The sequence below is a fragment of the Parambassis ranga genome, chromosome 6, assembly GCF_900634625.1.
Source record: "Parambassis ranga chromosome 6, fParRan2.1, whole genome shotgun sequence".
Lineage (NCBI taxonomy): Eukaryota > Metazoa > Chordata > Actinopteri > Ambassidae > Parambassis > Parambassis ranga.
Window position 1 is genome coordinate 827,632 of NC_041027.1, and position 121,896 is coordinate 949,527.

The following is a 121,896-nucleotide window of genomic DNA, read 5'->3' on the forward strand; positions in this document are numbered from 1 at the left end:
CGTTCAGTCATCTCCCCTCATGCTCATTTTTGGCCTTTCCGGCCTAGCTCATTGGCTCATTAATCACTTCATCGTTATGATTCTGTTAGTTTTCATCATCTACTGGTGGTGGTGGTGTATTGCACTAATCATGTTATATTGTTCTCATGCCCTTCTTTCCTATCCTGCACGCTTTCTTTGTCTTTATAAGTTACGTACCGTCAGCCCGTGGGCTCTCTGATCAAGGCTTCATAATCAATCTATAATAAAGCAATCTCTGCCTGTGGGCTTCATTCCGATTAGGCCGCATCTGATACTACCTCAGCCAGCGGGCTTTGTTCAAATAAAATTCCTCCTTCCATGTTGCCCTATGCGTCTTTAGCTTGAGCACATGCTCGCTAAATTTTCATAGCTCGAGCTTACGCTCGCTGCAATCCTCCCTCGCTTTCCTTACTAATTCCTCCTTTCTGTGCTGTTTTCTAATTTTCCGTTCTCTTCCTCCTCTCAAGGCATCGAGTTGTTAGTTTGCTAGTAAATTTATTGCATTCTCTTTAACAAATATGTTTCTCTTTCATGATTTCCACCTAGAGCCCGGATTGTAAGTATCATCCTTATTTCTCATCTCTGTTCTGTTTTGGGGGGGGTTTTCTGATCAGCGGTCTCTCCTCCTGCGTTTTCTCCCTCCTTTCGGACGTGGTCTCCACGATGGGGTCTAGGACCCCAATGCACATTTATAAATTCATGCACAATAAATCTTTCTCATTCAGTTCGTGGAGTCTCTCATGATTTAAATGTAGCTCTCAGCATAAGTTCATTTAGGAAGACTCTGTTTCCCATCATTCACTTCATCCCTATCCGCTTCCTAATCTTTTCTCCTTCTATCCCTTACTCCTCTGCTCCCCCTCTCTTCCGCTCTCTTAGTCAGGTGCTTAATAGATAGCACCTCCCTCTCCAATCAGCCGTCACCTTCTGTCCCTCTCCCGACCAATCCCAGCTTAGCACGGAATTTAAATGTCTCCATTTCCTCTCTAGCCGTCTTCTGATCGAACCTGGCAACCCTCCTCCACCCCATGCACCACCAGGCCCACGCCAGTTCAGACCTCATATCTCCTGCCCTCCAGCTCTCCACCACCACCAGGTCTAGACCCTGGGGGGGTTTTCTGATCAGCGGTCTCTCCTCCTGCGTTTTCTCCCTCCTTTCGGACGTGGTCTCCACGACGGGGTCTAGGACACCAATGCACATTTATAAATTCATACACAATAAATGTTTGTGGAGTCTCTCATGATTGAAATAGTCATGCTGTAAATGTCTCTTTTGTCCCTGCAATATTTGTGTGGCAAAAGTTAAAAAATGAATCTGCGCTACATGAAAGAAGCGCTGTTTACTGTGAGCGTCTGAGAGCGAGCTCCCCTGTTCATCTGGAAAGTATTCGGCGTAACTTCCGGGTTAGCATAACAAAACATAGCACCGCTAATAAGTCAAATAAAAGTTCCAGTAAGAAATAACAGTGAATAACAGTATATAACAGGGGTTTGCAGAACAATGCACTTTCCGGCTGAGATAACAGTCCACTACGCGTCTATTATTGCGTTCAGAGCCACTTTTCAGACGTGTAGACGACTCAGCTAGTCAGGGGAAATACTTATCTTGTCTTCAGAAGACATCTTTGATATACCACGTCAGAGGCACAAGGCTCTACAATTGGATATTTGAGCCCCTTGTGATATCGCTCGATGGTCCGATTGGACACTGACTTGCTGTAGAATAATACAGCCAGTTTACATCACACAGACATGGCGGATAGCTCCGTGGAAAGCCTAAAGTGTCCTCTTTTCGAGGAAAAAAACAAAACGTCTCTAGCCATTACTTTCCTGATATATGAGCGACTTTGTAAGAAATATGCTCTCATGTCGTATACGACATGGTCAACTCCGAAATATCAAGATAATAATAATAAATAAAATATTGCCCCAAATTATAGGGGGGCTTTGGATTATTTTAGGGGGAAGCCCCCCTAAAATAGGGCTAGCGACGTCCACGTGCCCCATCATGTTTTATCTCACTGATGAATAGATTTAGACCCTTGAAAAGCCTCCATTGTCATCAACAATGCCTCTGCTGTTGTTGGTGGCAGCTCACCAGAAATGCTCATGTCCTGGATTTCCATGCCTCTCTCTTCAGTATTTTCCAGTTAATGTAACACGTAAAGAATAAGCTGCCGGCTCTGTTCCTCACGTTAGAAGCAGTGAGTTTCTTTTCTCTCCGTCCTGTACAGCAGCACAGACAGAAGGAGTTTTCCAGAGCTGCTGTCTGTCAAATGTTCATCTCATCTGTCTTTCAGAAACCTTCTCATCTCTTTGTCTTTTTTTTGTTTGTTTTTTTACCCTATCCACTCTCTCTGGAGCATGAAAGAGCACCCAAGGGAGAGAGTGAGCGAGAGCAAAGGAATCCCTCCTGCTCTATTTTCAAGAAATGTGTAGGTCTATGGCCTAGTTAATCAACTTACTCCTTAAAACCACAGAGACTGCTCACCCCAAACTGCCACCTGACTTGAATTCTATATGTATTCATTTTTTCACTTTGGATGAGTAAGCATGACTCTAGTGATTTCTATCATGTTATGGAAGTAGGTGAGACACCACCAGGTTCACTCTTAGAAGTCATTTTGTCGATTTGAGACAAAAGCGCTGACAGCTGCTTCAGATTACTGGTGTGAGGATGACATACTGTCTTGGCATCGCTGACAAATTCTGACAGGAACATTTAAATATATTTGAGTATAATGCAATCTGCAAAATTTGTCACTGCAAAAGCTTTAATGCAAATAAAGTCGGTTCATTTTCGTACACTAGCAAGCTATTATATGATGTATATTTTTCATATAAAAACCTCATTGTGGTTGCAATTTAAATCATATATTATAGTGTTTTGTATTTGATAATGCTTTATTAAAATGATGTCAGGCAATTCTCTGAAAATCCAAAGTGTCTGCACTTTGCCTTGAGTCAGGGCAAAAATTTCAATAAACTCCATAGAGAGGAGCCTTTAAAAAGCGTCCTATTGTTCCGACTGTGCATCCAGACCACAAATGATTGCCTTTGTTGAAATACGTCCTCTCTGTAGCTGACACTGCTCCTGGCTCGCAGATCTAATTCTTTTGTAATTAATGCTGTGAATATAAAACTTCTTTTATCTTCTTGTTTTTTTGCTTGAACTGATACAGCAGTTTTATTTTCAGCTTTTACTAAAACAGCTGATAACCAATCAAAATTATGCAAATATAAAGTCTGTATTGGTATTTTATCGCGTTTTCTACTACTTGTTCATGCATTTTTGTGTGTGATTGGCTAATGTGCTTGATGATTAAGAACAGATGTGGCACAGACTCAAGTTTATGTTGTTGTTGAAGTAGACTGACAAGACTTACTAAGGCCTCCCAGTCTAGTGCTACAACACTTTGCATAGAGATATGTGAACTGAGCAAAAACCATACACCTGGAGTAGATAGTTGTGATATCTCTGGCATGTTGCCCATGCTGGGTAGCTATAAAACATGAGCCCGAAGCTAGATTTGATGTGAAAAGCTTGTCCATGATTGTTGAGGATATTTGTTTGGTTTAAGTCAAGGATGCTAGAACATCTGTAGGGTTAATGTAAGTGCAAATTTAGACAGAAATACAGCATTAAATTGGCAGTTTCAATTTAATTGTATTAAGGTAATCGACACAGGCCACCAGATGATTAATATTAAGATTAAGATTAAGAAACCTTTATTAGTCCCACAATGGGGAAATTGCATTTTTGCAATGGCATACAGACAGCAAGGGATAAGTTAAGAAAAAGATATATACATTATAAAATAGACTACCAATAAAAGATATATTATAATAGATAGATATATTATAATATAGACTCAATCAAAAAAACAGTTTACATATTAACAGTTTTTGCACAGGTGAGTGGAGGTAGAAGTGGTTTATAAACTGTACATAGTGCATCAAAAAAGAAATAAATAATTTAATGTACACTGTGGTGTATGATATTATACAGTCTGACAGCATCTGCCACATTGTTATGTTACCATTGTTACGTTGTTCAGGCAGCTGTAAAACATTTGGTCTAAAGTTTAAGTCTCAATAATATAGTCTAAAGTCCATATAATTGGAGGAAAGATTGCCGTCTGTGTACATTGCAGATATGAGATGCGTGTAATGGTTAAAATCATTTATAGAGCATGGGTGACTTATGTTATTACTTGTAGGGCAGCGAATCATATAGCAACCAGACAATGTGGGATCTACTGATGCAGGCCTACCCACAGAGTTTGCATCAATGGCTGAATTCCAAAGCAGTGTCATCCGTGCCTGCCTGTGTTTGGATGGATCGTCTCTGCAGCAGTAGCAGCTGGCACTGGGCCTCAGGACGGAGGACTATTCTCCTCATCTTCCCTTTATTATTCCTCTCGCCTCTCGCAGGACTGAAGACTAATGGAAAGAAAAGGAAGGGAGGGAAAAGCCAAGAGACATTAGCAAGGAGGCAAGAGAAAAGTCATACATTCTGTTGAAATGTGTTTCTAATTTCAACCTATAAATCAGGTAGGAGAAAAAAGAAATACTAAATAGTATATTCGACTGACACATAAAAAATCTAAACATCATGACTCCAAGTCCACCTTACGGCTGGAATGCAGGGTTGGAATGCATTTGTTTGCATCTTTTTAACACTTTGTTAGTTAACAATGGCTACAGCTGAAGTATATAGTGCCGCGACATGCATTAGGTGTGAGGCGTGGAGCATTGGTTGTTGCCATAGTAACCGAATGTTTGCTCGTATTAAAGCAAACGATCTTTATTTACGGACTCCACAGCAAGATAGGAAAACATTACAACAGCGAAGTCTCCTCCAGCAGATGTTGGAAAGAATTCCACTTAGCTGAGAATCCGCGGTATGTTTAGTTATTGTGCTGCTTATGACCAAATTAAGCGCTGGAAGAACGTAACGTGCACAGACACACATTTAAATGTGTACCTGTTAGAATGAAGTACTTAACTTGAATGATGATTTGTCAGTATCATTTTAGAACAATGTGGCGATTTAGTCAAAAACATGGAAGTGAAACTGTCATCAATTAATCGTCAAATTAATCGTTATCGGCTAAATGCCACAATTAATCGTGAATAATTTTTTTGCCAATATTGCCCAACCCTACAAGTTAGTGCAATGCAAAGACTGACGGCTGATATACTGATATACTATACAACAGTGTAAATGTTGATCGTGCACTGATATCACACGCAGGTTTCTTTGCCATTTTTGTAGCTACAGGGGGTGAGTGTCTTTTATAAACACAACCACTGGAGTGTGTATGGTTACACTCCACCTCGGTTGTGATATTTCTGGCAAAGACTGCCTAAATTTCGAATTTTAACCTCTTTTTTTAATGCATCTTTTTTTTTTAAATATTCTCATAAGGTGATCTGAGAATGTAATTACCTGGGAGCATGCTCAGTAGTTTATATTATACTGGTCAATTAGACCAGTAGATGCATCGTAGCATTGTCACATCTGACAATAAAAAGGTGCGTTTGTCATTCGTACAACACTTCTGTTGGACATCAGGGATGTTAATGTCCCAAGTGCTTAACAGTCACATAACATCACCAAATGGGATTTCATACAGTGAATTACAGTTTCTGCCAATTAAGCAGAAGTAGGACCAAATCTGTGGGCTGGTCAGTTTAAAAACGCCACTCAGTAATGTTGCACAGTCCACACACTGCTCACCTAAATGCAGAATCACAGAGGGGGAATTCAGCATTGAGCAAAGATTAAAAAGTGAGCAGGGGGAGAGGGTGAGAGTATCTTTGTGTGTGGCAGCAGGCCCTTAAATGATGTAGAGAAGATTGAAGCAAGGCGTCTGGACTTGTAGAGTTTTCTAGAAGACGTTTCCCTGCTCATCCAAGCAGCTTCATCAGTTCTAACTGTTTGGTGGGGAAACATGGTTTATATGTGGTTACAGACCTATGTCGGTGGGTCTGGGTAAAACTTTAAAAAACTTACAAACAATAGCACTAAATGTTTCCATACTTACCTGTGATGTTCTGGCTGACTGGGCCAGGTGTGTCTAACGACTGGCTAACGACTATGAAACTGCCGGAGGGGGACTGATTGACAGCCCTTTGTTCTTACTGTGAGTATGTGCAAACTTCCTGGGAATGGATGGAATCACTGCATTGTATGTGGTAGAAAGATGATGTCTGAGGCCACCACCTCTGTTAAGGGAAGGTTTTTCCAGCTTAACATAGATGGCTTCCTTGACTCCTCTTTCATACCACCTTTCCTCCCTGTCTAAAATGTGAACGTTGTTGTCCTCAAAGGAGTGTCCTTTGTCTTTGAGGTGGAGGTGAACAGCTGAGTCTTGTCCTGAGGAGGTGGCTCTCCTGTGCTGAGCCATTCTTCTGTGGAGTGGTTGTTTAGTTTCTCCAATGTACAGATCAGAGCATTCCTCACTGCACTGGACTGCATATATCACATTGCTGTGTTTCTCCCTGGGAATCTTATCCTTCGGGTGAACCAGTCTCTGTCTCAGTGTTGTCATAGGTTTGAAATGGACCGGGATGTCATGGTTGTTGAAGATCCTGCGGAGTTTCTCTGATACTCCTGACACATATGGAATGGAGATGTTCTTTCTCCGCCTGGTGTTGTCCTTCTTCTTGTTGTTGGGGGGTCTTGTTTTTGTGGCTTTGATGAGTGCCCACTTCGGGTAGCCACATATTTGCAGGGCCTTCCTGATGTGGTGTTGCTCCTTCTTCTTCCCCTCTGAGCTGGTGGGTACAGTTTGTGCTCTGTGCTGCAGGGTCCTGATGACTCCCAGTTTGTGTTCCAGTGGGTGGTGTGAATCAAACAACAGGTACTGGTCCGTGTGTGTGGGTTTCCTGTACACTTCCACATTGAGGCTCCTGTCCTCCTCAATATGTACTGTGCAGTCCAAGAAGGCCAGATTGTTGTCCTTGGTGTCCTCGCGAGTGAACTTGATGTTGTTATCCACTGCGTTGATGTGTTCTGTGAACCGTTCCACTTCGCTGGTCTTGATTTTGACCCAGGTGTCATCCACATATCTAAACCAGTGGGTGGGGGTGGTTCCAGGATAGGAACTCAGGGCTCTTCTCTCCACTTCTTCCATGTAGAGGTTGGCCACAATAGGAGACACAGGTGATCCCATCGCACAGCCGTGCTTCTGTCTGTAAAAGTTCCCATTGTACTGGAAATAAGTGGTGGTCAGGCAGAGGTCCAGTAGGTCACAGATGTGGTCTGGCGTTAGGTTGGTTCTCTCCTTGAGTGTGCTGTCTTGTGTGAGGCAAGTCCTTACCATCTCTGTGGCTTCTGATGTAGGGATGCAGGTGAACAAGGAGGTGACATCAAATGAGACCATGGTGTCATCTGGGTCCATTTGGATCTTCTCCACCTTGTTCACAAAGTCCTGCGAGTTGTGAATGTGATGTGGTGTGTCACCTACCAGTGGTGTCAGGAGTTCAGCCAAGTGCTTAGCCACGTTGTATGTGACTGAGTTTGTGCTGCTGACGATGGGTCTGAGGGGGACTCCTTCCTTGTGTATCTTGGGGAGTCCATACAGGCGTGGAGTGGCTTCCCCAGGATACAGTCGAAAATAGAGCTTGCGGTTGATGATTTGGTCCTTCTCCAGTTTTTGTAGGTAGCTGACTAGTTTCTTCTTGTAGTTTCCGGTGGGGTCCCTCTTCAGTGTCTCATATGTGGCTGTGTCACTGAGGAGTTCTGTCACTTTGGCGTGGTAGTCCTGTGTGTTGAGCACCACTGTGCATCTTCCTTTGTCTGCTGATAAGATGGTGATGTCCCGGTCCTTTTGTAGTGCAATCAGGGCCTTCCTTTCATCACTGGAGAGGTAGGATGGCGGTGCTTTAGCAGTGGAGAGTGTGGCTGTGACCTTCAAGCGGAGTTGCTCAGCTTCTGTGTCTGTCAGGTTGTTGTTCTTGATGGCTGACTCTGTGGCTGTGATGAGGTCCACCACTGGAATCTGCTCTGGCAAGATGGCAAAGTTGAGTCCTTTGGCCAACACGTCTTTTTCCGGCTGGCTCAGTTGTCTGTCTGAAAGGTTCTTTACCCATTTGTCCTGGGTGTCCTGCTGTGGCAGTGAGTGGTCTTCCCTCCTCCATGTGTGAAGGTTAGCTGCATTTTTAACAGAGAAAACAGTTTTCAATTTATGGAATTTGCGTTTTTGTCGTTCCTTACCCCTGGTGTGCTGTGCCGTCTGGACTTTTTCAGTCAGTTTGATGACTTCATCCATGACTTCGCTGGGTAGGAGGGTGGCAAGCTGTGATCTTGTCTGCTCCGTGGTGACCATGAGAGTGTCTATGGTGAAGTTGATCTGTCTGATCCTTTCGTTGAGGAGTTGGTTCTGGGCTTTCTGCAGGATGGTGTCTGCTCTGTGGCCCTTGACAGTGGATCTGAGACGTAGGCTCTTCGGGGTTAACTTTTCCTGTCTGCATCTCAGGCTGAAGCGTAGGTGGTTCCTGTAGTCTGCCAGTTTCCTAGAGGTCTTTTCATGTTCCCTCACCAATCGTAGGGTGTCCTTCCCAAAGTGATTGGCAACATGTTGATGAAGATTCTCAGTCATCCAGGTCATCATACGTAGAGAAGATTGAAGCAAGGCGTCTGGACTTGTAGAGTTTTCTAGAAGACGTTTCGCTGCTCATCCAAGCAGCTTCATCAGTTCTAACTGTTTGGTGGGGAAACATGGTTTATATGTGGTTACAGACCTATGTGGGTGGGTCTGGGTAAAACTTTAAAAAACTTACAAACAATAGCACTAAATGTTTCCACATACTGTTTGCACATACTCACAGTAAGAACAAAGGGCTGTCAATCAGTCCCCCTCCGGCAGTTTCATAGTCGTTAGCCAGTCGTTAGACACACCTGGCCCAGTCAGCCAGAACATCACAGGTAAGTATGGAAACATTTAGTGCTATTGTTTGTAAGTTTTTTTAAGTTTTACCCAGACCCACCCAAATAGGTCTGTAACCACATATAAACCATGTTTCCCCACCAAACAGTTAGAACTGATGAAGCTGCTTGGATGAGCAGCGAAACGTCTTCTAGAAAACTCTACAAGTCCAGACGCCTTGCTTCAATCTTCTCTACGTATGATGACCTGGATGACTGAGAATCTTCATCAGCCCTTAAATGATAGGAGGCTCAAAGAAAAAGTGCGAGAAAAATGAGTGGCAAAAGAAGTGGAAATGTTCAGATGCACAGAGGAACTGAGACTTAAATATAAAACCGCATGACATACACTCAACAAAAATATAAACGCAACACTTTTGTTTTTGCTCCCATGTTTCATGAGATGGACTTGAAGATCTAAACTTCATTCCAGATACACAATATTACCATTCCTCTCAAACATTGTTCACAAATCTGTCTAAATGTGTGATAGTGAGCACTTCTGCTTTGCTGAGATAATCCATCCCACCTCACAGGTGTGCCACATCAAGATGCTGATCTGACATCATGATTAGTGCACAGGTGTACCTCAAACTGCCCACAATAAAAGGCCACCCTGAAATGTGCAGTTTTGTCTCACAGCAAAATGCCACAGATGCCACAAGCATTGAGGGAGCGTGCAATTGGCATGCTGACAGCAGGAATGTCAACCAGATCTGTTGCTCGTGCATTGAATGTTCATTTCTCCACCATAAGCCGTCTCCAAAGGCGTTTCAGAGAATATGGCAGTACATCCAACCGGCCTCACAACCGCAGACCACGAGTAACCACACCAGCCCAGGACCTCCACATCCAGCAGGTTCACCTCCGAGATCGTCTGAGACCAGCCACTCAGACAGCTGCTGAAACAATTGGTTTGCATAACCAAACAATTTCTGCACAAACTGTCAGAAACCGTCTCAGGGAAGCTCAACTGCATGCTCGTCGTCCTCATCGGGGTCTTAACCTGACTCCAGATCGTCGCCGTAACAGACTTGAGTGGGCAAATGCTCACATTCGATGGCGTCTAGCACGTTGGAGAGGTGTTCTCTTCACGGATGAATCTCGGTTTACATTGTTCAGGGCAGATGGCAGACAGCGTGTGTGGCGTCGTGTGGGTGAGCGCTTTGCTGATGTCAATGTTGTGGATCGAGTGGCCCATGGTGGTGGTGGGGTCATGGTATGGGCAGGCATCTGTTATGGATGAAGAACACAGGTGCATTTTATTGATGGCATTTTGAATGCACAGAGATACCGTGATGAGATCCTGAGGCCCATTGTTGTGCCATACATCCATGAACATCACCTCATGTTTCAGCAAGATAATGCACGGCCCCATGTTGCAAGGATCTGTACACAATTCTTGGAAGCTGAAAATGTCCCAGTTCTTGCATGGCCAGCATACTCACCGGACATGTCACCCATTGAACATGTTTGGGATGTGCTTGACCGGCGTATACGACAGCGTGCACCAGTTCCCACTAATATCCAGCAACTTCGCACAGCCATTGAAGAGGAGTGGACCAACATTCCACAGGCCACAATAGACAATCTGATAAACTCTATGCGAAGAAGATGTGTTGCACTGCATGAGGCAAATGGTGGTCACACCAGATACTGACTGGTTCTGAGTCCCCAGACCGCCAATAAAGCAGAAACAAAATGCACATTTCAGGGTGGCCTTTTATTGTGGGCAGTTTGAGGTACACCTGTGCACTAATCATGATGTCAGATCAGCATCTTGATGTGGCACACCTGTGAGGTGGGATGGATTATCTCAGCAAAGCAGAAGTGCTCACTATCACACATTTAGACAGATTTGTGAACAATGTTTGAGAGGAATGGTAATATTGTGTATCTGGAATGAAGTTTAGATCTTCAAGTCCATCTCATGAAACATGGGAGCAAAAACAAAAGTGTTGCGTTTATATTTTTGTTGAGTGTATGATGAGTGTCTGGCTGCGTGTGAGACAAAGTGTTGGCGTGAGGAGCATGTGTGACTCACTGATAGTGGAGTGTGAATGAGAATAGTGTAAGAAATAATTGAAAACCAACAGATAACTGGGAAGCTTGTGACAGAGTTACGGCAAAAAAGTTGAGGGAGATGTTTGTGTGATTCATACTGTTAAATTATCTTCACTACAGGAAAACACTTTACAAAAATAACCTACACTCCTCAAAAAAGGAACACTTAATCAACAACATGTAACAACAAGTCAGTCACACTTCTGTGAAATCAGCCTGTCCAGTTAGGAAGCAACACTGATTGTGAATCAACTTCAGCTGCTGTTGTACAAATGGAACAGACAACAGGTGGAAATGAGAGGCAATTATCAAGACAACCCCTATAAAGGAGAGGTCCTGCAGGTGCTGACCACGTACCCTTTCTCTGTTCTCATCCTTTCTGCCTGATGTTTGCTCACTTTTGCATTTTGTCAGTGATCCACCCCTAGAGGTTGCATGAGGCAGTGTCTACAACCCACAGAAGTTGCTCAGGTAGTGCAGCTCATCCAGGATGGCACATCAATGTGAGCTGTGGCAAGAAGGTTTTCTGTGTCTGTCAGCACAGTGTCCAGAGCATGGAGGAGATACTAGGAGACAGGCCAGTACACCAGGAGAAGTGGAGGGGGCCATAGGAGGGCAACAACCGCTACCTCCTCCTTTGTGCAAGGAGGAACAGGAAGAGCACTGCCAGAGCCCTGCAACATGACCTCCAGCAGGCCACTAATATACATGTTTCTGCTTAAACTGTCAGAAAGACTCCATAAGGGTGGTATAAGGGCCCGACGTCCACAAGTGGGGCTTATTCTTACAGCCTAACACCGTGCAGGACGATTGGCATATGCCAGAAAACACCAAGATTGGCAGATTCACCATTGGCGCCCTGTGCTCTTCACAGATGAGAGAAGGTTTACGCTGAGCACATGTGACAGACATCACAGAGTCTGGAGACGACGTGGAGAACCTTCTGCTGCCTGCAACATCCTCCAGCATGACCGGTTTGGTGGTGGGTCAGTGATAAGCGGCAACCTTCGGGGCTCAAAGTGGAAGCCCATGCGGAAGTGTCAAAACTTGTAATTCACGCTGCAACAGCTGGGGGTTGGCTCCAAAAGCGAGTAATTTCCCATAGACTCCCATGTTAAAATGGCCGATTTCACAGCAGAAAAGAACATGTTTACAGCCTGGTACAAAAAATTGCTGTGGTCTCAGATGATAGGTTCTCTTCTAGTGTCAATTGTACGGGGGGGGTGAATTTTTTTACAGCTCACTCGTTTCAATTGTATTCGGACTTAAAATTACGCCTAATTATGGGCGTTGCCGCTTGAGTGACAGACAGTTGACGTATCACAGCGTGAGTTTCCTGCTTCCACGATCGCCCGCCCCCTAAACCCCGCTCGTGCTCCCCCTCTTTGTCCATATTCGGAGTTTTAGTTGACGTGACGCTGCCAACATGGCGGCGGTCATCAACGTCCCGGAACCTCCCACTGAGACTCAAAACAGCTCTTCAGAAACAAACGGGTGACGTCACGGAAGCTCTGTCCATAGTTTTTACTGTCAATGGTCAGTGATGGTGTGGAAAGCATTGCTTTGGAGGCACAGCTCTCCATGTGCTAGCCAGAGGTACCCTGACTGCCCAGGATGAGATCCTCAGAGCCATTGTGACGTCAACATCAACATATTCAAGTAAAAATTAAAGATTATCAACTGGAATATTTCATTCATTGAGATCTGGGATGTGTTCCTTTTATTTTTTGAGCAGTGTATTTTGAACTGATGTCGTCACATGACTAAGTACAATTTCCATACAACAGGATTTATATAAAGCCCTTTGTCATGGGGCATCTAGAGAGAGAAAGAATAAAATGGAGAGACTATGGAGAGGCAGAAAGAAGTGAAAATAGGAAATTATAATGAACGAAGAATGAAAAAAATGAGCTGGAACATGAAAACAGGAGAAAAAAAAAGATGATTGTTTTTGGTGATACCGTACTTACCTTTATTCAGCTGTCAGAGAAAAATTATTGTAAGTGCTCTTTAAGTGCAGCCATTCTTTCCAGTGATTGGACAAATGCAATGCTATCCAATTCAGAAAGAGGGTGTAGCCATTCATAAATCCAAAAAAGAAGTCAAGCAAACAACTCGAAGAGAAAAAGCCATGTATGTAAGGCCATGTATATATCAGTGCTGTTAGACCTGAGAGAGTAAGGCCCTGCTGAGAGGAGGGAGGGAAGTGAGACCAGAGGGAGGAAGAGGAGAAGGACAGCTACCGGGAATCTTAAGGAGATAGTGAAGGATGATTATTGATTGATTTGGGTTACAAGAGAAGATAGATCAGGATAACATGGGAAGCCATGAGGAATGTGATGCATGGAGATTGCCGAGCAGAAAGCCGTTACTGTTCAAGAGATTTAAATGTTTCCATGTTCCCTGTGGCCTGCAGTGCCATTTATCCTTCCAGACTTTGTGTGGCATTTTAAACACAATGCTTCAGGATGCATTCATACCACATTAACACTTAATTTCACTTAATCGCCGGTATATAATTACTTATAATTAATGTCTGAGGTGTGTTGTTGCAGTGTGGAATAGTGTCAAAGAAAGCCTGAAGAAAATGCTTCCTTTTTTCCCAATTGTACATGTAAACAAAGTGTCTTGTCATGTGAAATGTCTAGTTAATTTCTTTTGTCATTTCTGTTTATGGATGTACATCAGTGTGGAAACATGACTGTGTGTATGCATTGGCTTTTCAGGCACTCAGCCACCACTAACTTTATGTCTGTCATAGATCCTGGCTGATAATGTTGGTGAAAAACACACTTTGTAGTTTAGGTTAGACATATAAACTGTCTAGTAATAACAGGTATTTTGCCTCTCTCGGGCACAGCACAAAAGCTGGATACTAACACAGGTAAAACAACAATCAGGGAGGGACAAGTCATCAACAAGGAGGCAAACACAAGAGGAAGTAAGACAGAAAAAGACATACAAAGAGATTTTCAAAATAAGACAGGAAGAGAGAGCTCAGTGGTATAGCAGGGTTGTCCAATAACCGGAAGGTTGGTGGTTCGATCCCAACTCCTCCCTAAGTCATTGTTGTGTGTTCTTGGGCAAGACACTTTACGTGCTCTGCCTCCAGTGTACTCACTGGTGTGGCGCGCCTTGCTAGTCATTGTATGACACTGCTTGGCAGCAGCCTTAAACAATTTCCCTCTGGGATTATTAAAGTATCCAAAATAAAAAAACAAAAAACAAAAAAAAACATTACCCCTCTCTCATACATGAGTCGATGGGTCTACAAAAATGTGAATTAGTGCAGCGTCAGTGGAAGGTGTAATTCTATCTTTCTAAAGATGCTTTCTCATCTTGACCCACACATCTGTCTATTGGTTAAGGGGGACAATTACAAAGTTCCAGCTGTGCACTGTTTAATGAAGGATAGCTAGAAGTTTTTCCCCAGTGATGCTACAAGGGGACTGCTGAGTTCAGTGCTCTGCTGGGTTGATTTATCAGTTTTAGTGCTGAGTCCATAATCCACCTTGTTCTCATTATTGCACTCCTCAGCACCACCTTTAGCAGTCAATTTACATTTTTGCTAAATTGTTAACGATTTATTTTATTATTTGGCTCAGGCCCTACGCTTAACATTACAGAGGCCTCCGTCTAATAACAGAGCAACAGAGGTAATTAAACCAGTTTTTTTTCTGCTGGGAAAGTCTTTTCACAGTAAAGATGCTGAGAACAGTTTGTGATTTGTCTCAGGTATTTGTTCTTAGAGGGAAGAAAACATTTGTGACCTTTTGTCTGTCAGCACAGCGGGGGAGTGCTAAATACTTAGATCACACGTTTATTCTTACCTGCTCTCCTTTTCCCTCACACAATGACACAATATAAATACACATAAACAGTAACGCATTACTGATTTAAATTCCTCCAGTGGAAGAGTATCTGATGTGTTTAATTGGCCACTGGGGATCTTTCTCTCCTTTTTGTCTATGTTTTTGTTTCATACTCTTCCTTGCTCTGCCTCTCAGATCCTCACACATCCAGCATTCCTTTGGCCCCCACTTTGCCTCTGCCTGACTGCTGATTAAAGCCTAAACAAAGATGGTTAATTCACTTTCACCGGTCCCACCTCTGCAGAATACAATACATTTTAATAATTTGATTGACAATAAGATGACATATTATTTCCTGGGAGATTTTCCTCTTTGACTTTCCTGTTTAAATGTCACTTGTCATATTATCAAAACTACTGGAAGACTTTTACTGCACAATGATTTTCTTTGAGTCCTAGTTGTGTAGCCCTGACATTCATTTACATAAACAGACACGGTGCTTTTGTTTTAATATTAGATGGTGAAAGTTTAATGTGGATTTTTATCACGACTTTCTAATTAACTTTTAAAGGGACAACTGCTGACTGGGCACTTTACATATGACCATTAGCCTGCCTGTAAGCAGATTTTTGTATTATTTTCTGCAGTTAATTAATGTCAACGGTTCAACAGGCTGCTCCGTTTCAGCCGTAACCTTGGAGTAGAAAATATATTTTAATGAACCACAGTAAATGTTCTCTTGACCCCTGTTATATATTGTCACTGATGTCATCCCCACCATCTATTAGTTGGCTGAGCGTCTGACACTGGCCACGTTTGTGTTGTTGTTCCTCGGGAGTTGCTAATCCCCATCTGGTCTGATTATCTCGGACTCTTTGTCACTGTCTTAGACCTCTGAAGAAACTTGTGCTTGTGCTTTCATCTCTAATGCAAAAACCTTCCTGCTTACCCTTTACATTATTACTAATGCATATTGTGTGACTTAACTGCATTATCTTGTGATCATAAAGGAGTGTGCATAAAATGATGCAGAGTATTAATCATAATGTAAAAAAGTCATACCTAAGTAATCATTTAAGCGTGTGGCTGCATATAACAAGGTATAGTCTAAGGTGTTTTACACATTACACACAGTTCAATTTAGCAAATGCTCCATCCATTCATTTATTAACCATATTATCTGTACAGGGTTGCAGTGCACAATGACCCAGCCATCTTTGTGTCTGGGCAGGGTACGACAGGTCACAAAGTCTGTCTGTGTGTTATAGGATCCTTTACCATCCTCCTGCTTCAGCCTGCTAGTTTACATGCCATTACACAGAAAAAGTAGGCATCCCACAATTTGGAGTTTTTATTTTAAAACAGTTTTGCACTACTCATATGCAGTATTTGCATTTATGTATTTGTTACATATATTGATGTGAGAATGGGCTTAACAGGACTGCATATGACATTGTTCTAACTTTTTGTCTACTTAAACAGTTATTAGAAACACACCTGCTACACACCAGACTATAGACTTTACAGGTGTTTGTAGAAACATTAAAGCCTTTTTATCCAAGCATTGGGAATCAGCTATGAAACTGACATTTATCCATACAACTTTTTGGGATAAAGAACACATTGAAGTTAACCTCAGTCTGACTGGAAGTAACTTCTCACACTGAGGAATATCACTTAATGATATATGGATAGACAGAATTTGTGAAATAATAATTCCAATTAAATGTATGTGCTATATTTTTGGACCAAATTACAGTAATCAGAGTAGCACAATTAACTGAAGGCACCAATGAAAAATAATCTCTTTCCAAAGGATATAAATAGTGGGTTTCCATGGCTACAGCCCAGTTGCAGAGCAAGGCTGTCTGCTCGCTGTATTAAAAGAATGAAGACAGTTGAATTTGGTGATAAATAACACATTATCCTCTTTTCAAAATAGCTGCTCTTTGACTGTGGCTGAGGCATATTTTCTCATCTTGCATTCTGGAACCTGAAATGTTGTGTGGTCAGGAGCAGTGGCAGGTAGGAAATGTTTGATAGGGTAGCCACCCTATCATGGCATGGTGGTATGACAGGGCAGTATGGGGTCACTATAAATATGCTGTTGTACAGTAAAATATTCACTATAATGTAAATTATATACTATACAATTTGTTCACTATTCCTCTCAATAGCATCACTGAGCAAAACTTCTTATTTGTTGCAGCGGTTTGAGCACCTTAGGCTTTTATTTGTTGTTACTATTATAGCTTTAAGGACATAACAATATTTGAGGGGGTAGCTGCCCACTTTTGGGCCTCTTCTGTAGATTCCCTCTTGTAGCATGTATAATGTGTGAAACCTGACCTATATGGACTGTACAACATTACTGACAGGCTATGAATAAAAGTAAAATGAAGTGGCAGCCTGCAATACTGCACAAGTATGCAATACAGGGCAGCAGTGGCTCAGTGGTAGAGCAGGGTTGTCCGATAACTGGAAGGTCGGCGGTTCGACCTCAGCTCCTCCCTAGTTGTTGTTGTTGTGTGTCCTTGGGCAAGGCACTTTACCCGCATTGCCTCCGGTGCACTCACTGGTGTATGAATGCGTATGAATGAATCGCCGGTGGTCGGAGAGGCCGTAGGCGCACCTTGGCAGCCACGTCTCCGTCAGTCTCCCCCTGGGGAGCTGTGGCTACCACTGGTAGCTTACCACTGCCACTGTGTGAATGTGGTGTGAAAGAATAATGCATCTCAATGTAAGCGCTTTGAGTGCCTGCCCAACAGAGCAGAAAAGTGCAATATAAGACCAATGCATTATTATTATTATTACAAGTGTAGATGTAGATGGTGAAAAGGACCTCATTTTCGGTGTGAACCTCAATAAGATTAGCCACTAATGACAGCTGCCTCTACTGTGAGGATCAGAGAAGGAGCACGATGGGAGAGATGATAATGACATAAAGGATGTGTCACATTGGGCGCTGTGGACCAATAAAGACAGCATCAATTTTTCATTGTTATAAACACTCTTGAATTACAATCAAAATTAGAGGAGATGGGGATAAATGAGGGGGCTGGGAAATAATATGAAACAAATGAGAAGAGAAGAGGAGAGTGGAAAAAAGTGGCTGTTTAGGGAGAAGATTATGAGGATATGATTGGGAAAAGTAATTGAAAATGGTCGACATCATGATAACAGCTGCTAATAACAGATGTTTCTGCTGCAGGATTTTGCTGATGCCTGATTTTAAACTGAAGCAAGGAGAGAGAGAGAGAGAGAGAGAGAGAGAGAGAGAGAGACAGGCAGTAGACAGGGGATGCAGAGATCGACTAAGAACAAGATTTTCAGACAGATTAATGGCAGGCTGGCAACAACGTGCTTAGTGACAGCAATAGTTAAGGCAAGTAATTAAAGATTGTAATTAAATTTAGCAGACACAGATGCAGTACAGTGTGCATGCAGCTACACAGGCTGGCTAAAGAAGCTAATTTGACCGAGCAGCATATACAAGATCCACATAGTGTATGAGTCAAGACTGGTCCTGTTTACATTTAGATTTCCCATGTGAATACAAAACCAACAATGTTACTGTACAGAACTTTCTAACAATCTCTACTGCATACTCCCATAGGAGACATAAAGCTATTAATATGTATATGTTTTTACATTTGGGATCAGACATTGAGACTGGGTTTTGCTTCTCTCTATTACTCTTAAACTTCAAAATTTGATTGACCAAATACCAGCAAAACTAATGAGCACAACAATGAAGAGCTATGGCACAGAAAAATAATCTATATAAAGCTTTAGTGACAAAGGGCGACTTTTTTTTCATAGGATTTGATGTCCTAAAGAAAAATGTAGAAACTTACCAGGCATAGCCTTTACACAGCACAGGACATCCATCCATCCATCCATCATCTGAAGCGGCTTTGTCCAGCAGTGCAGCATAGGACATGATCTGCATTAATATTTCACAATGTTTCGGATGTCAGCTATTAAAACAGCACAATCCTATTTGCATACATTTATTTATCATGTTTTTACAGACACTTTCTGAGGGCAGAAATTATATTCCACATACTGTGCATACACTGTGGCCCTGGGTAACATACTTACATCCGTTACCATGGGGATAGATTTTTTTCTCATGTTGCTTTTTTGTTCGTGTTTTTGTTCAGACATTAGATAGTCTTACCTATAGAATGAATGAGGTGAGATGTTGTTGACTAGAGCTCTAAACAGGAGGCTGAGTGAGAGAAGAGAAAAGATTGAAATTTTTGAACATTTGTTAGGAGCCATTGTTACAGAGAGGAGGCTGGAAGGAGGAATTGGTGATAATTACTAGCTGTAAAAATGAGATGCAGGATTTTACAGCATAATAAGCGTGGATGAGATAATAGGATAAGAGTGGCGGATGTGTATGTGGAAATGGTGAGTGACACTTTGCTCCTGGTAAAGCTGGACTGAAATGATTGCAATAGAGAATTAGAATTAGAATTTTCATTTTTAGAAGGAAGTTGTGTAAAAAAAAAAGGACAGAATACAAAACATCTGTGTTTTGTATTCTGTCCTTCACAGTCTGAAAACTGCTCCCAAGGTGTATAAATGCATTTAGAAAGGTGATGTGCTTTTGACTGATGAAAAATGTGTTACACTTCAGATGCAGTATATGCAGGCTGCTTCTGGCCTCGGTGCATTATAGATTAACTGTGTTGTCTTGCATGGCAATCTGCTTTAAAGACTGTTCAGTGCAAACTTGATGCAATGAATCATTTCGCAGACAATTTCATTGACAGCTGCGTGGTAACGTAATGGAAAACAGCGGCAAGTACACTGGAAAATACTGACATCTGCTTCACTATCAGCTGTCAAAGTTATCTGTATTTGTCCTTCCCATTCTCAGAGAGGAATAATGAATACAATAAAGAATGCTCTAAGTTCCATTGGGAACATTTCTTATTAAAGCCAAAGGGGCAGAGGCAAGCTTCATGCTCAAATTAATTGTGTCTCTGGGCATCAGTGATAAATGGATGGAATGCTAACCTACCATTTTAAGGAGTCTAACAGGTAGAAAAAAAACAACCACCATGTTCATAGTAGTGCAGATCTGCTGTTTGCTGGAAGAAACCAGCTAAGCCTGACCTAATTCTTATTTTATACAAAGAATCAGTCTGGTCAGTCTTTGTCAGAGAAACAAAGCATGTGACGTAGGCCAAGCAACAACTTGGCTAGTATCAACCAAAATAGTGGAGTGAAATAGGTACACACAGATTAATGATTTTTGGTGGCTTTGCTAAAAAAATTTAAAAAATGTTAAAACATGAATGAGGCAAGCAGAAAGTCAACACAGAAAGCCCTCCCTGTTTTAGATAAAAAGTTGGTGCACTGGCTGTGAATGGCAGAGTCCCAAAACCCACTTCACAAAGAGAAGTGAATGAGTAAAGCTGGCCTGGCTGTGCAATAATACAATATCCCACTAATGGTATGAATTATCATTTTATTATCCTAAAGTAGCTAACATTCTAAATGTTGTGTGTGGAACATCATGACAACAGAGGCAGCTGAAGATGATTAGTACAATTTGATCAGGTGCGATTTGTAAAAAAAAATCACCTGCTGTACAGTTGTCATATGGAGATTCCTGCTGTAACATATAGGTCTGAGGTGGTTGATCACTGATGGAGCCAACCTCAAGTGGTCGTTGTAGGAACTGCAGTTTCTGGCACAGAATGCGCTGCTTTACTAACTTTACTGAGCTGGAAAGCTGACACTGGAGAGAGGAATGCAGGAAGCATTATGATGGACAGAGGGGAACACAACATGCAGCAAACAGTATCTGAGCTGCAGTGGTTGAGGACTACAGTGTAATATTTAATATATGTTCTTTTAAACCATCAGAGGTTTTGGTGGAGAAACCAACACACACTTAGAAGCATGCACGAAGATATAATGTTTTTGATAACTGAGTTTGATTTGATTTGATTAAATAATATATACTCTGAGAAACAAAACAAATACAACACAGGACCTGACCCACTTACAAACATAAGTGTGCGGTCGAAAACTGTTGCTCCCTGCCTCTAACCTGACAGCTCACACACTGAAACCTTGCTCATAGGCACATAATTAGATTGAATGCAGGTAATCCTCTATTAACCATATGGTACTTGATTATATTTAAATTCTCCCTACTGCTTTACTAATTTCATTAATCAGATAAATATTAAATAAAAATGTAAAAAATAATATTAAACTTAAAATAGAGTCCCTTTAAGGCTCCTGCAGCATAATTTTATGGGGAACCAGGTGAGCTATCTGGGCTCCCTGTTAATGTATTTTTAGAGCAAGATCATTCAGTAACAATAAATAACTTATGACAAACTAGGATGTTTTGTCAGGGAAGGAATTAGACATACAAATAAGTAAATATATCGACTAGATGCCAGCAAAACCTGTCCTAATTCTCTGGCATCTATTAGATGGGTCAAGGTCGGGGACTGTGTGGTTTGTGTTGCTGTAACAACCCAGCATCAATTGCTGGCTGCCATGGCAATGCATCAGAAATAGAGTAGTGGAAAGTAAACATTCATAGCTGGGTGGGTGTGTTGGTAGGTTCATTGCAAGAAAAGACAGACTGTCCCTCAGTGTAATTAGTGATGAAGTGAAGTGGACAAAGATTAGGACATTCCAGTGCACCACAGCATAAAATGGTCCTTATTTACTAAAGGACCAATTTAATCAAAAGAAGAGCAAAGCAACAGGTGGTTTATTTTCTACATGGATTTTTTAGCTTTCTGTTTTAGATGATTAAATTAGATTACTTTCCTGGTTTTAGGTGGATCATTTAAGGGTCCAGTTCAGTGTCTTAATGTCTTATTACTGTTAGGCTTCACTGCAAATCCCCCTCAGTCATTAATCTTTCTGGTTGAGCTAATGGCATTAGGTTTAAATCATATTTCCTCATGCAGCCTTCTTACAGGATCAACAAACAATACAATTATGAAAACTTTATGAAAAATTTTCCTTCAACTACAAAGATCAGCAGCAGAAACACTTAATAATTTTCCCAGTATTTTTCTGACAAAATGTGTCAAAACACCCCACCTACATGACTTTAATTAGTATCTCTTTCACTGTTCTACACAGAAAAAAAATGCTGTGATGCAAATTGTTTTGGTTCCTGACAGCTTCACTATATACCCCCCACAGACGCATCCATCCAGCGCAGCAGCATTAAAACTAGCAGACAGATATGACAGGTGTTTGTATGGAAGGTCTGTTTCTCTGCTTGGTATGCAGTCCCGGTTGTTTCGATCTGCATGCCGTCAGTTTGCTTCAGCATTTCCTATTCAGCATAGTGACATTTTGAAATGTATTCAGAACCAATCAGCAGACACACACACACAAAAAAAAAGACTAGAACTCCCCTCTTGTCACTTGTGATGGACAGTCAGAGAGAAACTGACTTGGGAAGAATAAAATAAAAAACAGGAGAAATAAAAGAATAAATACAACTAAGAAGCAGCATGTGGTGGGTTAGTTTCTGGGAGAATAGAGGAGGAGACTTGAACAGGAGAGGGTCAATAAGGCTAATAAGATTAAGAAGATTAAGAAACCTTTATTAGTCCCACAATGGGGAAATTGCATTTTTGCAACGGCATACAGACAGCAAGGGATAAGTTAGGAAAAAGATATATACAATATAAAATAGGCTACCAATAAAAGATATATACATTATAAACAGTTTACATATTTAACAGTTATTGCACAGGTGAGGGGAGGTAGAAATGGTTTATAAACCATAATAATAATAATAGTACTAAATGCATTGCATTGCTTTTTGTCTCTGCAGGTTTTCCACACAACAGGATGCTAGACTTCATGTTGGGAACGACTATCACAAATCCCAGAATGCCTCACAAACACAGACACATGGAGGTGTGATTGTGAAATAATCCATTACAAATCCTTACTGGAAGCAATGGTTTGTGCCTTTAAAGACACACACACACATATCAAGACCTAGCTGTACAGTGTGTGTGTGTTCAGGTGAGTTGAGCAGATGTTTATAGAGCATCGGATAAACATGGGCCGAACAGACAGCTGGCATAAAGTGGGCACCACAGGAATCCTACCCCCGGATTACAGTTTAACAGACTAAAGCTAACAGTAGTCACCTTAAGCTCACCAGCCCCATGAAAGCTACAGTGCCAGCCAATAGGGCATGCACACACACACACAGGCACAGCTGTACAACACAATTAAATTAGTGCATCTGGCAGACGGTGTGGAAACGTAGCTTAACACCATACACGCATTAAATCACAGGCATAAAGTCTCTCACACACACACACTATGCTGCAGGACAGATGCTACCCCCACTTGTCCTCTTGTCCTCTTCTCAAAGCCAGCTGGAAAGAAGATGAGATTTGGGGCTGATTGGTTTTGTCTTTTTTTTTCATCTCACTCCCATGCGCCTCACCCCATCCGCCACTTTCACACTTCCTTAGCGTCAGCCTCTTCCTTGGATCCTCATAAAATCCTTCATCAGACAAAGGTCGACCAATCTGCTGGGAATGATTTAAATACTCCACCCAACATCATTATGTTGTTTTATCTTTGTGTTTTTTATTTTTTCCCCCTGCTCTGAGGACAGAGAGGAGCAATGAAAGGACTTCTTAATTCATGGACTTGAACTGTGAATCTTTGCTCTCATTTACAAGTCTTTTGCTGCTTAAGAAAGCTGTTAAGTATTTAATCATCATCATCTCCACAAAGAGTTTAAACTTTCTTTTGGAGCTTTTAAAACTTTGCATTTCAGCAAAGCATGAAGAGCGAGAGAAACAGAGAAGTGCTTTAAACTTGTCACAGACTGCTTTTGCTCCCAGTGAAATAGGCAGATGCAGACAATGGACTGAATAAGAAAGAAGAACAGAGACAGTGAAGTGAACCTTGGTGGAAAGAGGAGTAAAAGATTCAAACAACAATAGCAGAAAAGGGGATAAAAAAAGAGAAGGAAGAGTTTTTTTGTCAAGGATGGCTAGAGCCATGATGGAATACCCTTCAGGACAGACCTCCTCCCTTGTACTACTGCTCCTGCTCCTCCTCCCTTCCTCCCTCCCTCTCTCCGCCGCTCTCCACTAGTCTGCCAGCTTTCTTTGGCTACGTCGCTCTAGTGCAACAAGAGAGAGAGAGGGAAAAAGAGAGAGAGAGAGAGAGAGAGAGCGCTGGAGTCGAGCTCAGCATTCACACAGATGGCAGAGAGGAGAAAGACCTGCTGCATGCATTCACTGGATTGCACTGAAGATAGACGCTGCACTTAATCAAATAAAAAGAGGGAGGGGAAAGTGAGAGGTGGACATAAAGACAGGGGAGGGAAAGTTATAAAGTGAGAAGGGGTGGGAGGAGAGCAAAGGATAAAGGGTGGAAAGCTGAAGGAGAAATCCAATCAAAAGCACAAGACTTCGGGAGCAGTCAGACCACAGCTGTGTGTGATTCAACTGCAACATCTGCGTGTGTGTGTTAGTTGAGACGTTCTGAGTCTGTGTGTGAGACCAGAACAAAGCAGTGGCGTGGAGAGAGGCAAAGGATCCAGCAGGAGACAGAGAGAGCGTAGGAGCATCGCTGAGCGCACAGCTTGACTGTGAGACAAATTGACTCTGACACATTGTATCCATCAGTGTGTGTGTGTGTTTGTGAGTCTCATATAGAGGGTGATTGTGTGGTCTCGAGTGACAGTCAGAGGGTCTCCCAATCACGCTGACTGGGCTTCGGTGGTCATTGCCTGAAGACAGAGGAGAAGGAGGAGGTGGTGGGCTGGGGACAGTGGCAGGCCCAGGAGTGGGGGCATGGCCATGGGGGGGCCGCATCCCGTCCTCCACCCTGCACCAGGACAGGCGCTGGGGCTGGGGGTCCTGGAGCTGGGGTTCATCCAGGGGAGCTCCCAGACTCTTTGAATTCAGGCCCTGGATGAGCGGAGGGGTGGGAGCAGGTGGAGGTAACGCCGGGGGAGGGGGTGGAGCAGAGAAAAGTGGCAAGGTGAGGTGTTCGTGGAGAATCTGTGTTCTCCTTGCTTCGCTTGTCCTGGTGTTCCTCACTTCCCTCTTCTTGTCGGTCTCACTCCGCGGGGGAGTCGGCTTCAACTACCTGGAGCCACCTGGGTGGGAGGAGTCAAGACGGGTGAAGTTAGTTCCCAGCTATGTGGGGGCACACCGGCTGTCATTGCCTGACACCCAGCAGCAGAAGACATGTGCCTGTCCACGCTGTGTCGGAGACCCTGGCGTTTCTGATTGGTTTGATGAGAACTATGACCCTGACATCTCTCCTGTCTGGACCAGAGACAACATGGAGCTGCCCTCTGATGTCTACTACTGGTGGGTGGTAAGTATTTTATCTTTACTCATATTATTTCCAAGTTGAATTGAAAATGTCAGTTTGTTCTCTGTTTGTTTTTGCTGTTGGATTCTTGTGCATTCAGACAATCTTCCATCTTGCCTTTCTTCTTATTATAGCTACTGGACACAGTGGTTTGACTAATGTGTGACCTGCAAGGGACTGCCAGTGGTTATGGGCAGGTTTTAGTAGTAGTGAGGAGAGAAAGGAGGTTAAAATTCTAATAAATATTTATTGGAATGCACTTACTTCTAGATGATCCTGTCTAACAACCACCTAGCATACCTTTTTCCAGATGTTGTACATACATAGTAAATATATTGAGGATATAGTTTCTGAATTATTTACCCATACTTTGAAGTAAATAAAGCTGCAGATTTAGTTTTTTATCATCTTAATCAAAGGATCAACAACTATTTCCCATTCATGTGTATGGCACACACAGGGCTAGTTTGTTACATGGAAGTTTATTAGGAGACCAACATAGGGGTGGAGTCATGCCACCATAATCACATCCTTCCTCATCACTGAGCCAACCAATCCCTTCTTACAAGTACTACATGGTCCTCCTGAATCCCTGCCAGTCACATGTCATGGAGAAGAGTGACTGAAGAGTCACTGCTATAACGCAGTGATTCTTCAGTCACTGCGTTATAGCAGTGACTGAAGAATCACTGCTATAACGCAGTGACTCTTAAGCGAAGTGCTTCATTGTGGGTTTCTGTCTGTCAGAGTGTGTGTTCATTTTAAACTATAAATGTGTTTGTAAGTGTTTCCTGTAAGTGTTATATGGTGTCTGTTTTAGACTCCTATTTCAAAGCTGTATCCTCAGCTCAGGTTTGAAATGGCAGAAAACTGCAAACACAGACCAACAGCTGCCAAGTCATTAGGTCACACTGCAACAGGGAGGTGATGGTCTGGGAGAGAGGAGGAGGAGAAGGTATAAAAAGGAGGAGTGGATAGAAAAGGTCAAATATAGAATAAATCAGAGACAGAGGTAAGATAGTTTTTTAATTAAATTAAAAAGTAGATAAATGGAGAAATTGCAGTTACTCAAATGGCCTTTTGAGAGCGGATTCAAAAGAGAACCAATTGCCATGAACTTCCATAAACATCAGTCATCTTCACATTGACTCTTAATTAATCAGTCAACAGTGCTTGCATCAGAATGAAGCTCAGCTCTTGATATTAAAAGTCTGGTAACCCTCACTTTTATATGTAGGCTTTTAAGGGGGTGATTTTCCAGAGGATTGCAAAGAATTTATGTTTGGAAAGAGATTCTTAGTGCAGCTGTGCAATCTGTAAATGGATGTTGGTCTGCAACATAGTTTCTGGCCTTTTTATGGCCCTGCACCCACATGATGTGTGTACTACACGAGCATGCATGTATTAATAATTAATCGCCTTAATTATACAAATAAAAAGCTTCACTGCTGGAGAAGGTTTACAAGTAATTCACTGTCTTTGTTTGTGTGTTTATTAGCGCCTCTGCAGCTTTTAAGCAATTTATTGTATTAGGAGGAATTACCCCACTGAATATTGTTTGCTTTGATACTGCAAGACACCACTTTTTAAATAAATCTATTTTAACTTAACATGAGTTAATGGCCATTAGGCTGGGAAGAGAGAATGAACAGAGGGAAAGAATAATACAATGGCTGAATGTATAGATAAGAACTTCCAAGTACAGTAACAGTGCAGTATATAATAAAGTATTCTGTTACATAGATTAGAAAAATTATTCTGTCATGGATGTAACCAAACCACATGGTGAGTGCATCACATGACCTACACTTTCCCCCCAAATCCAGTGAAGCAGTAAAACAAATGATGATATTATATGCCCTTCAATCAAACCTAATGTGTTATGGTGCTGCAGGAAAGGAATCAAACATTCACTGAAAGACATTTTCTGAAGCATCACTTATTCTAGACTTAACTGGTGTTTTAGCTTTTATGACGCATTTTCATATTAAAGATTACAAATACTCACTTTAAAACACTATGGGTGATTTCTGAAAAAAATGATTCTCCCCTTTTTTGATAGTGACAGCCGAGACAGAAAAACTGCTGAACTCAAGCATTCATTTCCAATTACAGATAATGTTAAAGTGCACTTCAGTTGTAGACAAAAATGATTACCCCCCCCCCTTGAAAATAATATAATAAATAACGACAATTCTGAGCCCCTAGACACTCATTTTAAATTGGGTGTCTTCTCTGACTCTTCAGTTCCAGACTTAGTTAAATCCTTCACTGGTGTCTCTGCAGGTGTTCTCTGCTCTTTAGACACATCTTCTTTTCAGAATCTTCCACGTTTCTCTTCCTCCCTCTGCCAGTCTGGTTTGGTTTGACTCTCTTTAAACTTCTTGATAAAACCTCTCAGTTGTTGAAACTTGGAAGTGCTTTGATAAACGTGTACATCCTTCCTTACTATTATGGTGATTTGTACTATGACTAAACAAAGATGACAGGGCTTAGTAGACAGTTACTCTGTGCAAATTAAAGTATTTCTGGCTTTCTTAGGAGCAATACTATGGTTTAAAGATGTAGTGTTAAAATGTCTTTGCCCATAAAAAACAAAAAAACACTTGAACATAGCTGCCAGGAAGTTTTACTTCAGAGAAGACAAGACAGCATTTGGCATGACTGCCAGAAAACATCTGCCAGAAATTAGTAGCCCCTGAACAACAGCAGTGCAGAATGCCAAGCTGGCTCAGGCTTCAGGCACACAGAAGAAGGAGAACAATGGAGGGGTCAAGGTTGACTGACAGAACAGAAAGAATCCCTCAAATTCAGAGAGGTAACAGAATGAGAAGCAAAGTCAGAGGAACTGGAAGAAAGCTTAGTGGTCTCTGAGCAGCAGTGATAAGCTGCATGGTGCACAGGCATCCCAGAGAGATGAAGAAATGAAGTAAGACAGGAATAGGAGGAGGAAACAAAGAGGGCACAAGGGAGATTAAAGAACAGGAATTAGACATGAGGCAAAAGAGAAGATATATGACTGAGAATCTAAGCAAATGAGATCTGTGTTGAGAGAATTAAGGCCGATGGTGGGTGCAAAGGACTGTGAAAAAGAAGACACCAGTAGTTGTGTGGGAGACAGGGAGGAAGGAGAATGTGAACGCTGGCTTTAACTTTACACACATGGACACACATTTGCTTGTGTACTTTGGCACATGCTCAAGTAGGAACAAGATTTATTTATTTTTTCTTTTTAAATTAGAGAACTTCTCTTTGTCAGCTGCTGCTAGTGGGTATCATCATGCCACAATGAGACGGTTTAAAACAACAATCCAGAAATAAAAGACTTGTTAGTTAACTGCATAGTGTTTTACACCTCTAACAGAAGAAGCAGTGACTGGAGGCGTCCTTAGGCCTGATGTTAAAGGATAGGCTTGTTAAAAACCCTCCTCATGGTCAAACTAGCCATTAGACAGCTGAGTATCGCAGTAGGAGGATGAAGCTGGGGTTGGTGTGTTACTACAGCATCCACCTGTCACTCAAAACTTTTTTTTTTAGACTTTAAAACTTGCTCACACCCAGAGGGTCGCTGGTAACCACCAACTTTTTAAGCAGCTTAGCTGTGTGAATAACAACCAATAACTTTTGTCAATATGAACATGCTGCACTAACAGTTCAAGCACTCAGTTCAGTTTACAGATACAGTGAGCAAGAAAGCATAAATAATTAATTATTCAATCATTTATCAGACTTGAAGTCTGGATGCAAATTCCTGGATTATTTATATCCATTTATTCCGTAAGTGTCAGCTGATAAAAATAACTTGCAACCAGGTAGTCCTGCTGCTGACAAAATGGCAGATCCCTCACCATTTTCTCTTTACTTTTCATGTCTTTTGACAGTGTAGTGCTTCCAGGTGGAAGGTCAGTAGGCTCCTTCCACTGCTGAGTCCCAGAGCTGTTATTGGCTACTGCAACTGTCAATCATTCATGACTATAGCCACTCACTTTCCCTTTCATTGGAACTCAGTTGTGTTGATAGTTTCTTTGAGTTGTTGTCAAAATGTAGAATGCACATGTAGTGACAGTGGTGTAGTGTATATGATTGTTAGGAAAAGTTTTACCCCTGTTTGATATGACTTATTATCGTCAGGATCAGGAATAACATGTTTGAGCCATGTTATTCCTGATCCTGACCAGCCAAACTGTGTATGACTATGAATGGGGTGTCCCTGACATCGCCCGTGGGCTACTGAAGAGCCATTCTTAGTCCCTGCGTGAGGCTTGGACCGTCATCATGTTGGCAGCGTCACAGTTCAACTAAACTCCAAATATAGAAAAGAGGTGGAGCTAAGGCAGGCGGGCAGTCACAGAAGCAGGAACTTCGCACTGTGATTTGACACCCGCTTGTCACTCAAAGGGTCCACGCCCATGTTTATGTGTAATTTTAAGTCCTTATATAATTAAAACAAGTGAGTTATAATAAAATACACCCACTGTACAGTTGGTAAAAAAGGAAAGTTAATATAAAAACCAAAACATCTTTTGTATCAGACTATAAACATGTTATTTCTGCTAAAGTTGTTCATTTTAACATGGTAGTCTATACGGATTGACTCACTTTTGGAGCCAGCTCCTTGTGGCTGCAGGGTGAACTGCAATGTTTAACACTTAAGCATTGGCTTCATGTCTCAGCCCTGGAGGTTGCTGCTGGGTTGGCACTGATGTAATTTTAAACCAATAAAAACTTTCTGTACAGATGTTATGAGCAAGGAGATGATCTATAGAGGCCATGGGCCATATTCACACAGCTTCTAAGAATCCTCTTAGGAAGCTCTTACCCGTTTCCATTTTGTTTGCAGGTAAATCTGTAAAACAGTATTAGTAACGTGTTCTTTTCCTGTCAACCAATCACATCTCTTAAAACAATGCCTCACAGTTAGCAACAGGGTCAACCACGCCTCCTCACTATGATCAAACCAGTCTGCGCCTTCCTCAGAGTCACTCCGAGAATGTTCTAAAATCACTTTTAAGCTAAGAGTCCTTGGAGTTTTTAGGCTAAGATAAGAGCACTCAGAGGATTCTTAGAATCTATGAGAATACGACCCCTAATTTATTTCTGCTGTTTTTATATAGTGGGCATCATTTACTGTTCTCACTGTGTTCTTTGTTTCTTTATTATTGAGATTTAATGAAGTGGCCTAGTGAGCCTATGAATATTATAATGGAATCTGTTCAAGGCATTTTCAAACACGCTGTGCGGCAGTGCATTAAAGCCAGAGAGAAGATCTGAAGGCTTTTGTACAGAACACTGATAGCTTTACATCATTATTTATCCATTAAGCCTGCGACAGAGGGGACAAAATCACCTCCATCCTCCTCCCCTCTTCTTTAAGCCCCATTTAAATCTGTAAAGGAGAAAGAACATTTACATCCATCCTTTATGTATGCTGGTAGTTTATGTGCTGCCCGATACAGCTAAAAAAAGACATTTTTGGTGGGAGTGAAAAGTTTACAAGGTGCCTTTTTCACTCCTCTTTCCACAGCCATCTGTTTTTATTCTTTAATCAGCTTGTTTTTGACATGTGGACAGCTACGCCTATGCTCCTCTGACCACACCCAGCTCACCCAGTCTGACTGCATCCAGTCAGTCTGACACATGGCTATTACCTAAACACACACACACACACAGGTAGGCACAAGCACGTCCTTAATTCCACATGAATGCAGAGAATTGTACATGAATTGTACACACGTACATGGGCACAGAGAAAGTAACTAAATTTAAAGTCTGTTGTCAGATCCAATTTGTCTGCAAAGGAAGGACTACACAATCCTAACCAGACTTTCTCTCTCTTCCTCTCTCTCTCTAGATGCTGCAGCCTCAGTTCAAACCCCACAGCATCCAGCAGGTGTTGCTGAGGTTGTTCCAGGTATTTTATATTATTAAGTCATCTTCCATCACCATGGAAAGCAAAGTCATTACTTCACACCCAGGCAAACGCTGAGCAGAACAGTCTTTATTAGAGGTTTATCTGTGACCTGGCTCATTCCTTTCTGATGTGTCTTTTTTTCTTGTCTGTATGTTTAAATATCTGACTCCCTGAGGCCCAGAAGGCCTTTTATGTATTTTTCACAGAGGTTCTTATAAAGATTTCACTCCAGTACTGAGCAGGGTATATTTTCACAGTCAGGTCTGAGCTGCAGGTTAGATTATTGGATGTCTTGTCGTATTCCACTGCTAGTGTCCCATTTCATTTCCTCTGTAGCTTGAATCTAAGTCTGTTTGATTTGGCTGTGTGTCTACCGCAGGTGATTCCCGGAAGGTCCCCGTACGGCTCGTGGGACCCGGGGCGCTGCCTGCGCTGCGCTGTGGTAGGCAACTCCGGAAACCTCCGTGGGGCCGGATATGGGGCCACCATTGACCGGCACAACTACATCATGAGGTGAGACGGTTAGAGGAGTGATATGAGAGCAGAGTGGATGCAGGGCTGGAGAAAAACATAAGGAATGAAATGAAAAACAAGGAGGAGGAGGGAGGATCGTATGGAACAAACACTGCAGTCCATTGGCTAGATTGTATGTGTGTGTGTGTGTGTGTGAGGGGAAACTTGTGGGTACAAATGAGACAGCAGATGTGTATGTCTGATACTAAATTTAATCTCACTGTTTAATGCTTTCTCCATTCAGTCCTACCATTGGTTGGTATGAGAGGTCATCTGACTTATGTGGTCTACACAGAGAATTGAATGTGCTGAGAAGCTGGAATATATAGATTGTGTCTCGTACAAACCCACGCACAGAGACACATAAATCCCTTTTGTGTCAGCATGCTCCCACTGATGGATGATCACAGAGGCTGATTGTTGTCAGCTGGAGTGAACACAGCTATATGTTGTTTCCTGCAGCGTGTGTTGTAGAGATGTCCTGATATGATGAGACACTCAACAGAGGCAACTTTGTGTTTTTTGTGTGTGCTAAAGGCAATAGCAACCATTCTCCATAGACCTGTGTGGGTAGCTTCCAACTTCCATGTCGGGTTATGATTCCTCATCTCTGCGGTTTGATTATCATTTGTTTTCCCGACGCACAACAGTCTCAGTCACCACCGCCGCCCACCACCTGTCTGCGTGTCTTTTCACTCCAGCTATCTCAGCAAACATCTGTTTTGTTCACTGGCATATGGTTGAATGCACTTTTCTGAGTGCACCTTCCTGTTTATATAAACAGATCACTCCTCCAGACAGTGACTCACATCTACTGTACAGTAAATACGAAGAATGTCAGAGCTGTGTGGCTCAGTTTACACTGGGCAAAGTATACATACCATGTGGCTGTATACTGCAACTGTAGAAACTACAAACAAACAGTAGCTTAGTAAATATGAACAACTTGTCCATCTTTGAATCAGCTCACCCACAGCAGCAGAATGGGTTAATTTCCCTTAATAATAACTGAACTCATACATCCTACCCATTTAAAGCTCTGTCAATCAAAATGTGACCTCTGTGAGTGACATTGGAGCTGCCCACCTCAGCTCCACTTCACCATTTCAACCATACGTAGTGTAGCAGTTTAATGGAGTCAGGTGCTGCCCCCACACTGAGCTTCAAAAACCACTCAGACCAACAGAAGACCCCACAGAAGGTTCACTTATTCTTTACTTATGTTCTGTGCAGAGCCCACATCAATCAAGAAATGACTGCTTAAATACATACATATCTTCAAACTGGTCATAGATGTAATTTTTGCATTTTTAAATCTGGGATTGGGTTTGTTTTTTTATGCCTTCTGTCAAACCATAGAAGACATGAAGTATAAATAAATAGATGGTAGATGATGATGATAATGATTACTTAATTCAACATTTAATGTAACATTTATTTCATTTTATATTCCATATATTATTATTAATTTAGCCAATTTCTCTGTTTTTACATAAATATTTTTCATTTATTAATGATTTATTTTTGTGCGTATCAATCTAAAATATTTTGATTCTCTTTGTCTGTAGACTCTCATTAGCCACTAAAACTATTTTAAACATGTATTGGATGTTTTAAATGCTCCACTCTTCAGCTTATTTCTGCATTTAATTAGTTCTACTTTTACTTTATTTAGACTTTTTAGTCCTCCATTGAAATTTCTATGTGACTGCAGGTTAAGCAGAATTTCTTAATAATTCTATCCATCCATTATCTGAACCCACTTCATCCTGCAGTGCAGGGTCACTGGGGGGTGGAGCCTATCCCAGCTATCTATGGGTGCGAGGCGGGGTCCACCCTGGACAGGTCACCAGTCCATCACAGGGCAACATACACAGACAAACAACCATTCATACTCACACTCACACCTATGGGTAATTTAGAGTGACCAATTAACCTAACAAGCCGCGTAGACTTTCTCTCTCTCTCTCTCTCTCTCTCTCTCTCTCTCTCTCTTCAGGATTAATCTGGCCCCCACAGTGGGCTATGAGGAGGATGCAGGCAGCCACACCACTCACCACTTCATGTACCCAGAGAGTGCCAAGAACCTGGCAGCCAATGTCAGCTTCGTCCTGGTTCCTTTCAAAACACTGGATCTCGTCTGGATCACGAGTGCACTGTCAACCGGCCAGATTCGATTGTAAGATGACACACGCAAACAAATACACACACACGAATATACATAAGCATGGATTAACACATATGTGGACCCATGTGCACAAAAAACATAAGATAAACTCTGGGCACATACTCCATACAGACACTTTGAGGGCATAATAACGATTCACACGCAGAAGCCAGAGACGGAAGAAGCTAGAGAGTTGCTGGGTTGGAACAATCTGTCAGCCGTCAATCATCCAGAATTCATAGCTGCTACAATCATATAAAGTGCTGATTGAATGTATTTAATCAATTTCTCTCGCTCTCTCCCTCAGTACTTACGCTCCAGTGAAGCAGTTCCTCCGTGTAGATAAAGACAAGGTCTGTATTTTCAATGCAATTAATTTTGGCCATTTTTAAATTCACACACACACACAGACAGTAGGACCCTGCCTTACTGCAATTATATCACCCCCTCCCTATTGTTGATGAAGGATTACAGTTAGATTATAAACCTTTCCTTTGTTTTCAGTAATCTTCTGCTCGCTCTTTAATCCATGAAAATAAATGAACTATAACTAATCCCCGTCATGTGAAGACTTTGTGAAGTCTTTGCCTGGTCACAGACACAGTTTTTACAGTGTCTTTGGGTCCAGCCCAGAAAGATAGATAGAAGCTTTACTCCTCCACTGCAGAGCTGGAAGCAACCTGAAGGCCTGTTTGTTGGAGCTGAGTATCACCTGGAGGTAGATGATGAATTTGTAATTACTGTTCATTCTGTTTAATCTTTTATAGCGATCAAAACCGCAACGAGTATTCAATTTTAACTTGGCGGAATCTTTCTCTTGTTCAGGAGGGAATATGCAGCAGCTGTGATTTGCATGAGGCTGTCTTTTAGTGTATAACTGTCCAAACATCTGCAAAAGAAACTTTAAAAGACTGTTTGTTAGTGGGTTTTTTGTTAGTGTGTAAATGTCCAACATGCTCTGTTTGGTAAAGCACAGAGACGCTAGCCTGGTCAGCCAGCCTGATTGTTTTCTATTTTAGACCAACAATTTGGTCTCTCTGTTGAGTTGGATTTTCAGAGTGCAGTATCAACAGACAACAAAATAAACTGCCTCTGGACACATATGGACAGACATACAACTAATCAGAGAATTGAAACATGGTGTAGCCAGAGTGCTAAGGTGATTTATATCACTTTCTGCAAAGTCACCATACTTCTTTGACAAAAACATAGCAGAGCATGCTGCCCGACCAGTGTGTTACCAAGTCAATTAAACAATAAATGACAGTTTTTATGATACATATGTTTACCTCTATTATCAGCCATCCTACCACAGATGTGTATTCAGGCTAGAAAATGCTACAGGTGTGCATCATCAAGTAGTTAAAACGGCTTTAACTCTATTATTTACAAAATTTCCAGCACTACTCCTGACAACAAAAAAGCAAGGTTGCTAGCCAGCAAATGTAAGTTAGTATATTGTACATATAACAGGAATATTAGCCAATATAGTTGGTGACTATATGTATATTTTGATTTATTTTAAATTTAAATTTATTTTAAGTTACACAACCATACATACAGCAGAGGATTTGACTGGCAGCTCCTGTGTTCTGCAAGGTAAATTCACTGTTTTGTCAGTGAAGATTCAGATTTCCTGTAAAGCTTTCTGACTGCAAGATTACAACTCATTAGGTTTTCAGAAGGCTAAACTACATTTTACTGCTGACCCCATCCACAGCAGTTAAAGCAAGTTTCCATTCCTGCTTCTTAAAACCATACCGGCTGCAATTTACTGTCTATGATGAACTGGCCAGGGTTAAGCACAGCATACAACCAGACTTTGAGGAAAGCAAGCTCTTCTGAACCTATGTGCATGGGTACAGTGTGTTACAGTGATTTCTCACCTCTCATGTGTGTCCACTGTTCAGGTCCAAATCTTCAACCCAGCATTCTTTAAATACATCCATGACCACTGGACCAGACATCATGGACGCTACCCTTCCACTGGCATGCTGGTGCTGTTCTTTGCCCTGCATGTCTGTGATGAGGTGTGTACTCCTCGTCCTCCTCACACTTCACGACACACTGTAAATCCCCTCCTCATGTTTGTCCTCCGTTCTCCTGTAGGTGAATGTGTTTGGCTTCGGGGCGGACAGTCGGGGAAACTGGCACCACTATTGGGAGCAGAACCGCTACTCTGGGGAGTTCAGGAAGACCGGAGTCCATGATGCAGACTACGAAGCCCAGATCATCCAGCAGCTGGCTAAGGCAGGGAAAATCACAGTGTTCCCTGGGAAATAACCGGCAGCAGATCTCTGCTGCACATATCTCCCATGTTTGAAACAAAAAGACACACAAAAAGAAGTAATCACACATGAGGGTGAACTGCCATTAAAAATGTTATTCTATTTAGTCAACCTGATATCTAAGAGAACATGTAGACTCCAAGGAAGCAGATGTAGTTCTTTGCACTCATGGAAGTAGACTGTGACGTCCACTCAGCTCTGAGCAGGAGCTCGACCAATGACCATCAACACCGACTTTGACTGTGTGCAGCACTGAGGAAGGCGAAGGTGGACAGATTTTCACTGAGGACTACTGTTCCGTAGCCATGTGGCATCTGACAGCAACAAAGCCATTTGCTTTTTCACATTGAGGTGACAGACTCAAAGCTTCAGAATCCACCGTGAGCACAGTGACACTTTTCACTGTCATAACTCCAATTTATGTGATTTCTGCCAGTGTTACAAGGACTTTGTCTGACTGTGATGGGCTGTAAAACGGCTGCTTACAAGATTCTGGGTGAATGCTGTGAGTTTACAGTGTATGACTGTCCTCTAAAGCCCCTGGGTCCTCACCAATCCGAGCAAGGCTTTAAAGGCCCAAGGAGCCAACATGCAAAAACAAGTCTGTCAGCCATTTTTACTCAGACAGATCACTGCAGCACTAAGCATGAGCTTCTGCAGTCTGCTTTTAAATGCCACAGCAACCACAGAACCCATTACAGTCTATGTTCACATCTACACACAGAGAGACATGTTCTGTTGATTCCTGTGTGAGACTCTAATGAGGCCAGAATCTATCTTCTGGGATTTCATGTTTGGATGGAGGCATGCTGGTTTCTGGACTGGAGTTTAATCCCCACGTGGTCCATCAGGGTCTAATTTGGGAGTGGAGGACTAGAGAGAGTGAGCTTGGGCATGAAGAACCATGACAAAGCCAGCATGAGAAAAACACAGTGGACAGGAAGGGACCTCACTCTGCTTGTGTTTGTGAGACAGACAAACACAGACACTCCATCAGGACTCCTGGAGGAGCGTTTATAAAAGGGTGTACAGATACCCCACTGGATCTTGGACTTATCTGACAGCAGCTCAGCTTCAATAACCACACGCCCTAGCCCCTGCCAATCACAGCTTCAGCTATGTCTGAAGGGGGCGGGATCACTTGACGCCTTAGACTACATCGTGTTACCGCAGACCTGCATTTCCTGTCCTCTTCTGTTCATATCCCACCTGCACAGTGCAGCTTTTACTGTATAGTTCTGTCCATATGACAGCTGGGTTTACACTTTTTGCCTCAAATTAGATTTTATTTTCCGATGACATTTCTGTCATCCTTTGGCAACATCAAATACTCATATTTATATCATCCATTGTGAAGTAATGAACAACAAAAAATTAAGTAAAGGAAGCTCTGTCAGACAGCATAAGAATCAGAAGCATGTGTGCCATTGATGCAGAGAAATAAAGAGTGTTTAGTTTGAGCCGAGGTTGTAAATCCATCTGAAGACAGCAGGATGTTTATGAAGAAGCAGCTGGTGGCTGATAGGAAATGTGCTCCGGGTTCCTATGGAGCTCTGGAAAACACAGACGAGTAACCGACTCAAGTCTTTCAGATGTGATTCGATTTTTACTGCTCATACAAGGAGTGATTGATGAAGCTTCATTACATGCACATAGCTGACTTATGTCGGAGTGTGAATGATCAGTATTAACTCAGCTGTTACTTTGTGTTGTGTTAAATGCTCTGGCTTTTATTTACTGTGATTTTTCAGGCTCACAAATGGAAAAGGTTACTTCAATTTACTTGTGTTAAAAATTGCAGTTCACCCCGCAGCCTCTAGGAGCTAACCCCATTAACTCCAATGTTAAAATGTCCAACTTTACAGCAGCCAACAGCCTCCCACAAAGGTTCAAAATGGCTCTTCATTAACCTACAGATGACATCAGAGTCCATAGTTATACACTGTATATGGGATCACATAGACAGTGTATAACTATGGACTGTTCGGCTTGTGTGAGTAACAGTGAATAACAACAAAAACTCGACAAGTTAAATAGTCCCGGCTGTTTTTCTCTATTAGGCTCTAATTTGTTGCATCAGCTGGGGGTGCACATTTCAGAAGAAAATAAGTTTTTAATTTAAATATTGCAAAAGTAATTAGTGCATGGAACATAAAAACATGCTTCCTAAGAGGAGTACTACAGTTACAGTTTATTTTGTTTCTCTGTGTAGTTGGTATGATTTCTAGAAAGAACAAATCTGCCACCAAAAAGTAGTTTTGAAGTTGTGAGCAGGATGTGAGCTGCTGCAGCACATTACATTCATGTGTACTAACACCCGTGAGACCACTTCAGGGTAAAATTAACCACCTGACGTCTCGAGGGTGGTTAATATATAGGATATAAAGTAAAAGTGTTGGGCTGTCACATTGCCCCAGCAGGTGATGGGAAGAACTGCCTCTGTATTATTCTATTGTCTTCTACATGTTTTGTTGTTTATTTTCAATGTTTTTATTTGCACATGACGGATTTTATATGGAGCTGGGCTCAGTTTGAAGTGTGGCTAAATCTGAACATGTGTTTTTCTCCACACACACACTCTTGCTTTTGTGCCTTGTCCTGTTGCTGCTGGACCTCTCGCCTACAGCTGCTCCATTGGTGCATGCACGCGCACACACACACACACACACCACACACACCACACACACACTTTTTACACCAACATTGAGGCCATTTTCAATCTTAAAATCGCACACTTGATATCTTTGAGGCTTTTCTTGTATGTTTTTAGTTGCACGTTTGTAGAGTAGCTGATGCCAAAGCACCTGAAGGTTTAGATCATTCAGACAGTGGATAAACAGGTGAGGCCCTGTCCCAGTGTGGAAACTCTTATCAGCTTCATCCTTTAAGAAGAACATTGGGATCAGATGGGGGGAAGGCCGGCTAGGTGATCCCTTTCTGCAGCCTAAATTAGAACCCATCCACCCTACCCCACCCGACTGACACATATTTGAGTGCTCCCTGTAGCATCCATAACCCGAAGTAGGTCTTTCCTCCTGCTGCTGACCCAATACACTTATTTAAATTATCTCCCCCGAAGTGATTCTAGTAGCTGTGAGAGGAATTGGGAGCATTCTGAGGGACTTTGTGATTGAGGTGAAATTTGTTCAGGCAGAAATGTAAGCCTAAATTCTTAAGCCGAGTTCTTGTAGTCAGTGGATGTTTTTTTTTAACTCCGTTTTGTCTCTCACACTAGTGGCCAAGCCACAAATATCAGTTAATTACTGATCGCCTGAAAGTATGATATCAGCCTCTGTATGCTGCAATGGAGTTTATCACACCTTCCAATTCCCTGGATAAAAGCAGGCAATTAAATGTATTTTTTGTGGGGTAAATTAACAAAATGAGCGTGGAGATAACGACGAGTTTGAATAACACCTGTTAAGCAAGGCCAGATGCCTGGACGGTTGATATTCTTCTCATGTCTGTGTATTGAATTCGGTATTAGGCTGCAGGCAAGAGACAAAACAGCTTAGACAGACAACAGCTAGAGGGGCCAAAATTAGTCTGGCATGGCTGATCATCTCATGACCTAGCCACATGCAGATCTGCATGTCTGATGGTAGCTTTATGTCTTGCATGCAGACATTTGCGTGCTAAAAAAAAATCATCTCCCTTAATTCTCAAACAGAATGTCTAATTTAATTGCCAGAGAAAGGTTAAATTAGTTCATTATTTGTCCTTTTATTACTCTTAATATATTAGTTAGAATTCAATACCAAGCTCGAGCCGACACAAAATGAGAAAATCAGATTAATTTGTGATTGTGTAGCAGAGGAGAAACAATCTAGCTGGTGTCTTCTACTGTAATAATGTGTGCCAGGAAAAAAGGATTTTCCCTCACATCTCCTCGGTCTGTTTCCCTCAAGTTGCTGTGGCTAAAGCTCTGTGTCAGTCGGAGGTAATGGAGAATAGCTTTCTGCAGCTGGGACAGAAATTTCACTGTTAGAAAGAGCTTAAAGGTAGGGTAGGAGATTTTGAAAACTCAGTGAGAGTCAGCCAGATTTTGAAAGTAAACACACGCCCAGTTCTCTCAGAGTTCACCCCGAAGCCACGCCTCCCAACCAGTCGGTGACTTCGGCCATCATGCACGTACCTCTCTGATGCGTGCAGAGCAGGAAGAGAGTGGCAACCAGCCAACTATACGCACAGGGGCGCCTCGTAGGATTGGCTGATGTTTTTAGCGTTTTATAGCTTCCACAGATGATTAATATTCTTCGTTTTAAAGTGAAACTGCCGAACTAATCTTGTAAAGAGAAGTTGCACTAATTTAACAAAAAGTGCATCAGAATGAAATCTTCTACCCTACCTTTAAAGGAACAAATGCATCATGATCAAAACAGGCTGCCAGTGGGAACTCCTTCCTCATCAGTTCACTGGTCTGAGCTGTACAGAAACGGCTCTTGAGCAGCAGTCCGTCTCACACTTTACATCTGTTAATCATCGTCTTAGTCTTACTTTACAGCCAAAACCGAAAAAAACACAAAACTAGGAGGATAAAAGACAGCTTGGTGAATACATAACAGAAAACTTACATTACAGATACTGTACGCAATGTAGAGATTTTAGACTAAAGTTTGGATGGTGAAACCTTCCGTGTGGCTGGTTTCCTGACTGTTGTCATTGTCTCATCCCAGTTTTCATGCCTCATTCTTCACTAGGACTATGTTTTGGATGAGGCAGCACATGCGTATTTACTACACAGAGACATCTGTATGATGTGTGATCAGACTCTTTGTATCTTATGCTATTGTACAAAATAAAAGCTTCATAAAACATTAACTTGAAGCCTGAAGTTTTATCCTTTCTTTTCAGTAGCCCCCTCCGTTACCACCATGGCAACAAAAGGCCTGAGATCACACTGTCAGTGTTAATAAAACCATCCCAGCTATCATTTTTGTTCAGTGATCCACATCTAATGATCTCAACCTTTGTGGTGTAATAGATTGGAACAGAGCAATGCTTGATTCTTTTATCACACTTTCAACACAACCAGACCCACATGTGGCATTTACCAGTCATTTATTCCATCCCCATAATTTGTCTGACGTGCTATAATGATAAAACTTTCTGCGTTCCATTAATAATTAATATCAGTGACATGAAGTTTACACAGATAGATTACTTAATCATATGATACAGCAGTCAATTATTTATTAACTGAATTAAACCAGTTGACTAATTACACATGTCAGATAGTGGCTTGTTTTTTTCCAAAGCAGGACAATGATACAGCTACTGCATGTGCAAAAAGAGGAACACAGGCTCCATGCACACAGATGGACGGCGCCACTGCTCAGATAAAAAGCCTTCAGCTAACAAACGGAAGCGCTCTGTGTGCTGTTTCCTCAAGCAATGCTGACATTTTTGTTTTTTATCCCTTTCTGAGGTGCAAGAAGCCAAAGTGCCTTGGGGGAGGTTTGTTGTTTTTATATGATTGGGGCTACAGTGAGATGAGACGAACACAGAGGCAGGGTGGTGTCTAATGAAGTGGACACAATAACATTAATTTCTGAAATCATCTTTCATCCTCTGTCAGATACACTGCATGAGAGGATCTCACTGCATCTTCAGGCTGTTTCCAGAGAGATTAATTTTACTGAAGAGGGTCAGCAAGGGCAGTCTGAGTAAATTTGAAAGGCTCATTTAGTGCTGGCTGAGTGTCAGTGGTCATTTGTCAACATGGCGACAAACACAAGAGTTTTGTTAGGTTTCTAATCTGCCTGATCTAAATGAGGAGAGGACGGCAGGGCAAGGTCTGTGATGAGCTCTAACTACTTTCCGTTTCACTCCTCAGTATATGTTACTGCCTCACCTCCTCCTCCCTGTACCCCCACCTCTGTCCTCTCAGTTCTCTCCCAGTTTGAGCCGTGCAAACTCTTTGGCCATCTGTAGCGCCTCCTGCAGGCACTCTGTGTTCCTGCCTGTAGCCTGGGCCGACATGTCTTTGCCGCCTCCTTTGCCGTCCAGCAGGGGGCACAACTCCTGAACCCACTCACTGGCCTTCAGACCACAGTTGGCCACTTCCTGGAGAAGGAGAGGAAGAGTGGGAGACTGAAAGATCTGACAAAGATACGGCATCTCTGCTGCTCACAGCACAGCCGACTGAATGAATGATGTGTGTGATGTATGATACCTGTGGGACTTGACATAAGCAGGTGATCTTGCCAGCATCAGGGTCTACAGTGAAGAGCATGGCAGCGGTCTGAGGGGACTGAGACTTCAGCAGCTTCAGTGACTCATTCAGAGCCTGGGAGAGGCAGAGGAAGAGAAGGAAGATAGAAAAATGATCTCCAAATCAGTACTATTGATGTCTCAAGGTCAAAACTAATGGGCCACGGAACTGCGTTGGTCCCATGGCAATAACACAATGTGACAAGCTGAGAGACAGCCTGAGAAAACGTGCAATGCAGCAGAGATAAATGGAATATTAATACTGTTTGCACTTTTCACAGGATGCTGATGAAATTTTGGCTTCGGATTATGAGCTTGCTCTGGGTCATGGTTTTCTTTGGAATAATGTGCTAACTCTTTGAACCTCAGAAACAGCCAGCTGGTCCAAAATGCTGCTGCTAGAGTTCTGAGTAACACCAGGAAAATGGACACCGGTCTTCAAATCACTGCACTGGCTTCCTGTGAGTCAAACGATACATTTCAAAACTTTACTCCTGGTCTACAAAGCACTGAATGGTCTTGGACCAAAATACATCCTGGACTTATTGGTTCCCTATGAACCATCCAGACGCCTGAGATCATCAGGGACAGGCCTACAGTGTGTACCCAGGGTCAGAACCAAACAGAGTGAGTGAAGCTCACCTGTGGAACAGCCTTCCTGAACACCTGAGGTCTGCTGAGACAGTCACTTTATTTAAGTCAGGCCTGAAAACACATTTGTTTACTGCAGCATTCTCCTAATTTCTTGACTGCTGTCCTAACTGCACTCTTCTCATTTAATCATCCTGATTTTAATTTCCTTCTTAATTTAATGTTTTAAAATGTTTTTATTCTGTGATTTCATCTTATGTAAAGCACTCTGAATTGCCTTGTGTATGAATGGTGCTATATAAATAAAACTTGCCTTGCCTTTAAACACATGCTTTCATCAAAAAAGGAAAAACTACACTATTGATTATAGGCAGAAACATACATAATTGGTAAAATAAATTCACCAACTCTAAGCTTAAAAATATTGTGACATTCCATCAAAAATCAATTTATTGCACAAAAAAAAAAAAACAAATCACTAAAATGATGACCGAGTGAAACATAATTGCTTTATGACCAAACTCCCTTTCTCCTGTTTCATACCTTTGCTGAGGCTCCAGTCTCCATCTCCATGATGAGCAGTGGTTGGTTGGGGCTGCTTACAATCACTTCCTTTGTCTTTTCCAGAACTCTCTTCTGAATGTCGGCCTTGTAGTTGCGGTCCAGGTCATCCATAGTCTTCTTCTGGCCCTTCAGAGTTTCCCTCATCTCGTCCTTCTGCCACTGAGAGATCACTGCTGTACCGATGGACTGTAAAGGAGACAGATGTTGATACAGCACAGCAAAAGTTTTTCTAGCCCAAAAATGAAACTTACCTCAGTCATGTCTGCGATCTCTTTCTGCACGTCCTTGTTGGGGGTTGTCTGTTGCTTCACCTTGTCTCCCAGTGCAGACAGAGACTGGCGCAGGGCATCAGCTTTCCTCTGAGCCTGATGAATGGGATGCACAGCAGCGTGAGCAGTGGGGCAAAAGAGCATTAAGTGCAAGAAAAGATGAGAAAGAGTGAAAAAGTAGCCCAGCGGTAGAAATGAGAGGGAACGAAAAGATGAGGGACGAGGATCAAATGACAATAGTTGCCTAAAAATAGTACAAATGAATTTGTCCTCTGGGCTTAGAGAAGGGGAAATGCAAAATTCTCCATTCAGCTCCAAGTTCACCTCAAGCTTCATTAAAGTTTCATTACAAAGACCTAAATTAGACATGTTGCCTGGGACACATTTTAATGGATTTAATTGGTCAGGTGGTCTAAGAGCCAACAAAATCACTGTGATCAGCTCACACACAGAGAGAAAACTAAACCAGCCTACTGTCTTAATAAGATTAGCTAAACTCTTCTCTATGCAAGTGTGGGTGGATGTGAGCATAATGCTGTAAGCAGGGGCATCAGTGAGTGTGAGTTGTGTGTATCCCGACCTTCTGGGCTTCTGCTCCTGTCACAGCAACGATGCGGCGGATGCCCTTAGCGATGGCCTCCTCTGAGACGATGACAAACGGTGCGGCGTGACCCGAGTTCTGCAGATGGCTACAGATAAGAGAAAAACAACAGCGCAGTTACCACCAGCATTACACAACTGAAGGGGGGAGATGAGTAATAAAGTGGCTAGGAGGAGGTACACGAGCAAAAAAGGGAAACATTACAAAATAACAGCAACAGGGACAAGATGCTCTTTGAAGTGGCTGCATATTAAACAAACAGGGAACACTTCACTAAAAGTAGCTTTAGCTTCATACAGATGTCTCATAACAAACTGTGTTATGCAACAGACACACACAGTGCAGCCTGGATTTTTGAGCTCCATTGATAATAAAATGAAATGAAAGCCTGGCTAAAATATAATCTATAAAGGAGCGGAGCTGTCTCTGCATTCAGGTAAATTTTAAAGCATAGAGCAGACACTGGAAAAGTCAGCAGAGCAAGTCTAATCACTGGCTTGAGCTTAACAAAATGTTCTAGGCCTCATCTGTACAGTGACACCGTTGTCTCACCATCAAGACACACAAATCCCATTACCGGTTTCCACTTTACACACCACCGCTAGGTAGGTCTGACACATCTGCAAACATTTGTTCAGACAGAAACTACTCATGGTCATGTCTGTTCACTTGGCTCTAATAACATAATCTGAAACTAGAAAAGGGCATTTCCTGAAGAAAATGCTTTGATTGCTGCAGCTGAAGCATTACTCTGGAGAATGTGCTGGAGAATCAGAGCAATTCAGAGCTTTGAATGCCTCTGTGTGTCAGCCTGTCACCAGGTAACAGAAGAAGAGACCTCAAAAACCACTCCAACTTTGAGAGCCTGGCGTGCGGAAACAATTCGGAATTAGAAAATTCTGAATACAAGTTTGATCAGCATCTAATGAGCCTTTTAAGACTAAAATGGAGTCTGTAGCTTGAAATATGTAGGAGGAGATACATTTGGCAGATGACCCTCGTTGAAGGGCTCTCTCATAGACTCCCATGTTAAAAATGACACCGAAATTGCTTAATATTTGAAAAATGATAATTTTTTGAGAAAAAGTTGACCTGGAATGTCCTCTGTGAGATGAACATTTTGATAGTTGAATGGCTTAAATCGGTCAATGTATGCTTAAGATAAGTTGCCTAGTTTGATTGCCGTTGCAATATACATACATACAAAGCAACTTCAGATCAAAAAATTGGATGGATTCATTATCCTTCCATTTGCCACTACTCTCCCACATCACTTACACTTATAGTCTCAAATCAACAACACAGTACAGACAGGAATGTAGCATGTGAGTCCAGAAGCTGTGAGGATGAATTCACATTCTATCAGGCAAGAGCAAAAAGAAGAAAGATCCTGTACACAGCACTGCTGCTCAAACAAAGGCTGTGTGACACTGAGCAAAAATGGTTAGTGGGTTTCAGGTCGACTGTTAACAGGATGAAAAAGGCTTGAAAGCAATAGATTTAACTAATCCTTTATTTATAGAGCATAGCTCTTTTCTGCTGGCCAACACCAACTGTCTAACAGAATACATTTAAAGCTAGCTGAAAGTTTAAATCACCTGGAGCAGCAGCTGTTACTGCTAGAAACTAGCTGCATTGGCCTCAGCTGAGAGTAGGGCTGCATCTTTCTACATTTTAGCTCCATTTAGTTATCTAAAATTACAACCCCACTTACCAAAGGTAGGCTAAGATTTTACAAGAAACAAAAAAGAACAGAAACTAACTAATTAATTAGCACTCTCCTGCAAAGACGGTGCAAAGAGTGCCACATCAGGCAGCCATGGTACTGTAGAGTAGCAGAAAAGCAGCGAAAACTATTTTACTGCCAAGGTTAATAATTTATATTACATTGGTTTAACACATCTGATTTAAGAAAGAAATAATGCATGACACTCACGTTCCACCGCAAAACTCAATGGAGGTGAGGGAACCTGCAGCACTATTGGGGTCGTGCAGCAGGTCCTGGACGGGGATACCAATAGAGACAACTCGGACAGGGTCGGGATAGGTCTCATCAAAGACGGCACGCAGACCCTGAATGGCCTTGGCCTCTGCTAGGGGTGCTTCCATTGCGTACACTTGCTGTAAAGGGTTAGGTGGAATTTTTTTTCAATCAGTATGAAGCACACACACATTATCTCTGTATAGAATAAAAAGGGGACATCTTCTTCTTTCATTAAACTGTGGGGATTGCATTTGTATTCCAGCACTGACCTTAGCATCTCTTATCATGGCACAAGCGATATCCTCGGTCTGGTGGATCTCACTCGTGCTCAGGGCACCTTTAGCAGTGAAGTCAAAGCGCAGGCGATCGGGCGCAACCAGGGACCCCCTCTGATCAGCCTCTCCCAACACTCCCCGCAGGGCAAAGTTTAAGATGTGTGTGGCGGTGTGGTTGCTCATGGTGAACCTACGACGAGCCTGGAAAGTGTGTGGAGAGATAGAGCTTTATGCAGAGGCACAGACAAAGACAAATGTCATTAATAAAAAAATGTGTATCACACCTCATCTACATGTAGAGTAACACGGTCTCCAACTTTCAGTGTTCCATAGACGGTCCCTACGTGCAGAACGTAACCTCCACGGACTTGCGTATTCTTCACTGTGAACTCCATCCGCTGCAAAGACAGAAAGAAAAACATTGACAGCATGGTTATACCGTGCCTCTGTTTAGGAGGAAAACAGCTAAACATCCTGGTTGATGTGCATTTCAACACTGGCTTATGGAGAACAAATATTAGTGAGAAAAATAACTCGGCCAATAATACAGTTTATAGCCAATAAATATCCGGCAGTGTCCCTAAATGAGAGGCTAGTTGATCACATATTATTATATATGTATATTAACTGTCCGTTGTTAAACAGACAGCAAAACTAATCAAACATATGCGTTCCAGCATTGTCCAAACGTTTCCACGCATACATTTCAGTTTACTCGGTTTCTGTAGGGAACACTATTTAAGACTTAATGAGTTTAGTGCAGCAAGTTTTCATCAAACAGGAAACAGGAAAAGCCTGAATAGATTTATGTTTTCTGCACAGATGGTCTCCTGCTAACTGTGATAAGAAGCATTCGGAGCAGAATAATTTATTATGTTCCATCCATTGTTCATTCAAAATTGTTATATTTCATTTGGCGGCCTTTGTCAAACAGCAGACTTCAATAGCAGCCATGATTTTCCACTGTTACCACTCTGACTATGTAATTGTCTCATCTCCCTAATAAAAAGTAAATAAAAGTTAAACAGCGTGACTACTACATAACCCAGCTGAAACCTGTTTTATCATTATTTAGTCCCCACTTACATCCTCTGTGTTGTCGTTTTCTCGCAGCATGTAGCCTTCATCAAACGTCTGTCCACCCTGCTCTGCATAAAAGGACGTCTGATCCAGAAGCACGCCGCACTCCTGACCCGTGGTGACTTCATTGCAGAAGGCGCGGTCACGTCGCAAAGCCAGCACTGTAGCAGAGGCCGGCTGAAACTCTAAAAACATGGACAAAATTAAAAAATCATTAGGCACAATTATGCAGCAGTCCAAGAAAAGCAGTGTGGGGTTGAGATCATCACTAACCGTAGCTTCCATTTTCATCTGAGGTGTATTTGTATTTGGGGGAGTCATCTGTGGCAGGTACTTGCTTGTTTCTCAGCTCTTCGATGGCATAGATGTCAAGCATGATGTGGTCCTCATCTCCTGCACCCTTACCCTGGGACTTTAACTAAACACACACAAAACTGTTACAATAAACACAGTCAGTTCAGTTTTCAGCTTTTAATAACTAATCTTCAATCGAATCTCTCTAAATTTGGTTAATAAGATATTATTTGGCCTGTACCATAAGCTGATAACTCAGCCTATGACAGGATGAGGAGGAAACAGGAATGCATGGTGCACTAAACTCCCTCTTCTGGCAGAAAGGTGCACTGCAGAAGCTGTTTCACTGGGATGTGCTGAAGAGTTATCTGACGCTGCAGTATTGTTGAAAAAAAATTCAATGTTTTTGCTAAATCAACAAAAGTGAATGTGGGTTAATTTTAACAGCAGGTGCATGTCTCCTGGTTCTGACTTACAGAACAGAAGTGGACAACAAACACTGTGCAGCAGTCGTTCTATTCCAACAATCAGCTAGTAAAATAAGCTGCATCTCCTCACCTGTGCTGCCTTCTTCTCCTCCTCAAAGGCGGCCATGTCCACTGCCATGCCTTTCTCCTCGGCGATGAGGGAGGTCAGGTCCAAAGGGAAACCGTATGTGTCGTACAGCAGCCATGCTGTGTCACCTGGGCACACACACAGAACACAACTTGATAGACTGGACTCGTGTCAGTCTGCGGCAACATTCATGTCCTTGAGTCACCCTGTAAATCTTCATTAAAGCAAAACGATGTAGTCAACCTTCTGATGTAAAAGGCACAGAGTATGTGCTCTTTGTACTTCCATCAGGGGCACTGTTACATTTATGTTTTGGCAACTCGTTTTGGCTGAGCGCTCAAATGGCACTGTCACCTTAAGCTGCGGAGAAATAAATTAAAAAAGCCTGAGGAAGACGACAGTCTGTCAAAGAAATCCAATACAGCCTGCACCAGCCCTGGAGGAAGTGCATAAGGAAAGCTGGTTATTGGAGTTTCCTTTTATGAGTATTTAAAACAGAAAGACCTGAAGCATTATGAATGACAGACAAATAGATATCGGAGAAAGAAAGAAAGACATTCTGTAGGGATAAGAGGAGTGCAAGACAAAGAAGTGGGAGGTGAGGAGAGATGAAACATTGAAGAATGAACGAGGAAAAACTGAAATAAAAAAGGTGCAATAAAACAGAGCTTTCCAATTAAATGAACACCCCAGGGACATGTAATGTGACTCCATGCTGTATGGGTGGTAAGGCATCTAGTGGAGGGTGTCTCACCTGGGATGGTCTTGCAGTCTCCTAGACTCACGATCTTCCTATCAAGGATACGGCGACCTCTGCTGAGGGTTTTGAGGAATTGCTCCTCCTCATCATTAACGATGTCTTTCACCATTTCTGGGTCTTTCTTTAGCTCTGGGAATGCTTCACCCTGGAAAAAGAGAGAGAAGATGAAGATGAGAGGAAATCAAGAAAGACAGGGAGGAGATGGAGCTTAGGACCGCACAGGAGTTTAGAGCGTTATGGGACTGAAGTGAGTCTAAACTGTATTTAAGACAGAAAACAGTCACTAGTACTATTCTGAACCTGTTATGTATACTGAAAAACTGCAAATATATGATTAAGACCCCTACCAGAAACGTATAAACCTTCACAGAAGAAAACATCTTATAATCACCTGACTACAGAACTTTGTACCAAATAAAATGGAACACCATACTAATACTGAATGATGAGGAAGGCCATCAAAAAGCTAAGCTATCGATGCCGAAAAGCAGATAACACCTACTTTGCACTTGTTTTATTACTATTCTAGTCTTCTCTGCTAAACCTTTTTTCCCCATTTTAATATAAATGAGTCACAGTAGGTCCGTCTCATTTTGGCTATGATGGTACTGACTAAAGACAGATGGTGCCATTTGGGGTGCAGGTTACTGCAGGACAGTTAATCATTAAAGCTTCGCATCACTAGTAAATGATTTGTTTACTTCTAGGATTCTTGTTAGCCTCGGAGAAAACTAGGAATGTGGGTGGCAGCCTGCTACACACAGTAGAATGAAAGATAAAAAAAGCACTGCAGAAGCACAGGTTTTATACTTTAACAGCGTTTTTTCTGGTCATGTTACCACAATGAAAATACCATGGATACTCTAAAAAAGGTAGTTGAGAAAAGAAAAGGCTCACCAAGGAATCAACCACTACATCCACCAGAGAGGCAAAGAAGCCTTTCTGAGCTCCAAGCTTCTCGTGAGCATAACGGACTGCACGACGCAGGATCCTCCTCAACACGTAGCTAAACATGGAGGAAACAACAATACATTACTATGACATAATAAGTACGTTTGCAGTATTAACATGTGGCATTTAATATCTATAGCGTGTTTGTCTATGATTAAACAGACTTTAGCATCCAGGTACGCTTTTGAAAATACAAGGTGCCTTAAGGCTGGTTACATGAGTGGGAAGTTTGTGTGATATTTTCTCAAACTCAAAAGGAGCACACACATTACAACGTGATGCAATTTCAATGCTTCTCATATTGTCTATTGTCTGACTTTTCTCGTTTTTGTCCATGTCTCACCCTCTTCCTGTGTTGTCAGGCCGACCACCGTCTGACAGGGCGATGGTGATAGTGCGAGCATGGTCAGCAAGAACACGATAGGCCATGTCAATACCGTCAGCATCCTCAGCACCTACTTGCCCAGTATAAGGTCGAGCACCTGTACCCTAAGCATTTTTGGGGAAGAGTGAGAGTTACATATATACACTCAACAAAAGATGATGGGGGGGGCCATATTCTCTGAAACGCCTTTGGAGACGGCTTATGGCGGAGAAATGAACATTCAATGCACGAGCAACAGATCTGGTTGACATTCCTGCTGTCAGCATGCCAATTGCACGCTCCCTCTATGCTTGTGGCATCTGTGGCATTTTGCTGTGAGACAAAACTGCACATTTCAGGGTGGCCTTTTATTGTGGGCAGTTTGAGGTACACCTGTGCACTAATCATGATGTCAGATCAGCATCTTGATGTGGCACACCTGTGAGGTGGGATGGATTATCTCAGCAAAGCAGAAGTGCTCACTATCACACATTTAGACAGATTTGTAAAAAATGTTTGAGAGGAATGGTAATATTGTGTATCTGGAATGAAGTTTAGATCTTCAAGTCCATCTCATGAAACATGGGAGCAAAAACAAAAGTGTTGCGTTTATATTTTTGTTGAGTGTATTAGGGATGCACCGAAGTGAAAATTTGTGGCCGAAGCCAAATAATAAATTTAAAGTTTGGCTGAATACCGAATATCAAAGTTTTCACAATAAATTTTTAGCCACGTTTTTAGCCAAGTAGTTTTATTTAATATTCTGACATTTGTTAAATATTACAGCAGCCTTTCCTTTTCAAAAAATAAAATACACTGCAGATCCTCTGAACTCCTGTGAGTGAATTACAATCTTTTGTAACTTGAAATCCGCGTCGACCCACTGCACAGTTAAACTCAGCATGCTGGTGGGGCTGACATCCAAGCTCTATACGTCTGTCGTGAAGCTAAGATGAGCATCATTATCTTGAACCAAGAGCTCGTGGACGCGAGCTGCAACACAGTCATACAGGTCCGGTAAGCACACATCCAAGAAATATCGTCTGCTAGGTATTGTGTAACGGGGCTCCACAAGCCTCCGAAAGCCAATGTCCTCCACAACACTAAACATTTGATCATCCAAAGCCATGTATTGTACTCCATTACCTTCTTTTTGTGATTCTGTTTGCTTTGGCACTGTCCTTCGCAAACTTTTTCTTTTCAAAGAGTGGGCGTCCTGTGATTAGCTTTCCTTTTAGCTGCTGCAGCCGTCTCTCTCTCATACTCAGCGTGCTGTTCGGGGTGTTTGGCTTTTACGTGACAAATTAATTTAGTAGTAGTCCTTAAGCTCCGTGCAGAGGAACCCCCTCTAGATAATTTGGCTGAATGTTCAGTGCAATTCTGTTATCACAGCGTCACTGTACATTGCATGATTGCGTCACTATTCGGCCTTGCTTTTAACTCACAAAACCAAAGGCCGAATGTGGCTTTTTTCCCCAATATTCGGCCGAATATATTCGGTTACCGAATATTCGGTGCATCCTTAATATATTTCTATATATATAGGCCTGTCACAAATTATTATTAATAATAATAATAATAATAATAATAATAATAATAATAATAATAATAATAATAATGATGATGTTGATATTGATGTTGATATTAATATTTTTATTATGGAGTAGTGGTAGGCCTATTACCATAGCTTATCTGAGCATAGTCAATGGAGTTAAGTCAATCCAACTAGCATGTCATGAGCAACAGAGAGCCAAACACGCATGCTCTACCTGCTGGTGGGAGTGGGCTCACCTGTTTGTGCACACGCGTTTGTGTGTGTATGCGCATTGGGCCACTGTGAGCAGACAGCTGCAGTGAATTTTAAAAACACCACCATGTAGACAGAAACCACATAAAAAACTGATAGCAGAGATGGCACAAGAGGACTGGGCATGAGAACTAGAATGGTTGGTGGTACCGCGAGTGCCGCCAGTAAGAAGGCAGAAAACTTCACTCGACTGTCTCTGATAGCACGTTGTATACATAAGCATGTTTAATCTCTCTTTAAGTTGCATTGTTTGTTATAAAATACAGAAAGAATACAAAGATTTCCAATATACAAAGATGTAACTCGTCGACATGGATCGTCTGCATTTTAAGACAGGTTGTGAAAGAAGCGAATTGTATAGGGAGGAAACATCACCCTTATGGTTAAACTTTGTGGTCTCCAAGGCAACGGTTTAGCTACGGCAAGTCTAGAGGGACATAACACAATTGTCGCAGGGGCAGAACAGTTCATTATAGTTGAAACCCCTACAAATACAGGATGATAACGGATTGTCACTAGTAGTAGATTATGAATACGGTGTTATGAGATTTGTTTATATCCTTATGATTTTCTGTGAAATGGCTTTCTTGGATAATGCTGTTAAAGATGACTCAAGAGTGAAACGGGCCACAGGACTTTGCAAACAGATAGTTTGTGTCTTCTCTCACAGCTGGAAAAAAAGATGGCACTAAAACAGGCACAGCAAGACTTCAACTTACCAGAGCACTCACTGATAACAGAATGTCCCACAAGATGGGGCTCAAGGCAAAAAATGATTGGGAGGGTGTTGGAGCAGAGCAAGGCATTGTCTCAGGTTCTGTCTGAAGACAAGAAGACACATCACCTAGTCCCCACTTGGCAAGACACAGATGTCAATGTCAGCTTTATTTATATAGCACATTTATAAGGGCGTCGCCCACCAAAGTGCTTAACATTAAAATACATAAAATAAACTCAAACTGACAAAATACATAAAAGAAATAAACTGCAGTAAAATACTATAAAACAAAGATACAATCATAAAACATAAAATCCCCAAGAGCTGCCAATACTCAGGCAAAGGCCAAGGTGAACAAGTAAGTCTTAAGTAGAGATTTAAAAGTGGTGAGGCCATTTGCCGACCGCACAGCTAGAGGCTGAGTGTTCCACAGAGTGGGAGCCACGACTGAGAAGGCCCGGTCACCTCTAGTTTTTAAAAGAGATCGGGGGACCTCCAGAGCCATTTGGTTAGCAGACCTAAGAGCTCTGGAGGGCCGATGTAATACCAGGAGGTCTGATAAGTAGTCCGGGGCCAGCCCATTCAAGCACTTAAAAACGAATAAAAGAATCTTAAAATCAATTCTGTGCTTCACCGGTAGCCAGTGAAGTGAGGAAAGCACTGGCGTGATGGCGCGCTTTTTTGTCCCGGTGAGTAGGCGAGCCGCTGCATTTTGGACCAGCTGCAGACAGTGAGGCTCTGACTGTCCAATTCCAATGTACAGGGAGTTACAGTAGTCTAAGCGAGAGGTTATAAAGGTGGATGACTTTCTCTAAGTCACTCTGACTAAGGTATGGCTTTACCTTAGCAATAAGCCTTAGTTGAAAGAAGCTGGACTTGACCACTGAGCTCACCTGCTTGTCCAATTTAAAAGCACCATCTACAATCACCCCGAGATTCCTTGCATGAGTTTGTATGTTTGGCGCCAGTGGGCCAAGGGAGCTGGCAAGGACCTGGACTAGGTCGGGGCGACCAAACAAGACCTCAGTTTTGTTTTCGTTTAATTTCAGAAAGTTTAGGTCCATCCATTTCATAATATCACTCATGCAGTTTAGCAGTGATTGGAGGGAATCTTTGGCAGAAACTCTAAGGGGCAAATACACCTGCACGTCGTCAGCAAAACAATGGAAGGGGATGCTGTGCTTCCTGAATATGGACCCCAGGGGTAGCATGTACAGAGAGAACAACAGCGGGCCCAGAACCGACCCCTGGGGCACCCCGCAGGTCAGAGGGGCCACTGAGGAAGAAAACTGCCCCATCTGAACTGAGAAGGATCTGTCTGTCAGATAGGATTCAAACCACTTTAGGGCAGTACCTTTTATGCAGACATAGTGCTCTAAGCGAGCCAAGAGAATCCTATGGTCTAATCGTGTCAAAGGCCGCTGTCAGGTCGAGGAGAATTAAAATGGCACAGTTGCCAGAGTCAAGGGTTAGTAAGAGATCATTAAAAACTTTTAAAAGAGCAGTTTCAGTGCTGTGGAGAGGCCTAAAACCAGATTGAAACAGTTCACAGACATTGGCTATTTTTAAACATTCTTGGATTTGAGTAAGAACAGCTTTCTCTAAAACCTTTGAGATAAAAGGGAGCTTGGAAATTGGTCTAAAATTGGTAAAAACCGAGGGATCTAGGCCTTTCTTTTTTAAAAGAGGCTGCACCGTGGCATGTTTAAAAGAGGATGGAACAAATCCAGAGTTCAGACACAGATTTATAAATTGTAAGCTAAAAGTGTCAACTGTGCACAAGACCTCTTTAAAAAGACGGGATGGAAGGGTGCCAGATTAGCAAGTGGGAGGCCGTAAATTTTTAACAATCTCAGTGAGGTGAGATAGTGAGACTCAAATTTGTCAAAGACAGCGGAGCTGGGAGAAAGAGCTGAGGGGTCCTGGGCAGACTGCGAGAGCGAGTGTCTAATTGCTAAAATTTTATCGATAAAAAATTCCTTAAAAGCCTCGCACAGAGTAGGAGACGGCTCAATACTGACAGCATCACATGGATTCACCAGAGAATCAAACACATTAAAAAGAACCTTAGGCTTATGAGCATTTGCAGACACAAGTGCAGAGAAATATTCTGTCTTTGCAGCTTTAAAAGCCTGCTGGTATGATGTGAGATCGTTTTGGAGGAGATCCCATGAAATTTTAAGTTTGTCCTTTTTCCATCTCCTCTCTGCCTGCCTACATGCGCGTCTGAGCGCACGAGTGGACTCGTTGAGCCAAGGCTCTTTCTGCGGCCTTACAGGCTTGAGAGTCATGGGCGCAACTGAATCCAAAATCTCGGAGCAAAGTGAATCAAACATCATTACACAATCATCCACACTGTGGCTGCTAAGCCACAGTGTGGATGATTGTGCTAAGGGGAGCTTTACCTCGAAGAGTTGCAGCTCAAAGCTGGAGTAGCTGACAGCCGGAGATTGTTGGCAGTGGAATGAGGATTTAAATATCGAAGCCAGTCCTCCTCCTTTGTACCAGTGGTACGTGGGGAGTTAAAATAATTACATCCAGTGGGGAGCAGCTCCAAGAAAGGTACCAGTTCTCCTTCACGTAGCCAAGTTTCCGTCAGGAACATAAAATCCAGTTTACGCGAGGTAAAGAAGTCGTTCAGGAGAAACGTTTTGTTGGTGACGGACCTCACATTCAGCAGCGCCAGATTTAAATTAAGAGTGCCAGTCGAGGGCGAAGCAAGCTTCAGTGAGCGGAGATTCTGATGATCCACACCACGTCTAACTGTTCGTGCGGGACCCACCAAAAAGCCGACGCCATCGTAGCTGTCGACCTCCGGGAACATGGGTCAGATCCATCGGGCCCTGATCGCCAGCGAGTGTAGAGCAGGATCATCCAGTAAAAGCAGATCACGACCAGGCACGCGAGCAGATCTCAGGAGAGCCTCGATCCTCACCAGGACGCCACCGCGTTTCCCCCGTCTCCTTCGGCGTTTCTTGCGGGTGAGATACACAGGAGGGCGCCTCAGGAAGGCCGGTATTTTCTCAAGGAACGGAGGAGAGCTAGTCACTGGGTCAGTTTTAAGCTGATTGCAGAAGCATCTGATCTCAAGCAGAGTTTGCCGATCGTATGTGAGAAGCGAGAACACCTCTTGACAGCACAGGTAAAGCAGCATCCACATCAAAAACACAGAGCAAAGTGACAGACGGCCAGCAGCAGAACACCCTAGCGCCATCTTGCCACAATCAGATGTCCTAGAGTCAATAAACAATGCCCTTGGTCCTTTTCAGGAGTTCACAGACGCCCTGTCAGGTGAAGCCTATGTAAGTGTATGTTACCTCAAGCCAGTTCTCCATCTCTTGAGAACATCAACTCTGACTGAAAGTGACCAGGACACAGATCTTACCAAGGAGATCAAATCAAGAGCTCTCCACTACATTGAGGATAAATACAATGACCCAGTCACACAGGAGCTCCTGGACATTACTTCTTTACTTGATCCCAAATTCAAGGCCGACTACATAAGTGCAGAAAATGTCCCATACATCAAAGAAAGAGTGAAGTTGGAAATGGAACAGATGGCACAAAAGGTAAGTTGTCCTGTTTCTGTGTTCGATTTTTTTAATGTTTACACACAATGCCCAGTTGGTCTTAATCACACCCGACAGCGAAATGTTGACAGCTCTCATCTCTGTGTTTTGCAGGAGAAGAGGGCTTGTGTCAGCACCACAGATCCCATGCCCCAGAGTGCAACAGAAGAAGAACCATCCACCTCAGGAAAGCGGTCATTGGGCAGCCTTTTCAAGGGCAAGGCTGTCCCTGCCTTTACCCTGACTTGTGGTCAGTCTTTGTTTAAAAAAAAGGCGTTAACTGTTTTTGAAATGCTATATTTTTTTTACAAAATAGACGTGCAATATTTTGGTGCTGCTCAGCAATCAATGATCAACCCATCTACGAAAAAGGTAGGGTAATTTGTTTTAGTAAAAGTTTTTTTTTTATTACCATTTCAGATTTCTTAATACAGGGTTGAATTCCTTTGTTTTAAAAAGCTGTTCACTATTTTTGCTCTAATTTATGCTATATTTGTAGCAATGCAAGTGCAATATTTTGGTGCTCGATGTCTAAAATTTAAGTTTACTTTAAGTTAAGGCAAAGATGGCTCTTTCACTTTCAGTTATAATAACCGTTATTGGTCAAGCACTCAATGTAGCTTATGTATAGCATGTTGTTAATAAATAGGACTACATTTGAAATCAGTTCTTGACTTTAATTTTTATTCTTGCATTAGAGTTACGGAATCTGGTTTTTGAATGGTATGATGTAAGTTTCTGTGATCTTTGCAAATGCTCATGTGCACTAAAACTTGATTTGAAAAAAATCGTGGATGAAATCGAAATCGCAATATTTGCCAGAAAAATTGCAATTCAATTTATTCTTAAAATCGTTCAGCCCTACTGCAGAGCTGTGTGTCTGACACCCTGACCAGCAACACTGGGGCTCCTCAAGGAACTGTGCTGTCTCCTTTTCTATTCACCACCTACACAGCTGACTTCCGGTACCGCTCTGAGTTGTGTCACCTTCAGAAGTACTCGGATGACACAGCCATAGTTGGTTGTGTGGAGACGGGAGGATGAGTACAGGGGCAGCTGAACATGGCCAAGACAAAGGAGATGGTGGTGGACTACAGCAGGGATAAGCCCCCGCCCTCCCCAGTCTGTATCAGTGGGAAAGATGTGGACATATTCTCATCTTACAAGTTCCTGGGTGTCCAACTGGAAAATAAACTGGAGTGGTCCACAAACATTGAGGCTGTGTACAAGAAGGGCATGAGCAGACTACTTCCTGAGGAGACTCAGGTCCTTCAATGTCTGCAGCAGGATGCTCCACATGTTCTACCAGTCTGTCATGGCGAGCACCATCTTCTTTGCTGTGGTGTGCTGGGGATCAGGCATTAAAGCAAAGGGCGCCAACAGACTGGACAAACTCATTAAAAAGGCGGGGTCTGTTGTTGGCTTTAAGCTTGCCAACCTGGAGGAGGTGGCGAGGGAAAGAGTGCTGGCTAAACTGCTGTCAATCATGGACAATCCCTCCCACCCTCTCCACAGCACTGTGGACAGACTGAGAAGCAGCTTCAGCAACAGACTCCTGCTGCCCTGCTGCTCAAAGGAACAGTACAGGAAGTCATTCCTGCCGTCCGCCATCAGACTGTATAACTCATCTGTGACTGTCAGAGCTGTGCTCACAAACTCGGAGTAAAGCATCATCACAGGTGCATTTCAAACTGCTCAGTTACATTAACTATTTTTATCTTCTTTGATCTGCTTTATGTGTGTGTATTAGGGGTGAAACGGTTCACTAAATCCACTGTTCAGTTTGTAACACGGTGCTGAGGTCACGGTTTTCGGTTCGGTTTACATTGTTGAGGTTTTTTCTACTTTTAACACTGGAAATACCAGATGAGCATAAAATACATAGCCTATTTATCCAACATTCAACATATTTAAGAATCAGTTCAGTGTTTCCCCTATCATTATATCAGGTCAAGTCAATTTTATTTCTTTTTAATTTCTATATACCACCAGATCATAACAGAAGCCATTTAAGATAACCTCTCCTAACAGGTCTACACCTTGTTCTTTTATTAAACAAACCTTATCTTATTTGCACGGCAGCATGTCATTTCTGTCTGCGCTGCCGTCTGCGCAGAGGCCCGATGTGTGTACACACACAGACACATGCACAAACACACACCGTCGGACAGAGAACGTGTGTTGCTTTGTCCACCGTTGCTCATGACATGCTAGTTGGATAGACTGAACTCTATGACTACGCTAAGTTAAGCTAACGGTACTGATGTCCGTGTTTTTATTTTATTTTTTTTTACATCCCGCTCTGTAAGCCATGACGGGACCTTCGGCAGCTTTGCGCACAGTTGGACACAGAGTGGTGCGGGTCTCCTCTCTGTTCTGCCTGCAGCTGAAACTGCTGTGTGAGAGTGACCGGCTGTGAATGCGTTGATGCGGGGGAGGAGCTCACGGTCACTGCTTGTCGAGGAGAGTAGTCTGACTGCAGAATGATTTCACATCAGTCTCCAAAAGTCACCAGAGAAAGCCACTTGTAGCTTTTGATAAAAAAAAAAAGGTTTGAAAAGCCATCAAATGTAGCGAGAGAGACGCCAAGTTGCCAACACTCGTTTATATGCTGTGGTAAAAACGCCTCCCTGTATTACTTGATGCGCATGTGTGTATGTACATTTTCTCCTTCTTTTGTTGCTGCCATGTATGTATATATAAGAGTTTTTGCTTGTTTATTGTGTTTATTGTTTTTTGATATGCTGCTGCTACAAATTAATTTCCCCACGGGGATTAATAAAGTTAATATCTATCTATCTATCTATATGTAGACCTAATTTTAAGAGGTTAACCAAGTTAATAACAAAGTTTATAGTAAGCATAGACTATATATATTTACTCTGCAAGCTGATCACTGCAATTCTTACATCACATTAGATAGACTTTAGGGGGAAACTGCAGGCATATTTATGTCTAGCATGAATATGTATTTTGTCAATAAAGCATATCACATCTTCGCACAGCTACATTCTGCCCTGCTGTGTCCTTTTTAGTGTTCTTAGTTAAATTTAGTTTTTAAAATGTTATTTACACTTCAGTCACAGTTGCACAAGTCTCTGATATTTCCCTACCTTTTGAATAGCTTCAAAGTAAGGGACAAACAGGTCAGTATCATAGTTGGACATCTTGTTCTGCAGCACAGACACCAGACGCTCCAGACCCATCCCTGTATCAATGCTCTTCTTAGGCAATGGCTTCAGCTCCGTCTCTGACTCTCTAAACAAAAGGAAACAAGATTACAGTTAACAGTAGTTCTGCTTTCTGTGCAGAACGATCAAATGGTTTTGTTGAATACAACTATTATTACATTCCCTATTCTCTTGCTGTTCTACACTGGCCAAAATCATATTACCTGTATGACATCAACAAGTGCACAAAACTACTAAAATCGGTGTGATAGGTGTGTGTGTGTGTTTCATTTAGTAGCTGAAGTATGTCGTACAAAAAGAGATATAGGTGTGTAACATTCCTTCATTACCTGATCTTAATTTAGGGTTGTTGTTGGGTGTGACCCATCACAAAGCTTAAAAATAATTAACTCGCTGAAATGGGCACAAACGACAGCTGAATCCAAAATCCATTCATCTGATACATTAGGCTTGATTGACAGTGAAAGGTGTGTAAATAATTGTAGCAGTTTAACTAGTAAACCATGTGGACAGAAACTTAAATTTATGTTTCCAAAAAGCATCTGCCTGAAGTGGTAAATTAACATAATGTAACATATTGTTTAGTGTGTGACAGTCTGTCACCTGTTGAACTGGATGAACACCAGGTTCCAGATCTCAAGCACGTTGGGGTCATCCATGTTCACTAGGTGGGAGGCGTCTCTCCCTCCGATGCGGTCGTAGTGAATCTCACTGCAGGGGCCACAGGGACCGGTGTCTCCCATCTCCCAGAAGTTATCCTTCATACTGCCAGGCAGGATGCGAGCCTCCTCCACCCTGAGGGAAAGAAAGGCTTATTTAAATGCACTTTTCAACAAGTCAGTGAAGCGATTTGCGTCATGGCGCCCCACGCAGCAGACGTGTTTGCGAGGAGTTCCCGACATCGACTTTGTTTATTTTAGTGTGTGGATGTTCAGTGCCTGTTTACAAGGATCACATACAGCAGAGAATCACTTCTGGACATCGGAAAAGTTTACCAGGAACTAAATTCAGAATTTTGGACTACAGCTCTCTTCTCTGCATGGATCCCACCAACTCCAGCCGGCAGACCACACCACCACAAGGCCCGAGTAAACAAAGGGACTGGCGAACAGCGAGACGGAAACGGGGCAAGAGAGGAGGGCTACATGCTAGGCTAAAGGCTAGAGGCACACAACCACCACTACCCAGCCTTCTGTTAGCCAACGTTCACCCTCTGGAAAATAAAATCGATGAGCTACGAACAAGGACAACATCTCAACGTGAGATCACGTGCTGTGCTCTTATCTTCACGAAAAACATGGACTACGTACGCCGGACTCAGCCATTCAGCTTCAGACCCACACCGGATGCTGTGTTTGTTGTTGCCGGGGATTTTAACCACTGCAGCCTCAGGTCTGTGATCCCAAAGTTTCAGCAATATGTGACTTTTCCTACAAGGAACAACAACACTCTGGACCAGGTCTACAGCAACGTGAAGGGCGCATACGAGCCCCACCCCCACTTTGAACAATCTGACCATATCTCTGTGTTCCTCTACCCAGCCTACAGACAGGTCCTCAAACAAGCCCCCCCCCCCGGTAAGCAAAACCATCAAAGTTTGGAATGAAGAGACTGACATGGTGCTTCAGGACTGCTTTAATGCTACAAACTGGGACGTGTTTAAAACTGCTGCTTGGAGAGAGGAGGACTGTTTTGTGGAATTAGAGGAATATGCATCAGCATAGGGGTGTGCGATTTGACGATAAATGATCGTGAAGGATTTGAACGTATCGGCGATCTACCAGAACGGACAGATTGTTTTATCGTCCATAGAGCACGTTCTATTAATTGCAGTTCTATGTTTGCGCAGACGCATGAGTTTTTTTTCACTCAGCCAACTCTCAGTGCGCTTAATGTGAGCATGACCAGCCAATGACAGCCTCCCTGTTAGGAAGCTACGGCTGAAAACGAAAAGAGAACGGAGGAACTGGTCCCTAAAACGAGCTCCATCTTTATGTTCGGTACCGTTTCTGCCGGGGGCCGCGTGTGTACATCAGATGCAGACAGAGGCAACAGCTAATGACGTCACCAAAACAGTAACGCAGGCATTTGATGAAGAGGCTCCATATGAGGACTCTAGTAAACGGTGGACAGAGGTGACAGCAGCAGCTCCGGTTTTCCTTAGATATGATTCCCATTAAGTTTGATTTGTTCTAAATCACATTGAACTTAAGGAGTTACTTAAGTCTCAATACTGTATTTATTGTTTAACCTTAGGAGGCACACTGTTTAAATGACAATTATTTATTATTAGTATAATACTTTACAGAATTACATTAGTCTTCTTTTTAACCTATTTGAAATAAAACTTTATTTTGTTCTGCAATTGTTATTTAAATTTTTTAAATAACTTAAATTTAAGTGCACGTTATCAGAGTTGTTGTTTGCCTTTAAAATCTACTGATAGTTTTTAGAGGTGACAGAGTAGGCTACCTGACGTCATTTACACAGAAACATGCAAGTTAGTGCCAATGTAAAAACAAATCGTGATAAAATCGAGATCGTGATTTTATCATTAAAGAATCGTGATATAAAATTTTTGCCATATTGCCCACCCCTACATCAGCACCTGTGTTGATAACATTGTCCCCACCAAGTGCTGAAAAATATTTCCCAATCAGAAACCCTGGATGTAGGGTTGGGCGGTATTAAGGTATACCGGCGGGGCACACAGGTAGCGACGGTATCATTTTTAATACCGTCAATAAAAAAAAATGCAATGTACTTATATAGAAGATAAGGATCAAATACTAAACATTTTTATTTGATGCGTTGTGTGGTTGAATCTTCAGTTTCACTTCAGTAGTATAATGTATTTTACTTTTAGAGACCTCTGATAAAGTTTATGAACATGACGTGACAGCACAGAGGAGAGAGAGCGAGAGAGAAAGCGCTATGACCGGGTCCGGTAGAAGAACAGTGCTGCGCTTTAAAGGACGAGCCACAGCTGAGATGGCGTTTAGTTTCTGAACGGTGTAGGCACGAGCCAACAGTTTGGTGCTGCCGTCTGAGCCTACATTTAGAATTTTAATTGTTTCCATTAGAAAAACTTGGTAGCGGGAAACGTGACCGCCAGGTTTACCGGACAAGTGTTTTTTTTTTTTTTTTTTTAAATCATGTGTAACTTCTAACATAAATACTGCACAATGCTGTGATGGAGAGTGGTAAACCTCCTTCTTGTAGTGTATTTTATTATATATTGCATATAGTAAATACCTCTTATATTTTTGCACATCTGATGCTGGCACCCAGCATCCAACAGCAGTATTTTCCCCACCTATGCACCTATGTCTAGTCTATTTTGTACATGAACTAATTTGCTTTTTTTAGTACCCTATGTACTATGCTTTTTTACACCCTTATGCATGCTATGCTGTCTGTTCCAATGTTTCTACTGGATATCTTAATTTCCCCTTGGTAATCAATAAAGTATCTATCTATCTAAACTGACCATCACAGCTAAGGTAAATGCTAACTGGAAGGCAAAAGATGTCCGTCCAAAAAATTTTGAAATTCGGATGATGATTATTTTAGATTCCTTTATATCTCTTTATATCTCATCTTATTGCTATGTCACACTCACCCCAGGTCCATCCAGATCTGTTTGCACTCCAGGTCGGGCTCCAGCCCTGCGTCACTGTTACCTCCAAAGTACGTGACATATAGGCGGTCTATGGAAATACCAAACTCCTGAGTCAACAGTCCCAGGGCCATTTTACAGGCCAATTGCTACAGAGGGAAGAATGAGACCATAAAGGAGATGAGAACAAGGTAAAACACTCCAACAAGACACTGCAGTACAAAAATGCCAAATAATATTAGAGGAGAGGAAGAGTACTGACATTTCAACATTACAACCCCGTACCTACTGTGTGCCTTGACATTTACATTGTGTTTGTGTGGAAAAAGAAACTAAACTGCCCCCAGTATACTACAACTGACACAACTCTAAAGGACAATACCTTAAAGTAGTCTCCAAATGACCAGGATCCCAGCATCTCGAAAAAGGTGTGATGGTAGACATCTTTCCCCACATCATCCAGGTCGTTGTGTTTGCCTCCTGCACGGATACACTTTTGTGTGTTTGCAGCACGTCGCAGCTTGGCCATTGGGTGGGATGGATCAATGGTGTTGAGGAAGATGGGCTTGAACTGAGAGAATACAAAGAAATAAAGGATTATTTTCAACATGGTCAAACTGCTGGAAATCAGCGAATGCATATAAAAGAGCAAGGCCAAAGAACAGAAATGTTGTGTACCTGGTTCATGCCAGCATTGGCGAAGAGCAGTGTGGGGTCATCAAGTGGAATGGTGGATGAGGAATGGACATACTGGTGTTCATTGCGACGGAAGAAGTCAATGAACCTCCGACGGATTTGGGCTGCACTCATTGAGGAGTCCATTCTGAATCAGCTGACAAAGACACACAAAAAGAAAAGAATACTGAAGCCATCCGACATGTTTAAATGTGTAGCTTTTAAACCTAGCAGCCATTTTAAGTTAGGGATTGCTGGGCCCAAATCCCTAAGACAGAGAGATGGGGGCAGCTGTTGAACTAACAGCAGCATTCTGTATTTAAATTTCTCACGGTAGTGCACTGTACCCTGTAGTAAAACATGCTGCCAGAAAGTATCTGGGGTGGTCTTTCGGAGCAACCACAAGGAAAGGCTGGAAAAACTGAGTGGTAATTTAAGTGTTTCCTCAAGAGACCCTTAAGAACGCGCTCCACGGGTGGTAAGAGATACAAAAAAAAGGTCTTTTCCGCACTGAGGTACCATACTCTGCGAGACGCGTGTGTGCAGAACTCCTCATACGGCCCGCCCACTAAACTATAAGGAAAGACTTTACTGAGTTTTTTTAACACACCACAAGGACGTGTGCCATGGCAAGAGGGCATTATACAGAGAGGGTGCCTGCAACAGCGTGAGATGTCCGGCGATGAGTTGTGAAAATGCGACATTAAAAGTAACAATAGCAAAGATTCAGTGTTTGTGCCTTTATGACCACATTTGCACATCTACTGTGTTCCAATGTGCCTGCGATACTTCAAACTGTCCGGTGATGAGCTGTGAAGATGCGACATTAAAAGTAACAATAGCAAAGATATACAGACATTGTTAACGAGCCTATTATGCCCGGGTATGTAGGAGTATATAGAATGGTAATAACAGTCACCATCTGGTATGTGTGAATGGCTGTCTGGAGTTATTGGTGACAAATCACCCTGACTTGCCTTTCTTTCTTTCTTTTATTGCTCATCATGCAAACCAGTATGGTCTTATCTAAATCTGTTGAATCAGTGCTGTTTATACACCTACCTATATACCTGGAGAGGCTCTTGCGCTTCTCCACTTTCATCACGCCCACAATAAATTCCGACCAATCACAGCATGGTTGCCGCACAGCCTTGAAAGACAAAGTTCGGCCCGGACCCTGTGCACAGGAGTGCGGATCAGCGGGCGGTCAGAGACAAAAAATGACGTCATTTTGTGGGCGTAACGTCTGCAGGGGGGGAAAATGTCTTTGTCTCGCGGAGTATGGATCCAGCTTAAGTGTCAACAACTGTGAAAACACAGAATAATCTCCTCACTGTGAGGATTTACTGCCCTTCAAGTTTGTTGATTGTATGTATGTACAACTTAAAGCTGTACTTTGGAAAAGGTTAGTTTCTTAATAATAAGAAGAGAAGAATAATACATTAGTGTCTTTATTGAATTGCATCCATTCGTACAATGTTGACGATCATAAATTGCTGGAATCGTGTACATTTATTTTTACTTTATTGATCTCACTTTTAAAAAGGAGCATGGAGCAGAATTTAAGACTGTAAAAACACTTGAATGGTTTGAATTCAATATAATGATTATAGATAAAATGTTACCAGTATCGGACTAAAATCAGTTTTCCCAAGCCATCTTTGCACCACTGCTGTAAACAAGTGGAAATTGGAAGCATGGAGTAGCCACGTAAAACAACATCATTACCTTTAGCAATAGCTACAAAAGCTGCAGTGTTAAATCATCCGCTGATTGTAAACTGCTGTGCCGGTTACACAGGCTTGAGCTGACGTTAACAAGCTAACATGTTAGCTAGATAGGCTACCTCTATGTATCCAGCCTGAGAGAGAGACCAGTACATAAGTCTGTAAGAAACAAGAGTGTAGTAAATAGTACGGTAAGCGTTATGTACTTCAACAGCACATGTGCAAAAAATATTATTACTCACAGAAGTCGCTGTTTTCGCAAAATGAAACAGTAACGGCTCCCAAACACAGTCTTAGCCCACGCTGCTCGACCAGAAGGAAAGCGCAGTTGTCAGTGGACACGCTCATGGCATCCGTTTATTGGTCCGGTACGTCCGGTACGACCGGGAATGTCCATCCTCATTGGACAATCCTACTGTCAATCTTAAACGATCCCGCCACATTAGTCGCACAAACTTCCCTGCACTGGCTGATGCAATTGAAAGACAATTGTCAATAAAATTTGTATTTTTATTTTTTATGAATATAACTTATTTATACACATAAATTAAATACAGTATTTAGACCAGTTCTTACTGTTTACTGTATTTATATTTCTATATTTAATATCGATATTTTTTCATGATTTGTCTGCGCTGATCTTCTTGACCCCTTAATTATGTATATTCTGATCCCGTGATATTGATATTTATTGTGACATTATTTCCTTTTTGGGGACATCGTTTGTAAATCAATAAAATTATTAGGAAATGGCAAAAAGAAAGATTCTTCAGCATAATGTTCTTACAGCTTGTTTACAGCATTTGTTTACAGCTATATTGTAGTCATAAACAAATGTTTATGGTAATTTCAAATTTTAGTATTAACCACAGCATTTGTTCAGTGCCACGCTTTAGCGGAAACATTCTCTCGTGTTTTTGTTTCCGAGGGGAACATATTACATGCGGGAACGATTCACATGCTGCTGTTGCTCAGTTTGTATCAGTTCCCATCATTATGCCAACAGACAACAAACGTGTACGCGGCCCAGAAGTGTCTCAAAACCCGTCTTTGTTTCGGTGTAAACCCGCGGAGGCTGTCCCCTTGCATGGACCCAGAGCGGACGGTAGGCAGCGGGACCAAGTGGATGTCCGGCCTGTTTTTGTTCGGTGCGGCCTGGTGAGCCAAGCTAAGGGCTCCGCGTACATAGAGGCTGGAAACACCAAGTTGATGTGCTGCGTTTATGGTCCCAAAGAAACAGAGCGGAAAGATGAGACGGACATGAAATGTGGAAGGTATATTGTGACTTTCTATTTTTTAATAATATGCATTGATCCATTATGAAGTGTACAGTAGTAACAATGCCTAGATGACCACGAACGAAAGCTCCATATTAGGGTTGGGCGATATTGGAAAAAAAATTTGGCATTGGCATTTAGCCGATAACGATTAATTTGACGATTAATTGATGACAATTGCACTTACATGTACTGACCAATTATCAGTGATAGTTGATAACAGATGCATTGCACAATGCACAAACTGCTTCAAAATAATAATGAAGCAAACATTTAAAGTAACTTTGTCTTACAAATTTTCTTATCTTAAGGTCACAAAGGAGTGCAGCATATCAACATTAAAATTAAACAGGACAAATAAGTTCAGAAAAGTCATAGCGATTATTTCAAGCTAAAAAAGTGTGTCTGTGCAAATTAACCTGTGACTGGAATGTCACACACTCGTGCATGTTTTCACTCATACTGTAGAACAGCAGCAGAAAAAACATCACAAACAAACCGGACAATTTCACATTTAAATGTATGTCTGTGCAAATCAACATGCGTTACGTTCTTCCAGCGCTTACTTTGGTCGTAAGCAGCACAATGACTAAACCTATCGTTGATTCTCGGCTGAGTGGAATTCTTTCCAATATCTGCTGGAGGAGACTTCGCTGTTGTAATGTTTTCCTATCTTGCTGTGGAGTCCATAAATAAAGATCGGGAGACAGCTTCTCCAGTCGGAGTTCATTCTTTTAATACGAGCAAACATCCAGTTACTATGGCACCAACCAACGCTCCACGTTTCACACCTAATGCATGTCGCGTATGCATGCGCGGCACTATATACTACAGCTGTAGCAGGCGTTGTGGCCTCGTTGCGCTTTCTTTGGCTTTCTTCGTACTCCGGCTTATGGTGACAGACGTTGAAGCTCTGTTTGGAACGCGCTCGGCATCATTAAACTGAATACCACTGTCTTCCGCCATTATTGTTATTTTAGGCTCACATGTGCGCGCTTGCGGAGGTCCTCCAAGATGGCGACCGTAGCAGACCCATGTTTTTATTGCTGAGCAATTTTTCGAATCTCTATCCTGTGATATCGTTCCGTTAGTCCTAATATGATGCTATAAATACCTGCAAACAATGTTAAACAGTCTGTTGACATTTCTAAGACTCGTTTTTAGTTAATACAAAGTTAATTGCTTTTTTAAAATTAACTGGTTACCGTCTTGGTGCGATACAGATGTAACGTGGGCGTGTCTCTGCAGGACCTGTTTTTGTACAAACCAGGAAGTAAACATCGGGAGTTCTTCTTCCATAAAATTATATTTTTAATCGTTTTAGGAGTAACAATGAACGTGACCATGTCGGCCAGCATGTAACAGCATGTTCAACGTCCTCAGTTGTGTGGAAAAGAAATATATTGTGAAGCCAAATTTAAAGAGAAAACGCGGTGACATCTTGAACCACTGGAGGTTTGTTAACGGGGTCAATAGAGACCATACATAGCATCTGCTAATTATGGTCGGGTAGATTTTATATGGCCGTAATTGTGTGATTGTTGATTCCTGACCCCCAGGAAAATAAATGGAATATACAGAATCCACACATCTTCTGTGGATGTGGGCTGTCACAGTTTAACCTGGCTGTGGAGGTGTGGACCACGGCACTCCGTGGGATTCAGCCAACATTCATTTGGTCATATCAGTGCTGTACTGTTTACTTTTTTGTGTAGGTTAAACCACAAATCAACAGTATACTACACAAACGCTGCTGACAATGTTAACAATATATATAATCATGAACGTGCATTCTAAGCAGTTATTGACTGTATCGGATTTGGTGCCGCAGTATTTTTGAACAGGCAGATGCGCGGACAAAAACCTCTGTTGACACCGCTAAACATTTTGTTTAGCGGTGTCAACAGTGGTTTTTGGTTCTTTCCGTCTTTTTTGCCTCTTCAATCAGGGGCCACAGCTTGTTAAATGCTAACAGGACACCAACAAGCTCTTCAACTGCTGCAGCTACTGCCTCAGTCAACATGGATCATGACTATTTAAGCTCTGAAACTCACTGCGACCGAGATGATGATTTTCCACCTCTGCTGGACACACCGATCAAACCAAAGGAGAAAAGAGCTGAGATATCTTTAGCAAACTTACAGAGCAACATTGTCGCCGCAATTAACGTGAGTGCTGATAATCGGGAGGGCATGATCACAAAGAATGCAGTGTTGAGTCATTTAAGTGTGATGTGAAGGAAATCCAAACTGCCAACAAAAGATATAAACAGCAGAAGGCTTAAATATACGGCCGGAGATGGAACCTCAGACTACCGAAGGTAACGCAGAAGACATCAAAGCCAAAGTCATCAACATCTGCTGCGCCGTGTGATTCTCAGCAGAAAACTGCAGAAAACATTGATATTGTCCAGGGCCCAGAAAACAGACCCAGGACCACCTTTGTCCGCTTTACTAACAGGTCTACAAGAGATCTTCTGTGGCGAACGGCAAACAAGAGCGAATACCTCAAAAATCACAAGCTGAGGTTCGCTAAAAATCTAACAGCGGATGACAAGGCAACACGTAACAAGCTGTGGCCCATGATTGAAGAGGCAAAAAAGATGGAAAGAAGGCTCACTCATTGAAGGGAAAGAAATCCGCCCAGAACATGACTGTTCTCTGGTGAACACATTCCCCTCTAATGTGGTTCCCCACGCCTAAAGGACTTTATTTTGACTTTTTTTGGACTTTTTTTGAGGTTATTGTTAAACACTATTGTATTTGTAAAACTCTTGTCTTCTTTCTAGAAGAAGCAGTATGCCAAGGATGTAACAAAACTCAAGAGACACTATTACATTACATTGGTTTATTGCAATAGTAGCAGAGGATAATTTAAGGTGTTAAAAATACAAAACCTTTTTTCTTTTTTCCTTTATATATATTTTAAAGAAAGTCTTTAATCTTCCACTCTGTACCTTATTTTTTATAATACAGAAGTTGAAAAGTGTTGCCACACTATTAATATTTTTTACTTCACAGGAAGACTGTTTTGCACTGAGCTATACAGCTTAATTTGTTATTATAACCCTTTAATGGTTAGAGATAATTTCTTTTTGGTACTTAAGACCTTTCTTCTTCATAGTATTTGATCTTAACATTTTTTGTTACATTGTCTTTTTCTGTTTTTTTCTCTTAATGCCAGGGGGTTGAGACAGAATGTCAAAGCTTTATTTTTATTTGCAAAACAACAAAATGATTTTTCTTTTTTCAAGAGTCACATTCAGTGACTCTTGTCTGTGGATGATGCATGGAGGGCTCAGTGGGGCAATTACATTTGGTTATCTAATGGCTCAGAGCAAGCAGCAGGTACTGCTATTTTGAAGAACTCCTTTAATGTGGCTTAATGTGGATTTTACCTTCTGAAGGTGATCCTACAGGTCATTTCTTTATTTTGGTTATTGTTACCAATGATACTTTAATTTTACTTGTTAATCTTTATGGGTATAATTCAAAGGTTGAAAATGACAAATTGTTGACGCTTTAGAATCTCGCTTCTTACATTGGCTTTCTATGTATCCAAACACAATGACTCCTTTAACAGATCACAAAGCAATTTCAATACAAATCTCTCTCATCATCATAGAAGCTCTTACTGGAAATTGAACAGTTCCATCCTCACACATGAAACGGTTTCTAAAATGGTTAGGTCTTTAATTGAACGTTACTAGAAAAAATCTCTATCAGAAAATCAATTCTGCAACAACTGGGAACTTTTAAGATTTAAGTTATCAAAATTCTTGAGAACATACTGTAGTTCACTTGTCATTGTCTCAAAAATAACATCTTTATCATAACAAGCTCATGGAAACCTAACTGAAAATGATTCTCATCAATTAATCAACCTACAAAACAAGTTAGATGACATTTATAGGTCGAAGGCTGAAGGGGGAATTTGTAAGAAGTAGGAGGAGATGGCTAGAGGAAAGAGAGCAGAATACTGTTTATTTTTTTCGGCTTGAAAAATTTCAAGCTATCCCAAAGAGATATCCCTACCTCTTTACTTAAAAATTATTGCAAAATATTTTCTTTGATATTTGCCAAAAGAATGAAATTTGTTCTAGATGACATACGGTAATTGATGAGTCTCAGTCTGGTTTCATGAGGAAAAGACATATATCCAATAATGTAAGATTAATACTTGACTTAATTGATTACTCTGATTTATGCCTTTGAAATCAAAAACCTTTGTTGCATTTAGGAATGAGGCCAAACAGTACAGCAAAACTATAGAAAAATCTTATAATTTAAAAGCTATAAAGACTTTGTGTTTATGTGCTCTATACAATATTTTTGTATAATATTAATTGTAAAAATATGTTTGTATTTGTAACCCCCTGGCACTGTACTTTTTGTTCAAGTTCTAATAAATAATAAATGTGCACACTTGCGGGTGATGGTGAGAGTACGTCGCACACAAAAATGCGTCATCATGACGAGGCACTAATCGCCGTAATCAACAAGTGGCAAATATTTATCGGCGACAGTTTTTCTGATGATTAATTGCACAAGCCTACTCCATATGGACATAGGCTCCAAAGGAATTAACTTCTGCTAAAGAATTTACTGGTTCTAGTCACCACTTAATATTTGTATATGTGGCTATTATGATACTGAAAGTAGAGTCTTAACACAAAATTATTTTCTTTGCATCCACAGATTGACCACTGACATGCGCTTCGCTCCATTTTCCTGCCTGGAGAGGGGTTCCTGGATTCAGGGAAGCCAGGATAAGGACTTCTCACTGATGCTACAAGAGAGTCTCCAGCCAGCTCTATGCCTTCATAAGTACCCCCGTTCACAGGTTGAGGTCAATGTTGTGGTTCTTGAGAACAGCGGTTCAGTTCTGGCTCATGCCATCACATGTGCTTCCCTTGCACTGGCAGATGCTGGGATTGAAATGTATGATCTGGTCCTTGGTTGTTCCATCCGTCAGGATGGTGACTCTTATGTGGTCGACCCCTCTTACATGGAAGAAAACAACAGCAGCTCAGTCAGCAGTGAGAACCAGGGAGGTCTGACAGTGGCCTTCCTCCCCAGCCTGAACCAGATTTCTGGCCTGCAGTCAGATGGAGCAATGACTGAAGAGACCCTGACAGCTGGGGTTCGGACCTGCACTGAGGGATGCTATAAACTGTACCCAGTCATACAACAAGCTCTGGCCAAGGCTGTGCGCAAGGGTGCTCCCCCACCATCAGAGAGCTGAGAGACTCTGTAACCAATACCTGCTTGTTCATAGTGTTTCTTTTTTGAAGTCCATACTTTGACAACATGACAACTATTTTTCTACTAAAGTGTTCATTTTCTGATTCAAGACTCATTTCTGACTTATCTGACATATAGAGTACATGTTAATAAAATTATTTCATTAGACAATTTCTAAATGTCTTTAAACAGTCTGTAAACCAACCAGTTAAATGTGTAATATGAATTACCTGTTGAAATCCAGAATACACTAATGCTGGCCTCCATTTATCTGTGTCCTTGTCCAGATGTCCCATTTATGAAACATTGGGCAGAATCTATACTAAAAGACTGCATGCACACAAATGCCAGGAATTGTGGACACCTGAAAAATTTTAGTTAATTAGTGTACCTGCTGTTTATTATTTGTCAAGGAGAATAGACCTAGAACCACACCTGTGTTGACAGCTTTGCCTCAATTAGTAATGCAAACATGCATATGCAGACTACATCTTTAAAATTTACCACCTTTGAAACTAAAGACAAACTTCTGTAGTTCTGGTAATTTAGTCTAATGTGGCTAATCAGCCACATTACAACCACTGTTTGGTGCTCATTCCTTATTACTAGCACTTAATCATAGATGTCACTGTATTCCAAGCTCTGATACATTTAAATAATCGCTTCCACAGTTCCAGAGTTAGCGATGCAATATATCTCCTTTTGTATTTGTTCTTTAAACAAGGTTATTTGGCACAAATTACACAGAAAACAAGGGCAAGTTATTTATTTCATTCTGCTTAGACTCTGACCAACAACGCTCCAACACCTGAGCCAGCAGAAAACATTCCAGCACATTTTTTTAATAATGTGATTTGAAGTAAACACATCACGCACATTAAAAACATTATTCATCAAAAGCACTTAGACTCTGCATGTACCCCAGAATCGTAGAGACAGAGAGTGTCCCGCTCTCATTCCTCTGCTGCTGATAGCTAAAAGATGTGTCATGTCACAGTCTAAAGCAGTCTCTTCCTTGCTCCACAGCTGTCAATCACTGTTCCCTCAGCCCGTAGCACAGCTTGCAGTCACTGTGGCTTGGGTTGGGAGGGGAGTGTAGGGAAGGGACAGGATGTCGTCGGGGTAGGCAGTGCGGGATTGGTTGCTCGGCTTAAACTGTATGAGATGTGATTGAGGGAAGGAAGGGTAGGGGTGTCATGTTTGAGTGCCACAATAGAAAACAAAATCACAAATAGATGCACAGACTTAGATCAGAATGGAGTTTAAATTGATTTGATGTGCTTTGTATGATAGAGTTACTGGGCTGAACTTTGTCTGAGGTCAAAGAGCAACAGTTTCACAGCTGTGAAAACAACAGGAATACTGAAAAGGTAAAGTGAGTGACTAACATGAGCTTATGTGTGCAACAGGTATGCTGTATTACATGTGTGTGTGTTGCAGTGTATGTATAATCTTCAATCTGTCCTACATAAGGTTATGTTTTCTGAAGACCTGCAACAGTTGGTGTACTGTTTGTGTGTCTATCTGTAAGCCCTGTTGTGCCGCGGGTAAGGCGACATGATTGCGTCCACGCTACCTTCGCTGTCCGAGCTGCTGTCAGAGTCGCTGCTGCCAGAATAAGCACAGAGTCCTGGTAAAACGCCGACACACACAGCAGCTGACGGTAGGTGTAACACGCGTTGACTGGAGCTCAGGGGACCCGATGGCATCTTTGCCGTCAGGCCAGGGACTGTCTGCTGATCCTCAGCTCCCCCTGCTTCTCCACCCACCTGGCTCCCCTGTTCTGAACGTCACAACAAACTGTAAGACGCAGACACCTCTCTTATTCACAACCCCTTGAGATTTATGTATCCCCAAATAATGTTGACTAATCTAATTTTGTATAAAATATGTGTAATAAATGTAAAACTTTCATGTTGTTTTCAGCATTTCCTCATCAAACAGCACATCTGTACTTATTAGTACAATGGTTTTATTTCTCAGCCATCTTCCCAGCAGATCAACTGTCTGTACTCTACCACTTCATCTCCAAACTGCTTTTATACAAAATAGTTGTTAAAAATTACCAGCCATAACCACCTATCAGAGCAGGGTTTACAACACACAACAGTAAGTAAATTATTATATACATAATGTTCTGTTACCATGGAGATGCAGGGCTTTATATTGCAATGAAAATGACTGGCATTTATATGTTTGGATTTTATGGAGGGTTTTATGTTATGTATTTTATGTAAAACCAGCTCTGGCTTTCTGTATACCTAGGTCTAGGATGGCTGTTTTAACAGAGATACTACATGTCTGCACTTAGTAGTTGTTGTGAATTTGCCCTGTGGGGGACTAATAAAGGAGTATCTTATCTTATCTTAGTATAGCAGTGAGCTATATGTGTGTTTCTCTGCTCTCATGAGAATGCAGCTCACCTGTGTGCCTGTCTCCATTTCCTGCTGTTGTTGCTGCTGCTGTTGCCATTGTGATTTCCACCTTCGGTTTCTTACTGCTGTCTGAAGACTGTGAGGAACTAATAATGAAAAGGATAAGATCAATATTTTGAGGAGAGCAGAGAGAAAGGGTTCAATTAGAAAACAACTCTGTGGATGTCCTCAGCTCTTTGGAGCCAGGTTTAGATTCCATCATATGGACACAAACAAATCTAAATGAATGCTTATGCTCCATTGTGTAACTATATAGAGTCTATAAGGTGATATGTAGTTTTTACAGCTTGTTGCATTAAATGCTAATAGCCAAAAAGACAAAACAACTTGTTGCAGATTTAACATGTGTTGTGTGTACCTGCGTCTCTTGACAGCTCCAGCTAATAAATGGGCCTGAGAGAGGTGGCTGGTCCTTTGCTCTGCCCCTGAATGTTTAGGCGGTGCCTTCTTTTCAGGCTCCCGGCGGCTCTCTTCAGATGCTTGCTTAACTAGAGCCTTGTACAACAGTACAGAGTTAAGGTGAACAATCTCTCCAGTGTGCTAAAAAAGAAGTGATTAGAAGGCAAACAAAAGAACTCAAGGACAAGAGACGGACAAAGCTTAGAAGAAAAAAAAAATGTTATAACAGCTTTATCACAGTAACATGACACAGAGCATGGAGTCAAGAGAGACCAGAACAAGGCAATTTATAGCTACAACAAATCAGACCTTTGTTTTTGTTTAACCTGATAAAACCCTAAGTCACACTTTTTTGGTGTTCATTTGACATTAGCACTGTATTTACAAGTCTAAAATACAGTTTCCATGGCAACCTATTCATTACCTGCCAACAATCAGTCTGCTAATAGAGTGACAGGAAGCAACAATCCACAAGCAAAACTACTGGGCACACATTCATTTATGGAGCTAGAAGGTAGCTAAGAACTGCAAGAGATCCACTGAAAAAAGAAATGGTCTGTCCATGCATTATTCTCACTTATATTAACAGGTATTAGATATACTTTTTTCTTTCTCATTACATAAGTAGTTTCTTTTTCTGAACAGAACGAGACAGACACAATCCTATTTTAGTCTACTCATGAAAATTAAAAGGAGAAAGGTAAACAGTAATTCCAGCAAATGAAGGATGAAGGAAAGGATATTCTGTATTCCAGAAGCTCCTTCTTCTCTTCATCCCTGCGTTGCTTTTCGACCAGGCTCTGTTGCCGGGAGACCTCATCCAAGAAACTGGTCTCATCCTCGTCCAATCCCCTTACCATGTTCCCTGTCACCATGGAAACATGCTCTCAACACATGGCAGAAGAGTGACTTTTTTTTTCTTCCAGAAACAAAATCATACAAACACACACTAATCTTCATGGGAAAGGTAGACAAATCATCAGAAAATCATTAAAATCATTTTAAAAATATTAACTAAATGAGTGTAAGAAGCTTGAGGAGGATTTTCAGCTTATGTTGTGCCAGTGGATTTGCTCATCATTGTCTTTAAAGAAAAGAGCTGCGTGCCATGAGCTGATATTTACAAACTAGACTGATAGTAGGGCTGTGCGATTTGACGATAAATGATCGTGAAGGATTTGAACTTGTCGGTGATCTGCCAGAACGGACAGATTGTTTTATCGTCCATAGAGCACGTTCTATTAATTGCAGTTCTATGGTCGCGCAGACGCATGAGTTTTTTTCACTCGGCCAACTCTCAGTGTTAATGTGAACCTGACCAGCCAATGACAGCCTCCCTGTTAGGAAGCTACGGCTGAAAACGAAAAGAGAACGGAGGAACTGGTCCCTAAAACGAACTCCACCTTTAAGTTCGGTGCTGTTTTTGCCATCAGCAGCGGCGCGTAAGCCTGTGTGTGTGTGTGTGTGTGCGCGACGTGTGCTGCAGTGGAAGGGACGCGTGTATACACGTATGTATTATCATGCTACGAGCACGTACGCGCCCACCTCTCTGAACATTACTAGCTCGTTATATTCAGGTTCTAAACCTGTGTGTGTGTGTACATCAGATGCAGAGGCAACAGCTGATGACGTCACCAAAACAGTGATAACGCAGGCATTTGATGAAGAGGCTCCATATGAGGACTCTAGTAAACGGTGGACAGAGGTGACAGCAGCAGCTCCGTTTGTCCTTAGATATGATTCCCATTAAAGTTTGATCATTTGGTCTAAATCACATTGAACTTCAAGAGTTACTTAAGTCTCAATACTGTATTTATTGTTTAACCTTAGGAGGCTCACTTCAGTCTGTTTAAATGACTGTTGAATAATACTTTACAGAATTACATTAGTCTTCTTTTTAAAATTTTAATTAAAATTTTTGAAATTTGAAACATTATTTTGTTCTGTAATTGTTATTTAAAATTTCATGTTTATTGAAAACTAATACTGAGTGCAGTGAGTTATCAGAGTTTACTTTTAGATCTACTGATAGTTTTTAAGAAGTGACAGAGTAGGCTACCTGAAGTCATTTACACAGAAACATGCAAGTTAGTGTCAATGTAAAAACAAATCGTGAACGTGATTTTACCTTAAAGGAATCGTGATATAAAAGTTTTGCCATATCGCCCACCCCTGAATTGATAGTGCTACTTTTAGCTTAGTAGTATGACAGTAATTAAGACCTAGAACAGAACTGGAAGAAGAAAAAGCACCAAATGCCCACTGAATTTAAATTGCTCCTCAAAATCCTGTTGTTTCTTGTCTTTCTGTTCCTGCAGCCGCTCATAGAGGGAACGTGGGTCATACTCCTCCTCTGGAACCTCTGAGGAGCGCACAAATGGAAATATAACCAGCTGTACATGTCAGAGTTTTGTGTAAGTGTACAGGATGTGTTGTTTCTCACCCTCTGGATCATCTGGTTTTCGGATTTTCTCCCACTCCTCCTGTCTCTTCTTTCTTTTCTCATCAAGCTCAGCTTGAGACACAAACTTCTTGCTGAGTGTGACGCCTGTTTCTTCTTCCCCCGCCATTACACCTGTCCTAGACAAGCACCTTACCTCTGTTGGGTCCAGCTGTGGTTTTGAAAGTACCTCCTTCCACACTGGGGAAAAGAAGAGTCAATTACATATACATATAGTCCCGCAATTTTTACAAAAACTTTTGATGGTTTTAAAGTGGTATATCAGAATTATTAGAAATAAGAGCCACACCATCACAAACTGCAACTACACCTATTAAAATTGCATTAAAGCTCAAGAAATCTGTAGCGACATGAAAAGGGCAAGATTAGATTTTTCTTAAAAGCAACAAATGTAAATGAGGACAAAATTTAAGTATTAGCATCTGCAAGTTATATTGTCTCTTCTAAAAGCTTTAAATAAACACAACCTAACCTAACTTATTTTGTATTCCCGTTGATCCACTGTCAAACGGCGACAGCGTTATGCGATAAATAAAGTTTTCTTTTTAAGGCAGAGGACACGCCAGACTACCAGCATGTGAGTAACAAAGACAGCCGTTTGATTTACAACATTCCGAGTCACTGTGTTCGTGTTGTTTTGGTTCAGCTGGACTCGCAGATGAATTGTGTGTGCAGCCTCTATGAAGCCGTGCGGCTAACGTTAGCTCTGTTAGCCTTAAAATCGTGTTAGCACCGCTGTCTGAGACAGAGCACCGTGTCATGTCAGAAAAGCAACACTTTTACACGCACAGCGAGGCAAATGTGCATGTTGTTTCAGGACTGTTTCATATAACGTTGAATAACTCTAGTGTCGAATAAACTTACCGAGCTCCCGGATAGCCGATTTATCACTGCTCCAACTCAATGACGTTTGGTGCTACTGTAAAAATGGCTCGACAGGATATTCAGGATATTGGACTTAGTTCCGACCCTCCGTCCCTTCTGCAACAAATTTGCGAAAACGTCTCTCCATTTAAAACACACTTTATCGCATATATTAATATAGATGATCGAATCAATTTGTAGAACATATTGGGAAGATATAAACAAGAAATACAATAGGAGAAATTGCTATAAAGAAACCAAAAAATAAAAAATAAAATACAGGGTCCACCTTATAGTAGAATAATCTTTATACAAATATGTTCATAATTGAAGTAAAGTGCATACCTATGCATAAGTGAAATAAACCTATATGTTGCATATAGCCTACAGGGAAGGGAAGTCTTTCCAAATTTCCAAGATGAAACTGATAATGATCACAAGGTGGCGCCTGAGGTCTGTGAAGGAGCTTCCTGCATGATGATGCATGATAGAGGACTCCTGCCTAAAGGACAGGTTCACAATTATTTAGTCTGCCTTAAAACAATAAGCAGGTTGTATATTTTGGCATTGACAATAGATTTTCCTTTTATAAACAATATTATGCCTCTAAGTTATGCTATGCTATGTTTTACCACTCGGTGGTCTCCAGCGTCATCTTCTACGCTGTAGTGTGCTGGATGCACACTACAGCGGATGCAGGATGAAGACGGCCGACACCAACAGACTCAACAAGCTCATTAGGAAGGCTGGCTCGGTACTGGGAGTGGAGCTGGAGTCTGTGGTGGAGGTGACAGAGAGGAGGATACTGAGGAAACTCCTCAGTATTCGTAACAACACGTCTCACCCCCTGCACGACACACTGCTGTCCTACAGGAGCACATTCAGCGGTAGACTGAGACTACCGAGGAGCAGCACAGAACGCCACAGGAGGTCCTTCCTGCCAGTGGCCATCAGACTGTATAACTCCTCCCCTTTCTGTAGGGAGAAGAGCTAGATAATCATGTCAGGCATCACTGTCATTCCCTCCACTTGTCTATATTATGTTTACTTAGCACCTTACATCTCCATATTTGTATCCATGTATCATATATTGTGCTCATACTGCGTACTGTACTCTTATTTTGGATTATAGTGACACTTATACTCTGATACTCTGTACTTAACTGCATTTAATGTAACTTGATACCTCTGGCACAAGAATTTCCTTCGGGATTAATAAAGTTTTATCTTATCTTATCTTATCTTATCTTAAGAACTATGCTGTTTTAAAACCATGTATTAAACACATCATATTCTCTCCCATATAGTCTCTCTGTAAAAGGACATGCATGCTGCTAATCTCTTGCTTGGTGTATGATAAGCAGCTTTATGTGTGTTTGCAGAGGCAGCCATATCTTCAGCATGGTCAAGCCCCTGCTGGGTGTGCATCATGCATACATTAAGAAACACACATGCCTCACGTGCAGCACTGTGGTCTGTCTATAAACAGCAGGGGTGCACAGTATAAGATTTTTGTTGATTTTTGATCCACAGCCAATGGCAAGCCCATCATGCTGAAGATCTGATTAGTCCTTATCATAAACATTTTCCTGTAGGCATTTCATCATCAGCCAATATCATCCTGCATGCCTGCAGTGTCACTCCAGCACTATGAGATAACTAATGTACAAAATATGACTGGTTACTAAATTCTGATTGGTTGGCTGTTTCTCTTCAACCAGAGACTCATATTGGACAAATCTTAGATGTGAGCTGGAGGTTCTTTTGTAACTGTGAACTCTTCTGGTGGCTGTCTGCTCCTTTCTGTAACTCTGTCTTTGCAGACAGACAGGTTTCTAATGGACAGGCTTTCCTGCAGATGAAGAAGAGAATGGGTTGTCGTGGAAACTGTATCACAGGCCAGTAACTACGGTGACAGTTTTAACAGTTATTTGCCACTGTGAACAGAAAGCAAAGACACACAGGTGCAGACATTTGTTAATGCAGTGAGAACACAATACTGCTTGGGTGTCTTGCACATAATGTCCAGCTGTTTGTATGCTGTACTGCCCCCTTTGTCATCAACCTCTTGTCTTTTTGTGCATCTCGGCACTATTTCATGTCTCCTGAGCTCTGTCCAGCTCCTGTTCTTGTTTTAGGCTTTGTATCTGTGTCACCCTCTTTGCCTCACTGCCTGAGTGCTTTTCTTAGACTCTTAGAACTGTGTCACTTCCTCGAGCAGACGGGTGAAGAGATGTTGTTGCTGAATGTGATAGCTGCCTATCCACCTGCCCCTCTGCCTGCTCTTTTGTTCTAGGGCTCCATTATGGTCCCTCTAACTCTGTACTGTCACTTTTCCAAAGCATTTGCAGAGAAGCCGAAGCTGAGCTGTTGAGAGACACAGAGACACAGAGACACACACATTCTGTCAAGTGTGCACTTGTACCAGCAACTGTTCGCTTTATTACACAATTGTTTGTACTGTTTGGTGGAGGCCCTTCATGCCTTCTTCTTCTTCCTTTGGTGCTTGGTTAAAAATAATTAGATGGACATTGAACGCGACAGGGAATTTAGTATTGGAACTGATTGCTTGCATAAATGTGGGAGGAAATAAAAAAATAAAGTGCATTTTGCAAAATGAAGACAGAAGTATGTCTCTGTACTGCTCATCTCCATGTCAGAGCCAGGCTTACATGGATCGTGAAATTAATGTGCAAAATTGTACTAGAGCAGAACTAATGTGGTTAATTGGCTTTAGGAATGTATATTCACTCCTCATTAAGACCTTGGCAGTAGAATTGTGCATCTGGATGCTCTGATCTGATACAGATAAACAAGGGGGCAATCAAGGTATAGGATGATGAAGAAATATCAGGTCTCTCACGGGCTATTATTTGGCATTCTTCTTAGTTTATGAAAAGCATGTGTTGTATGCCTTTGTAAACGCAGTGTGGAGATGAGACTGGGAGATATATTTATCTTGTGTTCACGCTCAGTAACAAGCTTCTCGGTCTGAGGTCAGTTCACTGACATCATTAAGACATCCACGGGTTTAGCTGACAGATGAAGCTCAGCATCTCTGCATTGTTTTGAGACAAGTTGCTATGACGACAAATGATATAACAAAGAACATATCAGTGTGAGTTTTCAGTTTTGATGCAGACCAAACACAAGATGAACCTTTACACAGCAGGAACAACTTTTTTTTTTTAGCTTGTAGTCAGTACAAAATGTTGAAGGTGGTCTGTGCTAGAAGCAGAACCTCAAACCACAGGACTACAGAGAGACACAGATGCCTACAGAGGCTGATTTCCACTCTGCTCTTTTTTGTTAGAACAGGCTATTCATTATCTTATCAGTCAAATCAAAACCAACAGGAGAAAATGAGTGGATAGATCTTATGCGAAACTGTCTTCCACTGTGCACAACTTTGTGCAAATACAACAATTTCATTTTTTACACACAGGCAGGGTTCAAAATGTAGGATCACTTTGTGGTCGTTTGTGATCATTTCACACCGTATTGTGGTAATTTTGTCTCTGTGTTGTCATTTTTGTTTGTGGTCTTTAGAATCTGTTTCTCTCCATGACATAGAAGAAGAATTAGAATGGCTGCTCAGGCTGGTTCATTTTGTCTCCTATTTTTTGTATTATTTTGCATCTTTTTCTGCTCATTGTGCTTTCCTTTGTGGTCATGTGTCTGTATTTGTTGTACAACTTTTTTGGTTTTATTTTAGTGATTATTGTGTGTCTACTATATGCTCACTGTGTGTCTTTGCTGAGAGATGAAGACCATGTTACTTTCCTCTAGTTTATTAACCTGAGTGTGGACATAGATACAACTTTTATAAAATTAATAACAACACACTTGGTACAAAAATGCACAGCAATACACGTAGTTTGAATTACACAGCACTGCATAAAAACTACATTAAAAACATGACAGAAACATTGGCTTATCATAACAGCATCATAGAAATATACATTCGATATATGCATATCAGAAACATCTGGTTAAAACGTTGTTAAACATCTTTCTTTGTCATGTCATACTTCATTAGCTTTCAACAGCATATCATAAAATCATTTACAAAATCTGCTAAATATATAGTTTGAAAAAAAAACATGCGTTTGTGATTATCAGCATTAGTTTGTAAACAAGTGAGTAGATATTGGCAACATGCAACATGAACTTAAGTTATCAGAAATACAAGGATTTTGCAAAAGCTGGCAAAATGGCCCCATATTTAACAGACAGTATCCCACATCTTCTCTGTGTTAGTGCTACAGCTGCCACTCCGGCCTCATCCTCCGACTCTGTCTTCTTCAGTTAAATAAGCCCAGAGGACCAATAAACTCTCAGACGACTGCTGATCAAAAGATCTGAATAAAAACCTCCACATGCTGATGGAGCAGAGGTGAAGGAAATAGTGCCCTCAGTCTGTGAGACCACCACATTAACAGCCTTCACCTGACCTGCTGCCTCGTACAACACCGGGAGAGGAATCAACCACTGACACAGCTCAGCTCAGAGAGGACACCAAAGTATGTATCACACAGTATCAATCACAAGACACACACATGCAAAAAGCATTCAAAAACTACATCCTGATGAATCAAGATATTCTTCATCCCTCTGAAAAAAAAGGCCCGTTTACCCTGCATATCATCTGGACACTTTAGACATGCAAGGGCCTTTAACACATTATCATCACAGCTCTGTGTGCTGGAAAGCTTTAAGAAACAAAGAATACCACTTCTGATGGATTCACACTGGACCAAACAATCTGTAACTTTGCAACTATAATGGCAGGGATGTTTTTTGTCCACAACACACACTTCCATTTTGTACTGTTTGCCATCGATGTGAAGAGAGTTTTTTTATTTTGGTGGTACTGTACAGCACACAGGCTCTCTTCTTTGGGTGGTCTCACTCTGGTGCTGGGTTGATGGGCGGTAGATTCCGCTGTTTAAAATACTGGGTGACCTGCTGTGGCAGTTCGGCCAGGACTGATTTGGCGAGGGTTTCCTTGGGTGCCTGAGAAGAGAAAGAGACCGTTAATCTCAACAAAAATCACAACACCGAGTAAAATTAAGGCTTAAAGGTCAAATACTGGTGATTATGCTCTTGTGCTCTTGATTTAATTTTCCTGTATAACACTCGTATCCACAGTGTTTCAAAAAATCATCTGCTAATTCAACAGAATAAAGCCCCTCTGCACAAATCCATACAAGTATTCTGTTACAGCTAATCTCATTCCAAATCCCAGAGAACTGTACCCAATATATTGAATAGATTTCTGTTTAGTAGTGTTTAGCAACACCGATTCCCAGACTACAAGCCAGAGAGGAGTGCAGAATAGAGAGTTTGTATGAAGATGGAGTCACAGCAACAACAGCTACACAAGTTAGGACGTTAGGTCTAAAGGGGTCCACATTTCTAAAACCAGCTTCCAACTACTCAAAGCAGAAGTTTTAAGATATCCTTTAGTTGGATTTCCAGTGGGCAGTACCAACGGACACACAATAAACCGCCTCTGGACACAGTTGGGTGGACATATAGTGGTAAAGTGAAATTAAGCAAAAATGTTATTCACACCAATACTTTGAAGCCAAATATTTCTGGCTTCATAAAGAAAGTTCCCATAGACCTCCACGTTAAATGTCCAACTTTACAGCAGAAATAAAACCTTCATGATAACTATGCAGGGCTGAACCTTTCCAAATTAGCTAGCAGTTTGGCAAATGTATGACTTTTACTAGTAGAAAAAAAATCTTGCTACAAAACAAACAGTATCCCATCATCACTACACAAGCTTATGACAATAATTAGCTGTTATGTTATCCTGCCAGCACAGCTCATCCTTTCAGGTCACTCTAATTTCTATATTTCTTTTCTCCCTCTGCCTCTTTATTCAATCAGCACCCGTCTCTCACCCTCCCACCACCACGCTGGAAGGGAGCCAGTAAACACTGTCTGTTCCTCCCACTACAGAGGAAGTCAGCTCGCCCACTGCTCGCCTACACACACACACACAAAACGTACACACAAAAACATGACAAAGAGCCAAAACGCACTAATGAGTCCTTCTGTGCACAACCTAAAAAAGTGCACACACTAATTAACCTGCATGCTCACCTGCAGGACATACTGTATGTGTGAACTCTCATTAGTATTTACAAGCAGCTATGCTCATACAGCAGACCCACTGTGTGTGTGTGTGTAATCAGCAGCAATCTGAGCAGCAACACGCTGCCATTTTGGTTACACATTTAGACTAGATGACATCATAATATTAGGTAACGCTTCTACTGCAGAACTAAGATGAACTTTCCTTTATGTGATGAGATGTTTGTTTATGTTTTATGTTTTTCACTTTATAATCTCATTCTATTACCGAGACGAATACTCACATTACGGAAATCCCTGAAGGGGACAAACTGCACGATGTCACGGACAGCCTCTTCTCCTGTGTTGGCCCTCAGAACGCTGGCGTCCCCATCGAGGAATTCCATGGCAGCAAAGTCTGCGTTGCCCACGCCGATGATGATGATGGACATGGGTAACTTAGAGGCCTGTACGATGGCATGACGGGTCTCATCCATGTCGCTGATGACGCCGTCGGTTATGATGAGGAGCGTGAAGTACTGCTGCAGAGGGGAAGAGGGATAAAGAGAATGTGACTTATAATTGAGCGACATTTCTTCGGTCATGACGACAGATGTTGGTATGACTGTATACCAGATCCTATATGATCCTATACCAGTGCGTCTAAGCCCTTTCTGTCCAGTCTCTGTTCATAGATTTGCACTGATAAAAACAATTAAATTTAATTTAGTTTTATTTATATAGCGATCAGAATTGTCTCTAGGTGCTTTACAGAAACCCAGAGCCTGAACCACCTTAAGAGCAACAGTGGAAGAAAAACTCCCTGATAACAGGAAGAAACCTTGAACAGGACCCGACTCACAAGAAGAACCTTCCTGCTGATAGTCGGCCAGGCTTATTCTTGACCCCACTGGGAGCCAGTGAAGAGAAGCTAGAACAGGAAAGATATGATCCCTTTTGCTGATTCCTGTCAGAGCTCTAGCTGCTGCATTCTGGATCAGTAGTAGTCCAGTCTAGAAGTAACAAAAGCATGGACGAATTTTTCAGCATCACTCTGAGAGGATGCTCCTGATCTTAGCAATATTACAGGTGAAAAAAGTTTAGAGACCTGTTTAATATGAGGGATAAACGACATGTCCTGATCAAAGATAACTCTGAGGTTCCTCACAGTCGTACTGGAGGCCAAAGTAATGCCATCCAGAGAGAGAATGTTATCAGATAAACATTAAAAAACTGTCCGAGTAACAGCTCTGTTTCTTCAGGCTTCATGGATAAACACAGCTGGGTATCATCAGCATAACAATGAAAGTTTATGCCGTGCTGAACCCTGTGCAACACGGAGGACGCGAGAATGAAACATCAACATGAACAAAGTGAAATCTCTCTGATAAGTATGCTGTAAACCAGCGTAGTGCTGTCCCTGTAATCCTAATGTTCTGTGTAGTAGTATGCTGTAATCTACAGTGTCAAAGGTAGCACTGAGATCCAGTAAAACAAGTACAGAGACAAGTCCACGGTCATGCCATGAGGAGGTCATTAATGACTTTATGAAGTGCTGTTTCTGTGCTGTGGGGGGCTCTGAAGTAGTCATGTGTCGGTCGTGAATTAAATGGCTCTTAGAACTGGCTCTTTAAAGTGAACGATTGCAACCAACTCCTTCCCGGGCCACTCTACTACTGCTCAAGCTGAACGTGATTGACCAATTGCATGTGTGGTCGTGTCTGTGTGTCCGCATCTGTCCAACACTATGGGCAGGTGAGAAAATCAATGGAGTACTCTGTTAAGAGCTGGCTCTTTTTAGTGAGCCGATCCATAAGAACCGGCTCTTTCAAAAGAGCTGAAATTCCCATCACTACTCTGAAGCCAGACAGGAACACTTCAAACAGACTGTTCCTATGTTGGTGGTTCTTTAACTGACTTACAACCACCCTTTCAAGTATCTTAGAAAGACAGGTAAGGTTGGAGATCGGTCTGTAGTTTCCTAAGATGTCTGGGTTCAGTGAAGATTTTTTAAGTATAGGAATGATCACAGCAGTTTTGTGGTATATATCCTGTTGGCAGGGACAAGTTGATCTGGCCTAATAGTCTACGATCAGAGGAATAACATCCTTGAGGAGCTGAGATGGGATGGGGTCTAAAAGGTAGTAGATTTAGTGATGCTGGTGGTCAGATCGGGGAGGTCTATGGGCACAAAACGGCGGTTGCGGAGAGACCATGGTTGATTTTGTCTCTAATATTAGTGATTTTAATGCTGAAGAAGCTTATGAAGTCTTCACTACTAAAAGCCGCAGGAATACGAGGCTCAACAGAGCTGTGGCTCTTTGTCAGCTTGGCTTCAGTGTTAAAGAGAAAGCGCGGGTTGTTCTTGTTTTGTTCTTTACGAAGAATGCCACTTCCTTTCCATCCTTCGTGTTGTCTGTTTCAATGATCGGATATTTGAGACACAGAGCTGGGATTACTGTCCTAAACTGTGATACGGCATCTTCAGACAGACATCCGCTGTAATAGGCCTTTTTCTCATATGCTGATAGTCTGGAAGATTGAAATCATAAGATAATAGTGAGTGGTCTGACAGGACAGGATTTGGAGACGACACTAGCAGGTTCTCAGTAGGTGAGAAACAGATCGAGTGTGATTATAAACACAGGGAATGTTTCATACATAAACCTAATGACTGCTTGTACAGACAGATATAAGTCATCTTGTTTTGCTAGTTTTGTTTTTACTGATGCACAAATGAAAAAAAAACCCACTAGCAAGGGCGGTGTGCTGTTAATAAAATACATAAATGTGTGGGGGAGACAACACTGTTTCTGTTTAATTCGGACACTAGGAATCACAGAAAGAGAATCAAACATAATTCAGGAGGCAAACAAGAAGAATAAACATGGCAAATGTCTCATGTATACACCCAGCACAAGCCGAGGAGCATTATGATTTAGAATCATGTTTCCACTGACTTCCTTTAGCTCTGTGTGTTCAGTGTGGTTAGTAACTAATCGGCAACCACTGGGGCACATCAGCCCATGCGGATGTGTTTAAACATGCAGTTCTCTTCATAGCCTCTAGGGGACACCTTCAAAAGTAAGTCGATCGCTATAGACTCCCTATGTTTAAAATGGCCATCTTTACAGCAGAAACAAGCATGTTTACAGCCTGGTACAAAAACAAAATCAGTCTCTACTCTTAGGGTATGAAAGGTTAAAGGCTTGGCTGTGAGTGACAGGTGGATGTTGTCACAGATCACTAGTCTAGGCATCAGCCCCCCACCTCAGTGTCACTCATGTTGCACCTTATTTCTGGATTAGCAGAGTCAAGGAGTCAGTCTACCATAGTCAAAATGGTGACGACCAGAGTCACCAAAAACACTACGGATGATGTGATGGAAGGCTCGTCTGATTTAAATTTTTAGCAGGAGAACATCCTGAACTGTCAAACTTTAGGAGGTTAGACTGCCAAGGATTTTCCAGCAAACGTTTATTATAATTACTTTGTTTGATGATGTAGTGTAGCCAATCACAATAAATTAAGATGCTACATCTCCCACACTGCCGGTAAGTCCTTTTTACACATAATTAAATCCAAAATGATAATTTATTGAAGCATATCTTATTTTATTTATTTTATGTTTTACGCCGCTGTCTAAATACTTTTTGTCTATATATTTGTCATAAACATGTCTCTGTTGTGTGGAGTTAATTGTAAATGGCTGACCTATGATGAGAACGGACAAGGTGAAGACACACACTGACTACTTGGAAAGAAATCACACTTCCATGTGCCACACAAACAGGCACACACACACAGGGCTGTGACGCCTGTCTCTGTTAACAGCAGCACTCATTAGAGAATCATTATTACACAGACAGACAGGGTCGCTCAAACACTGGGACACACAGAGACTACACTGGCCTGCAGCCTGCCTGTGTGCATTGTGTGTGTATGTTAATACACACTTGCCCACTGTGCAGGTTGTCTCATTATCTGTGGAACAGAAACACAGAGTTAGAGAAGCAGCTGATTTGTGCAGCCTACAACCTACCCACACACTATGTCCGCACACACACACACCTCAGTATGTGGTTCACACACTCTTGTACTGCAGCTGTCACATCTCATTGTCTGTTAGTCCTTCCTATGTTTGAACTGGCTGTAATGTAAAACAAGAAAAGGGTCTGCAATCATTTCCTTGCAGAAACAAAAGGATTCTGGCACACAACACACAGATGAGTACAATCCTTTGTGTGTTTTGTTCATGGATTTGTTCTCCACAGGGTGACAGGGTATAATTAGGGACAAAAAGCCCTGTGGGAGCATAATGATACCCAGCAACTTGCGCTCTCTTCAGATATAGGCAGGAGACATGGCGCTGGATGTACAGCAGGGGGACGTGTACCATTTTTTTAAAGTGTGTCCACAGTGGGAACAAGTTGCTGAGCCTCACAGGAACAAGTCGCCTTCAACATATGTAGCTGAAATACCAAAATAACCGTACTCTATTATTGGAAGATTTTAGTGATGGATGTTGTCATGTCATGTGAGTTTTTGTCTTGTACAGCCTTAACGGAAGGTACTATAGATCTCACTTAAACAGAATGGTATCATCACTCTGACTATCAGTCCACCTAAACTCCTGGCTGACCCCTTAACCACCACTTAATTAAAAATAATTGCAACTCTTGACAGAATACAAACATCTAATGTATATCTAACCTATTTTTGTACCAGACTATAAGCGTTTATTTTTGCTGTAATGTAATGTTGTCCATTTTAACATGGAGGTCTATGTGGATTGACTTACTTTTTAAGCCAGCCCCTAGAGGCCATAAGGGGACCTGCAGGTTCAGTGGTTGCAGCTTGGTCTGAACATTTTATCTAGGTTTAAACAGATGTTACAACTTCCTGGTTTTGACTTGGCCCTTCCACTAACAGATGACTACATGTCAACTGGATTGTGTTTCACTGTACAAGTAGGTCTCACTTGCCCGGGTTCTTTTTGTGTTTCATTAAATGGCAGGGTTAAAACAGCAGCCACTTTATTTTCACTTGACTAACAGAGTAAAGTGGTCATTTGTCTGTAAATAGGCAGCTTATTACTGACTCCAAGTGAGGCTGAGACCTGCTGCAGCCTGAATTTGTTTGTCTTAAAAATAATGCCTATCTATTATTATATCTGTACCTCTAAAGGGACACAAATTGTAGAGATTTATGGTATTAACTTTAGAACTTTAGTCTGTGAGGCTGCGGGACTCTCCACCTAGTGACACAGGACATCCGGCCATCTCATATTGCTGTGGTAAGAACCACAGTTTGTTGTGATCGGGTTGGGCATCAGCCCATAAATACCAGATGCCTGATGTTGTGCATTAACAGCTTTAGTCTCTGTTCTTTTATAGATGCTTTTGTTAAAGCTATCTGTTACTGTTAACAACCCAAAGCAGTTGAAAACATCCTTGTATTTGCGATAATGGTTGCTAAATGGTGGATAATGGAATCAAGCTGTGTTTATTGATTTTTGAAAGTGTTCCCACAATGTTGTTAATTAGCTGTAAATGTTAGAAATAGCTTGCAAGCAAATGAAAGTGCTGCACAAAACTACAATTTAACTATTTTACACTTGCATTTGAACATAATCTTTTTGGTAGACAACATGGGATGTTTATTTAGAAAAAAAATGCTATAGACAAGAGAAAACTGCTATATAAGTACTTTTGTCTTGTCTTCTGTTGTCTCACATATCATGGCTGTACGTTTAGCTATGATTCCAGAGCAAGCTAACAAAGCATTACCAGAGCTAAAAAAGGACATGTCTGCTTATGTTGAGAGGTCAGTTAGGAGATCAGGAGGTTATGTTGTTAACAACCAATCAAGTGCAAAGCAGAAATTTTTGTGCATGCAAACATGTAGCTAAAGAGAACGTTTGTCTGGTCTGGTTTTGAAGGTTTGCTAATGTTAGCAGTCTCACAATTGCAATTAACACTTCTAGAAGGAAATAACACTGATGTGAATCTAGTGTGTTAATATGCTAAAATTCGCTAATTGGGCTGAGCCCAAGTATTATAACATATCATTTGATGGATTGAAAAGTTTGTAAATCACAGAAAGCATTCTATCCATTCCCAAGGACGAGTAAGAATGTATGTAGACAATTTCATGGTAATCTGTCCAGCAGCTGTTGAGACAGAGTGTGGACCTAAGCAGACAGAATGACAGACTTAGCCATCCCTAGAGCCAAGCCACAAGCATGAAGAGGAGAAAATGAGATGAAGGATGCTTCCCTATCATGCTGTTAAGCCCCAAAATGTGTGAAAATCCTGGTCAGTGTCTCAGCTGCAGAGAGGTGTAAGAAGAAGAGAGGACAGAAGTTATCACTCCAGTCTGTCACCCTCCTCCCTGGCACTCTGGTTTACATGCCAGCAGTCCGAGCCAACAGATGCACACACTGGTTTGTCAGTCAGAGCAGATACAAACTCTCCTGACAGACACTCACTACACACTGCTGCTCTACTACTGGTGAGCAAACAAAAATAGTGTCACGTTTCTTTGGTGTGATTTGCCCTACGGTGTGAAAAAAATAAGATATAATCATGAATGAAAAGGAAGCAGAGAGAGCACAACAAAGGCATATCACACTGAGTCCATGTTTACAGTGTTTGACATGTTTGACAGTGAGGGGATCATGTGTTTGATAACACTGAGACAGGTATAGACTCTTGTGCAGAGATGGAATGACAGAAAGAAGTAGAACATTATATCAATTGTGTGATCATTTTTTGTCACCATCAGAAGAGCAGTCGCAACAAGAGCAGGATCTGTGATATCACAGTGTGGTGATTCCCCGGGAACCTGCAGCGTGGGCGTCTTTTTGTGTACAAACTACATCAAACTGGGAGATATTCTTTGAAATGTAGCCTGATAATGGCTCTAGATAAAGAAAGGGGATGTCACTGAATACAAACTAAGTACCTGCAGCTAATGTGATGGCAATTCATTCCACTGTTGTTAAGATTTTAAAAAGCAAAAAACACGGGCCTCAACTCATCCTGAGGATATTTCAGAAGTGTCTTTTAAGTCACCATTTGTCATCACAGACATGGTGGTGAAAAATGAAGCTAAAAACTAGAAATTAACACTAACAGTGCCATATGCCATCGCTGGTCTGATTACTTGAGTTCACACCATTTAATCCACAACAGCTGATGGACACAACTACAAACTGGCATGAAGTCAGAGAAGTTAAACATAAAACTAAAAAAAAAATAAAACTATATAATAGAAAATATGTGCATAGTAAATAAAGACCTAAGCTAATGACAGAAACACCTCTTCATCCTCTCCAAACTACAATCACTGTCCTGCAGTTAAACATTTTCACAATCATACATAAAGAGAAGAATTAAGTTTTTTAGCTGATTTATCTGATCACTTCGCCTGGCCTTGAGTTCAAGGTGTTGATTCAAAATACAAAAACACAGAATTAAAGAGGGTGTGTTTTGCATCACGCAGCTCAGATTGCATGCGCATACACATCTGAAAGTCCTGAACTCCTTCCTGAGCATATTCTACCTCTTAGATGAGAGAAGAGAAAGTGGACTGGAATTCAACCTGCACATTTGCTTCATGTAGATTTCTGTAAAAGGCAGATCAATAGGTAAATTGTAGTGACTCACCGCTGCCTTCTCCTGTTGAAGGGCCTGGGCAGCAAAACGTGCTACATGGTTGATGATTGGAGCGAAATTTGTTGGGCCGTAGAAGCGGATGTGAGGGAGGCAGGCAGAGTAGGCCTGGGCAATACCCTCCACACCTGGAAAAAGAGGACACGCACAGGTCTCCTTCAGCTGAGTAGAAATGTACTGATTTACCATCACCACCCACCTCTGTCAGGATAAAATATCATTTCATTTCGAGTCTCACAGTTTCAACAGTTGGCACTTAGGTGGTGTGCATTTGTCAATAAACACATTTGCATCCTACACATTTCAAATGCTAATGGTGCGTCAACAGAAGCAAATGCACCATATTAAAAAGAGGGTTTTCTTTGTGGTTCATTAAAGCTGCAGGATGCTGACATACAGTATCTTTCTTTTCTAAGTATGGCAGGTCAGAGTGTGTTAACTGCTTCTTACTCATAAACAAAACACTCATCAGGTATGCTAGCAGTTGTGTAAAGGTTCCTATGAGCGTAATTTAAAGGGGCACATTGTAAGTTAGTTTAAAAAACCTACTAGATGGGCTAGTCAATCAATTTCTTCAAGCGATTATTCTGCTCCAATAACCTGCACTATAGGGACAGTGGGAAACTGCCCCTACCACTCAGTTAGACAGAACCAACCCTATTATTGCACAGCAACAAAATAATGCTTGTTTCTTGCTGTGTGCCTACACCAATGTAATTACTACACAAATATGTGTAACAATAGCACAGCAAATTATGATGAAAGTGGCTTATGTATGTCAGTACTAATTGATAGAAACAACAGCAACCCCTTCTAAAGACAGGTCCTACTGCTTATTAAGCTCTTTCAACCTACTTTTTTTAATTGGAAATGTAACAAATATCCCACAAAGCAATACCAGAATGTTTATTATTAAAGTACCAGTGTAGCTAAGGCTGATGTTTGTGTTTCAAAGTCACAATAACTTTGCAGCCATATGTCTGTATATAAAAACAGCACTGCATTCCACTGTTCTTTTAATTTAGCTTTAATTATGTGTTGCCTCTAAATCAGAAGGCAGCAAACAATGCTATGTAATATAGTCATTGTTAAACTGGGAAAGCCTAGTAACCCCTATCTGTGCCTGCAGTTTGCTGGCAAAGGATGTGATCCCCAGGCCACAAAGAAGACAACAACCTGTGAGTATAGATTAGTGTTTTCAGGTGATTGTACTATTCGAAGAAAGTGAACAGAAAACGAAGGCTCCTGTAGATGATGTATACACATGTTTGGAAAGTATCCACATCATAAAATGTTGTAGAGGGGTTTATATAATCACAAACTCTACCTCAGTTTTAGCTGTTAAATGGTCTGCTTTAACGGGGGTTGCTGTTGTGTCTGTTGGGAGGTGTTTTTCTTATCCTGGCTTTATTGTGCATCTACCATGGCCTAACATGGCAAAGAAATCCCCCACAACTACCTTATTATCTACTGTTTAAGCTGCATAATCTCAGCCTAAAGCAGGGGCCAGGCCTCCAGCTTTTTCCTAGATTTGGTAGTGAGGGGATGTCTTAAACCTATGGCTTAAACTTAACCCACCTATTAATCCAAGGGTCTACTGGCCACTTCGAAAGAGCTCCAGCCATATACTTTAATTCACAGACTACCTGTCAGCTAAGGAGGTTGACACCAGTCTGAAAGCAAAATAGTTCTCTATGCAGACTAGAAGCTGCACTGACTCATGGGTTTGCATGCCAACTTTAGTTTATCTTTATTGTCTACATAACATAGCAGATTTTCTGTTAATATTTTTGTACATTTTTAGATGTTTTCAATGACCTATCCTTACAAATCAAGCTTCATATATATTATATTCATATTTGTATGTTTTTTTAATGTCAACATAAGTGTATGCCAAGCCAGTATTGGTCAGATATCAGTGTACCTACACAGTAACTCACCTGAACAAAAGGGATTAGTGGGATTAAAGTTGATGGCAAATTCATGTGACACCTAAAGAGACAACAGACATGAAATCAATGTGCATCCTTCACTACACTGTAAAATATTGTCACTGTCCATTTCTTACACACCACCTCCCCCCTCCCTTCATCTCTGTGTACTGCTCTATTCTTTGTCCCTTTCATCAGCTCAGCGCCATGGCAACACAGATGGGTTGACAGTTGCATAATCATCTGAATATGCATGTATAATGCTTACAGTTTTATCTCATGTGTGTATGTGTGTGTCTGAAAAATGCAGGTATTATACTGTAAGTTTGCAAATGACAACTTATCATTCTCTCTCTCTTTGCCACACACATGTATCACACACACACACACACACACACACACACCATCGCCATACCTTCCAGTCTGGTGGGAGTTGGGCTCCAAAACCCAGAGCAGGAAACATTTTATCACTGAAGAGGAAACCATGACAACAGATTGGACCATTAGTTAAACCTTTTTTTTCTCATACAAATTCAACACGCTAGATTTAGACCACAGTGGAAATCCTGTTACCTTTTTTATATAGTAATTTAGAAAAAAAGCATGCAGAGAGCTGGTGCAAAATAAAGCAGCATTGTGGAACAGTTTCTCACTAAGAAAAGAAAGACTGCATTATTGGTGGTCTCAAGTCAAGAGACACATTTTCTGCTCATAAAATAAATCAGGAGACATGTACAGTGATGCTTGGGTAGCTGATTGGGTTAAGAGGTTTTAAAGCCGCTGTAAAAGTCAGTGCTGAAATATCTGAGCTGTCACTTATGTTTGTACACTGGAAATCTTTTGAGCCCATCTCTGCTCAGCATGTGCATGTCCAAACCAACTAAACACCAAACCGAGCTTTAAATACTCACGTATCATAGTCCTGTATGATTTGTCCTACAGCTAAAATGGCGGCGAGGTACTCGTTGCTGCCCAGCGGGTTGATGTAATGGAGGGAGGATGGCTCTCTAGGATTTCCATTAGACGCTGTGAAATCAATACCAACCTATTGGAATACAAAGAAGTGTAAGCTCTGTGCTCATCTTATTAGCCTGTGTGGAGCTCACAAACCATGTTTTGATGCTTGTAACATGACTTGTTGATTGTAGAAGCTAAGAAATTAGGCTAAGTGTTAATTGCACGTTACCTTGCGACCTCTAGGGGCTAGATTCAAAGGTGAGTCAATTGTGGGCGTGACTGCTTTAAATGAATGCTGAGTCACAACACAAGTGGCTTTCTTCGGCAACTACCTGCATGAATCAACTCAAGGAATCAAGGAAAGAAGGTTTCGTGGATGTTTGAGGACAAATAAAAGACTGTTTACCAAAGACTGAATGGCCTGAAACCACACACATGTATTTTTAACACAGATGACCACAGGGTGACACTGCAATGACATACAGTATACACAAATATGAGCACAGATGCTTTCAACACATGCAGCCAGAGTACAAAAAACAACACACAGAAAACACAGCCTAATATAATATGAGATTAGGAGTGACAAGCTTTTCCTCAGGCGTTCAACAGCATTTTGTGCGTTGACAAGAACCCGACCCAGAATCTCCACCCCCTCTCCTATCAGCTCCTTTAGTAAGGACAATGACCGAGATAGAAGAGACAGAAAGAGGGGGACAAAGTACAAAGGTTGTAGATGTGTGAGAGCAATAGAGAAAATGTGGAGACAGAGTTTAAAGAGCAGCAGGAGTGATGGACATGGAGATGCAGGGTGACAGAATTAGGGTGCTGCAGTGTATTTTGCATGTGATAGTCCTGTAACAGTTTTAGGCATACAAATGGGTATATTCTTATCCATCATTGTCACTAAAATCAGGGATCATTCTGCAGCCTAAACATACAAAGTACTATCCTCAGAGACAAGGAGACCAGACATTCTCTGACCCTCACACAGCCCTGATCTCCACGTCATCAGTCAGTGTTAACATGAACACATATTTTTATTAGAAATTCTCACTATACATTTGGCAGCTCAAACCTGCTCACACTATTGCACAAAGATTCCTATATAGCACAGGGAATCATGTAAACAAATAACGTATAGATCGTAGCACAGATATCCAATGGTAACACATGGAGCTGTCCATCCACGCAGTAAACAGCAAAATGATATTATATCTATTATCATATCTAGCGAGTAAAAATATTTTCTTTTTTTTTGGTCTGAGCAGTTCACACATCATACTAGGGTGGTGTGGGTGAACACTGTCCACTTACCATTTTAATGTGCTGGCTTAACTTGTATCTAAAGTGGGTCACCATGGCAACAGAGATGTCTCTGTTTACAACATCAGATTCAAGTGACTTCATAATTTCTTTCACCCTGATTGGAGAATATGATAACGCTGATGAGCAGGAGGAGATAAGAACAGAATAATTATATCAGTTTGAATATGTCACACCACTGCATGCCTTCCACTGATCTTACTGACAGTACAAATGATCTGCTCACATCCCACTCACGATTGCACTTAAATATCATCCATATTTTACTGTTTGGAATCTTGTTGGAATGACATTAGTTATCAGGCTATTACTCAAAAGGCAAATCCTATTTACTTCATTAGAAGCTTATGGGATATAATGATTGTTCCAGCTATCAGCCAAACCCTTAGGTTTTACCAGGGAAACAGTTATGGCTTATGAAATGATTCTCAAATGTCCTCTAATTCCTCTGAGTGTATTTCAAACTACCACACTGTGTTGGAGCTTCCCTCCTTTTTATCAAGAAGCAAAAGCTGTGAATGTGCTCCTTCACAAGCTCTTGCCTCCTTTACCCAGAGACAGCTTAAATGTTCAATGAGAACCAGGTTGCACTTTCAGAGTTACTATAATCAGTCAAACCACAGCAGAGGAAACACTGCTCCTGGTCAGGGATTCCACAGAAAATAGCTAGGTTTGCATTATAATTAAATAGGTTATGGTTCTTAGGTCAGAAATTAATGATGTGTGAGATTTTTAAAATGATGTCAGCTATCCTGCATAGACGTCACTGCAGACAGTATTTTTCCATATATCAGTGACGTTTCATTTTGCCCCCTGGTATCTGTTGATTTTATGTACGCCCAAACTGCCATTTGAGGGCACAAGTTCATCCCCAAACTATTACAGCATTTTTCCTCCAGTGCCCTCTTAGCTGACAGACGTTATTAGTTTGATGGCTGTGAATTCGACAACAGTGGGAGATTCTGTTTCCAACTTATTCCTCACCTCGAGCTATTAGTAATTGCGAAAACACACTTAGACAAAACACAACATAACAAACACGCAGCCTCAACAAGCCAGTACACTGCATTGAAATGAACCCGACGGAGCAACATCTCATTACTGTACGTTTCAGAGCAGCAACGTGGCACAAAACGTCTGTGGCCACCCCACACTTGCTGATTCCACTATTACGCTCACATAACTGGCATTAATGGATGGGTTTTCTCAGCTGTGCTGTGTCGAGAATTAGCCAGCTCTCATTCTGGGACCTCTCACATTCATTTGCAGTTACAGAGCTAGATAGATGGATGGTGGTGTTGAAATTATTTTGTCTCACTCTGAGGTGATAAAGAGACAACTAGAAACTTTAATCCACAGCCAGATTTACTGTGGAAAAGTCAATACTCTGTCTGTTGATTGAATACCACTGTGTGCGGTGACTCTCTGTGGTTAAAGTCATACGTAGAGAGGATTGAAGCAAGGCGTCTGGACTTGTAGAGTTTTCTAGAAGACGTTTCGCTGCTCATCCAAGCAGCTTCATCAGTTCTAACTGTTTGGTGGGGAAACATGGTTTATATGTGGTTACAGACCTATGTGGGTGGGTCTGGGTAAAACTTAAAAAAACTTAAAAACAATAGCACTAAATGTTTCCATACTTACCTGTGATGTTCTGGCTGACTGGGCCAGGTGTGTCTAACGACTGGCTAATGACTATGAAACTGCCGGAGGGGGACTGGTTGACAGCCCTTTGTTCTTACTGTGAGTATGTGCAAACTTCCTGGGAATGGATGGAATCACTGCATTGTATGTGGTAGAAAGATGATGTCTGAGGCCACCACCTCTGTTAAGGGAAGGTTTTTCCAGCTTAACATAGATGGCTTCCTTGACTCCTCTTTCATACCACCTTTCCTCCCTGTCTAAAATGTGAACGTTGTTGTCCTCAAAGGAGTGTCCTTTGTCGTAGCTGTGATCTTGTCTGCTCCGTGGTGACCATGAGAGCGTCTATGGTGAAGTTGATCTGTCTGGCTAAGCATTTGGCTGAACTCCTGACACCACTGGTAGGTGACACACCACATCACATCCACAACTCTCAGGACTTTGTGAACAAGGTGGAGAAGATCCAAATGGACCCAGATGACACCATGGTCTCATTTGATGTCACCTCCTTGTTCACCTGCATCCCTACATCAGAAGCCACAGAGATGGTAAGGACGTGCCTCACACAAGACACCACACTCAAGGAGAGAACCAACCTAACGCCAGACCACATCTGTGACCTGCTGGACCTCTGCCTGACCACCACTTATTTCCAGTACAATGGGAACTTTTACAGACAGAAGCACGGCTGTGCGATGGGATCACCTGTGTCTCCTATTGTGGCCAACCTCTACATGGAAGAAGTGGAGAGAAGAGCCCTGAGTTCCTATCCTGGAACCACCCCCACCCACTGGTTTAGATATGTAGATGACACCTGGGTCAAAATCAAGACCAACGAAGTGGAACGGTTCACAGAACACATCAACCCAGTGGATAACAACATCAAGTTCACTCGCGAGGACACCAAGGACAACAATCTGGCCTTCTTGGACTGCACAGTACATATTGAGGAGCCTCAATGTGGAAGTGTACAGGAAACCCACACACACGGACCAGTACCTGTTGTTTGATTCACACCACCCACTGGAACACAAACTGGGAGTCTTCAGGACCCTGCAGCACAGAGCACAAACTGTACCAACCAGCTCAGAGGGGAAGAAGAAGGAGCAACACCACATCAGGAAGGCCCTGCAAACATGTGGCTACCCGAAGTGGGCACTCATCAAAGCCACAAAAACAAGACCCCCCAACAACAAGAAGAAGGACAACACCCGGCGGAGAAAGAACATCTCCATTCCATATGTGTCAGGAGTATCAGAGAAACTCCGCAGGATCTTCAACAACCATGACATCCCGGTCCATTTCAAACCTATGACAACACTGAGACAGAAACTGGTTCACCCGAAGGATAAGATTCCCAGGGAGAAACACAGCAATGTGATATATGCAGTCCAGTGCAGTGAGGAATGCTCTGATCTGTACATTGGAGAAACTAAACAACCACTCCACAGAAGAATGGCTCAGCACAGGAGAGCCACCTCCTCAGGACAAGACTCAGCTGTTCACCTCCACCTCAAAGACAAAGGACACTCCTTTGAGGACAACAATGTTCACATTTTAGACAGGGAGGAAAGGTGGTATGAAAGAGGAGTCAAGGAAGCCATCTATGTTAAGCTGGAAAAACCTTCCCTTAACAGAGGTGGTGGCCTCAGACATCATCTTTCTACCACATACAATGCAGTGATTCCATCCATTCCCAGGAAGTTTGCACATACTCACAGTAAGAACAAAGGGCTGTCAATCAGTCCCCCTCCGGCAGTTTCATAGTCATTAGCCAGTCGTTAGACACACCTGGCCCAGTCAGCCAGAACATCACAGGTAAGTATGGAAACATTTAGTGCTATTGTTTTTAAGTTTTTTTAAGTTTTACCCAGACCCACCCACATAGGTCTGTAACCACATATAAACCATGTTTCCCCACCAAACAGTTAGAACTGATGAAGCTGCTTGGATGAGCAGCGAAACGTCTTCTAGAAAACTCTACAAGTCCAGACGCCTTGCTTCAATCCTCTCTACGTATGATGACCTGGATGACTGAGAATCTTCATCAACATCTTAAAGTCATACATTTATTTTAATGTGAAGGGAGTGAGCTTTCATTGGAAATAAGTAACTGTTTATGCAAATGTACAGCTTCGGAAAAACTTTTATCATCATGCCATTATTTATTTATCAGAAATGAAGCCAAAAAGAAAAATTGTGTTCGTACTGCATCAGTTTGTGTTCCTGCGAGTTAATTAGTTGAGCTGCAGCAGGTGCACATGGTGTACAGACCTCTATAAAAACAGATGTTTTGACAGTTTGCTGCTCTGGAACATTCAGGTGTGTGTTAACACAATGACAAGAGAGAAAGACATAAACAATGGTGTTAGAGAAGCAACTGATGCTGCACACCAATCTGAAAGACTTTAAAACCAATTTAAACTATTTGGAGTTCAACGTTCTACAGTGAGAAAGATTATTCACAAGTGGATGTCCCAGCTACCACCCCATGATAAGAGAAATATAAAAAACCCAAGAGCTACACACGTCAGCGCCTACAGACCTCACTGAGCATGCTCAGTGTTAATGTGACAGCACAATTAGAAGAAGACTGAACAAGTCCAGTTTGTTTGAAGGGTTACCAGGAGAAAGACTCTTCTGTCTAAAAAGCGCATGGCAGCACAACTGAGGTTCACTAAACTGCATCTGAACAAAGAACAACACTTATCGAACAATGTCCTATGGACAGATAACACCAAAGTGGAGTTGTTTGGTCTTAATGCTCACCACCATGTCTGCTAAAAACTAAACACAGAAACATGTTATACACACTGTCAAGCACGGTGGTGGAGGACTGATGATTTGGACTTGTTTTACAGCTACAGGACCTGGACACCTTGCAGTCATTGAGTGGACCATTAAAGTTATATACCACTACAATCAGATGATTTTTACTATGTTACCATTTATTATTAGAACTTTTTAACATGACATGATTTTCAAGAAATCCACCTTGCATTGACTTTTGGGGCGAGCTTCAAGAAGCCATTCAAGAACTTACAGTGTCTTGCACCTATTGACTTGTACAATGAGTTATTTAGTCATTGGCAAACTATAAGAATGCTTACCTATCGACATTTTAATAAGTAAAAATATGCAAAAATATGCATTAAAAATGCCCCATGTGAAATACAAATACCATATCCCTCTTTGTGATATTGCAGAAGGCAAAATGGGCACTCTACAGTAGGTGGGTAATGTCTATGTGTACTATCAGTAAAATCAAAGCTCCAAAACAAAATGATTGATGTAAAAATGATGTTTGTGGAAAGCTGCAGGGAGCCTGTGTCAGATTTTATATTGCTGCTCTGCTATAATTTATGTTGATATGCATGATGTATTTCCTTGACGTGATGTGATTTCTCCTCTTTCACAGTGACAGGTTGGTTGTACTGTGATAAGCTCACACCTCTGAACTCTTCTGCTGCGGTATGTGTGTATGATGTATGCTCTCTATACATTCTAACACACTGCTCTCCGCTCCTCACCACCAAGTTGTGCTCTACACAGCTCTGAATCATATCCAACACAAGATATGAATAATAGCATCATTCTGTTGAAATGAGCCTTTCTGCGGTAGCTGGCTGTCTCTGTTGTTGTGTTGGAGTGTATAACAGTGAAATGTTGTTCTCTCCTCCAGCTCCTCCAGTCCTGAGGAGAGACTTTCCCCTCCTGAAGATTAGGATTAGAGCCACACTAAGTCTGATTGAACACCGCAGAGCGGCTCCTTCTGCATGCGTGTGCGGGTCTGTTTTGTGTACACACTCTGTATGTGTGTGTGTGTATGTAAAAATCGGAACATATCTGTGTCTGTGTATACGTGAGAAGATGTCATCTGTGACTGAGCGTCTGTGTGAGATTATGTATGTTTAAATCAGTCCCTGTCTGTAAAGCACTGGAGGTGTCTGTTTGAAGATATTCTACGCGTGTGCACACACCTTCGGTGCGGGTCTTGTTCAGAGTGCAAAAAGCATGTGTGATAACATGTCTGTGTGACATAGATACTACGTGTGCAACTGTGATGTTTTGAGTAGTTTAAACAGATGAGAACGCAGGAGAGAGAGAGAGAGAAGAGGATATTACATGTTTTGTGCTCACATGTGTGTATGTTAATCAGCTTGTAAGCAGGAGAAAGGAAGTATGTGTGTGTGTGACAGAGTGTGACAAAAGGCAGAAGATTAGGAGAGAGCAGTGAGGATTTAAGTGTTATCATCCTGCCTTAAATTTGCTTTACGAGAACAGAAAAATGTTCACTGCACTGCAACTCAATAAGCTGAGTGAGGAAATTACTAAAAACATTTACCTGCTGCCTTTTTCAAATATTTCTATTTTAACACACTGTTGTGGACATTTGCGTTTTTAGCAGCGTCCTGATTCACACTCAGCACTGAAAAGTTTTCACGGCTGAGAGCTACCCAGCCTGAAGACAGAGAGGAGAGTGTTTCTTATTTACCTCAGTCATCCAACAGAGAGCGGGTTGGATACAGATGGCTCTAACAGATGCAGATCTTAATGCTCATCTCCGTGGGAAAAGTCAGATTGATTTCATGCGTCTCCAAAACTATGAAACATTCTTGTCAAACAGCAAGATCATTAGCTGAAAAGTGAAACCAAAGAGCTGCAGTACCTCATGTGGCCACTTCAGGCTGGCCCCAAAAATCCTAATCCTAACCTTACAGCATCCAAGAAAACATCATCAACACTTCATAAAAACAGAGAAATGTAATATTCTCTGTTCCCACTTTTCCCACCCTTAGCCTACTACAAACATTGTCATCAACTGCACCAACCGTCACTATGGCAACAACAACTATTGTCTTTGCTTTAAAGCCTTATTTATAGAAAAGCCTATAGAAAGCCTGAACAATACACTATTACTTGTAGTGACGAATAATCTGGAGATTTTAGTATCATTTTGTTATTTAAACTGTAATAAACCTCCAATTATTTGTAAGGTCCACACATGTTGATATGTGTGCACTATTCAGACTATACATATGGACCAAATGCACCCAGTGTAGTATATGTAAATCTGTTTAATACAAACATTTTTTCTAGTTCTATGATTATTCATTTCGCTCGTCTAGCGACAGGTGCAGCAACTGCGGCAGTGAGTTAAACAGCACTCATATGGATAGGTTCAACTAGAACAAGCTTCTTCTCCATTTTCAAGATTACCATGGTGACATGTCACATATGTTGTTTAAGTGACTAAATATTTTCCAAGTACAAGTGTTTAGTCGGGCCAAAAAGATGCTGCTTATAGTCCAAAGTGGGAACATGGTTTTAGACTGACCATGCAATCCACACATGACTTCCTTTTCAAACTGGTCTACCAAACGCAACACATACCCCATGATTGGTGCTTTTAAATATAAAATCTAAATATCCAGTGTTTTTAGTTTAATCTATATTTTTAGATATACATTTAGATATAATTTTAATTGTTTTATACCTAGTGTTTTAATTTTACTGTTATTATTATTATTATTATTATTATCATTACTATTATTAATTTTAACTTTGTGCTCTGTAAGGTGTCCTTGAGTGTCCCGAAAGACGTCTATTAGGGATGGGCGGTAAATATAATATTTATTCTGATAATTTCACATAGACGGTAACGATAAATATGACTAAGCTTTTGAGCTACATTTTTGAAATGTTTGATGGTTTTTTGTTAATGTTGTGCTCATAAGTTGTCCTGTGCGCACAACATAAGGTTTATTTATTTATTTTTGTATATTGCCAATGTCCCTTTAGCGGCTGTGTAGAAATGTGAAAGGCGCTCCAGTCTTTATTTAAAACATTCAAGGAAAAAGTACACTGAAACTTTTCTGTTTCACTGCCTTCTGCCATTGCTGTTGTTGATCTGAGCTGCACAAGTGATGTTATTGCCATTATCGCAAGTTGGTAAATTCTCACTGTGTGAGATTTATCCTTGCAGTATATCGTGAGTGGTAAGGGCGCCCATTCCTAGCACCTATAAATATTTTGCATTATTATTATTATTATTATTCCAACAAAACGTGGAGAGGAAGGGAAAAAACAGCATTGTATTGTTGTGTTCTCTCCTTGTGTGTGTGTGTGCTTCATCCAGGATAACAATATTACAGCTGAATGTGTGCCGATCGTAAAAAGGCTCTCAAAAAAAAGGCACTGATGCCTCTCTCTCTCTCTCTTTCTCCCTCTAGGAAAATTGCAGTCTCTGTCCCTTTCTTTCTTACCTGCTTCTCTTCTGTCTCACGTGTTAATCTCACATTCATTTCCACCACTTGTTTCTCACAATATACCATTACTCCTCTGCTCATTTTATCTCCCTGTCCCTCATACTTCTCCTTTCTGTTTGTAAACAATAGTGATCCAGCTGCAACCCCGCAGATGAAAATAAAAAATAGAACAATATGAATGTTTTCTATTCAGGCACAGAATTCAGGAAGATGTATCTCATTACCACACTGTAGGAGAAGCAGCAAAAAGACATGCATGCTAAAACCGTACTTACTGTAAACATGAGCTGGCAGCCTCCCAGTATGTAATCCAGAAAGGTGTAGTCCCTCGTAATCTGGACACAAGAAAGACGTTTTTTTTATAAACAACAGCACCTTTTCATCAGAATGGCTTTTAAAATTTTATTAACATGACTAACAGCTTGTGTTTTTGTGTTATAATGCACCACCACCACCGGAGCGTCACTTATTATCCTGTTTGAGCACAATTTCCACTCCACTTACGATAAAAGTTTAGTGTGGATTTTACTCTCATTAGTGTAATTCCTTTCAACAGCTAACAAATATAATTAGTATATTAGTAATTCCCATGTTCTGTTCATTACTATATATAATCATGATTGTGAATGTGAAAGAAGAAAAAGAATCAACTATGAAAGATTGTCATCATCCACTCACAGCTTTAATGTCAATCCAATAAGCATCCAAAGACTCAGTGTAATGTGTCCTCTGTGGGTCTCCGAGCTACTGCACTAATTAGTTATTCAACGGGAGTTATGCACACCCAGTTAGGAGTGCGTCAACCGATCAAAACTGCAATTCACTGATCGAGTGTCAGGATGGGTCTGTAAGACCTGATGAGAAATGGAATGATTTGTGCCATGAGTTATTTTTGTTCCTCTGGCTGTTTCAACAGATATTTTAAGTAAAAGATTAGAAAAAGATTTCCTAAGTAGCTTAAACTGCCTTGAAAGTGATGCTTTGTAATCCATCCATCCATCTTCAACCGCTTATCTGGGGCCGGGTCGCGGGGGCAGGGACACCCCTCCTTCCCTCCCCAGACACTTCCTCCAGCTCCTCTGGGGGAATCCCGAGGCGTTCCCAGGCCAGCCGAGAGACATAGTCTCTCCACCGCGTCCTGGGTCTTCCCCGGGGCCTCCTCCCAGTGGGACAACACCTCCCCAGGGAGGCGTCCGGGAGGCATCCGAACCAGATGCCCGAGCCACCTCAGCTGGCTCCTCTTGATGTGGAGGAGCAGGGGCTCTACTACGAGCTCCTCTCGGGTGACTGAGCTTCTCACCCTATCTCTAAGGGAGCGCCCAGCCACCCTTCGAAGGAAACTCATTTCGGCCGCCTGTATTCGCGATCTCATTCTTTCGGTCACTACCCAGAGCTCATGACCATAGGTGAGGGTAGGAACGTAGATTGACCGGTAAATCGAGAGCTTCGCCTTCCGGCTCAGCTCCTTCTTCACCACAACAGACCGGTACAGCGACCGCATTACTGTGGAAGCTGCACCGATCCGTCTGTCAATCGATGAAGCCAACAGGACAACATCTGAACCGGTGACAAAGGGCGGACAAGATGCCGCGAGGGACACGGTCGAACGCCTTCTCCAAATCCACAAAACACATGTGGACTGGTTGGGTGAACTCCCACGAACCCTCCAGCACCCTGCGGAGGGTATAGAGCTGGTCCAGCGTTCCGCGGCCAGGGCGAAAACCACATTGCTCTTCCTGAATCCGAGGTTCGACCATAGGCCTAATTCTCCTCTCCAATACCCTGACATAGACTTTCCCAGGGAGGCTGAGGAGTGTGATCCCCCTGTAGTTGGAGCACACCCTCCGGTCCCCCTTTTATAAAGAGGGACCACCACCCTGGTCTGCCAGTCCAGCGGCACTGCCCCCGATTGCCACGCAATGTTGCAGAGGCGTGTCAGCCAAGACAGCCCCACAACATCCAGAGACTTAAGGTACCCAGGGCAAATCTCATCCACCAGCTTTTTGACTACCTCTGCAACTTCAGCACAGGTGATAAACGAGTCCACCACTGAGTCATCAGCCTCGGATTCCATAATGGAAGGCGTGTTGGTGGGATTGAGGATACCCTCAAAGTACTCTTTCTGCCGTCCAACCACCCCCTCAGTCGAGGTCAACAGCTCCCCACCTCCACTGAATACAGTGTTGGCAGAGTACTGCTTCCCCCTCCTGAGGCGCCGGACGGTTTGCCAGAATCTCTTTGAGGCTGACCGATAGTCCTCCCCGAACTCCTCCCAGGCCCGAGTTTTTGCCTCTACAACTGCCCTCGCTGCAGCACGCTTGGCCTGCCGATACCTATCAGCTGCTTCAGGAGTCCCACAGGCCAACCAGGCCCGATAGGACTCCTTCTTCAGCTTGACGGCATCCCTGACCTCCGGTGTCCACCACCGGGTCCGGGGATTGCCGCCACGACAGGCACCGGAGGCTTTGCGGCCGCAGCTTCGGACGGCCGCATCGACAATGGAGGTGGAAAACATGGTCCACTCCGACTCAATGTCTCCAGCCTCCCTCGGAATCTGGGTGAAGCTCTCCCGGAGGTGGGAGTTGAAGATCTCCCTAGCAGAGGGTTCGGCCAAACGCTCCCAACAGACCCGCACAGTACGTTTGGGCCTGCCGGGCCTGTCCAGCCTCTTCCTCCGCCAACGGATCCAGCTCACCACCAGGTAGTGATCAGTTGACAGCTCAGCCCCTCTTCACCCGAGTGTCCAAAACACAATGTCGAAGATCAGATGACACGATTACAAAATCGATCATTGACCTCCAGCCTAGGGTGTCCTGGTGCCAGGTGCACCGATGGACAACCTTGTGCTCGAACATGGTGTTCGTTATGGACAAACCATGCCCAGCACAGAAGTCCAATAACAAGACACCAATCGGGTTCAGATCAGGGAGGCTGTTCCTCCCAATCACGCCTCTCCAGGTGTTACTGTAACTGCCCACGTGGGCGTTGAAGTCTCCCAGCAAGATGACAGAGTCCCCGGTTGGGGCGCCATCCAGCACCCCTGCCAGAGACTGTAAGAAGGTCAAGTACTCTACACTGCTGTTCGGCGCATACGCCGAAACCACAGTGAGAGACCTCTCATCAACCCGAAGGCGCAGGGAGGCGACCCTCTCTCATACTGGGGAAAACTCCAACACATGGCAGCTAAGCTGGGGCTATGAGCAAGCCCACACCAGCCCGCCGCCTCTCACCATGGGCAACTCCAGAATAGAAGAGAGTCCAACCCCTCTCAAGGAGTTGGGTTCCAGAACCTGAGCTGTGCGTGGAGGCGAGCCCGACTATATCTAGTCGGTACCGCTCGGCCTCCCGCACAAGCTCAGGCTCCTTCCCCCCCAGCGAGGTGACATTCCATGTCCCCAGAGCCAGTTTCTGTGTCCAGTGGTCAGGTCGCCGAGGCCCCCGCCTTCGACTGCCACCCAATCCACTATGCACCGGCCCCTTATGGTTCCTCCCACCGGTGGTGGGCCCATGGGAGGTTGGCCCCACGTCGCTCCTTCGGGCTAAGCCCGGCCGGGCCCCATAGGGAAAGGCCCGGCCACCAGGTGCTCACATTCGAGCCCCAACCCCGGGCCTGGCTCCAGGGTGGGGCCCCGGCTGCGCCATACTGTTATTATTTTTCTTCTCATCTCGACTTAAACAAAGCTTTGAGAATCATTATCTGCTACCAAGCTTATTTTCCTAAATTATTCTACGACAGTACAAGAACTCCATGGGGAGATGTGCAACAAGGTATAAAAATCAATTTGATCTGAGATGTGGGAAACGCACCTTATATGTGATTGCACAGGTCTAATGTGCCAAGCTAATTATAGCCTAACAGTGAGAACCTTAAACAGTAATAATAAGAATCATCACCTAGATGCCAACAAAGAATGAACTAAAAATTTTCATCCATCCATTTTTCTTTTTCTCACCTTACAGGATTTGACAATGATAATTCCAGAGTTTTTATAGTTCTTCTTCTTCTTCTGTTTCTTGGGGTTGATGCAGTCAAACTCCACCTTTAAATGAGAGGAAATGACAGAAGAGGTATTAGTATCAGACAAAGGAAAAAGTTATCAAATAAGAGAAAAAAGAGGGAGTGGGAGTGTGTGTGTGTGTGTGTGTGTGTGTGGGGGGGAGGGGTGTTGAATGAAAGACTGTGGATCTTCATGTGTCCACTCGCTGCCTAGAGTCGTTCCAACTTGACTGTCAAACTCTGAGTTGTAGTATAAGCTCAGACATAGAGAATGCAAAAGGAAACCTGACAATAATGTATCAGAGTATGATTTATGATTTATGACAAAGATGAGTGGTGAGCTACAGTGTCCTTAACACTGAAGCCACATAGACATACACTTTTTGACAGCGATGGGTTTGATCAAAAGAGACATTGGAGACACACACACACACACACACTGCACAGACGCATGCTCTAAGTCAGCCAGTGACTCATATGACAGGTAGCTTTAAATGCCTTGTCGTGTTACAGGAGCTCAGCTAAATGCTGTTTTACATCTCAAAAGCACCTCTCATTTTCTCATCCTTCTTTTTTACACACTCTCTCCGTCTACATCCCCCTTCTCTCTATCCTGCCTGTCTTTATTTGCTTGTTATGTTGTGTGTGTCTCTCTCTCTCTCTCTCTCTCTCTCTCTCTCTCACACACACACATCATTACCACACATGAAGCGACTCAGTGGAGAGAACAAGTCATGAGGCTGCACATGCACAGAGCTGCTAATGAATGGACTGTGTTTGAACCCCTGCATCTTTATATCTTCAGCATACCAGAAATTTAAAAGTGAATACATCTCAGCAGTGTTGGAAATGCCAAATGCCAGCCTGAGTGTTCCAGCTTCATTGTAGACAGATGCAATTAAATAAAACTACTAAAAACAGAGTTTCAAAGTCAAACAAAGAACCCTTTCACAATTCAATGGAGTAAAGGGGCACATTGTAGAATCAAGGCCTTTGCACACTGTATCTGTATTCTTTGTCTAAAAATATATTTGTCCTCCGCATTAATTCATAAAGCACAAAGCATACTTTTAACAGATTTAGATTCAGGTTGCAGCACACAGACTACAGTCTATGTGCTGCAACCTGAACCTAACCTAACAGCAGTGCTAAATGCAAGAAGCAGCTGGAGAGTAGGGAGAGCCTACGGAGACAAGCGAGGGAGAGAGGCGGAGCCAGGCACAGAGTGACATCAGCATCAGACTAGCAGGAGCTGCATTTTTGCTGAAAATTCATGACAAAATGCATTGGATCCAGTGTAAGAGGTGTCTGTGTGTGCAGTATTTGGAATAACCATAACATTCACATGACTGACTAAGGTGAAGTTGCTATAATGAAGGTAATATCTTGTGACATTTTAACAAGTTATCTGGGGGAAAAAATCTATTTCAAATGTTCAAAAAAGTGTGTAGTAATGTAGTGTGAATAATTACAGAAATCCTACCACCTCTGAAAGATTTCTGGCACATAATTGAAATTATATATAATGAAAAGTACAGTATAACCTGACATCTCTCATTTTTAATACTAAAAAAAATAATGAAATCATTTAAGATGTAAATAATATAAAGTAATATTTTATCATATTCTTTCATGTTTTCTGAAAGCTGATACATAAATACTAAAATCTGGATGTCTCTTTGCCCTTTTTGGACTTCCTGAGCAACCATACAATAACACCTTGTATAGATGCACACCTAAAAATTTTTTAAGCGTAGGGTAGGAAATTTTATTCTCTCATCTGTGGAAGCTATAAAACGCTAAAAACATCAGCCAATCCTCCGAGATGACCCTACGCGGAATATTGGCTGGTTGTCACTCTCTTCCTGCTCTGCGTGCACCAGAGAGGTACGTGCATGATGGCCAAAGTCACAGACGCAGCTCGTCTTCAGGTAATGTGCGTCCATGTGATTGGGAGCCGTGGCGTTGGGGTGAGCTCCGAGAGCATGGGGCATTTGTTTTCTTTCAATATCTGGCTGACTCTCACTGAGTTTTCAAAATCTCCTACCCTACCATTAATAAAAACAAAATCCAAAAACACAATCTTTGCGGCAACATCTCATTATTACATGACTTTTCTTATATGCGCCATAAAAAAAAGGAACTTGGGAATCTCATGGTAGCTCCGGCCTTGAGTACAGCATGTTAAAGTAGAGCTGAGGCTAAAGGGAATCAGGCCCTGTCTTTTAAACGTCACTTGAATGTGCCCATAGTAAAATGGACAGCCCAGAGTGCTGATGACACTAAGTGTGCAGGCCTGACTCTACCTAAATCAAAAATGGGTGAGATACAGTATATAACAATTCACTCTTTTATGATCAATTATGATCAATGGGGACTGTTTTTAGCGAACTTGCTTATTTCTGCTGTAAAATAGGACTTTTTTCCATGGAGGTCTATGGGGAGCCAGCCTCCAGTGGCCACTAAAGACACTGCAGTCTTTATCCACTAGCTTCATTTATTTAACCCAAGAGGTTGAGGTGCTTCAGTGAGATGTCAGAGGACTGGTGTTACCCTGTCTGTAGCCAAACATGAATCCCACAAACACACACTCATTCACACAATGATGACAAACTTCCTAACAAACCTCCACTGAGTTCTGGGCTTCACTCATCTTAGCAACCGAGGTTTGAAACTCTCCGATGAAGTCGTGGCCTCCATCATTATCGTAGTCATAGCACAGGACCTGTCATTGTATAAAACACAGGTCATAATCTGTATAGGTTTAAAGTGGTTAACTCTCTGGTATCATATAACACTAACCTTAATGTTTCTGTCCACATCTCCATTGCAGAGAGAAATCAGAGGCACGGTAAATGGTTTCCATGCTGGATCTAAAGTGTTCTTTATGACCTGGAGTCACAGGAGACAGAAAACAGCACATTGTCATGAAGTTACACCGCAGCAGGTAGAGTACGTTATGCAGCAGTAGAATTACATGAACTTGTAACCACAGTTACAGTGTCACACCTGCTGAACATTAAGCTGACAATGACAGCTCATGGCTGAAAATAATGACAGTTAGACGAAGGTGCTTTAATCCCTGCCAATGACTCACCTCTGTCCTGTGCACCAGCATCCATTTACTGTCTTCTCCCTGCTTGTGAAACTCCAGGTAGGGGTCAGATTTACCAAAGAAGTCCTGCACAGAAAACACACAGTTGAAAAAAAATAATCCCTGTTTGACCAATGTAATGCTGATATTGACATTGCCACCCCCTGGAAGAGGCTACAGGTGCTGCACCACGACACAGAAAAGTGTTAATTCTTGGCCCCCCTGTCCCACTGCCCCCACCTCCACACTCTTAACAGCGTTTTAGACTCATTGCAGTGCACTTTAATACCTTCAAACATTGTAACAACGGTTTTTATGTATTTTATTATCAAAACAATTTTATCTGTAAATATGTGAGGATGTGTGTGCTAGTTGAAGGAACTCCAGGAGAGCTTTTTTACATTTTGTTGTATTGCTCTCAATGTTAGCACTGTTGCCTCACAGCAAGAAGGTTTCTGGTTGGATTATGACTGGGGCCTTTCTGTGTGGAGTTTGCACGTTCTCCCTGTGCCTTTGTGGGTTTTCTCCAGGTGCTCTGGCTTCCTCCTACATTCTAAAGATGTACTAGGTTAATTGGTGACTAAATTGCCTGTAGGTGTTAGTGTGAGTGTGAATGGTTGTTGGTCTGTATGTTGCCCTGCAATGGACTGGTGACCTGTCCATGGTGCCTCTCACCCAAAATTAGCTGGGATAGGCTCCAGCCCCCCGTGACTCTGCACTGCAGGACGAAGCAGGTTACTAGATAATGGATGGATGGATGGCAGTGACAATAAATACATGATATTTTTTACCAAGAAGAAATCAATGTGACACACTGAGCTGCTGCAATGAGCATCAGTACAATACAGCACTCTTCTTTAAAGTGTCAACCTTAGATTGAACAAATTCATACAATGTTGATGAATTACTCAACTAAATATTTTTCTGACCTGACCTAGAAAAGACATATAAATGGTCTTCTGATTAGTAAAAACATTGCAACCCTGGAATGCGGGCTGGATCATAATCTGAATTGTGCATTTTTTTCACTGGCAATCTTTAGTTCAAACTTGGTTAGCTTAGTGATACACCATGGCCTCAGAGATCCAGACATTCTGTGATCCATCTGAGTAGAGTCTAACACATGCGTCACCATCAGTGTTTATGTAATTACTCTTACTGCCTACAGGGGAAGACAAAAGTTCTGCATTGTAGGTTGTTAAACTTAATTTGGGTTATTATGCTCATATACATATCAGTGCGTCTAACAGAATAAAAAATAAACATTTATAAATATTTATAAATAAACATTTATAAAAATAACTGCACCCATTATCCCATTAGTTGGTAGATAAAGGTGAAGAGTGTGAAAACATTCACTGTGTGGGCTTTGTTTATGTGTTCTGAAGTAGCATCCACACTTGAATGTGAGTATTTGTATTTGCATCCCCTGTGTATGTGTGTGCAGATATCGTTGTGAGAACCAGGTTGAAGTGAGGACATCTTTTTAAAGTGGGAACATTTTGGTTTGGCTTTAAAATAGCTACCGGTATTTATAAGACTAGGGTAAAAGTTAGAAGTTTTAGGTTGGGGTTTGTGTGGGAGACTTAGTTGTACTGGTCAAGGTTAGGGTAAGGAGTTAGGGGATACATTATGTCAATGATTATCCTCACAAAGACAGCTCTGTGTGTTGATGTCTGCTCACCTTCTTGTCCAATTTGCGCCCACTCAGAGTCAAGGTGATGATTCTGTTGTCAGACAGCTCCTGTGCTGTTATCTAATATAACAGAACAACTATTAACATTTACATCAACAATGACAGTAACTGCAGGAGCCTCACTAACACAGATAGTGGCAAGATTCCATTTTAATAAAGAACAAAATCCACATTATTAGCCGCCTTGACTAGCCATGTGTGTGTGTGTGTCTGTGAACAGACAAACAGAAAAAATACATTTAGGAGGCTAAATCATACCGTGATAGAGCCCTTGCCAGCTGGCTTCCCATTGGCTAAGATCAGTGGTCTGTGAAGTTTCTTATTGGATACAATCTAATGGACAATTTTAAACAAACAAACAGGACAGGAATTATTTCAGAATAATCTAATAATCTGAACTGAAAAGAAGAAATCATTCCCTACCACTCCAAGAGTGCAAATAAATTCTCCTAGGAAGTCGTGTTCATAGAGCTGTGTGGCACACTTGTCCTCATCAAACATGGCAAAGCGAAGCTTCTGGATCTCTTCAAAGTGGTAGTCCACCTGAAACTTCACTCCAAACACTGGGTTCAGGTTGTTCACAGCTGTTTCAGTACGTCCCAGCTAAAAGACAAGAAACACAAGGAGTGGAAGACTTGACTCTGGATAATAACATGTTTTAATGTAAAGCAGAACAGATTCATCATCCACTTTCTTTTTATACAGTACAGTGTACATACAATATTCAAACATTTCAGAAACTTTTGATTGTCCTCCTGCACCTTTGTGTACTGTCTTTGTGTTTCTCAGAGCACTCCATTAAAGCGGGTTTTATAATACCCATTTTCAGCTTCATCATTTTAATACTGGAATTTACTTCAGTAGCTTTACACCCAGCATAACTCCAAAAAAGTTATTTATTTCCCTTGTGCAGCCCCTTAGTTCCCCATCTTCCGGAAAAAAGCCAAATTAGTTAACGTGGCCTTTGACTAGACAACACTCTGAAAGTCTATCTATCCTTGGGAGACAGGACGGTGACATCGTTGACCAGTTTTTAGTGAATCATAGGGCCATCACAGGACTCAGCTATCATATCATTAGGTTTTACAAACCGACTGGTGCAGCCAAAACAAGGAGCTAAATTAGGCCATTAAGAGCAATATTCAAGCAGTTTCAAAGGTCCCGTCACATTACAGTTCTTTGTTTTATTTTTTGCTGTGTGTTTGCTTTATTGATGTTGTGTGTGTGATCATGGCCCCAAAATACTTTGTTGACAGCACACAGACAGACAGATCAGAGTGTGTAGGCGTCTGTAAGAGCAGTGTGAGAGTCATGTTCCCTGCTCTGACTCTTCTAACCAGGTGGTTGGATGACTAATACTCAGTGGCCGTGGTACTCTCCAGAGTGACTCACCCAGGACCTGCGCTGTGTTCATCCGCCATTAGACGAGGTCAGCACACATTTAGTCTGTCAACACTGAATTAGTGAATATAAACGGCACTTTGAATGGCCATTGCTCTGATATAATGGAGATGGTGGCCATTAAATGTCTGGGACCCTAGGCCTGGATTACATTTGTCTTCCTGCTGATTCACAGAGCATAATAACCCTATGTTGTTCTATTGTATTACATGTGATGTAATAGAGTTCAGTCTGGTTCAATTTAATTAGGCTAACTGGACGTTTAACACGCAAAAAGTGCAAGTGTTAGAACAAAGTTTCATCATCCAGACCAATATGTCTCTACACTCACTGAACGGATAGCTATTAATAAAACGTCAGTCTGGGTCATGCCATCTTCCTCCTTCAGCTGCTTTTTGGGGGATTCCCTGCTGCTTCCAGGCCAGCTGGGGGATGTAATCCCTGCAGCGAGGACTCGGTTGGCCCCAGGGCCTCCACACAGCTGTCAGTGACTGATAAACCTCTACAAGGAGGTGCCCAGACATCCTTCTCAGATGCCTGAACCACTTCAACTGGCTTCTCTAACTTCTCACCCAGGCTTAGACAGAAAACCCAACCACTCAATGCAGGCTACAGTAACACAGCACAATGGGTAACAGGATAAGTGACACAATAGCCTCCTAACTTCAGTGTTTTAAATATTGTTAAAATGTTGTCAAGTTAGAATTTAGGTATAACAATCTGAAGCATATTACAGTCAGAGAGAGATTTCAGCAGGAAGCCTCAGCCTACAACCGTGAAAAGAGAGCACCACAAACTAATGTTACTGCAACATCACTGAAGCCCAGCAGGTTCAAATACACATCTCATATTTGTGTCACAGTGGATTTGAACCTGGCTCACTGGCTGCAGAAGTGAATCAGACCCTTGCAGCACTGCATCCAACGGACAAACGGTAACATGGACACAGAGGAACTCTCATGCTATACTAATAATGTGAACAACTGGACACAATTCAATATCTGCAGCAGTCAACATATTCTTTGTTTGTTATTATCTGGGTTTGGTTGGTATTCACTAAAAAGCTGAGGAGTCAGCTTTATGAAACAAAAGAGATAAGTGTGGGTGGGATGGATGCTGAATACTTTTCTGAATACTCAGTGTGAAGTCTGGAATTAAAAAAAATGTTAAAGAAATGAGGGTAAATATAATTTCTGTAGTTTCTTCTTGGCATTAAGCCAACAAGAAGATAAACAGAGACATGCAAAATAAAATGATAAGAGGGGGGCAAACTCAGGTATAAGAGAAGAGATCGCTCTGACAAACTTGCAGCACTAGATAATGTTATCACTGCTAAAAACCGACAGACATCCTGCAAGGTGTCCCTGTAGCTGCAAAATAAGCCCAAACCACCAGTCCTCCACCACCGTGCTTGACAGTGTGTATGAGGTGTTTCTGTGTTTGGTTTTCAGCAGACATGGTGGTGAGCATTAAGGCCAAACAACTCCACTTTGGTCTCATCTGTCCATAGGACATTGTTCCACAAGTGTTGTTCTTTGTTCAGATACAGACATAAGAGTCTTTCTCCTGGTAACCCTTCAAACAAACTGGACTTGTTTAGTCTTCTTCTAATTGTGCTGTCACATTAACACTGAGCATGCTTAGTGAGGTCTGTAGGCGCTGATATGTAGCTCTTGGGTTGCTGCTCTAACACTATTGTTTGTCTTTCTCTCTTGTCCTTGTGTTAACACATACCTGAATGTTCCAGAGCAGCAGTAACATCTGTTTTTATAGAGGTCTGTACACCTGCTGATGATCAATTCATCAAGGACTGATCATCAGCAGCACCTGCTGCAGCTCAACTAATTAACTCCTATGGAAGCAGTAAGGAGAAAATAAAAAATAAATAAAAAATAAAAAGTTATATGTTGTTTTTAATTTTTTGCTAATACTAACACCCACTACAAACAGATTTTTTAAAAAAAAAAACCATAAGGTCAAAAGACACGGGAACTAACTTATGAACATGACTGTAACACCTACAAAATGAATCAACAGCTGTTTATTTACATATAAAGCAAATAGAGAGTAACAGTAGTTTGTGTCCTCCTGATGACTCAAGTTCAATACTTATTTTCCTTTCAGCTCTGGTTTGTTTACCTCCAGCTCTCGAGGGAAATATCTGCCCCTTTAGCTGTTACAGGCGCTGCTGTCTTCTCTATCTAGCCACTGACTTTGTTTGTCTGCTGTTGTGGCTTTATGTGAGCTTTTTACTGCAAACAGCTGCTTCTGAAAATGGGACCTTTCATATTACACGATACTGAAGATCGTTTGTGTGGACTGACTAAGCTACTCAGTGGGATATTGATACTAAAATGTAGAAGCTAACTAATACGAATTCTGAAGAAAATGTGACACAATGATTTGGGTGAAGGACGCTGCATTCATCTACATTTTTTTTTTTAATTCCTGAAAACATTTAGTTAAATCACAAGCTCCACAAAGCATGTCTGATTTTAAACCCCACTGATCTGAATGTCCTGCTGTATGTGAGTTCTCACTTGGCTTATATATGTGTTATGATTAGCACTCGGAATTGGAGTTTGGAGAGAGAAAAAAATCACAGGATTTAGAAAATAGCCCCAGCAGTCTGTTAACTGGTTCATTTACATAGCTGATTTGTAGACTGATCATGATCCTGGAAGCCTCTCTAACACCAGTGCTGGCTGTGATCAGACTCTTCCATCAATCATTCACCTTTGCCCTCCTCTCTTTTACACTCATTCACTTCATATCTTTATCTCTGTCCTCGCCATCTTTATCTCTTTCTCTGCCTGATTTATTTCCCCCTCACCCTCTGCCTCACCCTCTTTGCTCTCACACTTATAACCCCCCCCCCCCCCCCCCCCCCCCCTACAGAACCAGCTGCTTCTCACACCTCTCTCTCACAAGACAGACCAAGATAGGCAGGAACTGAGAAGGAGAGAGACAGAGAAGGGAAGGCTGGTGACAGAAAGACAATCAGAGAGAGAAAACAAAGCTAACAGGAGGGGACCAGAGAAAGTGAGAAAGCTGCGAGCATGAGAAAAAAAAACGACGAGATGTGGATAATATCTGAGAAAAGGTTTGGGCGTCATTTCACCTCCTCTGTCGTTTCCTCACTCCAGGAGCACTAAGCTTTTGTTTCCCTTCCCGTTGCCATGGTAACTATTGGCAATTTTTACATCAGAGCCACATGCCCTGCTGACCGACAGCTAGCTACAACCCGAGGCACTCGCCTACACTCACAGGCACATGCATACACAAAAGCCAGATTGCCCTGTTGACCAGCTGTTCGATTTAGAAAAGCCACACATCAGAAATTTATCACCATGTTGCTTTTCAGCATCTTCCACTCAGCTTCATCGCAACTTTATTAGCAAAACAGACATCTCAACACAGCATGGAAACACTGTCCTTCCATGTTCTTTTGCCATGATGTCACTAGAGGTAAAAAAATCCTAAACTCTTCATTAGGGTTTTTGTTGTGTCCTAATTGGTTAATTATTCTACACTAAATATGTCACACAGTTTTTGCGGCTTTTATGTGTCTATGTTTTCTTGCAAAAATCTGCGGGTGAATTTGTGTCATCTTTAAAATCACTTTTCAATGATTGCATTGTTTTTTAATGATCAGCCTTTGTCTACTTATCACTTTAACGTGGTCTTCGATACTCGTCTAAACATTGGAAAAATACTCATAAATCGTGCAGCACTCTGCAGGGCGCAGCATGCCATGGCTGATGCCAGATGGTCAAGACATCATCACTTTGGATCTGGCTCACATCCTATAGACTACAGCCTCCAGAGGAACACAGACAACAAACGAACCTCTCTGCGGGTCAGTTGGTTTTTGCTGAAATAGCCAGCATGGTGGACGTGACCTTAAAAGCACTTCTCAGACTTATTCTGATCTTCTTTTCTCTCCACACAGCAAAAAGAACCCCACAAATCTTATATGAGCTCAGCCTCCTCTGTCTCCCACTTCATCCCCCTCCTCCATCAGCGCTCCCTCTTGACTGTACCTCCACCCAGTTTCCATCCACTTCATGGAAGAGGACACAGAATGGGTCTGACTTGGAGGCAACATCTCGGTCCAGCAGGCTGGACGCAGTGACGGACAGCTCCACCCGAGTGATGCAGTGCTGAGGTCCGACACTGCGCGTCTGCCCATCGGAGGCCGAGCCCAGCGTGTAGGCCATGGTTGGAGGTCACAGCTAATCAACCTGAAGGAGAAAAGACAGGGAGATATCAGCCTCATGATGATTTAAAATAATCAAATGTGCTATTGAAAGGGGCAACACCAGTGATATCACCGCAGTGGCATCAGTTTAATTTATTAAATTTATTAACTAGAAATACCAAAGAAGCCACACGTTTGGCAATTCCAATTCTCAGTCAGCTCTATGAGATCGTCACCTGGAATGGTTCTCTAGCAGTAGCAATTATAAAGCCCGAAGGTGGGTTTTGGGTCTTGCTGAAAAACAAAGGATGGTCCCACTAACCACAAGCCAGATGGGATGGCATGATGTCACTGCAGAATGGCTGTGGCAGCCATGTTGGTTATGTGTGCCTTAGATTTTGAATAAATCACCAGCAATGTCACCAGCAAAGCACCCCTGTACCATCACACCTCCTCCTCCCGCTTCACAGTGGGAGCCACACATGTAAAAACCATCTACCGTCTCACACAGACATGGCGAGTGGAATCAAAACCCTCAAATTTGGACTCATCGGACCAAAGTACAGATTTTTCACTTGTCTAATGTTTATTCTTGTGTGTTTTTTTGCCCCGGCAAATGTCTTTTTTCCTCAGTAGTGACCCTGAGGTCTGGTCCACACAGTCTCCTCTGAACAGTGGTGTGGGTGTCCTGATCGGAGTATGCCTACTGTTCATTTGGGGTTTCTGATGCTGGTAGCTCCAATGAACTATGGTACAGAGGTACCTCTTGGCCTTCATTTCCTGGTGTTGTCCTCCCAAAAGGCAGTTTCATCAGAGCATTTGATGGTTTTGGCTACTGCATGCGAGGGTACACTGAAGTTCCTGAAACTGTCCAGCTACCTGATCTCTATAACTTGAAATAATGATGGCCTGTCAGTTGAGTGGTTCCATAATATGGATTTGAACAGGAGTTGAATAGGGCTATTCACAGTGTGTACCAGCCGTTCTGCTGCACAACACAACTGGTATTGATGTTGTCAAACACATTAGGAAGAAGAAATTTCATAAAGCATGTCTGTTCATTTTAAACCACTCCAGGAGACTATATAATGAGGCTGAGTGAGTCTGAATATATCAAAGCAAAATAATGTAAAATATAAAACATATTACACATGTACATATTGTATTTATTGTTCTTTTTGACTGTGATGGACTGGTGACCTGTCCAGGGTGTACCCCGCCTCTCACCCGTAGATAGCTGGAATAGGCCTCAGCCCCCTGTGACCCTGCACTGCAGGACAATACAGGTTCAGATGATGGATGAATGAATGGATGTTCTTTTTGATGTATGCTGCTGGTACTACAACCCAATTTCCCTACGGGGAATAATAAAGTAATTCATTCCATATGTGTTCCTTCACAGTTTCGATGTTTTCAGTATTAATCTATAATGTAGAAAATATTACAAATGAAAAAAAAATTAATGAAATGATGTGTTCAAACATTTGAATGCTGAGTAAAAGTAAATAATCAATAAAATCCAATTGAAGTGAGTCACCTGTGGCTTCTGAGCTCACTGAGAGATCAGCTTAATCATACTAATGATTCTATTAGGTTAAATATAACCTGAGTAACAGGGAAACACAGGCGTAAACCGTAGACAACCTCTAGTGGCTGTGCTTCCATACTAAACATTACAAATACATACACACATGCAACGTGCTGAGAATGCATCGAAGCTCCAAAATGGAGATGGCCAAGAATACACATACACACACGTATCTGAGAAGTGTGTGAACATGCTGTCAGTAATAACTGTTTGTGTCTTTAATGACAGACAGACAAACAGACATTAAACCTGTGTTCACAAAGGTGGTTTTGTTCCCACAGCAGCGTGGATGCTGTCTGTTGCTAAGATACTAATGTGTCATAACCAGCATGCTCCTCCCGTTCAGCTCCTCTGTGATGTCACACTGGTAGTGGTAAAAAAAAAATACCACAGCAACATTTTCATTTATCCCCTTCATTGTCATTCAGCATGGGGAGAAAAGCTTGTTTTGACTGGAACCAAGTACTTTTTATTCACTCATTCATTGTTCATGGATTCATTCAATGGCTAACAGTGGACCCAGAGTAGCTGAGAAATGTCAACCTTTGCCTGTAATTGTGCTGTAACTATGCATGTGTTTCTATCAAGCATAAATATTAACAAAAATGTATTTTAGAGGATGAAGACAGAAATATAAAATCTGACTGTCTCTCACCTGCAACCTGGAAAGCGTGCAATAATGATACCGGCTCTGCAGCCCTGCTGTACTGACCCCGCTGAAGGCGTTCACACCCAGCAGTCACACACACCGAGTGCAGGAGGAGGAGGAGGAGAAGGGGTCAGCAGGGGACCTGACAGAGAGGGCAGGTAGTGACTGACTGACCAGGAAAACAGATCAAGTCTAAATGTTCCATCTGCCATATTGGTGCCAAAGGAGTGACTACAAACAGCAGTCATACAGCAGGACATGTGTATGATATTCATCTCGCACACAAGGTGTTCAGCACAATGTGACCCCCTTCGCACACCCTTCCTCTCTAACCAGCACACTGACTGACAGCACAGCAACTGTTAAACGTCCACAAACACAGGAGGAACAAAATGTGAAAACTGACTCACCGCTTACTTCAATGACGACCAACTTCTCACTCGACAATTATTTGCTGCGCGCAGTGAATAGAAGTTAAAAAAACAGCGCGGAGTGTTTTTTCTCTAAAGAGGAGGAGTAATAATAAGGTTGTCATTTTTTTAACCAATTTTCCCTAGAAGGCGCAACAGTGTGTGGAGGTAAGTCTTCATCCTCTCAGCATGGACGGAGCTCTCTGCGCCCGCTGATGGACCGAGCTGCGGCAAGCTAACAGCATTAGCTTCAGACCGGAAGTAAGTGATGTGCTTTCAGAATAAAAGCGTGACGATCAAGCACAGGTAAGGCACTTCCGTTACACACATATCACATGTAAAAGTAAATTGCTTTTGGCATTGTAGCGGCAATGTTCTAAACAGAAATAACAAAGCCACCTAGGCTGTGTGTGA

General features: G+C 42.0%; 5 protein-coding genes across 10 annotated transcripts; 2 read left to right on the plus strand and 3 right to left on the minus strand.

Moving 5' to 3' along the window:
• Positions 1-24,789: 24,789 nt before the first annotated feature.
• st3gal2 (ST3 beta-galactoside alpha-2,3-sialyltransferase 2) lies at positions 24,790-40,186 on the plus strand. The gene is made up of 7 exons (XM_028408409.1): positions 24,790-25,200; positions 31,049-31,108; positions 31,488-31,621; positions 33,621-33,800; positions 34,096-34,141; positions 35,699-35,818; positions 35,898-40,186. Exons 1-7 carry the CDS (start codon positions 24,790-24,792, stop codon positions 36,069-36,071), a joined length of 1,125 nt encoding a protein of 374 aa, XP_028264210.1. The 3' UTR covers positions 36,072-40,186.
• Positions 40,187-41,120: 934 nt separating this feature from the next.
• aars1 (alanyl-tRNA synthetase 1) lies at positions 41,121-66,272 on the minus strand. 4 transcript variants are annotated; one of them, XM_028407808.1, is made up of 21 exons: positions 66,126-66,200; positions 66,003-66,042; positions 64,160-64,313; positions 63,864-64,052; positions 63,485-63,630; positions 60,466-60,657; positions 59,785-59,929; positions 50,557-50,702; positions 50,160-50,268; positions 49,257-49,407; positions 48,506-48,630; positions 47,927-48,071; positions 47,660-47,838; positions 46,858-46,971; positions 46,568-46,774; positions 46,251-46,435; positions 44,294-44,402; positions 43,696-43,809; positions 43,424-43,630; positions 42,252-42,365; positions 41,121-42,142 (listed from the first exon to the last, which is right to left on the minus strand). In XM_028407808.1, exons 3-21 carry the CDS (start codon positions 64,301-64,303, stop codon positions 41,963-41,965), a joined length of 2,901 nt encoding a protein of 966 aa, XP_028263609.1. In that variant the 5' UTR covers positions 64,304-64,313; positions 66,003-66,042; positions 66,126-66,200; the 3' UTR covers positions 41,121-41,962. The 4 variants fall into 4 exon arrangements, with proteins under 4 accessions (XP_028263609.1, XP_028263608.1, XP_028263610.1 ...); XM_028407807.1 differs by lacking the exon at positions 66,003-66,042 and having other exon boundaries at positions 66,126-66,272; XM_028407809.1 differs by lacking the exons at positions 66,003-66,042; positions 66,126-66,200 and adding an exon at positions 65,885-65,975.
• Positions 66,273-66,820: 548 nt separating this feature from the next.
• exosc6 (exosome component 6) lies at positions 66,821-72,669 on the plus strand. The gene is made up of 2 exons (XM_028408375.1): positions 66,821-67,157; positions 71,858-72,669. Exons 1-2 carry the CDS (start codon positions 66,880-66,882, stop codon positions 72,402-72,404), a joined length of 825 nt encoding a protein of 274 aa, XP_028264176.1. The 5' UTR covers positions 66,821-66,879; the 3' UTR covers positions 72,405-72,669.
• Positions 72,670-73,153: 484 nt separating this feature from the next.
• Positions 73,154-78,608, minus strand: psme3ip1 (proteasome activator subunit 3 interacting protein 1). 3 transcript variants are annotated; one of them, XM_028408373.1, is made up of 8 exons: positions 78,563-78,608; positions 77,681-77,878; positions 77,501-77,599; positions 75,981-76,102; positions 75,197-75,336; positions 74,827-74,924; positions 73,980-74,186; positions 73,154-73,558 (listed from the first exon to the last, which is right to left on the minus strand). In XM_028408373.1, exons 2-8 carry the CDS (start codon positions 77,805-77,807, stop codon positions 73,554-73,556), a joined length of 798 nt encoding a protein of 265 aa, XP_028264174.1. In that variant the 5' UTR covers positions 77,808-77,878; positions 78,563-78,608; the 3' UTR covers positions 73,154-73,553. The 3 variants fall into 3 exon arrangements, with proteins under 3 accessions (XP_028264174.1, XP_028264173.1, XP_028264175.1); XM_028408372.1 differs by lacking the exon at positions 73,154-73,558 and having other exon boundaries at positions 73,578-74,186; XM_028408374.1 differs by lacking the exon at positions 73,154-73,558 and having other exon boundaries at positions 73,986-74,203.
• Positions 78,609-82,675: 4,067 nt separating this feature from the next.
• cpne2 (copine II) lies at positions 82,676-121,661 on the minus strand. The gene is made up of 17 exons (XM_028407684.1): positions 121,483-121,661; positions 121,079-121,214; positions 118,678-118,878; positions 113,657-113,836; positions 113,492-113,566; positions 113,222-113,293; positions 111,541-111,624; positions 111,246-111,335; positions 111,070-111,168; positions 108,400-108,486; positions 104,722-104,781; positions 95,168-95,301; positions 94,672-94,726; positions 94,266-94,317; positions 92,320-92,453; positions 84,955-85,191; positions 82,676-83,578 (listed from the first exon to the last, which is right to left on the minus strand). Exons 3-17 carry the CDS (start codon positions 118,852-118,854, stop codon positions 83,471-83,473), a joined length of 1,644 nt encoding a protein of 547 aa, XP_028263485.1. The 5' UTR covers positions 118,855-118,878; positions 121,079-121,214; positions 121,483-121,661; the 3' UTR covers positions 82,676-83,470.
• Between the last annotated feature and the right edge of the window lie 235 nt (positions 121,662-121,896).

Bases quoted from the DNA above. Each gene is read 5' to 3' on its own strand.
- exosc6 (XM_028408375.1), top strand. From the start codon at position 66,880: ATGCCAACAGACAACAAACGTGTACGCGGCCCAGAAGTGTCTCAAAAC. The intron at 67,158-71,857 runs GTATATTGTGAC...TTGCATCCACAG, and splicing joins ACGGACATGAAATGTGGAAG to ATTGACCACTGACATGCGCT.
- aars1 (XM_028407807.1), bottom strand. From the start codon at position 64,303: ATGGACTCCTCAATGAGTGCAGCCCAAATCCGTCGGAGGTTCATTGAC. The intron at 48,072-48,505 runs GTGAGGAGATGC...GTGTGTGTTTAG, and splicing joins AGGAGAAGAAGGCAGCACAG to TTAAAGTCCCAGGGTAAGGG. The intron at 46,775-46,857 runs GTGTGATACACA...CACACTTTCCAG, and splicing joins TTACTCTACATGTAGATGAG to GCTCGTCGTAGGTTCACCAT.
- cpne2 (XM_028407684.1), bottom strand. From the start codon at position 118,854: ATGGCCTACACGCTGGGCTCGGCCTCCGATGGGCAGACGCGCAGTGTC. The intron at 111,625-113,221 runs GTGAGCAGACAT...TTTTCTGTGCAG, and splicing joins GGCGCAAATTGGACAAGAAG to GACTTCTTTGGTAAATCTGA. The intron at 94,318-94,671 runs GTATGGCGATGG...TTGTCTCTTTAG, and splicing joins AACTCCCACCAGACTGGAAG to GTGTCACATGAATTTGCCAT.
- psme3ip1 (XM_028408372.1), bottom strand. From the start codon at position 77,807: ATGGCGGGGGAAGAAGAAACAGGCGTCACACTCAGCAAGAAGTTTGTG. The intron at 77,600-77,680 runs GTGAGAAACAAC...TGCGCTCCTCAG, and splicing joins AAAACCAGATGATCCAGAGG to AGGTTCCAGAGGAGGAGTAT. The intron at 74,925-75,196 runs GTACACACAACA...TTTCATTATTAG, and splicing joins GGAGCTGTCAAGAGACGCAG to TTCCTCACAGTCTTCAGACA.
- st3gal2 (XM_028408409.1), top strand. From the start codon at position 24,790: ATGAGCGGAGGGGTGGGAGCAGGTGGAGGTAACGCCGGGGGAGGGGGT. The intron at 25,201-31,048 runs GTAAGTATTTTA...CTCTCTCTCTAG, and splicing joins ATGTCTACTACTGGTGGGTG to ATGCTGCAGCCTCAGTTCAA. The intron at 34,142-35,698 runs GTCTGTATTTTC...TCCACTGTTCAG, and splicing joins TCCGTGTAGATAAAGACAAG to GTCCAAATCTTCAACCCAGC.